At 35.8% G+C, this 144,179-nt stretch overlaps 1 long non-coding RNA gene across 2 annotated transcripts; it reads left to right on the top strand.

Moving 5' to 3' along the window:
• The first annotated feature begins 33,557 nt into the window (after nucleotides 1–33,557).
• LOC147916225 (uncharacterized) lies at nucleotides 33,558–139,660 on the top strand. Of its 2 annotated transcripts, none has more exons than XR_015553153.1 (5): nucleotides 33,558–33,739; nucleotides 129,130–129,298; nucleotides 129,616–129,691; nucleotides 135,782–136,198; nucleotides 137,702–139,660. It is a non-coding gene; the product is annotated as an uncharacterized LOC147916225 (long non-coding RNA). The 2 variants fall into 2 exon arrangements; XR_015553152.1 differs by lacking the exon at nucleotides 33,558–33,739 and adding an exon at nucleotides 127,867–128,073.
• The last annotated feature ends 4,519 nt before the right edge of the window (nucleotides 139,661–144,179 follow it).

Here is a 144,179-nt window from a genome sequence, read left to right as displayed (position 1 = left end):
CCTTAAAATTTTAGTACTTGTAACAACTCCCAACTCATAATATATAACAATACTTATGGTAAATCATACTTTTAGCTTTGAGTCTAAATATTTAAATAAAATGTTTAATGAAATAATTATTAAAGAACTGCCAATCACTTTCAATAAAGACAAAGCTTTTTTGAATTTTTCTCAAGATATAAGTCCCAGGTAAAATATTCTTTCTAGAAAACATACTAGTAAAACAATGTTTTTATTTAATGATAATATACTGTATACAAAAGACAAGTGATTTATTCAATGTGCTATTTCTGTCTAATAGATATTTCAGAGAGAAACAATGAAAAATATTTTTTCAAAAAACTTTGGAGCAAATTAATGATTATACTTTTGGTCTACTTGCTTGGCAAAAGATTTCAGAATCTGAAGCCAATGGCAGTATAGTGACTATTTAAAGATACGCTTTAGAATGGCAAATTGAGAGGTAAATGTGCTGTGCAACAATATTGACAATGGAACAAGGCCGTGAGTAATTTAGGAATCCCAAGGATATACTGTCTTCATCACATTTTTCATGGTGTGTTGAGCATTGCTAATATAAAAGAAATACTGACCATAAGCAAAAAATATGCATAGAGCCATGTTTATCATTCTTCTTTATTCAAAGACAAACTACATGATTTTTGACCTTCCTCATCATATACAGAATGTTTAACCAATATGGAACAGCAGCTATTACATTTTATAAAGGCTGTTTAAACAAAAGAAAGCCTTAATATTGTACCATGCAGATAACAGTAATGCAGGGATTGCAGAGAAAGAAATTCATTTTCTGGAGCCTGCTGAATAAGTAATCAAATTGCAGTGCTTCCAGAGTGCAAGTATTTCCTGCACAAAATCTGCTGTAAAGCTGTACAAATCATTCCACTCCTGGGAAGAGACTGAAATTGGTGTCATGCAACAAAGGCTGACATGCAGATGGAAATTCAGAGGCAGTATTTTGTGTGCCAGTTACATTGTTTCATCCTCATTTCTAGATATAAGAATTAAGGACAAATTTGCTTCAAGTCATTGTGAGGCAGCAATGGCACACACAAATATTACAAATAAAAAAGATATGAGAGCAACAATCCTAATTCTGCTTCTGTAAATATTCAGACACCAATTTTTTTAAACAGTGCACGAATCTTCTATGTATGGAATGATTTCAATGAAATTATATGGCTACCATTGATCAAATCTTCAAATCCAAGATTTGAAAGTAAATTCATCTTTACTTTAGTCATAATTAGGGAGGAAGAAAAGTTTTGATGCCGGCCCTGTTGTCAGTTCCCCTTTGTTAAACCCAGCACATACGAGGTTAAAACCAAAAGCACTCATCCCCTTTCCCTGCTGCTCTCAGTTACATTCATATGTAAATATTGGTTTTTTAAACCTTCCTATCCCTGAACTTCACATGGCAAATAGAAGTTACAAATTGTTAGAGCCCAGGTGGCCTCATGCTAACATTTGGGCTAGTTACAGTCCTTTGAAGTTTTCTTACAGGGAAACTGACATCCAGAGACTATCAGGAAGCTGAAGCTTCCCAGACCCCAACTCCTTGGCTTCCTGGCACCAGAATCCCCCCTCAACCATGGAGGCAGACAACCAAGGACACCCACCTGCAGATTCCCTTATCTCACCCTTCTCCTCCCTGCCAGCAGCCTCACAAGGCCAAAGGCAGGCTGGTGGGAAAGCGCCAACCTGCAAGGTCATAGCTCCCCCTCCCCTACCTAAAACCTCAAATAAAAACCCCTGTCTTTTCTCCTTCAGGGAGGTGGATCTGAATTCTAATTAACTCCCATCTCCTTATCTGGCTGCCTTTTGATAAAACTCTGTCCTTGCCATAAGCCTGCGTTCCTGTTTTTATTTTCGTCTCTCTCTTGTGTGGTGAGTAAAGGAACCTGCATTTGTGGCTGGTAACAGTTTCGTGACTTGGTTGGCAACAGCACCATCAGCAGTGTCTTATACCAGCCAAGCTAAGACACCATAGTCAGATGCCCCACTGACCTTAGTGGAAATTCTGTTTAGTTTTACAAACATGTCATACCAACAGCGTGGGAGCCATCTAGCCACTGACAGTGCTGAGAAATAGTAGAAAACTTTGATAACACGACTTTTGAAATTGTAATAATAATGGTACCATAATAATTATCGGATAAAATTTAGGATTTATCCTTGTATTCCAGAAGTTTAATATATGATGGTGATATGCAGCGTTTGTCTTGGATTTGGCTGAATATTGACTTTAACACTCGATCATTAAGCATTTGATCAAAATATATATTCTTTTTCACTCTCTGTCTCTCTAACAGTTGCTTGATGTATGTAGAAGTAGAAGTAGGCAAGCTAAGCTACACTCACTTCAAATCATCTCAACAGTACCGTGTTTAGAATTTCCTGACAATACTAGATTCTGTAAGTGACACAAAATAAGGAACTAGATTAACTAGGGAGACCTGAGGCTCTCGTCTGTCATCCTCTCCTCTCACACCATTCCATTTGTACCTCTTTGTTGCCTCCCGTCTTCACTCACTCTAAGACCCATCATCTTTTTCTTATTTTCAATTAAAATTATATTATTTAATTTTTGAACTACAAAATATTGCATGCTGATTGGAAATAATTTGGGAAAGGGGAAATTATACCTTAAAAAATGCAATGTTTCTACACAGGGATAACCCTCTAGTGCTTTTCATTTTGCCAAACATAGAGACCCATAGATTTGTGTTTTGAGTGTTCATACATTATAGCTTTTTATTTTCAACTTCTATTAAATCATCAATATTATTCCATGACCTTAAGTATTTCTCAGACTGTTTTTAATATTTATAAATTATTCCAATATCCACATATGCCATAATTTAAAAAACTTATTACATATTTTTGGATATTTGGCTCATTTTTTATTATTTTTCTCAATTGAATAATGCTGTCAAGAAATTCTTTTGCCAAAGGCAAACAATTAAACAAACTAGTAGGAACTCATGTCTATATTTCTGTTTTCTTTTAGATTTCAAGAAAAGAAAGTGGGATCAAAGGGTATGAACTTCTGAAATTATGCTTATGGTTATTCTCATTTTATTTTCCATTTTATACACTCCAATAGTATATTAGAATGCTCAGCTCATTAAGTTCCAACATGTTAAAAATCATATTTGCAATTACTATTCCTTCTCTTGTTTTCTGCTCTCTCTGCTTTATGTTTAAAAAAAATTAATTTAGACCTTGCAAATTCCTCTCATGTTATAGGGCTATAGCAGGCACTTGGACTTTTATTTAGTGATAAAATGTGTATCACATGTTGCATTAGTCAGGGTTCTCCAGAGAGATAGAGAGACAGAGAGAGAGAGAGAGATTTCTTTTAATAAATTGACCCATGAAATTGTGGAGACTAGTAAATCCAAATTCTGCAGAATAGACTGGCAGGCTTGAGACCCAGGGAAGAGGTGACATTGCAGCTCAAGTCTAAAGGCATTTTAGAGGCAGAATGTCCTCTTCTTCAAGGGCTCTCAGTCTTTTTCTTTTATGCCTTCAATTGATTAGATGAGGCCTACCTACAATATGGAGGGTAATCTGCTTTACTGAAAGTCTACTGATTTAAATGTTAATAATTCCATTTTAAAAACTAGCTTTGCAGAAATATTCAGAGTGGTATTTGACCAAACATCTAGGTACCATGGCCTAGTCAAGTTGACATGTAAAATTAACCATCATAAGTATTCCAAGAGATCAAACCCAGAACTAGCAAAAAACAAAACAAAACGAAAAGCTATTATTAATTCAATCAAGCTACTAAGAAAAATACTTCTTGTATTTCTTTGAGAGAAAAATTTGGAAACTTGGCCATTGGGCCATGACAAATATCAGCAACCACCTAAGTGATGAAGGTGCTCTATCCTAGAAGTGTCCTTATGAACCAACACGTTCCAAAGGGTAATCTGAGGCTTTCATCTAAAGTTTATCTTAAATCAAAATGCAGTCAAGCAACATCGTAATGATACCACCATAAAACCCCTGACTCCTCCTTCTGGGGCACTTTGGGCCAGAAATTTAACTTCTCAACTCCGGGATCCTCAGAGTAGAGGATTCTCACATCCACCTCTTGGATTCTCATGAACTTTACATCATGGAAATCAGGAAAGCTTCTACCATAGCACATGGTGCAGGGTACGCATTTAACAAATTGTATTTCCCTCCCCCTCAAAGTCACCATTCTAAAAACATCTCTCCCTTAAAATTGAGTTAGAAGCAAGCAATATGATTATTTATTAAAAGTTGGCCTAGGTAGGTTTTCCCCTGCTCTTTCTTCATCATCCTGTGCTTGAGTCAAATGATTAGAAGAATATATTTCCCAGAAATAGTCACTAGTCAAAAGGGTGGGATAACTTTATCTTTCCTTACAACAAAGTGGAACAGACAGGAGGCTAACTGGATATTTTAACTCGATATTTTTTTATCATAATAAAATATTATTTATTTTTTCATAACACAGCTAATATTTGGCTATTGCCTAAGCTGACTCTTTAAGTATATTTACATTAATATATAAAATATATATGTATATAACTGATACACACATATAATAAATATTTTCATTGTCCTATAGCCAGGTGGAATCACATAGTAGCTGTTTTAAATCTGTCTCCACTTGGAACTTCATCCTAGAAACACTCTTTTCATCCTTCATTAGAGGTGGAAGGCCATTATCAGATGACCAACTCACAGTTTAATAACTATGGTGTAAGCAGGGTAAATGGAAGTTATTGAGAGGCAAGACTTTTCGTTGGAAAGAGAGTTTAATATTTGACTTGAAGAACCAAAGATGTGCTTTATTTATATGCTCCAGATTTACTGGAATATTTAGATGTTTGCCTCGTGAAACAGCTTATAAAAGCTACTGATGAACAAAGAACATTGAGGCCATCCCAACACTGTCCAAAAACAGCTATTTTAGATATATTTGATTTTTTTAAAAATCACTTGCCTGCAGGTTAGTGAGGGATAAGGAAATCTCACATATCCCTTAGGTGCTTGGAGCTCAGGTTACTAACCGATCTAATGGGTACTCTAATATAATATGATTTTGCTGCGGTTTAACCAAAAAAAGTGCTCCCGGAATTTTAGTTCTTCATGCTGATATATTACTCTAAAAAGTAAAAATCAAATTAGATTTGACTTTAGCTAGTGAAGGAAAAAAGTTTTTTAAAGTTCTGTTTATCTGTTGGTGGTACTGAATTAAAAAATAGATAACTAGATAGCAGAATGCATGCTGTTAGACAAAAACCTAGAAAGTTTAAAGGTTATAGAGTTGAAATATGTAGCAATTTGTAACAGGTAGTCCAAAAAGTTCCCAGAAAAAGAGAAAGTAGCAAGCAGGCAATAGTAACATCAGGATCTCAGCCAGGTTAAGAAAGAACACCGATGAAACCCTACAGAGAAAAGCTGGCTAGCCGAGTCAGAAACCAGGTGGCAGGGAAGCAAAGAAACAGGTGGCACTACTGGCCGGAGAGCAAGCTAAGTGTGAAGTGATCTAAAGATCTAGAAAATACGTGTAAATTACAAGACAGTGTGTGTTCCGTGCCTGGTCCTGTGCCAATACACAGTAGGTGCTTGTTTTAGGTTGCAGGCCTCTGGAATGTCTCACCTGCTTTCCTGATGGTTGGCCACTTCTCTGCTCAGTCACTGCTGTGGCGAGTGGTCCCGTGGCCTGTGAGTTTCCACCATGTGGAGACAATGGCCCCGAGCTTCCGGCTTCTTCTACCACTTCCGGACACGGAAACGCACAGTACAAGATAGAATGTGGTTTCCTAATCACTGCCCGAGAGGCTGTGTGACAGCACCTGGAAATGTGTGTAGGTCTGTGTGTGTGTGTGGGGGGGGGGCGTTGTAGTCAGAAGATAAGAGGAACTCAACGGATAAATTGCCTCTCCAATGTTCCCTCCACTGGGTAGTCCTTAAGCTTAATTTCCCATAAACCTGTTAGAAAGCACGCTGTGTCTCCTGATGAAATAAGGACCAGCTTCATAACAGACCATCTTGTATTTTTTTTCCTGTCCTTTCCTGCCTCACTTACTTTTTCCCTCATTCTTGCTGGTCTAAGATTTTTCTTTACAATAATGCTTTCACACATAAGTTTTGCTTTGAGCTGTGTTTTCTAGAGAACTTGAACTAACACAATAGTTTTAGAAGTAGTTCTAAAAAGCAGACCCTGAGGGTGAGATTTTGGACTTGATTACCTACTTGTTTGAGATCAGTAAGATCCCATTGTTGTTGGTCACCAGAGTCATTATCATCAACATTAAAGTTATGAAACCTTTCACCTGTGGTTAATTGGGATGAGAGGCAAGTGAAAGATGGGTTACTGGGAGATCAAGTTTAATCAGTGTGGGGGAAATTTATATTTATTAACCTCCTTTTGACAGCATTGGAGTCTTGCAAAAGGAAATCGACAGGTTTAGGGGAATTACTTGCCAATTTAAGGCACACTCTGCAAGTCAGAGCCCCTTGATGGTAGCCTTAAAAGAGGCCCTATTTTCTACAGCTTCAGGAGACACTGAAGCTAGAAATGAAGTCCAGGCTTTTATTTTAAGGATAGCAGGACTGTAAAGGAGACAAAAGTATGCATCCTCAACTTATCTCCTATATCAAAGGCAAAGCTTTAATAGAAAAGAGTGAGACCCTTAGATCTGACATGAGGACATTATAGTGGATGAGCCCAGCTTTATTGACATATAATAAATATAAAATATTACACACTTTAAAGTGCACAATTTCATAAATTTTGATATACACATAGACTTGTGAAACCATCACCACAGTCAAGAAAATAAACATATAGATCACCTTCAAAATTTTCCTCCTTTTGTAATCCCTGCTTCCTGCCCCTTCCCCATGCAATCATTGATCTACTTTCTGTCATTATAGAAAAGATGGTAGTTTCTAAAATTTTGTAAAAATGGAATGAAATATTATAAACTTGTTTTTTTTAGGCTTCTTTTACTCAGTGAAACTAGATTGAGATTCTTCCATAATTTTATGTGTATCAATAATTCATTCCAATTTATTGCTGTGTAGTATTCTATTGTACAGATATGCCATAACTTGTTTATCTATTCACCTCTTGATGGATGCTTAAGTTGTTTTCAATTTGGGGCTATTATAAATAAAGTGTCATGAAAAGTCATGTATAAGTCATTGTATGGACACATGCTTTCATTTTTCTTGAGTAGATGCCAAGGAATAGAACGATTGAGTCATATAGTAGGAGTATATTTAACCTTTTAAGAAACTGGCAATCTAGTTTTGAAAGTAATTGAATCATTTTTCATTCTCACTAGCAGTGTATGAGAATTCCAGTTGCTCCACATGCTTGCCAAAACTTGGTATAGTCAACTTTTAATTTTAGATATATGTGTGCAATGACCTATTATTGTTATAATTTGCATTTCCTTAATGATAATGATATTGAGTATTTTTTCATGTGGTTATTTGACATAAGTATATCTTCTTTAGTAAAAAATCTGTTCAAAGCTATTGTCCATTTTTATTGGGTTTTCTTACTATTGAGTTTTGAAAGTTTTTCATATAGTTTGAATATAAGTTATTTATTGTATATGTGATTTGTAAATACTTTCATTCAGTCTGTTGCTTGTCCTTTCTTTCTCTTAACAGTGTATTTTGAAGAGCAAAATTTCTTTGTTTTAATAAAGCCAAATTTTTATTCTTTTTTTCTTTTGTGCACAGTGCTTCTGGTATTGCAACTAAAATATCTTTACCTGAGCCAAGATTGCAAAGATTTACTCCTGTATTTGCTTCTAGAGGTATTATAGTTTTAGACTTTCATTTAGGCCTATCATTCATTCTAAATTAATTTTGGTATATTGTTAGAATTGAGTGACTTTTTTTTCATGAAGTAGCCAATTGTTCCAATTCTGTGGAAAAAACTGTCTATTAACCAGTGGAATTTAATTTTTTTCCTTTAACAACAATCAGTTGATTATTTCTATTCAATCTATGGCTGCACACTCCATTCCGTTCCAGTGATCTATTTGTCTATCTTGATGCCAATGTCACGCTGTCTTGATCATTATAGCTTTATAATGAGTGTTAAGTCAATGTGATTCTTCCAATTATGTTACTTTTATTAAAATTTTTGGTTATTTTAGGTCCTTTATGTTTCTGTAGGAATTTTGAAATTGACTCCTCGATTTTTATAACAAAATCCCTGCTGGGATATGGATTGGCATTATATTGAAACTGAAGATAGATTTGAAGAAGTCTGACATATTAAAAATGCTAAGTCTTCCAATCCATGGAATCAGTATATCTCTTTATTTATTTATGTCTTCTTTAATTTCCCTCAGCAATGGGTTTTAGTTTTCAGTGTTCAAGTCTTAAACATATTTTATCAGATTTATTCCTAATTATTCCATAGTTTTGATGCTATTGTGAATGGTATAGTTTTTATTTTAATTCAATTTCTGATTGTTTATTGTACTGTATAAAAATATAGTTGTTTTTTTGTTTGCTTAGTGGTCTAACATCCTGTACTTCTGCATGCTAAACTCAGGTATTAATTCTGGTAGTGCCTTTTTTTGATAGATTCCACAGGATTTTCTACATCAACAATTACGTTGGCTATGAGAAAGGATAGATGTTGAATTTTATCAAATAATTTTTCTGCATCTACTGAGATAAATTTCATTAACATTGTGTACTCTAGTGATAGATTTTTGAATGCTGAATTCATCTTGTAGCTCCAGGATGAGCCTCAGTTGGTGATGGTGTATTACCTCTTTACAAATTGTTGTATTCAATGGGATATATTTTGTTAAGAAATTTTTAATTTGCATTCCTGAATTCTTTGAATTTGTGTTTTTGATGCTGATATGTAGTTTATTTCTTTGTTTTTATTTTTCTTGTAATCTTTTTGTCTTATTTTGGTATCAGAATTATGCTGGCCTTATAGAAAGAATTGAGAAATCCTCCCTCCTCTTCCTTTTTTGGAAAAGTTTCTATGGAACTAGAACTATCTATTCCTTAAGGTTTGGTAAAATTGTGTAGTGAAACCATTTGGACTTGGAGTTTTCTTCGTTGGAAAGGTCTCCCTACAAATTCAATTTCTTTAATCAATTTGGGACCTTGAAGGTTATCCTTGAAGGAGACTTGAAGGTTACCTCTTTCTTCCTGGGTAAGCTTTGGTAGTTAATGTCTTTCAAAAGATTTGTTCATTTCATGTAAGTTGTTGAATTTATTGGAATAAAGATGTTCAAAACTCTCAACAAAATGGGTAGGGAAGGAAAATACCTCAACATCATAAAGGCCATATATGACAAGCCCACAGCTAACATCACACTCAATGGTGAAAAGCTGAAAGCTTTTCCTCTAAGATCAGGAACAAGACAAGGATGTCCACTCTTGCCACTTTTACTCATTACTCATATTGGAAGTCCTAGCCAGAGCAGTTAGGCAAGAACAGGAAATAAAAGGCATCCAAATTGGAAATGAAGAAGTAAAACTGTCACTATTTGCAGATTTCATGATATTATATATAGAAAACACTAAAGACTCCACCAAAAAACTGTTAGAACTAATAAATGAATTCAGTAAAGTTGCAGAATATGAAATCTATATACAAATTTTGTTGCATTTCTGTACACTGGTAACAAACTATCAGAAAGAGAATTTAAGAAAGCAATCCTGTTTACAATTGCATCAAAAAGAATAAAATACCTAGGAATAAATTTAACCAAGGACATGAAAAGATCTGTACAGTGAAAACTATAAGACAATGATGAAAGAAATTGAAGACACAAACAAATGGAAAGATATACCATGCTCATGGATTGGAAGAATAAATATTGTTAGTGTCCATATTACCCAAAGCAATCTACAGATTCAAGGCAATCTCTATCAAAATTCCTACGGCATTTTTCACAGAAATAGAACAAACAATCCTAAGATGTGTATGGAACCACAGAAGACACTGAACAGCCAAAGCAATCTTGAAAAGAAGAACAAAGCTGGAGGCGTTACACTTCCTGATTTCAAACTACATTACAAAAATATAGTAATCAAAACAGTATAGTTCTGGCATAAAAACAGACATATAAATCAATGGAACAGAATAGAAAGCCTAAAAATAAATCCATACATATTTAGTCAATTAATTTACAACAAAGGAGCCAAGAATATGCAATGGGGAAAAGACAATCTCTTCAATAAATGTTGTTGGGAAAACTAGACAGCCACATGCAAAAGAATGAAACTGAACCACTATCTTACACCATATACAAAAATTAACTCAAAATGGATTACAGACTTGACACAAGACCTGAAACTGTAAAACCCCTAGAAGAAAACATAGGCAGTAAGCTCCTTGACGTTGGTCTTGGCAATGATTTTTTTGATGTGACACCAAAATCAAAGGCAACAAAAGAAAAAAATAAACAAGTGGGACTACATCAAATTAAAAAGCCTCTGTACAACAAAGGAAACCACCAACAAAATGAAAAGGCAACCTATAGAATGGGAGAAAATATTTTAAAATCATATATCTAAGGGGTTAATACGACAAAGGAAACCACATACAAAATGAAAAGGCAACCTATAGAATGGGAGAAAATATTTAAAAATCATATATCTAAGGGGTTAATATCCAAAATATAAGAAGAACTCACAACTCAATAGCAAAAAGATAAACATTCTAATTAAAAAATTTGCAGAGTATCGGAATAGACATTTTTCCAAAGAGGACATAGAATTGGCCAACAGGTACATGAAAAGATGCTCAACATCACTGATCATCAGGGAAATGCAAATCAAAACCACAGTAAGATATCACCTCACATCTCTTAGAATGACTGTTATCAAAAAGACAAGAAATAACAAATGTTGGTGAGAATGTGGAGAAAAAGGAACCCTTGTTCGCTGTTGGTAGGAATGTAAATTGGTGCAGCCACTTTGAAAAACAGTATGGAGGTTCCTCAAAAAATTAAAAATAGAAGTACCATATGATCCAGCAATTCCGCTTCTGGGTACTTATCTGAAGGAAACAAAAAGACTAACTCAAAAAGGTATATGCCCTCCCACTCTCATTGCAGCATTATTTACAATAGTCAAAATGTGGAAACAACCTAAACATCCATTGATGGATGAATGGATAAAAAAATGTGATAAATATACACATGCACACACACACACACACACACACACACTCACACAATAGAATATTACTCAGCCATAAATAAAGAAGGAAATCTTGCCATTTGCAACAACATAGATAGACCTTGAGGGCATTATGCTGAGTGAAATAAGTCAGACAGAGAAAAACAAACATTGTATGATCTCACTTATATGTGGAACCTAAAAAAAAAAAAAAAAAAAAAAAATCCTACAAAAATCTGAACTCATAGATGCAAAGAACAGGTTGCTGGTTGCCAAAGGTGGAGAGTAGGTGGGTGGGGGAAATGGGTAAAGGTAGTCAAAAAGTACAAACTTCCAGTTATAAAATAAATAAATCATAGGGATGTAATGTACAGCGTGGTGACTATAGTTAATAATACTGTATTTTATATTTGAAAGAAAGTAGATCTTAAAAGTTCTCATCACAAGAAAAAAAGGTTGTAACTGCGTATGGTGATGGATGTTAACTAGAATTACTGTGGTGATCATTTTGCAACACATATAATTATTGAATCATTATGTTTACACCTGAAACTAATATAATGTTATATGTTAATTATATCTCAATATTTATTGAAGATCTAATTTATGCCAGGCACTTCTCTCAGTACTGTGGATGTCAAAAATATCTTCTTCCTGTATACCTCTGCATAATCACTTCACTTTCAAAGATTTTTTCAAAATGTTAATTACTAAACTGGCTGTGGGGTATACGGAAACTTTATAATATTCTTGCAACTTTTCTGTAAATCTTGAAACTATTCTAAAATATTAAGCTTATTAAATGTTAAAAAAGATGTTCAAAATAGTCCCTTATTATCCTTTTAATATCCTTAGAATTTATGTTGATCTTACCAAAGGACCAGGTTTTGACTACAGAAATTTTCTTTACTATTTTTCTTTACTATTTTTCTGTCATCTATATAATTCATTTCCACTCTGATCTTTATAATCTCTTTTCTTCTGCTTTCTTGGGGTTTCATTTCTTTTTCTTTTTCTAGTTTCCTCAAGTAGAAGCCAGGGCTATGGATTGGAGACCATTCTTTTCGAACATTGCGTTTAAGTGCTATGAATTTCCTGTTTGGGTAAATTTTGCTTTACCTGCATCCCACAAAGTTTGACATGATTTGCTTTTTTATTTTAATTTAGTACAAAATACATCCTAATTTCTGCTTTGAATTTAAATTTGTTTCATAGATTATGTAGGTGTTTTTTTAGTTTCCAAATATTTGGGGACTAGATTTCTCTCCCTGCTAATATATTTTCCTCTATTATGTCTGACAGCAATATAGCTGTATAAGCTTTTTTCTTTACATTAGGGTTAGTATGGCATATCTTTTGCCACCCTTTTACATTTTTCTATTTCTATCTACATATTTCCTTATATTTAAGTGGATTTCATGTAGACCACATATTGTTCTTAGTGCCCTCAAGTCAATTCTGGCTTCTAGTGACCATGTGTAGAGTAGAGCAAAACCCTACCCAGTCTTTGTGCACCATCCTCTCACTTTCTGGTCATAGAGGTTTTATGGCAATTTTTTCAAGAATGGATGGCCAGGTCATTTGTAGGAATTCTTAGTCTGGAAGCTCTGGGGAAACCTGTCCTCCGTGGGTGACCCTGCTGGTATTTGAAATACCAGTGGCATAGCTTTCAGCATCACAGCAACACACAGCCACCACAGTATGACAACCCACAGATGGGTGGTGTGGTTCCCTGACTGGGAAACGAACCCGGGCCTCAGCAGGGAGAGTGCTGAATCTTGACTACTAAACTACCAGGACTGGCCAGAGAGTGTACAGATTTTGTGTAATCTGGCAATCTTTGCCTTTCCATTGGCCTGTTGATACAATTTGCATTTAACGTGATTATCAATATGGTCATTCATGTCTCCCATCTTGCTATTTGTTTTCTATTTATCCCATTTGTTTTTTGTTTAATTTGTTCTTTTTTTCTTCTGCCTTCTTTTGGATTGATTGATAAATTTTATTCCCTTTTATTTTTCATTTGCTTATTACCTATAACTCTGTGTTTTATTATCTTAGTGGTTGCTTCAGAGTTTACATTATACATTTTTAATTTATCACATTCTTCTTCAAGTTATATTATCCTACTTCATGTACAGTATAAAAGCCTTATTTTAGCATGCTTTTATTTTTCCTCTCTTGTACTTTGTGCTACTTTTAACAAATAGTTTACTTTTAGATATGTTATAATCCCCATTATAGAATTTTATTAATTTTGCTTTAAAAATCAATTATCTTTTAAAGAGATTTAAACTATAACAAAACGTCTTTTATATTTATTCACATACTTACCATTTTTAGTGCTTTTCATTCTTTTGTGTAGATCCAAAATCTATCTCTTATGATTTTCTTTGTGCTCTAAGGACTTCTTTTAATACATATTATTTTGTACTCTATATCTGCTGGTGATGAAATCTTTTAGCTTTTGTATGCTGAAAATATCTTTCTTTCATCTTTACTTTTGAAAGACATTTTCCTTGAGTAGTGGATTCTAGGTTGCAATTTTGTTTTTCACCAGTACTTAAAGATGTTCCTCTACTGTTTTCTAATTTTCATTGTTTCTAATAAATTTTCTTCATCCTTATCTTTAGTCCCTTGTACATAAGGAATCTTTTTTTCTCAGATTCCTTTTAAGATGTATCTTTATCAGTCATTTTAAGAAATTTTATTGTAATATAACTTGGTGTCTTTTTCTTTTCTTCTTGTTTTTTGTTCTTGGGGTTGAGTTCACTGAACTTCTAGTTTCTGTACAGTTATATTTTTCATAAATTTGGATGTTTCACCCAGTATTTTTCAAAAAAATTTTCTGTGCTATTTGCCCTCCCTTGGACACTCCAATTATAGGGATATTAATACAAATTAAAATTGTTCTACAGTTCTATTGCTCTGTTAATTTTTTTCCAATTTTTCTTTTTTTTATTTGATATAGTTTATTTTACTATTTCTTCAAGTTGAGTATTTCCTTCTTCTGCAATGTCTAATCTGCCATTACTCTCATCCGATGGGGTGTTTCATATATATATATGAATTATAAATATAAATCAATTATCAATCATCTTTTCCTATTTAGCATACCTAGTAATTTTTTTATGGCTGCCAGACATTGTGAATTTTACATTGTTGTTTCCTCAATATCTTTGTCTTACTGCAGGTATTCTTTGCTTTGTTCTGGGAGACATTTAAGTTACATAGAAATACTTTTATCTTTTCAGGCCATACTTTTAAGCTTTGCTAGGCAGGACAAGAGTAGCATTTAGTCTGGAGATAATTTTTACCCACTGTTGAGAGAAAACCCTTCTGAATACTCTCCCCAATGCCTCATTAATTATGAGATATTTTACTCTGACTGGTGAGAATCTGAACAATTTTCAGCCAAGCATTCAAGCAGAAAGATATAACCAAAAGTACAATAGAAAAACAGACAATAAAAGCAAACCCACTGTTGATTCAAATAGTGGAGTTGGCAGACAGGATTTAAAATAACTGTCTTCAAGAGGCCAGTTCCACAGCCTAATGGTTAAGTTCTCTGTGCTCCACTTCAGTGCTCTGGGATTCGGTTCCCAGATGTGGACTTACACCACTCATCAACAGCCATGCTGTGGCAGCAACTCACATATAAAATACTGGAGGATTGGCACAGATGTTAGCCCAGGACGAATCTTCCTCAGCAAAGAGATAAAAAATAAAATAACTGTCTTCAATATATTCAAGAATATTTATGAAAACAGGTACAAAAATGGATACAATATGGATATTTTCAACAGAAAATTTCAATAAATATGAGGGGATTAAAAGTACTTTCTATAAATTAGAAATATATCTGAAATTAATAACTCAAAGATGGATTTAACAAGATATTGGGCACAGCAGAGGCCTGGTTTAGTAAATTGGAAACCAAATGAAGCACATATACAACAAATTAAGAATAGAAAATATACAAAATAGCATGAGAGACACATAGGAAATAGCGAAGAGATAAAATATAAGTTTTTGGAGTCTCTGAAGAAGAATAGACAGCAAATTGGGAAAAAGTGATATTTGGAATGGTAATGGCTAAGAATTTTTCAAAATTGATGAAAAAATTTGACCAACAGAATCAAAAAGCCCTCTAAAGCTTAAGCAGAATAAATAAGTGAAATCCATCCCAATACACATAGTAGTAAAATTTCTAATTCCCATCACTAAAAAAACACAAAAAGAATATAACAGATGAGTTAAATAGGAAATGAGTGGTAAAAAGTTAAATATCAACCCAATTCAATCAATAAATGCATTAAATGTATTTTGACTAAATACTTCAAATAAAAGATTAAATTGTCAGGCTGAATAAAGATTGAAGAAAATAAACAAAATTCCTCTGAATACTGCTGATAAAAGACAAACTTGTAAAAAAGCCACAAAAATATCAAAATAAAGTGTGGTATACCACACAATCATTAACTGTGCAATCATTAACCAAAAGAAACAGTGCAGCTATGCTAGTATCAAAGTATATATTAACTCCATGGAAAGCTGTGCTTACAATATAGCATAGAGTTTTTAATACATATTTTAGACTAGAAGAAATATTAAAAATCATAATCAATAATCTGTTTCATTCTCAAAAAACTAGAAAAAGAGCAGCAAATTAAAACCCTATAAAGTAGAAAGAAATTATAAAAATAAAAGCTGAAATCATTGAAATAAAAAATAATCTCAAATATGGAAAATCAGTAATTCCAAGAGCTGATTACTTGACAAAATTAATAAAAGTGAACAACTCCTAGCAAAACTTAGCAATGAAAAAAATGTGAAATACAACTTATCACTATCACTATAAAAAAAGGTACATTACTAAAAATCTTACGAACAACACTATATGAATAAATTTAACAAATTAAACAGAGTTCTCGATAAAATTTACCAAAAATTTCAAGGAGATAAAATATGTGAATATTCCTATATATTTAAGAAATGAAAAATATTACTAAAACCATTCTTGCAAGAAAACTGTAAACCTAGCTACCTTAACTGGTAAATTCTTCCAAATATATAAAGAAGATATACGTATATTTATATATAAACAAGCATATAATACAAAGTGTCATAAGTAGGAAGCCAAGACAGGAGATAGAATAAAATACTTAACAAAATTGATTAACTGAAATGAAGACAGGAAGTGAGCATCAGAGGATGAAAAGCAGATGGGGAAAATGCTAGAGAAATGGAAGCATGTAGCTTCCCCTCAACCCAAACATATGAATATTCATATTGAGTGTGAGTGGATTAAGCTTTCCAATTGAAAGGCAGAGATTGTTTCATTTGGGGAAAATATTTAATAGTGTATATTTATTTGAAATGTACTTTAAATTTACAGACAGAAACAGATGAAAGTAAGCATATGGAAAAAGATACGCCATAAGGAGAGTGAGCATCAAGATGGTAAGGTAGTATACCAAGTAGACATCAAAATAGAGTATTACAATAGTTAAATGGAATCATTTCATAATGATAAATTAGAAAATTCATGATGAAGATATAAAAATTCCAAATATGTATGCATATGAAGAGTTTCAATATAAATAAAATTTAAACTTATAGAACTAAAGGGAGAAATAGACAAACACAAAAATCATAGCTTGAGACTATAACACTCCATCAGCAGCAGTAAAAGTAGGAAAATTCAGTAAATATATAGGAAATCTGAGCAATACTATTAATCAATATGATCTAATTAGCATCACTGAACCCCACTCTACAACTTTCAGATACACATTCTTTCCAAGTGTACGTGGAATAGACATATGCTAGGCATAAAATAAATATTAACAAATTTCAAAAGATTGCAATGTTCAGAATTTTCTCTAAATACAGTAACATTAAATTAGAAATCAAAAACAAGTTGTCTAGAAAATTTTCAAATATTTGGAAATTATATAACACAATTCTAACTAGCACATGAGTCAATAAGAAATCACAAGAGAAATTAGTAAATATTTCAAACAAAATGATTAATGTGATACAATTAAGGCAGTAGCTACAGGGAAATTTATAGTTTTAAATACCCACATAAGAAAAGAAAAATGTTTAAAAGCAATTATCTAGGTTTTTACCTAGAGGGGGTAGAAAACCAAAGCAAATTGAACCCAAAGTAAGCAGAAAGCAAGAAGTAGTTATTATAAAATCAAAAACGAAAGAAATAAAAAATTGACAAAATTTGCAATGCCAATAGTTGGGTTTCCTAAAAGATTGAAAACTGATAATCTTCTAACAAGATTGTTCAAGAAAAAAAGAGAGAAAAGATAAATTATTAATATCAGAATGATATCACTATAGATGCCACAGATATTAATAAATGATAAGGGTATATTATGAAAAATTTTATTCTAGAAATTTGCAAATATCAAATGGGCATATTCCTTGAAAAACACAACTTATCAAAACTGACTCAAGAAGAAATAAAATATCTGAATAGCCTATATCTAGCAAAGAAATTGATCACATATGAAAGATTCCAGGCCCAATGATTTTTTTTGAATCTATCACATAATTAAAGAAGATATGACATTACTTTTACAGAAATAACCATCCTGCTTTTTGCCAGGTTGGAAAAGACTGACTGCACGTGACTGGTGGGAGGATGTGGGTCTCTAACTTTTCTTTACTCAGATTTCAGCTTCTCCTGTTTTTATCATCTGTGCTCACTCTTGCTGTTGAGATCAGTAACAACCAAAATTCTGGCCCTTTTTGAGGGCATGTTTATGTTGCTCCCTGCAAGTAGGCACTTTAGGTTTCTATGTTGTAGCTTCTACTAGTATAGATAACAATTTAGTTAAGTATAATAATCTAAGTTATTAATGTTTCAATTTATTTATTTATTTGAGAAAATTATCCATCTCGTTTTCTTTCTCTACTAATGTCAATCATAGTAATATCCTCTTTCTCTAATTCACTCTTTCTTATAATTCACAATTTTAACTTTACTTTGTTAAATGCGATGTTTTTATTCTCCACTGAGTTTATTTCTGTGTCTGTTTTCATTTTTATGTGTGTATTAATCTTATTTAGTTTGTTACTTTATTTCTAAGGTTTTGGGTTTCTTTAATATCTTTATATTTCTTAAATATTCATTTATTATACATTACAGATTGTTCTACTAATATTTCAGGATCTTGAAATTATTAATCTGTCTTAGAGAGCCTGCTGATATATACTTATATAAGATTGTTTCTTGGTGTACTTTGTGACTTTTTCTTTTTTTAGTTCCTCATCACTGGAGGTCTTCCTGTAGGCATCCCGGAGTGCATGGGTTGTAGGTGTTTTTCTACAAAAAGTTTCACTTTTGCATTTACCAGGCATTACAGGCTTCTCATAAATGCAGAACTATTTGAAATATTAATAATTTGGTGTAGATATTTCCCAGACTTCTGTGTCATGAATATTGCAAGCTAAGAATCTGTACCCCCTTTCCTTTTTTTAGTTTTTAAAAATTTAATAGTATTGAATTTTTTATTGTATAAGTTTATCAATTGATTTATCAATTTATTGTATTGATTTGTCAATTGAAGCAAATATAAAATATTACCATTATTATTGACCTTTTAATTCTTTATTAAGACACTGGTAAGTTTTCATTACTTTAAGTAGAATTAAGAATATCCAGATAAAGACATGGTCCCTGTTCTAAATAGAACACATGTACACAACTATATTCACCCAAATTCGTACACACACACCCAAATATTGTAAAGGCAATGTTGGTTATTAAATAATTAATGATGAAAATGTGTGTTAGAGATCATAGGGATCAATATTTATTACTACTTAGGACATTTTTCCAAACGGACGTATCTGGATCATTAAAAAATGACCAAGATTTAGTTGGTGGTAAGTTTCCTTTTAAAAAGTCAGCCTTAATGGCGAGATTAAATGATCTTGTTGAGGCCTAGCTACTAGAGACAATGTATAGACTCTGAGATTAAAAAGTCTACTCTTTACTCTTAGTCTGTATGTTCAAATATTTTGTGAATGGTGACAAATTTACTTTTGACTGTGTTTTTATCGAGATATAATTGACATACAACATTGTTTAAGTTTAAGGTATACAATGTGTTGATTTGATACACATATATATTACAATATGATTACCACCATAGCATTAGCTAACACCTCTAGCATGTCACATAATTATCATTTCTTTTTTGTGGTAGAAACAATTAAGGTCTAGTCTTTTAGCAACTTTGAAGTTTATAATAAAGCATCGTTCTCTATAATCACTATGCTGTGCATTAGCTCTCCAGAACTTATCTATCTACTAGTAGCAAGTTTGTACCCTTAAACAGCATATCCTCTATTCCCGCATCCCCCAGCCCTTGATAACCATCATTCTGCTCTCTGTTTTCACTTGTTCAGCTTTTTTAGATTCCATATATAAGTGACGTCATACAGTATTTGTCTTTGTCTGACTTATCTCACTTAGCATAATTCCCTCAAGGTCCACCAATGTTGTCACAAAAGGCAGGATTTTCTTCTTTCTCATGGCTGAATAATATTCCATTGTATAGATATCCCACATATTCCTTATCCATTCATCCATTGATGGGCACTTAGATTGTTTTCATATCTTGGCCATTGTGAATAATGCTGCAATAAAAATGGGCGTGCATATATCTCTTCAATACCCCCTTTTCATTTCCTTTGGATATATATACCCAGAAGTGGAATTGCTGGATCATATGGTAGTTATATTTTTAATTTCTTGAAGAACCTCCATACTGTTTTCCATAGTGGCTGCACCCATTTACATTCTCATCAAAAGTGTACAAGTGTTCTCTTATCTCCTCATCTTCGCCAACACTTGTTATTGCATATCTTCTTAATAATAGCCATTCTAACAGGTGTGAGGTGATATCTCATTGTGGTTTTGATTTGCATTCCCCTGATGATTAGTGATACTGAGCATCTTTTCATGTACCTGTTGGCCATTTGGATGTGTTCTTTGGCAAAATGTCTATTTTGATTCCCTGCCCATTTTTTAATCACATTGTTTTTTGTTATTGAGTTGTATGAGTTCTTTATATATTTTGGATATCAAACACTTATCTGATATATGGTTGTTGCCGGGTTTTGTTATTTTTCCTTTGTTGTGCAGAAGTTTTTCAGTTTGGTGTAGTCCTATATGTTGATTTTTGCTTTTGTTATTTGTGTTTTTGGTGTCATATCTGAAACATCGTTGCCCAGGCCAATGTTCAGGAGCTTCTTATCTATGTTTTCTTCTAGGAGTTTTATGGTATCAGGTATTATGTTTAGTCTTTAACCATTTTGAGTTAATTTTTGTGAGTGGCATAAGATAGGGGTCCAATTTTATTTTTCTGCATGTGGTTATCCACTTTTCCCAACACCATTTATCCTTTCCCCATTGAATGTTCTTGGCTCCCTTGTCAAATATTAGTTGACTGCATTCGTGGGGGTTTATTTCTGGCATCTTGATGTTGTTCCGTTGGTCTATGTGTCTATTTTTATCCCAGTACCATGCTGTTGTATTTACTATAGCTTTCTAGTATAGTTTAAAATGAAGAGGTGTGATACTTCCAGCTTTGTTGTTCTTTCTCAGGATTGTTTTGGATATTTGGAGTCTTTTGTGGTGCTATACAAATTTTAGGATTGTTTTTTTCTATTTCTGTGAAAAAAAGCCATTGGAATTTTGATAGAAATTGCATTGGATCTGTGGATGGCTTTGGGTAACATGGACATTTTAACAATATTAATTGTTCTGATCCATGAACACAGGATATCTTTCCATGTGTTTGTATCTTCAATTTCTTTCATCAAGAGCTTGTAGTTTTCATTGTACACATCTTTCACTTACTTGGTTAAATTTATTCCTGAGTATTTTATTTTTTTATGCTATTGTGTGTGGGATAGTTATTCTTTATTCCTTTTTCAGATGTTTGACTATTAGTGTATTGAAACACAACTGATTTTCATGTGTTAATTTTATATCTTGCAAATTTACTGAATTTCCTGATTAGTTCCAACAAATTTTTGGTTGAGTCTTTAGGATTTTCTATATATAAGATCATATCATCCTCAAATATGACAATTTTATGTCTTCCTATCCAATTTGGATGCCCCTTATTTCTTTGTCTTACCAAACTGCTGCAGCTAGGACTTCCAGTACTATGTTGAATAAGAGTAGTGAGAGTGGGCACCCTTGTCTAATTCCTGATCTTAGAGGAAAAGCTTTCAATTTTCCCCTGTTGAGTGTAGTGTTAACTACGGATTTCATATATATGGCCTTTAATATGTTGAAGTATGCTCCTTCTATACCCAATTTGTTGAGAGTTTTTATCTCAAAAGGATGTTGTGTTTTGTCAACTGCTTCTTCTGCATCTATCATGATGGTTATATGATTTTTATCTTTCATTCTATTGACACGGTCTGTCACATTTATTGATTTGCATATGTCAAAGCATCCTTGCATTCCAGGGGTAAATCCCACTTGGTCATGGTGTATAATTCTTTTATTGTGTTGTCAAATGCAGGTTGCTAATTTTATTTGAGAATTTTTACATCTATATGCACCAGGGATATTGGTCTGTAGTTTCTTTTCCAGTAGTGTCCTTATCTGGCCTTGGTATCAGGGTAATATTGGCAACATAAAATGAGTTTGGAAGTGTTCCCTTCTCTTCCATTTTTTGAAAGACTTTGAGAAGGATTGGCATTAATTCTTCCTTATAAGATTCATAGAATTCACCAGTGAATTTGTCTGGTCCTGGGGTTTTCTGTATTGGGAGGTTTTTGATTACTGATTCAATCTCTTTACTCATTATTGGTCTATTCAGATTTCTGTTTCTTCCTGATTCAGTATTGGTAGGTTGTATGTTTCTAGGAATTTCTCCATTTCTTCTAAGTTATGCAATTTTTTGGCATATAATTGTTCATAGTAGTCTCTTATGATCTTGGGTATTTCTGTAGTATTAGTTGTAATGTCTCCTCTTTCATTTCTGATTTTATTTATTTGAGTTTTCTCTTTTTTCTTCATTAGTCTAGTTAAAGACTTGTTGATTTTGTTTATCTTTTCAAAAACCCAGATCTTAATTTTGTTGGTTTTTTTCCTGTTGTTTTTCTGGTCTCTCTATCAGTTATTTCCACTCTGATCACTGTTATTTTCTTCCTTCTGCTAGCTTTGGGGCCTAGTTTTTCCTCTATTTCTATTTCCTTGAAATGTAAAGTTAGTGTTTTTTTATTTGAGATCTTTCATTTTTCTTAATATATGCATTTGTCACTATAATGATGATGGATTTAGCTTTAATCTGAGACCCCTTATTCTGCTTCATGCATTTTACATGTTGTATGTGGAGACAGATGTAAACAATGACTGCACGCTTGGCACAGGTGAAAATAGGAACTGACTTTATCCCCAAAAAACTTTTTGTTTACTTTTTTAAATAAGGAAGGAGTTAAACATGCACACAAGTGATATACTTCATTCACAACTAATGAAATTGCATAAGTTACTAATTTCCAAGATTTTTCAGGGTAAAACATAAACAATTTAAAGAATATTTTTTTTATAGTTTAATATTCTTCTTAATCTCTAGAACAACCAAACTCCCCCTCTTTTCTCAGGACAGCATCCAAGCTCTTCAGTACAAATCCAAAATAATTATTGAATACTTAGTCAGTCCAGAACATGCTGCTGCAAGAGCCCAGGTATGCATGATCTCAGCTCTTTTTCCTGTGGCCACTTTATGCCCTTTGTGGATAAATGAGGATGTGTGAGGTCAGTTGTGTGTGTATAAATATACATAACTGTAAAAAAATTTACTGAATTCAAACTTTTTATGAACTCAGAAAATACTGATGGTGGCAGCGGAAGAAGATTTGAACTGAAAAAATAATTGAGACTGGCCATGAATGAGGAATAACAGGTAGTAAGACATGAGGGTAGAAAGTGAGAAAAGTGATTTGGTGGTAAATGATAGTGAAACTTCAGAATTCTGAACTTAATTGTTGGAGGAAAAGAAAATATGATGATGCTGACTCTTCAAGCAGTCAAGATTCCTAATGAAAACAGCTTATTTGAGGCATCACACAATTGGAAACCATAAAATCAGTCCTGTCTATCAAAATTAATCAGTTTTATGGAGAAATATTCTAATGATTCAATGCTTCTACTCACTGGAGGAGATACTGGCAAGAATCTGAAATAATGCTATAAATAATTCTCCAACTGCTGAATTATTTTTCTAATAAGTTTAGTAATTATTGAACATATTTCATACTTTTACCTTCACTTAAATCAGTTCTGCTCCAAATATGACATGAGGGAAGATGGTGCTGAACATTAGTCATTACTGTGCTATGATTTATAGCAAATGGTGCTTAATATCCCTATAATAGCTAATAAAACTCTTTTATTTCATTTTTGTATTCCTATGGAAGAGAGCTAGAAAATCCTAATGGGATTGATTGTGAGAGTTATTTCCAAATTCAAAAATATAATTTCTCTAATATTAACTCTCTTTAGTTCTCTATATTTTACATCTTCAGTGTAAAATATAAAGAACTGAAAGTATCATTTTTTTATAAAATTGCCTTTAGTTTAATATTTGTGAAATAAACTCTGTTATGTGAATACCATTTCCCACTGACCAACATTGTGCATCTATATATTAGTTTCCTTATGGATAAAATATTTCTGTAATTTTATTATATTTAAGATGAAATAAGGATTTCTGGATTGTATATTCATACAGGAAAACACCAACTATTTGAGAAACTTGGCTGTAAGATAGCTTTATATCTTCACACTATCAATTCAATTCACTACTATGATAAATATTGACTTCAATTATGAGTAATTCAAAAGTCAATGTAACATAAAAATTCTAGTCTACAAACTCAAAGAAAAGTAACTTTCTTTGTCTAAACTTTAATTTCTATTTTGACCACCTCTACCCCACTCTCCCTCTTTGGGCTTACCCACAATACATAAAGAATCTTCTCCTACCTTCTCAGACCCTAGGAAGTGAGGAAGCCTCTTGCAGAGGGCGAGGCTTGGGCACGGGGGGAGGTGCATTGTCCTTGTTTGTCATCCATCCACCATATTGTCTCTTGAGATGCACAGTGTTCCCATCAGGCTTCAACGGTCAATTCACAGACACCATTCCTGAGCCCTTCGTCATTGTGATGTCAAGCCTATCCACATTTAGATTTCTTCCAGCAACATTTGCTTTTGTCCTTCTTGGCCACATAGGATTATTCTGGTGCTCCCATGCTGCTTTGGAGGCACATGAAATGCTTAGAGACTGTTTCTGCCCATTTACCTAGACCAGCCGTTCTCAACCAGGATTCCTCATCTGAACTACATACCAATAAATGATTTGAGTGGCTGTTTTCTCAATTTTCCAAGACTGCTACATAATTAGTACCATTCTAGATGTATAGGACATTAAGGCTTAATTCTGTAGTGAAATCACCTATTTCTAGATTACTTAGGGATGTGGTAGTATTTTCAAACCTGTCTGGAAAGAGTATGGGAGCCTGACCAGGGTTAAGGGGACTGTACAATGCCTCTTCTTAGCAGCCCATTAGTATCTAAATCCTCCTGGCTTTCCCTCTGATTTACTCTCTCCCCCTGCCCAGGATTTCATATGTAGTAGGGAAGATTTGCTTTGGTTCATTATTGATACATATAAAACTCTTCTCTATGGTTAAGCCTAAGCTCTTGAACTTGACAAGCCAATAATTTGACACTTTCTTATATCTTTGTTGTGCTGCATCATTCTTTTCCTCTAACAAATGAATGCAAAATGCCAAGTCAGTCTAATCAGGTTAAGGATAATGATAACTGGAGAAAAAGGGGGTGGAATGAAGAGTAAAGATTAATATTTCAAAACTATTTTTAAACCAGAGATAACACAAAGGTGAAAATATAAAATACTTGTCCTTATGGAGTTAACAATCTAGAAGAAAACACGTAATTTTGTAAGTGGTTCACATAAAGTTGTTTTTAATTGAAATGTGCAAGGAATGAAAATAATTGATACCTATTGAGCCCAAATCATGAAAACGCCTTTTACATTTGGTATGGTGTTTCTGTTTGTTAGATGGTATAACCAGCATGTTATAAATAAGGAGACCAGAGCTCAGAAAGGTTAATAGATCACGATAATTAAGCTAATTAATGATGGAGATTGAAATTGAGCACACGTTGTGAGTCTTCCAATATTTCATATGTAAAGACAGAAAATATTTATATGAGCTAATGAAATCAGTATTAAAAAAGAAACGTTTAATTAACATTAGTATTAGATTCAAGGATCAAGTGGGACAGAACACTTGGATGCCCTCCACAGCGTCTACAGATTTGTCCTAAGAGTGACAAAGATTGACAGAAGGACAGCAAATTTTCTGTGCAAAGAAGTGAATAAAAGTTTCTATAGTATAATTGTACACAAATGCACAGATCAGCAACAGAGTGCAGAGGACATAGTGGCAAATACCCCTGGGTACGCACCTCCTGAAGATCCCTCTGATGAAAGTGAGGATGTCGTTAAGGGAGGATAGTATTGTCTGGGTGTCCCTTTACCCCTGGTCTCCCTCAGCTCTTTTGGAGACTCAGGCTCTATCCTCGGGTACGGGCAGCAGCCAATGCTTGTATACGAGAGTGTACCGCTAGGCTGGACCAAAAGACCAGCTTCCCAGGAAACGCAGGCTTGTTTGAAACACATTCCTGCAGGTCCCCTGTCAAATGGTCACCCAGAGTGTCCTCAGTTACTGCCCAAAGAGACAACTCATTTTGTCTCCAAACCATTCTCTATTAAGAAATGTTTCTGATATGTAGCTCAAACCTATTTCTCTATAAGTTTGCTGCATAGAACCTAGAATGGGGGCTGCTGGTCATCTATAATTTTACGACGCTCCACAGCACTAAAGATAATTCTCTTATGGACTCAGGTTTAAGAATCATTGATATAAAACAGTAGATCATAACCTTGGCTGCACATTCTAATTACCTAGGGAGTTAGAAAAAACGATGACGTCTGGTCCCACTCCAAGAAATTCTGATTTAATTGATTTGTGGTATGATCAGGAAATCTGGATTTTTAAAAACTCCCCAGGCAATTTTAATGTGCAGCCTATATGGTAGATACCAATCTAGACGAGGAGATGAACAGTTTGTCCTTCAGTCTAATCCTTCAAAATAGTCTTTCTTTTTTTTCAAAATTAATATTTTATTCATTCTTTTTCCATCATCACATTTGATCCAGTGTATCAGATCAAGTGGGCTGAGATTCAAGATTTAGTATCTTGATTGGATAATAATCAAGAATAATAAAAAAATTATAGTAACCATTTGCCTCAATGAATAATACTGAAATGTAAACATGATCCATCTATTTAAAATAAAACGGTCTCATATTTCAATTCTCCTCCTTCTAGGCTCATGGTAGAATTGCTTTCCTCAAGCCCCTCAAAGTTAAGGATGACCGTAGTACTTGCTTTATCCAAAGAGATGAAGGTTAAAAGGCCTAAATCTTTTCTGGTCTGTGACGTAGTGAGAAATACATATTTAGTCTCTGTCCCCAGTTTCTAGGGCAGAGCTTCTAAAATCCTCATAACTTCCTGAGTGATAGGGGTGAGAGAAACATCTTTCATCTTTCCTAATAAGCCCCTTTCAACTACACCTGAATTTATGCTAATGAGGGGACTCTTGGTGGGCTCCAAGATACCTTCAGGATGGGGGCTGGTTGCCAGAAGAATCAACCATGGGATTAGAGAATTGGAACTTTCAGTCCCATCCCTGACCTCAGGGGAGGGAAGACAGGCTGGAGACTGAGTTAATCACCAATGGCTGATGACTTAATCATGCCTATGTAACAGAATCTCCATAAAAACCTCAAATGGCGGGGTTCAGGGTTCTGAGAGCTTCCAAGTTGGTGAACACATCCACAAGCTTGGAGTATGGCACACCTGAAATGCCATGGGAATGGAAAGTTTCTGCACTTGGGATCCTTCCAGACCTCACCCTGTGTACTTCATCTGGAGGTTCACTTGTATCCTTCATAATATACCTCGTAATTAACTGATGATAGTAAGTAAACTATTTCCCTGAGTTCTTTGAGCCATTCTGGCAAATTTTCAAACCCAAGAAGGAGTTGTGGGATCCCGTGATCTGTAGCCTGTTGGTCAGAAGTACGATGGCCAGGACTGGTGATGGCATCTGAAGCGGAAGGCAATCTTGTGGGACTGAGCCCTTAACTTGTGTGGTCTGCACTACTAACTCTAGGTAGTCAGTGTCAGGATTGTTTAGTGTGAGAACAATAAAACTCCATGTATTTGGTGTCAGAAGTGTTGACAGTAGAAAAACAGTTATGCTTTAGGCTGGTATAAAACTTGCTATATCTAGGGCCAGCCCGGTGGCATAGTGGTTAGGTTTGCATGCTCCGCTTCGCTGGCCCGGGGTTCACAGGATTGGATCCTGGGCACGGAAATGTGCACTGCTTATCAAGCCATGCTGTGGCCGGTGTCCCACATATAATGTAGAGGAAGAAGGGCATGGATGTTAGCTCAGGGCTAATCTTCCTCATCATAAAAAAAAAAAAAAACTTGCTATATCTATTATCCACCCAAGCCCACCAGAGGTTTTCCAAATTGCGGACATTCTTTCAGCCTAGGTCTCTAGTGAAAATGTTGTGAATCAGAGCCCCCAGCAAACTCACAATGGACATAAATCATGAAAAAGAAGTTAAACTTTGTTGTTACTGTAATACAACTTAAACTATACTGACCATTTCACAGATGAAACTTCTAGGTTACAAGGGTATTATTCCATTGATTAGTATCTTTTGCGTATAGACATTGCACCATTGAATAATCCACCCAACTAATTTTTGCATTCAGCTTTACTTATCTGTCTTCTTCACAAAGATACCATGGTACATCTCATTAGATAATTTCCTGAAGTCCAGGAAAGTCTAGGATTTGTACAGCTTTCCCTTACTTGAGTAATCTACTGGTACTCTTAGAGAAAGAAATAAGTGTAAGTTGTTTTAATGAACTTACATTAGACCACACTGACAATTGATTTATTTTGTATGCCAGTGGCTTCTAAACACTGGGTCTTGGAAAAGTCCCCAGGTAGCAGCATTATAGCCACCTGATGAATTTAATAAATATATAGGTTCCTAGTTTATAACTCAGGGAATCTGTTTCAATAGATCAGATCAATTTAATTATATTGCAATCAAATGTTTACCTTTTTTGTTTTTATTTTTTATTTTTTGGTGAAGAAGATTGTCCTGAGTTAACATCTGTGCCAGTCTTCCTGTATTTTGTATATGGGACTTTGCCATAGCATGGCTTGTTGAGCGATGTGTAGGTCCATGCCCCGGATCCAAACCCACAAACCCCAGGCCACCGAAGTGGAACGCTCAAACTTAACCACTACACCACTGGGCCAGCCCCACTGTTTACCTTTTGTGCTCTGTATAGGACTGTCACATCTGAGGAGGCTCTGGTATACCAGATGTATAATAGAATGTTGAGATAAAGTTTGGTAAGGGAATGAAGAACAGTCATTTGAAAAGTTTTCTCAGGTAACTCTGAAATCATCTATTTTTTTTTCATTAAGGACAAACTTTCTAAGCACTCACAACTATATAGGGCAGTTGTTTTGATAAATGTTTTAGCTGTAAAAAGAAAATATATCATTAATAGTATAAAAGACAGTGATTTCTTTTAGGGTATTTTGTAGCTTATCAAATTTCTAAAGAGACATGGAACAAGATTGAATACTCCCCAGCCAAGAACAGTGCAGTTGACAGAAATGCTCACGGTGGGACTGTGCTAATAAGAATGCCTCCCGCCTCTGACTCTGCATACGTAGATGCTTGGAGACCATAGGTAGAAACTCTACCATAGCCAGTCCAGAAAACGAAGTCTCTGCCCTAGATCTAGTCTCCCTGTTTCTGGAACTAAGCCAAGCTGCTCGCTTCTACCTTCTAAGTCTCCTACACGTGCATAGTAAAATCCATAGAATTTAAATGAAACAGAATCTGGAGATATGTAGTTCTTTTTTTTTTTTTTTAGTTTCTATAGCACAGAAATGACAGCTGGGATATAGTTGGAGAAGGCATTCCCTGAGCTAGTTTGTAGTATCAGCCCTGTCAACCTAGGTCATAGACTCTTGTCCGAGATTGAAGTCAAAGAGAGCACCTTTAACATGTATCTATTTTTAGCGCTTGTCAGTCGTCGGCATCCAGACTTTCAGCGTGGCGTCTCTGTCTTCAAGATGCCTTAGTACCTCAGTCCTCTAACATCTTAAAACTCATATCCTTGGATTATCCAATAATCTTTGTAATCGAGGAAACTCATATTCATGTTAAAGAGCTAAATAGAAAGAAAATCATGGTGTTTGTTCCCATGCTAGAGAAATTGGCACGTGCTCAGTTTTTAAATTTACGTTTACTTACATATGTCACATTACATGTGCACACATATTGTGTATGATTTAGGACAGTGACCGGAGTCCTAGAGGTTTTGCAGAGTTGCCTCAGTTGTTATTATCTCTAAAATTTCAATTTATTTTTTTCTGATTTACATGGTAGCCTTCTTTTAAAAGAAGAAATGGTTCTGTTGCTTAATAAATTCATTAAATTGATAGATTTAAGCTTTTATATGGGTCAAAACTTAGCATATAGCTGAATGATTTAATACTTTAGTCATCTCATGACCATGAAAATATAATCTTTGATAAACACATATATGAGCAAAAATGGCCCTTCTAAACAGAATTAAATAAATAAATAACTACACCCATGTACATGGGGCCACTGCCCTTTGGTCCTGGCCTACTGAAAGTGGTGACAGGGTGACACAAATGAAATGTGAGGTTTCTATGGCAATCCACATTCCTTGAAACTTTAAAAATCGTTGTTGCTTCTGGGGGTTCCTTTGGTCAATTTCTAATAACTGATAACAGAGTTATGTTCCTGGAATGAATCAATGATGCACTGCCTATTTATGAAGGAGAATAATTTGGTTCTGATGTTGAGGTTGGAGTTATCTAGAAGGTGTCTCTGGTTTACATTCCAGGAAACTTACTTATGAAGGACAATTCACTTTACTGTCAATTTTTAAATTTTTATTATCCATTTTACTGACTGATTTCTTAGGTAGAAATTTATACAAATGTCACTTAGCAGAATAAGTTGTTTAAAGTGTCCATGGCAGCCACTTCCTGTACCAAGCAATCATTTAGTATAAGAATTTACAGATAAAGAAAAGTGGAAAAGAGAAATAAGTTAAAGTGACTTCTTTGGCTGGTGATGCAAAGCTGGTTAGTTGCAGGAAAATCACCATCTCTTTTGATTAAAAGTTAATTGCGAAAGCAAGACTGTACAGTCAAATGTGAAGGTCTAAATTCAGGAGGCTTTATTGAGAGTGCTGTTTTGTCCTCCTAATGCCTCCTTTTGGATTCAAGTGAATCTAGGGAATTCAACACCCTCAGAAAGGAGAGAGAATTACAGGGCATTACATCTGCCTATCTTTTCAGAGACATCGTGTTATTCTCATTTGAATGGCACACTAAGCTGGTTTGCAATTAAAGGAAGCCTTTACCAGCTAAGCCCTTTTGGAATGCATGTACTGCATGCATGTCCCTCCAGCCCCATTCTGGTACGTCCTGGATGCAATATGATGTTTAAATCGCCAGCAGGATGACACATGTGGATAGTACTCATGCAACACGACCTCTTAAATGACAGAAAATTACAAAAGATTACACTTAAGGTAATTTGTGACACTGAAAATGGCCTAATGGAATGACCCAGAAATAAGAGAGACAGGGGCAGGCTGAGATTGAGGGACAGAGAGAGAGATAGGCATTGTAGCAACATCTTATGGAGAAACAGAAATGTGAGGCAGCTGGGACAGCTCGAGCATGGAGGGAAATAGAAAAGGGGTGATTGACTGATTTCAATTGTGTGCATGATCTTTAGATACTCTTTTGAATTACTCAATTATTGATCATACACAAAGTCCCTGACACTTAGTGAGCAGCTCTTTTGCTTTCTTCAAGTTCATCTCATTGTCAGCGTTTAATAACAGATGGACAGTTATCTGACATGCTGCCAAAGATGAGATGATGTTATAAGTGCCTTAGCTGATAAAATGAAACCCAAACAGCAAAAGTGGGATTTTAAAACCCAAGCCCTTACTTCTCCCTTATTTAACTTTTAATTGGAAACATTTAGATTTTATTTACTCTAAAAAGTAATGATTTTTGCCAGACAATTATCTATCTCTTTAATGTCAAGGATGACTCTCTTCTTGCAAAAAAGAAAGCAGGAAATATTGGATCTTGGAGCGTTCATTTATTTATGAGATTCAATTTGCTCAGTTCTTTAAAGTGTACTATATTGCTGCTCTGCTCCTGGACATTTACATAAAATTCAAATGTCCATGCTAATTACATTCATTAAATCTTCCTCAAGGAGAAAGTCTGAAACTATTTTCAAGCTTTCAAATTCCAGGCTAGAGATGACCAAAAATTTTCTTTGAAAACTGAGGTGTTTCCATGTTTGATGTGGTGAACTAAAAGGGAAGATGATCTTACCGTGCTCCTTCCCAATAAATCATTTCTTATAAATCAGGCCTTACTTCTGCATCACAAATAATATATTTTCATTTACTTTTCCTTCGTGAAAGGATAGTACCCAAGTTTTGGATGATATGTCTGAGATTTCATGATATTAAGTGCCTTGTTCACAAACACATGCTTAGAATATGAGCCAGGACCTCTGACCCAGTGCATTCTCCACCACTGCCTCCAGGGCAGGATCTGACGAACCTAAACAGCAACTTTGCTTCAGAAAGTCATTGCTGGTGGATGATGATGAACCTCCTCACTTGGATTCTGAATATTGTTCCTCTGCTGACCTCAGGTGCCTGCCCACTCTTGTCCTTAAGTGTCTGTACCTAGAATTCCAAACTTATCTCTATTACTATGACAATGGAATTACAGCATTTAGGGTTGGAAATGTCACTAGAGGTTACCAAGTCACACTGATTTTTCGGATGAGAGAATTTAAGTTCAGATGGAAAGAAAGAATGATTAACCAAGTCACACAGCTCCCTAGAGTTATGGAGAGACCTCTAAGTGTGGTTCTCTCCTCAATGTAATACTTTCTATGAAGATCATGGACCACTTAACACATATTTGTGTTACATAGAAGGGGGGGGGGTCTGAAAATGTTGCTTTTTATGGAGGAAATATTGATTTGGAAACAAAGTATAACCTTCCCATTTAGCATCTTTTATATGTATGAATACACTTGTGAAACAAACAAGAATTGTATGTGTGCAGGAGGAGTTAAATTTGAGGAGGTTTATTTCGGAAATACCTTAAAAGTTGTTAATTCAAATTATCCATGAATGTGTTCATTTGAGTTCCTGTAGAACTTTAAAGGATTCCAACCTTCTTTATTTTTGCCAGTTTGTGAGAAGAAGGTAAAAGCTTGTAAACACAAGCATTCATCAATACTTTTGAATAACAAAGAACTTTGTTGTCTTCTGAATGTAGGGACTTCTATAGAATAAAGCATATACAGAAACAACTCATTTCACAAGGAGGAAAATGAAAGAAAAATACCCTTGAACTTACTAAAAACACGACTTTCCCTCTTGTTGTGGTGTCTCAACAGGAATAAGCCCATAAGCAAAGCAGACATGGATACTCTCCCTTCTCCTTCCTCCTGTCTTGTGTTGTGCTGCTTCCTCCTGGTTGGGGGGGTGCCAGAGTGACTGTGCAGGGGAGCATCCCAGTTTCAATTTAAGACAGTAGAGCCGTGACTCAACTTTCCCAAGAGCTGACCCACCACAAAAGCTCTATAAAAGAGCCTCTACTGTTGCTATTGTAGTTGTTCTCAATCAAGATTTTAGAAATTGATTGGGGTGACAAAAGGGTTAGAATAGGCAAACATTATTAGACGTTTAATTGATAATTGTTTAAAGCCATTCTGATTGTAAGAAATACATATTAGGTCTTTGTCCCTGCTTCCTGGCAGAGCTCCTAAAACCTTTGGAATTTCCTGGGAGATAAGAGTGATAGGAGCATCTTTTGTTATTCATAATAAGCCCCTTTCAACCGTACCTGAGTTTATGCTAATAACGTGATTCTTGGTGAGCCCCTAGATAGCTTCAGGACAGGAGCTAGTTTCTAGAGGATGGGAACATGTGATTAAAGGGTTGCAACTTAAAGTCTCACCACCAGGACCTCCAGGGAGCGGAAAGGGGGTGGAGACTAAATTCAATCACCAATGACCAACAATTTAGTCAATCATTCCTGTGTAATGGAACCTCCGTAGAAATCCCTAAACAACAGGGTTTGGAGAGCTTCTGGATTGTTGGTGAACACCTTGAAGTGTGCCTGGAGAGGGTATGGAAGCTCTGCACCCATTACCTTGTCCTATGCAGCTGTGCCATCTTGCTATTCCTGAATTATATCCTTTATAATACACTAGTAAGTATAACTAAAGTGTTTCTCTGAGTTCTGTGAGCTGTTCTAGCAGGTTATTGAACCTGAGGAGGGGGTTGTGAGAATCTCCTGATCTTATAGCCAGTCAGTCAGAAGTACGGGTGGCTGGGACTTGTGATTGGGGTATGGAGTGGAGACAGGCTTGTGGGACTGAGCCCTTAACCTGTGGGTTCTGCTAACTCTGGATAGGTAAGGTCATAATTGAAGTGAATTATACAACACCCAGTTGGTGTCTGGAGAGTCCGAAAATTGATTGGTGTGAGGAAAAAACCCACACACTTGGTGTCAGAAGTGTTGAGAGAAAAAAACACTTCAGAATCATACTTTAAGTAAAAAGGTTCTCAGGAAAAAAAAAGATATTTTGAAACATTTTATAAATCTTCACATCTTGATTTTATATGAAGAAAAACACAGCAGAGTTGTGAAATTTAAATTAAATAAGTGGATGAAAGCATTTTTCTAACATAATAATATTCATTGAATTTTGGTTTATGAAGCTTCTTGGAGATGTTTATTATTCCATTTTTATAATCTTAATCTCTTTCACTATATTTTTCTATCTGTCTCTCTGACTTTCTGTTTCTCTATCTCTTTCTTTCTCTCTGTCTCCTACATTTAATAAGGAATGACTATGTATTAGTCACTCTTCCAGAAAGAGAGTCTACAGTAATAAGTCCAAATCCCTTAAAAATTGCATAGGTAGAAACAGTGATATGCAAACAAATATCTATAATAGAATGTAATTAAAACAGAAAATAAGAATTATCTCTACTCCTTAGAGGGATAATAGAAAGCTTGCTGTTTTGGGAAGCAGATAACTTTTGAGATGCAATTTAAAGAATGAATGGCATTTTAACAATGCCAAAATTTTAACCAGTGATAGAGACGAAAAAGTGCTCCACAAAATGATGAGTAGTTTGGGCTTCTTCTGATTTGAACTCATGGAGGCTTATTTATGTTCGTAGCATAGGAATGTATAAATTGAGATTGGTAAGGCAATTTGAAATTATATCATGGAAGTTTTGATTAGACTGCCAAAAACTTTGCACCAAGTTCTTCAGTAATGACAATCTTGTGTGTACTTTTCAGAAAGAGAGTAGATTAATCTGGTTTAGATTAAGAAAACATTCTTTTGGTGATAGAGTGAGGGATGGAGAGGTAAGAGTTTGGGGAAAGGAAAAGATATGATGAGGTATTAATTCATGCAACTGCTGAAGAGTACCAAAAGCAAAGGTGTCATTATGAAGAGTGGAGGTAGAGAACGTGAGGAATAGTTTAGAAAAATAATTTATTACTTATTCATTCATTCACTTAAAAACATTTGTGCTATTGGAGAAAAGGTATGACTTCTTTTCATTGGAAAAGAAGCTAAAAAATGTGCAGACCAGAAGGCATAGAAGTACGCAGGATATTTTCATATCGTAAGACACTTACTGTCACAAAAGTGGGGAGTGGGAAAAGAGATTGACAATTAGGCAAAAACTGAGTTTGAAGAACTTGGTAAGTCATAGTGAAGAATTTGAATTTATTCTGTGGTTTATGGGGGATATAAATGGTTTCTAAGCATGAAATGGCTTAATCAGAATAGGGTTTTAGTATGATTTTTCTGGCAGTAACATGGGGGTTAAATTTGAAGGAGTAATGGTATATTTCTTAAATTTATCTTTGTGATTATTTTACCTTGGAGAATAAAGAAAGGAGAGAAAATGTCAGCCTGTGTATTGCAATTTTATAAAAATATATTATCATAATTATATCCTTTGAAAAGTAGTAAACCTTGTCCTTCTGAATATTTTATGTTTAAATGTTGAGTCTATTTTTGGTAAAAGAAACTATAATTATTTTGAACTTGGTCAATAAAATCTGGCCATAAAAACATTTTCCTAAATATTACATAATATTGTTTCCCTAAGCAAGATGAATTTGTACCACTACTACGCAGACTTCCCACTCAGTAGAAACAAAACACCAGTGAAAACTAACTCCCACTTCTGATGGAAGTGCCTTGAAGGGGAGTGAACAGTAATGAGCAAGATTTGCTCTGACAGACACTTCTTTCTTTGTTAAACTATATCCAGCAGTTTTCATTTTTTTATCTAAGGAAGATTAGCCCTGAGCTAACATCTGTGCCAATCTTCCTCTAATTTATCTGTGGGACGCCACCACAGCATAGCTGGTGAGTGGAGTAGGTCTGCACCCAGGATCCGAACCCTTGAACCCAGGCCGCCGTAGCAGAGCACGAGGAACTTTAACCACTCAGCCGTGGGGCCAGGTCCATCAATTTTTAAAAATTCTTTTAAATTGCCTGTAAAAATGTGTTCAGTAATCAATAGGATAGAATCATAGTGGGCAGTTTGAATCATGGAAGTTAGTTTGTTAATTAACAACTAATTAACAGAATTTGATAATCTGTTCATCTATGCTAATTCATCAAAATAATTCAGAGACCTTTTGGAAAGAGACAAATCTGAATATAGGAAAATCTACTTAGAAATCTGTGCTAATAATTTTGGTGAGTCCTACTGTGTACTTGAAACGAGGGTATATGAATATTTAAGGGACAAAGAAAGATGTTGAATGAGAGGAGGAGTAAGGGTTGAATAGGTGTATTGGTAAGTTTGCAGTGGTGTGCTTGCAAGACGGAGTAGCTTCTGCCTGAAAATTTCTAGTGTCTCAAGAGTGGAAGTCTAGAGTCATCTGCTGAGAATGAGAGGGATCGAGGAAGTTGAGTCATGTGGTGAAGGCTGAAAGTCATCATTATCGGAAATATGAAAACACTCTCCTTGATTCATAGAATTTCCAGGCAACCCAAGATCTAGAGGATTCAATCCATACGGTCTTACCATCTTTAATCTTTATAGACAGACACAGAAATTTAGGTTTAGAAACAATTGATTAAAGACCAAGCAATGGGATTTAATCAGAGATGGAGTTTTAAAAGCAGAGGCAATAAAAGGGGAAGGAAGCTGAAGACATTAGCAAGAGAGCACAAGATAGTAAGGGTATTGAAGATAAATAGGTAGAACAATCATAATCTACAGATCAGAAAAGAACAGGGCTAGGGAAAAAATGGATGTTTGAGACAGAGGGTGACGTTAAAAATGTCTCTCACTTTTCTCACTTAAGTTACTGAAATGCTGCTTATGACATCAGTCAAGATGGGGAGCAGGAAAGGAGGAACAGGTTTGATATGAATAAGATTTTTAGAAGGAATTTTGAGATCCTGTCAAGAAATCCATGAGAAAAAGATAAATAAGCATGGAAATGAGTGATGGAGACAAATGTACATTTGGAAATCATAATGATATGGGTTATCTATGAAGTAATAAGAATAGTTAAGATCACCAAGAAAACATGGAGAAAAAGAAAAAGCTTTACAAGGAGACTGTCATAGAAAAATATTCACGGAAGACAGGCAAAGCAGGAAGTGAGCAAGAAGACAGAAGGAAAAGTTAGAGAGATAGGAGAATACTCAAGATAAATGGTATTGAGAAAAGAACTTATGACAAAACTGAGTATAAGCATAAGATCAATACTCTAAAGAGTTCAAGCAGATGGCATTCAATAAAAAATAGAATATTTGGTTTCCTAGTAGGCTTAGGTTCTTTCTAAGAATCTCTGAAGCTCTTTTCTAAAACCCAACCCAATGGAACGAAATGAGAAGAAATAAAAACATAAAATTCTTTTTAAAGACAAATTACTTGGATTCTGCATTTGAACAAAGACAAAAGGAAAAACTATACACAAATACACACAGTTATTTAGTCATTCTATGTTTAAATATCCACATCATATTTCATTTAATGATTTTAATTACATGAACTCATAGGGGTTAAGAAATTTGAATTTGAGTTGCTCACATTAAAAAGCTGTGTAACCTTGGATAAACTGCAGAATCTTCCTTACTGGCATTCCTTCCAGTGAAATAATGAAGACATTCATTCTTAATATGACTCAGTTAATTGTCATGAGTTAGAGAAGAAGTTACGTCAAGTATTCAGGAGTATTACATAACTGGCACATATGCTTGATTAATTTGGCTACATTTTTATATCTCCTTTTAATTGTTTAACACTAAAAAACAAAAGCAAAAATACTCTCAAGTTCATCAGTAATTCTAGATTGTCTTTAAAAAAACACCAAATAGGGGGCTGGCCCCATGGCCTAGTGGTTAAGTTCAGTACACTCCACTTTGGGGGCCCAGGTTTGGTTCCATGGGCACAGACCTACACCACTCATCAGCAGCCGTGCTGTGGCAGTGACCCACATACCAAAAGAGGAAGATTGGTGCAGATGTTAGCTCAGTGCGAATCTTCCTCATCAAAAAGAGGAAGATTGGCGGCAGATGTCAGCTTAGGGCGAAATTTCCTCAGCAAAAAGACAAAAACAACAACAACAAAAAACCCCACCAAACAAATAAATGAGTACATAACAAAATAAATAAATAAAGGGACACAAAGGGTAATGGAATGGATATAATATCTCTCTTAACTCCTCTTATGACTTTCTCTTAGACCCTTGGCCTTGTTCTGATGCTAATTTACATTATAGAGTTGACAGTTTTCACATGGATCTTGATAGGTCAATCACATAGTCAAAACCCAAAGTATGACAATACTGTATCTGAAATCTATAACCCTTCACAAAATAGCATCACTAATAAAATACATTGATTTTATACCATGAGAAGTAAAAAGTTCGTCATCATATTGAGATAGATTGGAAGAGGCAATCCATTCCTATGTAGGCAGACATCTGGAGATGTTTGTCTTCACCATACTGATTATCTCTAGCATTGATTATGCTTATTATAAGCATGATCAGAGTACAAAGATAGGGAATATTATTTTAAAGCAAGTCCTTTTTTTCCAGAAGTGTAGATACTGCATTTAACATTAAAGAATTAGACTAGAGGCTGAATTTGAGTTTTATAAAATAAACACCAGCCCTTATTCACCTCCGTCTACTAAATCCAGTTGTTAAGGGAATCAGCAACTTGAAGAACAAGTTAGCATGAAAATGAAATAAAATTACCTTGGCTAATGGTTTGTGAAGGAAGCAAACGCAGGGCTCATCTGAACCTTAGCTGTGTCAATTACTTAGATGAAAAGCTAACAGGCTATGTCTCAAAACACTGCAAATGGTATTAGTGGGCTAAGCAAAGGAAATTGAACTCCAGATGCTGCAGGAGTCAATGACTTTGCCAAAATTTTGATCAGAAGCCTACACTTGGCAATTGGAGTTTAGCATGGGTAAGTGGAGTTTGCATAATAAAATTTAAATATTAATTGTATCCTCATGGTAAAAAACAAATAATGCAAACAAAAGATATTAGCTTAATTAAATGAACTTTAATATATTTTTCTTTTAAATTTATATTCTCAAAGACAGCAAATGGATTGGCAAACGGACTCAGAAGAGACAAATCCTAACTAATTGTGTCCTGCATATATTACATTTTTACCAACAGTGTTAACTTTTGTTTGGATTAATTATGTATGGGCTAAATATTTCAGCTCTAATAATAGACACTGATATTTTGACAGGCCTAATAATAAGCCTGATATTTTGAAAGGCAACAAAACATGAAGTCCAAAGATTTTGTATCAGCTCTGCCACGTGTGAGACGTTTGATTTTGGGCAACCTGTTTAACCATTTTTGGTCAGAGTTTTCTCATCTCTATAATGGTAAGTCTGTAAAATATGTATGAGAAATCACCTGACAGATAACTGTCTCTTACTACAAAGCTACAATAATCAAGAAAATCGATAATCAAGAAATAAAGGTACTGGCATAAAGATAGAAATATAGATCAATGGAATCATACTAATCATCCGTTAAAAAGCTTCTCAGATTTATGTTCAATTGACTTTTGGCAAGGGTGCCAAGAAGAGTCAATAAGGAAAGAATAGTCGTTTTAACAAATGACCTTGGGGCAACTGGAGATCCACACACGAAAGAGTAATGTTGGTCCCTTACTGTTGGACTCACTTCATACTAAAAAATTAACTCATCCTGGTTCAGACATAACTGTAAGAGTCAAACCAATAAAACTCTCAGAAGAAAAAATATGCTTAAATCTTTGTGACCTTAAATAAGGCAAAAGTTTCTTATATATGATGCCAAAAGTACAAACAACAACAGAAATAGATAAGTTAGATTTCATCAAAATTAAAAACATTTTGGCTTCAAAAGACACCATGAAGAAAATTAACAGACAACCCATAGAATTGAAGAAAATATTTGTCTGTCACATATCTGATATCAGGTTTGAATTTAGAATATAAAAAGAGTACTTAAAACTAATAATAAAACGAGAAATAATTAAAAAGTGGGCAAAGAATCTGAATAAACATTTCTCTACAGAAGATGTACAAATAGCCCATAAGCACGTGAAATTTGTTCAAGATTGTTAGCCATTAGGACAGTGCAAAGCAAAACCACAAGGAGATACCATTTCACACCCACTAGGATGTTGATAATAAAAAAGACAATAACAAGTGCTTCAAAGGATGCGGATAAATTAGAACACTCACACACTGGTAGTGGGGGAGTGTAAAATGGTAAAGTTTCTTTGCAATACAGTTTTACAAATTCCTTTAAATGTTTAACATAAAGTTACCATGTGATCCAAAAATTTCACTCCTAGGTATATACCAAAGCTAAATGAAAACATATGTCCACACAAAACTTTTACATAGATTTTCATAGCTCTAGTATTTATAATAGCCAAAAAGTGGAAACAACTCAAATGTCCATCAACTGATAAATAGATAAATAAAATGTTTCATATCTGGGGACCAGCCCAGTGGCCTAGTGGTTAAGTTTGATGCGGTCTCCTTCGGCGGCCCTGGTTCAGTTCCCAGGCGTATACCTATACCACTCGCCAGTGGCCATGCTGTGGCGGCAATGCACGTACAAAATAGAGGAAGATTGACACAGACGTTAGCTCAGGGAGAATCTTCCTCAGAAGGAAAAAGAAAATTGTTTCATATCTGTACAGTGGAATATTTTTATAATATTAAACAGAATAAGTGCTAATATATTGCATATATGAACTTTGAAAGCATTATGCTAAATGAAAGAAGCCAGTCACAAAAAACACATATTGTATGTTTCTATTTATAATAAATGTCCAGAACAGGCAAATATATGGAGATTGAAAGCAGATTAGTGGTTGCCAAAAGATGGAGAGAGGAGCCAGGACGACGTGAATTGATTGCTATTGCGGTGATAACATTTTGAAAAATTAGATTTCCTTAGAGGAGAATAAACTTGCATTTCAATCTAAGCAGAGAAGCTAAAGGTGTGCTACTGATCATTTTATGTTTTTGTAAAGTGGAAAGACTCCGTCTCAATAGAAGGACTGCCACTAGTTTGGGGACAGGGAAAGTCCTCATGGATGAAAATCTGTCCCATCCCCATTTTGTGGGAGATTACCTCAGAGAGCGTTAATTACTTCATTTGAAAAACAGAAATAACAAAAACCTCTGTCAAATCATTATTATGAGTCTTAGAAGATATTTACATACCTTATAGATTCTAGCAGAATATATACATATCTCATATATTCTAGTGTCTGGGTCAGGGCCTGGCACTTCACAGCTTTGTGTTTTTGCCTCATCCTTAAATGCTGAGCTTAATTTTTACTCCCTCCAAAGACCTTCCAGACTATCTAGTGATTTCCAAAATCTGCTTTCAGAACGCTTGAAGTATGCAGGATGATTAGTGTAGAATAGCAAATTCACATTTGCATTATTCATTAATTGTTGTAAGTGTATTGTTCTCTCTCAACCTTCCAATGAGACGACACTTACAAGTATATCATGAGAACGACGGCTGCCATGTTTTACTTTCTCAAGGTCAATATGTGGCTTTGAAGGTAACTAGATAATCACCCAATCAATGTTTCTATCTTCCCAGGTAGAATTAAGTTGTGCGGAGTTAAGTAGATGAGTAATGGAGTTTCAAATTTTCTTCAGTCTCTCACCACTAATTAATTCTGATGCTGCTATTTTGCTGTCCAGGGACTTGTCCTGAAAAAAGCTTAAGAAAGTCAGGTTTATCTTGGAAGAAGGGAGACCTACCTTCTACAGCCATTAGGACTCACGTGCTACAACTTGGTGGATGGACAATGCCTGGAGCAAGTTCAGCTCAAAGGGAAATTCTTACTTTGTCCTCCCACCATCCCCTATTCCCATACACATTTTGGGAAATAGTCTTCATTTTTAAAGGAGAATAATGAGCAAAGATTACTTATGAGTAATAGGAAATATTCTTAAAAACACTTTGCACTTTCCAGCAAAGCAATATACAGTGTGTTCTCTTAAGCTACAATCTAGCAAGGAGTCTCTGACGCCAGTGACGAGGCTGCCATAGACCCGCTGCAGAGCTGACATCTGGACAGAGAAATGTGAGGCTATTGGTTTTCACTGATTTTTGTAATTCACTTAAAATGACCACTCAGCTGTGCCTTGTTTATAAAATAACTTCTACTCAGCTCAGTTTGAAATCTTTTTCAACTGAAAAGAATATATAGTTTTACACAACCATGCATCTACACTCTTGGGAAAATATTTTATACATGTTAAAACCCTCTCTCTCCTCCATTTTCTTTCAAACCAGTATATATTGGCTCCAATTTATTTTTATGACCTTCTAAGAAAGGTCAAATGGAATGAGAAAATAATTTTCCACTCTTACTGAGGGAGAAATATGTGCTAAAACAAGTTAATTGCAAAGCCAAGAAAATTGCTCTAATTTTATTTAATTACTAACTAATGATGCAATGTGCCCCATAACTTGAAGAAATGTAAATATACGATTATTTTCCCTTGATAATAGAGGAAGGAAGATATGTTACAGAATGGCCAAAAGTTAGATTTCAATATTTATAAATACCTTGTGAATTTTAAGACAGCTGGGTCTATATATTTAACCCTCTCTTTTAACTTCCTACTCTCTAGAAAGTTTTGGTGGAGGCCATTGTCAGGAAGAATGATCAAAGCTGCAGGTTGCCATGATAGCTCCATAGTCTTGATGTTCAAGGGTGCACCTCCAAGCAGGGATACCGACTGTCTGGAGCACAGAGGCAAGCTAAGTCCACTACCCTGTGTTTTGTTTTATTTTATACTTATGCCCTCACCAGTCAAAGGAATGACAGGAATATGCCCTGTCCAAGATGACATCAAAAACACAGACTTAGTACAGCCCCTTTACCCATGATCCACAGACTATCCCATGTAAGTTCTTTCATTGCCATGTCCACAATAAAACTGGACAGTAGTTTTCTCTTTACTCTTCTTGTGTTGCCAAGTATCTTGCTGACCAAATAGCTCCACCAGTTAAATGAGATATATTGATCGAATAATGAATTCATGCCATTTCATTTCTATAAATAAAGTACAGTTTGTAAGGTATTCCCAAAAACATTACTGATACACAGAACATCTTTCAAGATACGGTCCCCATACATATGACCTAACCAAATAAATTCTCTATATTTTAATATGTGTTAAAGTGATTCTTTCCTGATTAATAAACCTTATCATTATGTACTTACAATTACTCATAAAAATCAAGTCAACTGTCCAAATTTTTACTTAAATAACCTTGTTTAAATTGAAATATCACTAAAATGTTTCCCTTAAGTAAATTACTCAGATATTGGCCCAAGTTGCCATTTCAGGTAATGAGATATCTAAGAAGAGGTCACTTGATTATAAACCAGAGACATTAGTATTGATTTCAATTGTGTCCAAGGGCCTTTCTCTTTGGACCTTAGATTCTTAACTCTAGGATGGAGATGATGATAATAATAACAACAACAGTAATAACTCACATATTGTGTGTCAAATACCATTCCAAGTGCTTGATACAATCTTATTTAACCCTCATAATATCTATGTGAAGTAAGTGCTATTATTGTACATTTTCATAGGGGATTGAGGCTTAGATATGTGAAGAAACGTGTCCAAGGTAGAGTGCAGCAGAGAGGGCCCCTGTGCCAAAATACATTCTTTTATCTACCACACCATAAAGAGAATGAAATCCCATCCACCCTCAGGAACCTCTGAGACTTAAAGAAATATCATCCAATAGTGGCACCGTAGAGAGTATGACAAACTGTGCTGGAGGAAAGTGACATTTTGGGTGAGGTCCCCGGTCATTCTGATCAGTGACTAGAACTGTCCCTTCTTCTTAGGCCAGCTTCTCTGAGTGTCATTTCTGAGTCTTCCCTTCCTCCTATGAGCTCTGCGAGCTGGGAGGAAGTGAACAGATGTGAAGAGGCAGAAGCAAAGGACACCTGTCAGACGTCACTACTATTGCTCTTCTTTGAAATCAAGAAGCTACTGAGAACTCTGTCATTATTGTGTAATGTAGGGTATCCTTGTTGTACCTATTGATTTGATCCTCTTAATTCATGGTAAGGCAGTGCCCCTGGAATTCCAGTGCTTGAAGGACTAGCATGAAGGAAGATATTGTAGATTGAGCCTATGATTTAATGAAAGTCATATTATTACAATGTCTATAAAGAATATTCAGATAGTGCAAAGAACACAAACCATTTAAGAACTGAATTTTAACCTCTATTTGGTCCCATCCTAGGTGCTTGTTCATGGGAAAGTCACTGAAGTTATCTGGGCCTCAGTTTCCTCATATGTAAAATAAGAACAATAATGCCTACACTCAGGCTTGTTAGGAACATTAAATGACTAATGGAAGAAAAGTTGCCAGCATCGTGTGTGACCCAAATGTTCTGCTCCCATTAGTTTTATTCTACCCCATTTCCTCTCAATATGTGTGCATGAGCTAATGTCCTTTAGAGAGTAGAGCTGATGCATATGGAATGAAATAATTATTCAAAAGAGAAACATAATAACAGGGAGTGAGGCGGAAAGACTATGGGCTTCCATGTGAGATAGGCCTTGAGTGGAATATCTGGGTCCTATCTCTTATTTGCTGCGAGGTCTCTAATTCACTGTAACAAACTTCATGATTCTTTATGGCATATGTTGTTCCTATTAAGGCAGTATTTTCATAAAGTTTCCAAATAATAAATGCAAATGACCCAAGAGGGCCTGGTACACATTACTCTGGTAGACCTCAGCAAATGGTGGCTATTTTTATTAAACATCTCAAGAATTAGAAAAGAGAAGAATTATTGTAGGCTAATAGAGACAGAAGTGGCCTTATGCCAGAAATAAGATTTAAACTAAGACTTGAAAGATCTCAAGCATTTTGCTAGACACAGAGGAAGCAGCCAGTGTTGGTAAGAGGCAAAGCTGAGCAAGGGAGCCGAGGCAGACATGTTGACGTCAGTCAGGGTGCTCCAGGGAGACAGACCCATAGGAGGGATAGAGAGATAGAGAGACAAGTACAAGAAATCGGCTTATACAATCATGGAGGCTGAGAAGTCCCAAGATTTGTGTTTGGCAGGCTGGAGATCCAGATCCGATGGTGTAGTTCTAGTTCAAGTCCAAAGGCCTGATGACCAGGAGAGCTGACGGTATAAGTTTCTGTCTGAAAGCTGGGAGGCTCAAGACACAGGGCGGTCATATTTCATTTCACGTCCTGGCTCAAACAGTCAGGCAGAAGGTGTCCTCTTTTACTCAGCCTTTTTGTTCTATTATGGTCTTCTGTTGATTGGACGAGGACCACAAACATTAGGGAGGACAATCTGCTTAATCAGTCTACCAGTTCAAATGTTAATCTTATCCAGAAATGCCTTCACAGACATAGCCAGAATAATGTTTGACCAAATATCTGGGCATCCCACGGCCCAGTCAAGTTGACACGTAAAATTAGACATCATATGTTTATACCCTCAGTTTGTCACTGCTTGTCTCTGAAAACCTAGTGCTAAATTTGGCTTAATTTTCATATGCATATACTCCCATTGGACAGTGATGCTCAGGGGGTGTGCTAGGGCTGACTTAGAAGCTTCTGAGCCCCGATTGCAGGAATTTTGTTTCCTAGTTGTTAATCCATTGGTACATTGAACCTGAGCATAGACAGAATATTTATACCACAGAATTTGGCAAACACTACAAATCAGAGCCTTTTTTTCACCCAGAGAGCTGATTATTAAACATTATAGCACTGCCATCATGTCTAAGCAGCAGTGAGAGATGAAGATTTTTATGGAATATTTAAGATTTATTAAAGTTTTCAGATATCCCATTTTTGTTCGGTCTGTGATTTTATAATACATGACCTGCTCATTTATATTTCTTATGAACAGATATATCATTATTATTGGTATTATTGGAAAAATTACAAAAAAGATTCATTTTACTCTGGATGCCTAAGTTAAATAAATATATTACCTAGGCAGACATGGATCACAATCAGTGGATGTCACTGTGTAGGCTCATCTTGATAAGATGATTTAGTTTTCCTGCTCACAACCACATTTATTCTTCCAAAAGTAATTTAAATCAAAGTCAATCTTTAGTTACAACTTTGCATGAAATAGGTACACGCTAATTTGGATCTTCCAAAGTGTTTTTTTGTAACCACATGTTTTCAAATAATTCTTAGTGGGCCCTTTCTTGCTTATCTGAGGAATAGAGCGCACTTGTCCTAAAATCAGGATGGCAGCATGGCGTTACATAAATGAACCCTGGAACAGGAGTCAGGTGTCAGATGATCTAGATCCATATCCTAACTCTGTCATGAACTTACTGAGTGATCTTGAACAGGTCTTCTTTTTACAAAATAATGAACTGCATTATATTAGTAGATTCCAAATTGGAAATGTGGCCATATTTCAGAATCATCTAAAACTTTTTTAGGGGAAAAAAGATATATTCTAAAAACTAAGTCTCTCTTCTACTCTCCTACCACAGACACCACAGGCAACCGCTAAAGCCTTCTTGTGTATTCTCCAGATATTGTCTGAAACAGCACACACACACACACACACACACGCACGCACGCAATGTATGTGTTTGGAGAGAAAAAGATAGAGTGAGAGAGGAAGAGAAAGAGAAAGAATAATTTAATAAACTGGATTCATCTTTTATTCAGTTTCAGTATGCCCAAATCTATCCCATCTACATACCCAAACACTTCCCTAGAATATTTTGAAATAATCATCACTGAAATAATCAATCACAATATTATTTCTTCTATAAATATTTCAGTGTGTATGTATAAAGATAAAGTTCATAAAGATATAACCACATGAGATTTAACTCTAGTATTGACAGTGTAGAGGGGTTCCACTGATCCTTTCCCCACTGAGACTAGCAAAAGCTACATTAAAAAAATTACCACTTAAAAACTCTGAACAATTGCAAGAAAAAGAATAAAATACCTAGGAATAAATTTAACCAATGAGGTGAAAGACACCGAAAACCATAAGACATTATTGAAAAAAATTGGAGAAGACATAAAGAAACGGAAATATATTCCATGCTTATGGATTGCAAGAATAAATATACTTAAAACATCCAAATTACCTAATACAGTCTACAGATTCAATGCAAAGCCAATAAGAATCCCAATGACATTCTTCACAGAAATAGAGCACAGAATCCTAAAATTTATATGGAAGAACAAAGACTCCAAATAATCAAAGCAATCCTGAGAAAAAAGAACCAAGTTGGAAGTATCGCACTCCTTGAATTCAAAATATATTACAAAGCTATAGTAATCAAAACAGCATGGTACTGGCAGAAAAACAGACACACAGCTCAACGGAACAGAATTGACAGCCCGGAAATAAACCCACACATCTATGGACAGCTAATCTTCAACAAAGGAGCCAAGAACATACAATGGAGAAAGGAAAGTCTCTTCAATAAAGGTTGGGAAAACTGGACAGCCACATGCAAAAGAATGAAAGTAGACTGTTATCTTGCACCATACACAAAAATTAACTCAAAATGGATTAAAAACTTGAATGTAAGACCTGAAACAATAAAAATCCTTGGAGAAAACCTAGGCAGTATGCTCTTTGACATTGTTCTTAACAGTGTCTTTTTTGAACACCGTGTCCCCTCAGGAAAGGAAAACAAAAGAAAAAATAAACAAATGGGACTGCATCAGACTAAAAAGCTTCTGCACAGCCAGGGAAACCATCAACAAAATGAAAAGAGAAGCTACCAACTGGGAGAAAATATTTTCAAATCATATATACAACAGGGGTTAATTCCCAAAGTATATAAAGAACTCATACAACTCAACAACAAAAAAACAAACAACCTGATCAAAAAATGAGTAGAGGATCTGAATAGACATTTTTCCAGGGAAGATATGCAGATGGCCAATAGGCACATGAAAAGATGTTCAACATAACTAATTATTGGGGAAATGCAAATAAAATTACAATGAGATATCACCACACTCATCAGAATGGCTATTATTAAATAAGACAAGAAATTAACAAGTATTGGAGAGGATGTGGAGAAAAGGGAACTCTCATACACTACTGGTGGGAATGCAAACTGGTGCAACCACTGTGGAAAACAGTATGGAGATTTATCAAAAAATTAAAAATAAAAATACCATATGATCCAGCTGTTCCACTTCTGGGTATTTATCCAAAGAACATGAAAACATTAATTCAAAATGATTCATGCACTCCTATGTTCCTTGCAGCATTATTCAGAATAGCCAAGACTTGGAAGCAACCCAGGTGCCCATCAACGGATGAATAGATAAAGATGTGGTGTATACATACAATGGAATACTACTCAGCCACAAAAAAAATACAAAATTGTGCCTTTTGCAACAACATAGATATTGAGGGTATTATGCTGAGTAAAATAAGTCCAACAGAGAAAGACAAATACCAAATGATTTCACTCATCTGTTGAAGATAAGCAAACACATAAATAAGGAGAACATATTCGTGGTTCCCAGAGGGGAAGAGGGTGAAGGGAAGGTGAAAAGGGGTTAGAGGCACATATGTATGGTGACAGATAAAACCTAGACTATTGGTGGTGAACATGACGCAGTCTATACAGAAGCTGAAGTATAATAATGTACACCTGAAATTTACACAATGTTATAAAACAATATTACCTCAATAAAAAGAAAATTATAAAAAATAAAAATAAATTAAAAATGAAGCCTCTTGATAAGGTCTGAAGGGTAAACAGCCAGTGAATAAACATCCATTCAAAAACATTGACAAAAATTTGGTAAGAAAGGTGAGTGTTTGTAATACTTGACCCAAGACTGCTTTCTTCCTCTCCCATCCCATCTCAGAGAGGTGGAGACGCCACTCCCGGCTGCTTTAGCTAAGAACACAAGGCTCCCTCTCCCCTCATCTCTTTCTGAGTATTTTATTCCTGGGAGGAGCAGAATGGCAGTGTTCCTCACTCTGCCCCCAGCTTCCTGGTTGCTGAGGCTAAATCCTGGCTGAGTGCAGTGAAGAAGTGAGGGTTTCCTTCTGCTGCCCAGTTCCCACTCATATAATGGAGGTTTACATTATAAGCCTCCTTGGGCACAGCATGTTAAGAAGAATAGAGGCCAGATCATCCTTGCCCAGGTGCATGAGGCAGTGGTTTCATGCCAGAAGAGGCAAGCTGAAAGAACTTCTTGCAACCTCCTCCTAGAACGGAGGTGTCACTCAGAGAAAAGCTTGCCATTGTCCTCACACCATACTCCAGAGCTCTGGTTCGCAGATTTTGCCTGCAAGAGAAGGTGGCTGTAAAATAGACAGCTTCCAATCTTTTCCCAAAGGAACTGATTTTTTTGCAACAGAGAATAAAGAAGTTCAAGCTTAAAGGCACTCTTACAAACAGTGGAGGTTATGGTGAAGGACAATTGGGAGGAGATTCAAGGTACAGGCTAAACTCTAGGCCAGCTAGTTTGTTGGAGAGAACTAAGGAATGAATTAGCTGAGAAGAGCCCTTCTTGATTCAGAACAAAGATCAATCAAGCACTGACATCAGAAATTATTCCTGCAAAGGACCCACAGTTTGGTTGCATTAGCTTGTACAGCAATCTATGTCACAAGGCAGTGTTGAAAACAGTTGAACAGTCAGTCAGCAATTAGTGTACCCTAAGATCTAGATGTGATCAGAGAAATAGTGAAAGAGAGCCCTACACAAACCACTCTCTTCCCAGGGTGGCTGTGGGCACCTAAAGCTTTTCCTCGCTGAGGAGCAACAACAAAGGCTTAACACTGTGGGAGGAGAAATAGACTTCACCGAAATAACCCAGCCAAACACACAACAAGGAAACAAGAAAATAACAATAACAAGCCCCCCTTGGCGTGTCAGGTAGTACTCAGAGTTGCTAGAATATGTTATCTAAAATGTTCAATTTCCAACAAAATATTCTGAGGCATGCAAAGAAGCAGGAAATTATGATCCACACACTGGAAAAAAAATGTAGGCAAACTTTAAGAAGAATGGATGCTGGATTTATCAGAAAACAACTTCAAAGTACCCATTATAAACATGTTCACAGAACTAAAGGGAACTGTAAATAAAGAAATAAAGGAATGTATGATGACAATGTCACACCAAATAAAGAATACCAATAAAGAGATACAGATTACAAAATATATAGATGCAGATGTGTCTGTATGCATACATACGTGAAGGGAAGAGAGAGATTTTATTTTAAGGAGTTGATTCATGTGATTGTGGAGGCTGGCAAGTTCAAAATCTGCAGGGTAGATCAGCAGATAAGAGATCTAGGGAAGAGTGGATGTTACAGCTTGAGCTCAAATATAGTTTGCTTGCAAAATTCCCTTTGTCTCTGGAGACGTCAGTCTTTTCCTTATGACTTTCAGATGGTTGGATGAGGCCAACCCGCATTATGCAGAGTCATCTGCTTTACTCAAAGTCTACTGATTTAAATGTTAATATTATCTGAAAAATACCTTCACGGCAACATTCAGACACGTTTGAACAAATATCTGGGTCCCATGGCTAGACAAGCTGACAGATAATATCAACCATAACCAGACTTTCTGTTGAATATGGAGATTAGAAGACTATAGGGGAGAGAAATGAGAAATAAGGGAGAAATAAGAAATAATGCAAATAGATACAGAAGGGAAGAAAAAACTGAAAATCTGATATTTTTTCTTAATTGTATATAGAATAAAGAAATTCTCACATAGTGAATAAGAGGATAATGTACAGAAGAGGTCAGTGAAGAGTTGCTCATCATAGTAAAATATTTGAAACAAACTAAATGTTCATCAGAAAGAGAATGGATAAATTATGGTATATTTATATCATGAAATACTACATAGCAGTTAAAGTGGATAAATTTTAACTACAGACATCATTAGGGATAATCTCAGAATAGGGTGAATAAACAGAACTACAGAATAATATGATCAGTTTAATACAAAATGTCTTAATGTTTAAATAGTGTGAAATAATATATTATTTATAGGCTGACATATGCATGGAAATGATATTTAGCACATGGATAGGAATCAAACACATTAAATTCAGCTTAATTGCTCCATCCTGAAAGAGTGACAGTTGTTTTCTTCAACACTTGAAATATATGGTTCCACTGTCTTCTTTTCTCCGTGGTTTCTGATGAGAAATTCATAGTAATTTGAGTTGCTATTTCCCAGTACATAAGATAAAGTGTGTTTTTTTCTGATTGGTTTCAAGTATTTTGGGTTTTTTTGGTTTTCAGCAGTTTGGTTATGATGTATTTGTATGTGGTTTACTTGAGATTTATCCCAGTTTGGCACTCATTGAGCTTTTTAAAAAAATTATTATTATTATTATTATTATTTATTTTTTATTGAGGTCACATTGGTTTATAACGTTATATAAATTTCAGGTGTACATCATTATATTTCAACTTCTGTATAGACTGCATTGTGTTCACCACCAAAAGTCTAGTTGCCATCTGTCATTATGCACATGTGCCCCTTTACCCCTTTCACCCTCTCCCTACTCCTGAGTTTCTTGAATATATAAACTTATGACTTTCATAAATTTAGAAAGTATTTAGCCATTATTTCTTCAAATAATTTTTGCATCACTCTCTTCTCTTCACTTTCAGAGACTCCAATTCAAAAATGTAAGAAGTTGATATTGCACAGAGGTCCTGGAAGCTGTGTTCATATTATTTTCCAGTCCTTTTTTTTTCTGTTTTCTCAGATTCTATAATTTCTATTGACCTATCTTCAAGTTCACTTACTCATTCCTCTGCCATCTCCATTCTACTACTGAGTCATCCGGTATTTTGTCATTTTAGGTACTGTATTTTTCAGTTGTTTAATTTACATTTTTTAAAAATAGTTCATATTTCTTTGCTGACAAGTTCTATATTTCCATTTGTTTCCAGAGTGTTCCCCTTTACCTTATGAACCTGGTTATAATAGCTGCTTTAGAGTCTTTGAGTAACAATTAAAACACCTGGGTCATCTCAGGGTCAGTGTCTGTTGATTGTCTTTTCCCTTGAGTGGTTTTGAGATTTTCTCATCTTTTTATATGTAGAGTAATTCTGAATTATATCCTGGACATTTTGAATACTCTATTGTGAGACTCTGGTTCCTGTAAAAGTCTGAGGAATATTGATTTTAGTTTTATTTTGTTTTATTTTATTAGGTAATCAATTTGGTTAAGTTCAAACTGCAAGTTCTGCCTTATATTTTGTGGACCGCGGTCTCAATGTTAGTTAAGTTTTCAGACTTTGCTTTGCTGTTTGGTCTGTCTCTTCCATGTGCCACTCAGAGATTGCTCTGGGACTTGTGCAGTGGTTTATATAGCAGTTCAGTTATCAAAGCCCTTGCTGTTGGGTTTTTTTGGGTATGTTCCACACATATGCAGCTTGAGAGTAACCCCAGGATTTGTGTCAGATTATACACAAGATTAGGGATCTGCTTTTCCATCTCTCTGATTTCAGGGAGCCAATAGAATCTCCCTTCCCCAGTTTTTATGTCCATAAATGTGGGTTTCTCTAAGAATTTTAGCCTCTCCTGCTGTCACACATTTCTGCATGAACTGTGGGCTTTCTCTGGGAAGTGTGACAAGAAAAAACAACGGTGATTCCACTCATATTTTTTTCCTGATTTCCCTATATAGAGGAAAAAGTTTTCTCATAGTGTTTTAGGTGCTTCTGCTGCCGTTGCCACGCAGTGCCAGGAAGTGTAGTTCTGTGAACGTAGTTGACCTTGGAGCAGGACTAGAAGAGAGAAAAGGTTCTTAAAAAGAAAGGATTTTCCTCCATAGACTATGGGATCACTTTTTCCCCTCTGGCAAGAAAGACACCTTCTCTTAGAGATCTTGCCCACTATCTCTATCCTGTATTTCCCTGATTTGGCCTGCCCTCAGAAAACAGCTGGAAAGTAAAGGGAAGGGAAACAGGAAATTCACCAGTACCCTATTGGTCATACTTCAAGTTTTAACTTCTCTTCCCAATCTGTTTGCTATTGTTCCCTTGAAGAGTCCCCAGATAGTTCTTTTTGCATTCATCCAGCTATTGTTTTGATCAGTTAGAGAAATATGATGCAGTGGGCTTGCTCCATCTTGGTTGTAGCCAAAAGCTATAATTTATTTTTTAATAAACTTTTTATTTTGGAATAATTTTAAATTTATTTAAAAAATTGCAAAGGCAGCACAGGGAGTTCCTGTATACCTCTTACTCAGCTTCTTCTAATATTAATATTTTCCACTTCTATAATACATTTATCTAAGCTTAGAAATCCACATTATTGTTAGTACATTAATATTAAGTAAACCTCTAGACTTTACTTGGATTTTTCTAATTTCTTTATTAATCTCCTTTCCTGTTCTGGGATTTAATTCATGACACCACATTGCATTTAGCATGTTATGTTTTGAACACACAAATTCAGAAAGGGAACATGGCTTAATATTCCAAGCCCTGCTGGGATATTCAAAACCACTATTAGCAGAGGCTGGGGAATACACTTACTGCTTGCTATGGATCCAAGATGGGCTCTGTGCACATAAAATTTTTTGATCATTTAGGCTAGGCTAAGATTACTGTTAGTGATCCTTTGATAGCTAGAGAACCCTAAGTGTGTGTCCTGATGTACAAGTTCGCATTGTCACTGTTGCCCCACAGTCTCTCCCTCCCCTATCCTGACCCCATGAGTTAAACTCAGCCTGATATTACTGAAGTATGACCAGCACCTACATCTTGGACTAGGCTGAGAAAGAGATTTGTAGTAATCAGAGAGCGTTAGTGGGAAACCACTTCATATGAAAAGATTCAATGTAATTCTCCCCAAAAAAATATTAAGAAGCCATGGTCTGTGGAAGATGAGACAAAGTCAGGAATTAGATAAGCTGTCTGAGTTCAGAGGACTAAGGATGTTGAAATAGAAGGATGTCTGACCAGGTTATACCCAAAAGGATCAGTATCCATTAGTCTAGTCCAGGTCGAAGAACATGAGTAAGAGAGTAAAATCTACTTATATAAAAATAAATACAGTTTTTAACTATCCAAAAGAAATAAAATAGATAATAAATGAAATTGGAAAAGAATATAAAAATTTAAATGGGAAAGAGGCTATGCATACAAAAGCACAACTGGGTTCTGACTTCTGGTGAAGAACAGTCAAGACAGACATGTTCAGGACTCTAAATACACACAGTGAACCATGGGCTCCAGCTCCCTTCGGGAAGCCTTCTAACTCTCATCTAAGATGCACATTAGTGCCTATCTCACTATCCATTTTGTTTTTCTCGTTTCTTTACTAGATTCACATTTGTTATCCCAGTTTATTTTTCTTTCTTTCACTTTGTTTTCAAAACTCACTTTATTTTCTGTCTTCTGCTATCGTACGTTCATGGCCAGATAAACTGATGACACACTTTTCCAGGAAAACTTTCAAGCTCTCCACCCACCTCCCCATCACTTTTTTTGGGCAAGTCTGACCAGGTATTCCTGTCCTGGAAGCATATTAACTGACTCCTGAGGGTGACAATCTGCTAGCCATATTTCAGTTTGATTAGTCTGACAGGACACAGTGAGGAGAATATTGAGGGGTATGATGTGGTTAAATAGCTACTATTTACTGAAGGTTCACCATGGTGCAGGTACTGTTAAGTTATCTCATTGATAGTCAAAGAGCCCTAAAAGGTATCATTGCTCAATTTTTAGATGAGACAGCTGAGACTTAAACAGGTCAAGTGACTTGCTCAGGTCAGAGCTACAAAGTGGAGAGTGACTCTACCAGTGCTTTTTGCACTGCGTCCTCCTGAACCTTCCAAATCATTTAGGAGACTCCTTTTACAACTCAGATATAAAAATATCTGCTCTGAGTTTTTCTTTTTTGACAGACCAAAGATGATAACATTCCCCAAATAGAAAATCACTGTAAATTAATTCATTTCCCATGTGACTGTTTAAGAACTATCCATCAGTTTTTCTCACCCACTTGCCATTTAGTCAGACTTCCTGGGATACAATAGAGCAGACAAAACATACTTAAGTGATAAGGCACGGTGGGTCGTAAGCATTGGGGTATTACTTGCTTTAGGTGCTGCCAGAAGGCACAGTAGCTATAGACTCAGGAATTTTAACTACTTGGAAAGTGTCATAATCTCTGCAGAGAGCTCTGCTTGTCATGTTTTACTGAGATTTTGAAATAGAATTTATAAATTAAAAATAAGGCATACAGTATGCAATGCCACAACATGGACGTGGGCATGACCTTAATGGCAGCCAATCAGAAACTTCCATTAGGCAATACTTGAGTTCCAAAGACAGTATTCCCAGGAGTTCTGAAAATTCTATTTTGAAAAAACTATATATGTATATCATATTCTAGATGGAAAAGAAAAGCATTGGGTCTGAAATAGGTTTTCTCTGTGTCATGCAACTATTAATTTGCACAGTAGCTGTTTAAAACGCCAAATAACTTCCAGACCATGCCTATTTTGTAAAAATTACCCTGCAATTTAATAAAAAATTTGGTTCACAAGAAAACGTGATTTGACTCCAAATAATGTGGTCAATTGTGTCCTTTCACAAATGGCCTTCCAAGCGTTTTCTATCTCCACATCATCGGGTGTACACCCCTTTGCTTATGGATCTCCCTCCTCTAGCTTCCCAACATGATCACTCCTCATGTGAAATACAAATCCTGCATAGCATTCAGGCCAGTCCTAACTGTCAGTACTTCAGGAATATTCAGTTCCCATTCCCACTTCTGCATCTTCACCTGGGTTTTTTCTCCTGCTGGGGATGTTTATTCATCTTTTAACATAAATACTGAATGAATAAAGCACATATCAATGCCTTCCCCTTTTGTATCTCCTTTGTGTATATCTAAAACAGTCATCCCATGCTTCCCTACTGCTAATGCACTCTCTTAACAGTTCCTTCTTGGAACACATATTTACTGATCTCCATTATAAATAAAGCTTTGTGGAAGGCAAAAAATAAATTTGACAGCACCTCTCCCTTCAAGAAGACTAGAGTCTAATGGACAATCATCCCTCTCCAAGTATCTTCAGTGTGATGGAGCTTTAGAAAAGGGATTTGGAAGGCAAGAAAGGCTTAGAATTAATTTGTCTACTTTAGTGCTTAATTGCACACTTTCCACTTGATATGCAACCTCCGAGAAAGCAGAAATCAGATAGTGGTTCTCTCTGCATCCACATGACTATACACGCAGAAGTGGAGAGTAACTACATTAAAAATATTGAACAAGAAATTGCACTGATTAAATTAGAAACAGTTGTGTAGTTGAAGCCCTGGGTTTTGAAGAAAAAGGAAAGAAGGTACTTGTCACTGAAACATTAGAGAATTTGTCTGATAGGAAGGGCCTCAAAGGTCATCTGTCTTAGTGCAAATAGGCTAAAACAAAGACGTGGAGACCAGAAAATGTCTAGTGTGTTTTAGTGGCAATCGTTAGGCATTATTGTGGTCTGACTGAATTATGTCATTCCTTGTAATTCTCTATATTTTTGTCACTTAGAGATCTCACTGGTGTCTCAATCTTAATATCTCCAGAAATGAATGTATCATCTTCTTATTAAAATTTATTCATAAATTCAGTCATATAACTGGTTTTCCATGCAGTACTAGATGGCACTCATCGCTCAGAAGTCCAAAACTTTAGTTCTATTTGATTTGACGCTTGACTTTGAGTTTCACATCTAATCAGCTACTGAGACCTATGATTCTACCTCTAAAATAATTATCTCATCAGATCTTACATTTCTATTTTTATTAATATCACCCTTGTATAGACTGATAACCTTCACCTAAATATGTACAATTAGTGTTGAAAGAATAGATGGTTGTGTGGAGGGATGAATTAATGTATGTATTGGTTGCTGGTGCCAGACTTCTGCCCTGTAAGAGTATAAGCATTGGAGGAAGGGGTCAGTATCAAGGTTTTCTTCGTGCTCCACATACTATTTCCTATAGAGCCTTGTAGATATAATCACTTAAATGATTTTGTTTGTTGCTTTTCTTTGGTTAGCTGAGAATGGCCATCATAAGTACTGTATAAAAGCGCATTGCTTTAAAGAGGATAAATCAGTGTCCTTGAGCACACAGGTGTAAGAGAGAATATGGGAATGTATCCATATTTAAAATGGTAGCACTCTGAATGGGAGAGAAACAAATTATATCCCATGAAATTATGGCTTTAAGCGGTCATTTGTCTGCTGAAATTGTTATTACAATTGAAACAAAAAATAAGCCATCTGCCTGGATTCTTTTAATAAACAAAAGTTATTTAACAACACTATAAATTACATAGCTGTGGAAGGAAAATAGGATTAGCCATGCTGAAATGATCCAGCTGTTTTTGGTTTTGTCATTTTAAAACATTTTGTTTCTATTTCTCCCCACATATATCTGTATTTGTTTAAATAGAGCTCATTGTGGCACTGATTCAAAGAACAAATTCCAATTCTTTCAACCCTGTGATTACGCGGTTTCTGTGTTGAGTTCTGTTTGGTTGTCAAAGTAGGCAAGACTTTTTGTGTTGAACTGTTTCTGTACTGCAGACTTAGAAAGGATAACATGGATTTTATCAGCTCTGACAAAATGCCAAGCATTTCACATCTCCGAGTTCATCAAGGTCCTATTGTGTAGCATGTCTTAACTTCCAATATATGTGTGTTGCCTTTTCTCACTTGGGTTTCCCCAAAGTATTTCCATTTCTTTTTTCTAACACATGAATAGAGTTGGCTTTAACGTTTGCATAATGTCTCCAAAAAGGCTGATGTGATTTGAAAGTGATTAATTCATTCTGCCTGTCAGGAAAGACAGACTATGACCAGAAGGGATTGCTCACAAGAGGAATTCTTGGGTTTATCAGATTTAGAGCAGTTTATTCATAAATAAGTAGGGTGTTCTGCAGAGGTATCAAACAACATCAGAGTGTCAATGGCTTTCCTCATTAAATTATACATAGATAATGTGTCCCCAAACCTGCTCTTTTAATTGAACCTAATGACTAAAATCAGGTTCTCCTACATGGATGGATTACTATGGAGGACTGAACTGAGAGGTTTTCTTCTTCTTTGGAGGAATGTGGCCCATAGAAATCAATCCTTCTATTTGTCAAACATCGAGATAGAACTCCTTAGAACCCACCAGTACTGTCATTTAGAACTCCAGAAATAGTCAACTCTACAGTGGGACCCATCAAACAAATAAAGGCTGAGAAATTGTCAAAATGTGACTTCAAAAAAAAAAAAGACTGGGGATATAGGTATACTTGGCAGGGATGTGAAGCCAAATGTAGAGTGGTAATTAGAGCTGGAGGGAGGGGAAGGTGGAAAAGAAAAAAGCAGGAGTTAAGCAAAAGGGAATTAGGCAAAAGGGAGGAAATATAGAAAAATAGTGACGTAAGGTAAGGAAAACGAGAACTCTCCAGAGAAAGGTATGAACATAGAGCTTCCAGTGTGATATTGCATTTATCATATACAGGGAGCATGTTTCTTAAAAGCTGAGATGAGCATGTAGAGGTGAGGTGAGGGTTCCCTTGGAGTTTCTGTGCTGAGCTGATGTAAAAAGAAATGGTGCTAATTTAAGAATCTCAAAATCAAACCAGGGTCTTCACAATGTTTATCCTACTTTTTCTATAAACAAAGCCACCTCAAACACAATTGACACCTTTTGGTGGAATTTTAGCATCTACTTAATGTTCCTTATTATGGGGAAGAGGTGGACTTACATGATCAAAGGGTACTAAGGCATCTTGATCCAGTTTTTACAGCACTTGATGTAAAGTCTTCCTATTTTAATCTTCCTCTTTGGGAACTACCTACCTTAATTTTGAACAAAATTATTTATCATGTAGTCTTACCAGGAATATTAGAGAAAATGAGTCTTCAGTCTCTAACTGGAAGAGCCATGAATTAGTTTACATGCAGGAGTGCAGGAAATAAATTATTTCCCCTCTGCCTAACTAGACATTCCCCTACTTCATGCTATTGATGTCATATATTACATTTAAGTTGTTGAAAAGAACAAAAAATGAAGTTACCAACAAAAATTTAAATTATACTAGTTTTTATAGTTGTCCATATGTTTACCTTTCCTGGATAACTTTATATTTTCATATGCTTTTGAGTTGTTTTCTAGAGTCCTTTCATTTCAACTTGAAAGGGTCCCTTTAGGGCCGGCTCCGTGGCTTAGCGGTTAGGTGCGCGTGCTCTGATGCTGGCGGCCCGGGTTCGGATCCCAGGCACGCCCCAAGGCACCACTTCTCCGTCCAACCCGAGGCCGAGTCCCACGTACAGCAACTAGAAGGATGTGAACCTACGACATACAACTATCTACTGGGGCTTTGGGGGGAAAAAATGAATAAATAAAATCTTTAAAAAAAAAAAAAAAAAGAAAGGGTCCCTTTAGAATTTCTTGTAGGGCGGGTCTAGGGGTAATAAACTCCTTCAGCTTTTGTTTATTTGGGAAGGTCTTAATTACTCCCTCATTTTTTGAAGAATATTTTTGCTGGATATAGTATTCTTGATTAACAGGTTTTTATTTTCTTTTACACTTTAATTATATCATCTCACTGCCTTCTGGCCACCAAGGTTTCTGCTGAGAAATCTGCTGATATTTTCTTGAGGATCCCCTGCACATGATGAGTTACTTTCTCTTGCTGCTTTCAAGGTTCTCTCTTTGTCTTTGACTTTGACAGTTTGATTATAAATGTGTCTTTGTGTAGATCTCTTTGAATTTTTCCTGTTGGAGTTCATTAAGCTTCTTGTATTGGTATACTCATGTCTTTCCTCAAATTTGAGAAGTTTTTCGCCATTGTTTCTTCAAATAAGCTCTCAGCCTCTTTATCTCTCTCTTTTCCTTCTGGAACTCCCATAATGCATATTTTCGTCAATTGAATGGTGCCCCATATGTTCTTAGGCTCTGTTGCTTTTCTCCATTCTTTTTCCTTTTCCTCTATAGATAGAATAATTTCAAATGATTTGTCTCCAAGTTCATTGATTACTTTTTCTGCCTGCCCAAGTTTGTTATTGAATCCCTTTGTGAATATTTCAATTCAGTTATTGTATTTTTTAGCTCCAGAATTGCAGTTTGGTTCTTTGTTATGATTTATATCTCCTTGTTTATTTTTTCATTTTCTTCATATATTGTTCTTCAGATTTACTTTTGTTCCTTTTTCTGTATTCTCCTTAGCTTTTTAAGCCTATTTAAGAAAGATGTTTTAAAATATTTGTCTAGTAAGTCTGATTCCCACGATTTTTTTTTTTTTTTAGGGTCAGTTTCTGGAGATTTATTTTCTTCCTTTGAATGGGTCAGGTTTCCCTGTTTCTTTGTATGTCTTGTGATCTTTTGTTGAAAATTGGGTATTTGAAAAAATATCAGCCACATCTTTGTAGATTGGCTCCATGCAATGGAGCATCACTAATCAGCTCATCATGAAGGCTTAATTTCTCTTCAGGCCTTTCTGGCCATGCATCTTCTCTGGGCCTGCATGTGTGTTTGTTTTCCCAATTCATCCATATACACAGCTGCTTTTAAATGTCTTAATTTCCCTAAGAGTCTCACTCCTGCTTGTTCTCAGGGCCTTAAATGTTCTATGTATTCCTCTCTGTAATCTCTTACTCTCAGGCACCCATGGGTCTCCAATCCCCCAAGAAATGCAATTTTTCACATGCCTTGACACCTTCCACTGCTTTTAGTGTCCTCCAACCTGATATCCAAACAATGCTTCCATTCCTGTCTAAACTCCAAGTTAGGGGAGAGAGACATCAATCCCTTGGGCAGCCCTGAGACAAGCCAAATATTGCAAGTGAGTTCCACTCTTTTTCTTCTATCTTGAGGGAGAAACAGAGAATTGGATGGCTTTCCTCCAACAGTGCCAAGCTGGGTTGCACTGAAGAGGGGATGGAGTAAGAGTGAGAAAAACACCACAAAATTTCCTACTGTTTTGTGTATGTTTTTTTCTTGCTTGGGACTTCATTTAGTTGCTGCAGAAACTTGACTGGTTTCTAGAGCTCCCACAAAGCTATTCCAGCTAATGCGTTTTTGTCTACTGTTTTCATGTGGAAACAAGGGCCTGGAGCTTCATAGTCTGCCATCTTTCTAAAGTCATTCTCCTAGTGCAAATTACTTCTGAAAGTACATGAGACCTTGGAAAATGAAAGGCTGCCCTTCAAATTGGCAAAAGACAGATTCAGTGGTTCCACTTTTTGTTGAGAGCAGAGAGAGAATTTATGATATTCTATATGACCTATAGTGGAGTAAAATTGAAGCTGCAAACTCTCTTGGACAGAAAAAAAGGAAAAGAGTTAGAACTTCCCATTTTTCAGGAGCTTCAGACAGAATGAACAGGTGGAGTTGTCTGTGCTTCTGATGTAGAATATGAGTTTAAATTGTTGCAGCCATGAAAATCCTTCCCATAAAAAGAGCTTGTTCAATTTAATAGAAAAAATCTGAACCTCTATATAAAGTAAAATTAATTGTGATAATCATTTTGGTGATGGTATATGATAGAATGGGACTCTCATTTACTGAAAATGGCAGAATAAATTAGTATATACTTTCCTGGGAAACATTTTACAATAGAGAACATTATCCACTGGCTCATCCATTCATTCATATATTCATTCATTTATTAAATATTTACTTATTTCCCTCTGTCAGTTAGGACCTGTACATAACATGTGGAAATAAATGATCTCCACACTATCCTTATGTATCTTCTTACATGTATCTTCTATGGAAGAGATAGATATATATCAAGTAACCACCCAGTTACATATAAAATTACAACTGTAATGTGTAAAATGAAGGAAAGATACACCACCTGAGAAAGTGTAGAATACAAGTTTCTTCCCTAAACTGAGAGATCAAGGAAAGATTCCCTGAGAAATCTATGAGAAAGCAATGTTTGACCTGAGATCTAAAAGAGGAATAATACTGTGGTAAAGGATTGGGGAAGAATTTGGGATAAAAGGAATAGCACAAACAACCTGCGATAGAAAACAGAACAGCACACTGAAAGATTTTAAAGTGCAGAGTGACTGGCGATCATACGATGGGGGTTAGAGGAGTTGCTCCAGGTGAGACGAGATTATTTGGGGTGTTGTATGATATATTAAGAATTATGGAATTTATGCTAAGGCAAATGATTCAAAGGTTTGAAACTGGGGAGGAAGACAAATGTGAGGGTAAGAATGGACCAAACACAATGAGATTTTCATTTTGTATGCACTAACAACAGAGTGTAGAATGGATTTGATGGGATGTATAGTTAACATAGCAAGTGAAAATAAAAGGAGACTGCCTCAGTCTAGGTGAGACTTATTGGAGACTTAGGTAGGATGGAAATGGTGAAAATGGAAAAAGGTGGACATATTAGAAAGATATGTAAAAGGTAAAATGAAGACGTGGTGATAGAGTGGATATGGGAGCTGTTAAAAAGGAAGTGTCAAGAGTGATTCCTAGGTTTTTGGTTTGCACCACTGATAATATGATGTTGCCAGTTATAAGATATGGGCACTGGAAAAGTACCTGATTAGGAGGAAGAGGTTTACTGTTTTGCGTTTGAGAGGCAGCAGCTGAGACAATATGTTCACCACATTTCCTTTTCCTCCTGAGAAACTAAGAAAACTACATTTCCCAACATGTTAGGGTCTAAGGAATGCCACTTCTGGTTGACAGAATGTGGTAATCCATTTTGGGTGCCTGTGAGGTCCTCTGTGGTCTTGCACTGTCTCTTCTCTTGGGCACAAGTTTGAAAGCCTAGAACTTCAAAATAGCAGAGGGAAATTGTGAAAGGAGACTGAATCCCTCAGACATTACTTGGAGGACATCTGTCCATTTTTTTTCAAACTTCACGTGAGCTATGAATAGACATTTATAATGTTAAGTGGCTACGACGTCTAAGTGCACTTGTTACCTCATCGTAGACGTAGAAGGGCCTTCAAGACAGTCTTGTCTCATATGCATAAAATGTATACATCAATGAGAATTTAAGGTTGGAAAACTATTGGGAGTTGTCAATATGTGGATGATGATTAAAATTATGAGTTCAGATGGGATGCTGGTAAGGAGAAATAGAGTGAAAAGGCAGGAATTTGTGTTTAATATTGTTGAATGCTATTGCAAAGGCAAGTGAGATGGAGTTTAAAAAGAATACATTACCTTTATGGGTAGGGAGACAATTGATGATCTTTGGAAAAGCTATTACTATCTGGTAGCTTGGACAAAAGCAAATTGGAGTAGGTAAGGAATGGAGAGTGAGAAAATAGAGACTGTATAGACAATGTTCAATGAATTTTGACTTGAGAGGATATTCCATTTGTCACATAAGAAGAAAACTAGGGAGATTTAAGTATTGAATATTTAAAGTGAATGTAAAGAACATAGAAGGGATAGTCAATATTTCAGATTCCTGAGAGAATAGGGAGTAATGGGCTGCAAGGCCTCGTGGAGGAATTGCTGTCGGAAGGGAGGAAGAGCAGCTCTTCCTCTGTAACCAGGAGAGAAGAGGAGATTGGGCAAAAGCATGACTCCATCTAGGCTGGTGAGCCAAAACGGAAGATGTGCCTCCTCTCTTCTCTGGAGGTTTGAAGGTGTCGACATTTGCTGAGTGGCGATGGAAAGAGAAGCATGATTGAAGACCCTGAAAACAGAGAAATGATGACTTGACCAGAGAAGTATGGCTTATAATGTTCAGGGGGAATAAAAGTATTGATATAACTTCATCTGGAAATTTATCTCTTAAGAACTAATTCAGGGGAAATAAATGCGTACAAAACTTCATCAATTATGCTTTTATTTTGGTATTACGTATAATCGCAAAAAATGGGAACTATCTAAATATTGAAGAGGATGATTCAATGAAATGTAGTGCATGTGAAATGTAGAACATTATACATTTATTAAAATATATAAGAATGTTGAACAACATAGAGAAATAAGTTTTTTTATTGAGTCGAATGTAAGTTCAGTACTGAAATTTTGTATGAATGTGTGTGTGTGTTGTGAAAACTACGAGACTGCAATACAATTGCTGAAGTGTTAATAATTACTGTATCTTGGTGGTGAGATAATGGGTGTTAATTTTTCTTTTACATACTTTTTATAGTTGAAGTTTTTACAATGAGCATGCACTATAAAATTCAAAACATGAAAATATACTTCATGTATTTTTTCTGAATTTCAACTTCCATTTTGATGTAATTTCAGACTTGCAGAAAAGTGCCAAGAATAGCACAAAAAATTTTCTTATGCTGGGCAATCAAATGCTCCCAAATTCTAACAGCTTATTCCATTTTCCTTTTCTCTATATATCTGCATATTTTTTCTGAACATGTGATTTCCCTTAATCCCTAAATACTTTATGTTTTCTAAAACGGAAACTTTACAAAATTAGAGTAAAATTATCAAAATCCAAAATTAATATTGATACAATACTACTATCTTCCAAAGAGAGATTATCAAAATTTTACCAGTTGTCTAATGACCTTTATAACAATATTAAATCCTAGTATGTGTTGCATTTAGGTTCCACGTCTTTTTACTTTTCCTTAGAACAGTCCCCCAGTCTTTCTTTGTATTTAATTTCTTTGATATTTTTTTCAGGGTACAGACAAGTTATCTTGTAGAATGTCCCTCAGTTTGAGAATGTCTATTGTTTCTTCATGATAAAACCAAAATTAGATATTTTGGGCATAGATACTACAGAATTGATATTGTGTCTTTCTCAGTGCGTTGTACCAGAAGGCGTGTAATGCTGGCTTAATAACTGGGTTTGAGCAATGTCTGTCAGGCTTCTCTAAAGTTTCTATTTTCCATTTATGATTAATAAACACCCTGTGGAGAGAGACTTTGAGACTTTGAAAATATCTTGTTACTTTTCAAACTCTTACCCATTAGAATAGTACACTGTTGATTCTTGACTCAAACAATTATTACTATGATTGTAGGCAAATGATCATTTTCTAATTCCATTATTCCTTCTAAATTGCCTATATCCTAAAAGGCAGAATATTATTATCTTATGTATTTATGTATATATGTATATGTGTGTATGACAGTATGGACTCATGGATTTGTATTTTATTTGGTGGATTATAATCTATTCCTATCATTATTTTGACACAATTTTTCCCATATTTGATGAGTGGGAGTCTTTTAAAGAGGTTATATTGGCTCTTGAGTCCTTCCAGCAAGTTTCCATTTTTTTTTAAGCAATCTTCAACTTTCTGGAACAAGATCTTCCAGACTTGTACATGCTTCTCAGATGCAAATTGGAGCTGGCCATTTCTCAAAAAGAGCTCTGGTTCCTATTAGTGAAGAAGGATATTAAGAAATTAAATTTTGAGCGTTAGGTGTGCTCGTTGCTTCTAGGCCCTCTAAGCTGACAGAGGTAGGACATTATCTATCTATCTATCTATCTATCTATCTATCTATCTATCTATCTATCTTTCATTTATCTAATTTCTATCTTAAAAACCCTGAGCACATAATGATATCTTCAATTCCAATCCAACACCACAACATTCCTTCTTTGCTCTATCCCACACTTTCACACAGGTATTAAAATATGTGTAATTCCCTTCTCTGACAGTACGAGTTTTGTTTCCTTCCTAAGCTGGAGGAAGGTAAACATGGGCTGAGATTCTGGTCAAGTAACTACTAGGGGCCTGAATCTCACCCCTTGATGATGGCTCTCATGAGACCCCATCTGATTCTCCTTTGTATGTTCTGGGAGGTCCTTAGGCAGAAGAAACATGGTTCTCATTATTGTGAATAACGTATTTACCTATGTGAACGTTATATATATTCAAATATTTTAATTAGGTAATACAATGGAGAATACCAGAATGGTGTGCAAGAGGTAGTCCTTGGAATTATGCTTGTAAGTGAATAAAGAAACAGAGTTCTCTATTTACTAACCATGTTTGAACAAGCTGTGGCATAGATAAGATATCTAATGTTCAGTTTAAGTAACCTGGGCTAGATTGAGTTGGTTGGGCTAAGCTATAACATATTTTATATCCTAATTTATTCTCCTCTACTGAATTAATAAATATATAAGCATTTCTCAAGATTTTCAGCTCAATTCTGTTCCTCTATCCCTACCATATTCACTAATGGTATCATTATCCGTTCAAGTTTCCATCTTACAGTTTCCTCTTTTATATTCCTAATTCAGACCTCTCCTCTAACTTCCAGACTTTCAAAATCCTACTCAAAAACTTTACCTGAAATTTTCATAGGTAACCAAACTCTATATGTTCAAAGCTGAACTCGTATGAAAGGACAGAAGAAGCTTAAATGCCTATTACTAAATGAAGAAAGCCAATCTGAAAAGGCTACATACTGTATGATTCAACTATATGACTTTCTGGAAAAGGCAAAACTATAGAGACAGTAAAAAGATCATTGTTGCCAGGGGTTAGGGAGTGGGAGGATGGATGGATAGGTGAAGCACAGAGGATTTTTAGGGAAGAGAAAATACTCTGTATGATAACATAATGTTGGATACATGTCATCATGCATTTGTCCAAACCCATAGAATGTACAACACCAAGAGTGAACCATAATGTAAACTGTGTGACTTTGGGTGATTATAATGTGTCAATGTAGATTCACCAATTGTAACAAATATATCTCTGGTGGGAGATATTGATAATGGGGGAGTCTGTGAGTGTGTAGCGGCAGGGATATATGGGAAATCTCTGTACTTCCCCCTCAAGTATGCTGTGAATCCAAATACTGCTCTAAAATAATAAAGTCTTAATTAAAAAAAAAAAAAAACTGAACTCATGATCTTTACCCCTAACCCTATGTTCTCTATCTCATTGGTACTCTATCCACCACAGTCTCACAAACCAACAATGAGGCTATGGTCCTTCATATTCTTCTTTATTCTCTTATCCAAAAGGAATATTTACTGTCAAATTTACCTTGTAATATTTTTCAGTTCTACCCATTTTCTCCATTTCCAGTGCTACATCCTTGTCTAGGATAAAATATTTTCTCTCGCACTGTAGAACTATTCCCTTGTCTTTTTTTCCAGCATCAGCCTGTGCACTTCCCAATTCATGTTAATCTCCATAGACAGTGTATATATTTTTAAAATATAAATGTATCTCAAATTATCAATAAATTAAATTTCATTTAAAATAAAGACCCTTCAAGCCCTAAGCTTGATCTACAAGACCATGTGCAATCTAGCCTCTACCTTTTTTTTTTTTTAAAGGTGTGTGTCTCTTTTTTTTTTTTTTAAAGATTTTATTTATTTTATTTTTTCCCCCCAAAGCCCCAGTGGATAGTTGTGTGTCGTAGCTGCACATCCTTCTAGTTGCTGCATGTGGGACTCGGCCTCAGGATGAACGGAGAAGTGGTGCCTCGATGCGCACCCGGGATCCAAACCCGGGCCGCCAGCATCGCAGCGCGCGCACTTAACCACCAAGCCACAGGGCCGGCCCTAGCCTCTACCTTCTTTACAACTGTAACCTTGAGTCAGCCATGGTCACCACCACCACCATCAACCCTTCTTATGGGTTCCTCCAATCAATCCCTGCCCAAGGATCTTATCACCTAGTGTTCCTTCTTAACCGACTTCATCTCAATTTATGCTTCAGAGCATTGTCCAAATGCTACTTCTTTAAGGCATTTATTCCTAACTCTTCGTATATTAGCACTCTCTCACTGCACACTGATCTTCTTCATAGCACTTCTCACATTTGTCATCAGATAATTGTGTAATAAATGACATGATGTTTGAATCCACCACAATTTAAAAAAAAAGTTCTATTAATACCAAGACCAAGCAGTCTGGCTCATCTCTCTAATTCAAGAGTCTAGTACTACACTTGACACATCATCTAATTGTCCAATAAATATTGCTTGAGTGTTAAACTAGATCTTTGCGGGCTGGTGAGATTTAGATAAATATAGAGAAAGGTTTCCAAACAGAAGTTAAAGCATAAGAAAAAATGTTAAGGTAGGAATGAATTGTCTTATTGTCAAAAGAATATAGTTGAGTATGGAAAGTGCATTAAAGACAGAATTAAAGGAAATTTTCTTGGTTGATTCAACAGGGATTTTTTTCTCAAGGATTTGTTTAAAACAACAAGTACAGGCAATGGAATCTGGCATAAATATTCATATGCATTTGTCCGTTTTTATGCTTTCTTCTTTTGCACCTCTAGTCTACCTCCACACACACATAGAATATAAAGTTTTCCTTCTTTCAAGATACAGAATAAGTCTGATCACAACTTCCATGATCTCCATTTTCAGGAAAATCTTAGATTATCAGGTTTCCATTTGATGATTTAGCATTTAAGAATAATGTACTCCAAGTTAGATGATATTTTTGTGAGGTGCATTTTGTTTTGTTTGCTTGATTTAGTTTATGTGTTGAACAGCAGTAAGGAAATGTTTACACTAATATTAAGAATTTCCTCCTCTTTCTCTTATGTATTCTCACAGCCACTGTGCTTCTACCATAGCCCTCATCACAGTGACTTGTCAAACTTGATTCACTTGTCTGTACTTTTCTCAACTGTGAAGTCTTTAAGGATAGACAACAGCTTTCTCTTTACCTCTAGTGTCTAACTTGGTGCCTGGCCCATAATGGATGCTCAAGAAATGTATATAGGCAAGATGGACAAATCGATGAATGACTCTAGTACAGCAAATAGTTCTGATTTATTTGCCAAGGGGATAACTGGAGCTGAGTGGAACAGAAAAAGAAAGGAGATAAAAGCCCATGATAAGGAACACTGAAAAGTAGATTATAAGAATCTGGATGTCATCCATATTGCATGATAGGAGGTGACATGGTCTCATGGTGCACTAAAAAGAGGAGCATAAAATTGTGCTAGATAGATTAACATTCAAATGCCAGCTTTGCCACTTCCTAGCTTTCTAACTAAGCACTCGCATTTCCTGAGCCTATGTTTACTCATCTAGAGAATTTATTAGAGGGGGTAATGTAGACCTCATCAGTTTATTTACATTGTCAAGGTCAAACTTGGAAAGAGGTGATACAGCATGACAAAAAGTACAAAGAAAAATGTTTCACTTTAAATTAATGATTTATTTCTAATGAATATTGGTCATTCAAATAACTGACTAAATTTATTATAAAGTACACACTGAATTAGGTCCCTTTTAAAATGAATAATACAGGAGTAAAGAATTCCTGATCTAATTGCTATAAATGGGAAATGAGAACATGTTTAGTGTCACCATGAAAGGATCTGAGACCTGATGCAGAAAGGTAATGTCTTCTTCATTCATCTTATGAAATGACAGCAATCTAAGCAGTGTCCGTTTCATGAGGGTTGGAGGGGGGCACACCCATAATTATTCTTCCATGGACGTGAATTCTAGTTCTGAATTAAATCAAACACAAGACTTAATCCAATTCACTTAAGCTCTTGGTGTTTCATGCTTACTTATATCAATTTCATAGAATCACCACTTCCAGGACTACGTGGAACTTAGATAAGAATGTATTGCGGGTGGGCAAACTTCCGGAGGCTCAGGTAGCACATAAATCCAGAGAGGTGGTGGTCATACTTGCAGCAGGATTAGGACGTTCTGCTAGGAGAAGATTTTGCTGTTTGAGTGCATGACAGAAAGCCGATGCCCAGAAGCAATTTGGGAATTACTCTTAAAGACCTGGTGAAACTATGACCAAAATGACAACTCTTTCACATATATCCATCCTAACAATTTTTTAACAAAACTTCTCAACATATATATCTGATAATCAGTAGCCCCCAACATAAGAGGGTACATGATACTAATGCAACCACGCAGAAGACATGCACACATATAAAGTACCCTGGGATAGCATATCTTAACCATATTTGCATACAGCATTCACTTATCCTACACTAACCCTTAAGGCTGATGTTATAATTATTACATCCATGTTAGAAATTAGAAAAAAGGGGCTAGAAGGGAATCTTTGGTTCTTTCCTCAAAGCCTCACAACTTGTTGTGACTAAGTAACAGAACTGAGATAAAAAGCCAATTTGCCTCACTCAAATATAATCATTGTACTGAGGTAATACGCTGATATATGAATTGTTTGGTTTTTCTATTTTCCCAAATATATTAAATACTGTAATATTTTCAGTATAGAGTTAAAAAAATAACGTAAAAGCTTATCTACTTATTTCAAAGTGCCTCTATAACTCAAAATATTTTGGAATTCCTGTTGACAATTGCATTCAGATTCAACAGCATGCCTGCTTAAACAGATCAATGTTATGAAGGAATTTGATTTTGGAAATAGATGACATTTAGAATGAAGACTGGAGAAAAAGATTGGTTGCAAAAGCCAGTGAAACATATTTTGTAAAAAATGAAATGGGACTACAAAGTAATGACTATTTTTCTTTGTGTTTCTATTTCTCCAATTGGCATATTGTCTCTAAAATCCTGTTAAAAGGGATGATCACAAATGTTTGAATAAATTTGTTTTGCCAAAGTAACATTCTTTTTTTGTTGTTGTTTTTTCTTTTTTTTGGTGAGGAAGAGTGGCCCTGAGCTAACATCTGTGCCCCTCTTCCTCTATTTTGCATGTGGGGCACTGCCACATCATGGCTTGATGAGCGGTACATAGGTCTGCACCCAGGATTCCAACCTGTGAACCCTGGGCCGCCAAAGCTGAGCGTGCAAACTTAACCACTATGCCAACAGGCTGGCCCCCAAAGTAACATTTTTTAAAAGAAAAATATCCATGGATGTGTAATTTCTGTTTTTTCTTTTTGGGGGCATGTGGGGAGGGGTGGGGGCAGCAGAATCTGTGTAATGAAAAGAGCTTGGGTTTTTAGACACAGTGGCCTGGGTTCATATCCTGCCTGTTCTGCCTTATGCCATAAGCTCCAGTTTCATCTGCAAAGTGGAAATAAATACTGTAATGTCTATTTAGAGGCTGTGGTGGAACTCAGTGACGGGACTTGTGAATCACCTAAAACACCACGCAAATATGTGTCATATTTTAGGAAGTTTAATTACAGTATTTGAAGAAAGGAAGACTATGTTATGTTCTTGTGCTTGAAAGGAGACCCAGCTGTAGAAACAGTGAGTAATAGAGACTTTTGTTTAACCAAACTTGGAAGTCATTTCATACGGCATCTGGTTAAAAAATACAACTTCGGTCAATCTCTAAGACAAATGTGATTTGGATTTTTTTTATTCTCTCTCTGGTAAATCTGTTAGTATATTGTACTGAGGGTTAAAAATTGACTGAGCTGAATGTATTGTAATTGCCTATATGAAATTCTAATGGGAATTCAAGAAAATTCGCTTTTCGTTAGCATACATGAAGAAGTTACCTTAGCAATAAGCTCTCCTCAGATAATAAAACACTGAATTATTCTTGGTTAAGTGTCTTCTTGATGTCCAATATAAAGTTTTACTGTAGGGCTAGTGCTAACGTTTACATCCCATGAGATTTTCTGATGATGACAATACTGTTTAAGCAAAAGGGAGTTAATAGAGAATCAGATAGCATCAACGCCCTTGAGGATATGAGAAATACTCTTTGCGTCAGAATATAGTAGTATTCTTCCATTCTGCTTAACTTTAAATTCTGGGAGAAATATGCTATCTTTGATTTTAGCTTCAGTACAAACATGCATGATAATACAGACATGAGATGTAATTGAGACATGAATACATTTGTTAATATTTTCATGCTACACTCAGAATAAAATCCAGTCTTTTCCTAAATTTAATATACATTCCAGTTAAGTAAACATTTATTGGGAGTCTGCTATTTTCCAGACATTCAGTTATAAGTTTAAAATAGAGAAATGCAAAGCCTTACTTTTGTGGTGGGTAGAGAGGGTTAATTAATAGTCAGAAATATTATATTCAAGATGAAATATCCAAGGAGAGAAGTTCTCAGATGGCTGGAAGAAGTTTGGGCTAAAGATACAGATTTGAAATATTTTATATGTAGGGCTAATTCAAAGCATGAAAATGGGGGAAAGTATCCAACGGATGTAAGAGATGAGAGGAGAAGAGATCCTATGGCAAAACTTGAAGAAAACCTACATTCAGGGGCAAGTAAAGTATATAGAAGTCTAAAAAAACACATTGAAAAGAAATGGTATTAACTCAGTAGTCTGACTTGACAGATTATTTGAAGTGGAAGGAATTTTAAAAATCCACTCCAATTCCTTAATTTGGCTCAGAAATGACCCAAAACCTTAAATAGTTTATGTGATTTTGCAAAGTTCAATCACCAGAAAGGAAGAAAAGGATTAAAATTCACTGTCTGTGCATTGCTAGCCCCGTGTTGCTTTCACTACATCATAAGATCTCAGCTCCTTTTCTTGTCATCCAAAATGTAATGTATCTAAGTAAATGAACTATTAAGGAATCCAGTATCATGAATTTAGTTTAATAATTATTGCATGCTCCAGTTTGGCAAAAGTTGTGTCAAATTATTCTTCCTAATCTTTACCCAGTCTTCAGAACCAAGAATATTTTTCAGTTTTCCCCAACATAAAGGCCCTTCTCTACGTAGATTGCACTCTCCGTTGACTCTGTTTAGTCCTCCATCTGAAACACGTCTACCGTTGTTCATCTACCCAAAACCTGTCCATCCGTCTCTATCCACATATGCTCCAATTTCTCCATGTCTTACATCCTAAGACTTTTGTTATCTAGACAACGTGTGCGTATATATTGTGTTTCCTCACCCGAATGTCATTGAGAACAAAAAAACATATTGTCTGCTTCTTCACAATGCATATGAAATAGGATTTTTTTTGCATATTTTGGGAACATGTCTTTTGGGGCTCTAGGATATTTATTCTCAGCAATCTAATTCCACTTTCTTTTCTTGACGGTCTGAATGCATATTCTTAGATACTTTGGCTCTCTTAGTCTTAGGTATTTTTAAGGATTTAAAACAAATTACCTTCACTTGAAATCCATCTGTTGGTTGCCTCATTCCCATTGCCACAAGAGGTGCCACGGATTTCTTGAGTAAGCTCATGTTACCCTGCTCTATACTGCTTCCACAGGCAAGATTTCCTAAGATGTATTAATTAACAGGGACTTAAAAACCCAACATCTTAAATAAAACAGGATCTTGGAAAGTCATTACTTTTTAAAACTGAAGTAATATTGAGCAGCAATATAATTGCTCTTTGTTTTCAAAAGACTGGAGCATCATGACCAGCATATCTATCAACACTATAGCCTTAGGATCAAGTGATGCAGGGCTTGTCTGCAAGACTGTTTTATATTTCCATCCTCACTCCATCTCTAAAACATGTCAAGGCAATTAGGCCAACGTGTCAATATTTTCTATAGTTTCAGGCTAATGACCAATAATGAGGACAGCTGAATAATCAGCAGCCTTGTACACATACGTTTGAATATGACATCCGGGCTGGGTCATTGTTATTGGTTATTGGTACCTACGTAGTCTGTTGCACAGGACTGCAGGCTTGTAGGTCCAGGAGTCTGAGTTTCATGAAAACAAGTTTTTGTTCTTTTCTTTTTATATCCCCAAAGAATAATGCAGTACCAGATACTTAGTGTTTCTTCAATGAATGCTTGTGTCATAGAAGTTTATTGAATAAAATTTTTGGAAACAGTCAGTTCTGTTCATAGAGTAATAGGTTTTTGGACTCTCTGGCACTCCCTAGCAATGTCTTAGGTATCCCACTGGTTATGATCACCTTTTTCCCCAAATATCAAATCAAGGACCATAATGTCTACTTCCTTTATAACACCACTGAAGGTCTTAGTAGAAAAAAATAAGGTTGATTTATAAAATGCAATGTAACAGATATCTTTCTTTCTCCTCCCTCCCTCTTTTCTTCCTTCCTTCCCCCCTTTCTTCCCCCCTTCCCCCTTTCCTTCCTTCCTTCTTTCCTTTACATTTCTTTCATCCTTTCCTTTGCACAATAGTAAGTCTATGATTTCCGTGATTAGGGAATTCAAGACCCAGAATCAAAATACCAGGTGTAGATTTTTGCTCTTTGATCTTAATTATCTGCACAACCTTATCTAATCTCTTCCAGACTGTTTCTTCTTTTCTAACATGGAGAATATATTATTCTCACTTTTAACGTGAAGAACATATTATTAACTCACAGGCTATCTATGAGGACCAAAGGTGAAACTATATATAAAAATACCAAATATCTATTAACTTAATAAAAGTTAGAGAATCAAAATAAATGACTCATAAATGTTGAAACTAATACTATGAACAAAAATTTATAATCTTATATTTGTATTTACTTTGTGTTTCAAGAAGTTGAAACTCAACAGAATAAATTAAAACATTTGATAATGTGATCCGTTTTTCATTAAACTTATTTTGAGATAATTGTCGATTTTTAGCAGCTGTATGTAGCAATACATAGGGATCCCCTGTTCTCATTATACAGTTTCCCCTAATGGTTACATCTTGCAAAACTGTAGCAGGATATCACAGCCAGGATATTGGCATTGATACAGTCAAGACAGAACAGTCTCATCACCACCAGGACACCTGATATGGCCCTTTTACAACCGTAACTACATCACTCCTGCCTAACTCCCTGACCTCTGACAACCACTAATTGGTTCTCTGTAAGTTTGTCATTTTAAGAATTTTATATGAATGGAATAATACAATATGTAACCATTTAAGATTGGCTTCTTCTTGCTCTGCATAATGACCTGGAGATTCATCTATGTTGTCCTGTGTATTACAAGTTCCTGTTTTCTTTCAGGGTAGCATTCCATGGTATGGATATATCAGCTTGTTTAACCATTCATGTTGAAGGACTTGTGGGTTGTTTTTGGTTTTGGGTTATAATGAATGAATTATAACTATAAAATGGTAGTTGGATCTTTAGATTATAAGAAATTCACACAAGTGTTTTTCATATTGGCTGTACTATTTTACATTCCTACCAGCAGTGTATGAATGATATAGTTTCTCTGAATGCTCTACAGTTTTTGCTGTTTTCACTATTTATTTTTGTTTTGTTTTGTGTAGTGATATCTCATTGTGGTTTTGATTTGCATTTCCTTAAGGACTAATGAAGTTGAACATCTTTTCTTGTGCTTATTTCTTGTGCTTATTTCTCAACTGGATATTCTCTTTGGGAAATTGTCTTTTCATGTCTTTTTCTCATTTTCTAATTGGATCATTTATTTGTTTTTACTGTTAAGTTTTGCATTCTTCATCTATTCTAGACACTAGTCCTTTGTCAGATATGTGGTTTACAAATATTTTATCGCAGTTTTTGGCTTATATGTTCATCTTCTTAAGAGAGGTATGTAGAGAGCAAAAGGGTTTTTTTTTTTTGACTTTGATAAAGTTTAATTTATTAATTTATTCTTTTATAGGCAGTGCTTTTGGTATTAATTTGAAGAGCTCTTTACCTAGCCCTAGATCTCAAAGATATTCTGTTTTTTCTAAAATTTTTATAGTACTAAGTTTTATATTTGTCTGTGATATGTTTGGAGTTAAATTTTGTTTGTGTCAGGTTTAGATAGAAGCTCACTTTTTGTAGACGTGAGTCCAGTTCTTCTAGCACCATTTCTTTTTTTTTAATTTTTTTTGTGAGGAAGATCAGCCCTGAGCTAACATCCATGCCAATCCTCCTCTTTTTTTTTCCCCCAAAGCCCCAGTAGATAGTTGTATGTCATAGTTGCACACCCTGCTGGTTTTTGTATGTGGGACGCGGCCTCAGCATGGCCGGAGAAGTGGTGCGTCAGTGCGCGCCTGGGATCCGAACCCGGGCCGCCAGTAGCGGAGCGTGCACACTTAACCGCTAAGCCACAGGGCCAGCCCTAGCACCATTTCTTGTATCTCCTCCATTGAATTGCTTTTGCCTCTTTGCCAAAAGTTAGTTGAGTGTGTATGTGTAGGTCTATTTGTTGGTTCTTACTTCTGTTCCATTGATCTATGTATCCATCCCTCCTCTCGTAGTACACTCTCTTGGTCACTGTAGCTGTATAGCATTAATATCAGAGAGACTGATTCCCCCTACTTTATTCTTTTGGTATTTTAGCTATTCTAGGGCCTATACCTTTCCATATAAATTTTAGAATAAGCTCATCTCTCTCATGCCACTGGGGTTCCCACTGGTCACTGCTGACAACTGAGGACCCAGCTTTGGGGGCAGAAGGAGGCTCCTCAGACTGGGCTGCCTTTTCCTCTAGGTGGGGAAAGGCAGTCTCTAGGCTGTGGGAACAAAGAGCACTTCCTGGACCAGGAGCTTAGTTTGGTAAGATCTCCCCTTCCTGTCTGGAATAAAGAGCACTTTATGAGATGTATTTTTTTTTTTTTTTTGGTAGGAGAAGCTCCCTTCCCTGTGTCCCTAGTCCTGCAGTGTCTCTGGGTGGGGGAAGGGAGTCTTGGGCCTAGCAGAGATAAATGTGATGGCTTTTTTGATGTGTCAATTTGGCTTGGCTATGGCACTTAGTTATTTAATCAAACACTAATCTAGGTGTTGCTGTGAATGGATTTTGCAGATGTAATTAGACCCCCTAATCAATTGATTTTAAGTAATGGTAATTATCCTGGATAATCAGGTGGATCTGACTGAATCTGTGGGAAAGTGCCAAAGCAAGGCTATGGTGTCCCTGAGAGAGAGACATCCATGCCTATGGGATTCTAGTTCACCCATGCCCATGGGGTTCACTGTGCCCATGGGGTTCACTATGCCCATGGGGTTCACCCGTGCCCATGGGGTTCACTGTGCCCATGGGGTTCACCCATGCCCATGGGGTTCACTGTGCCCATGGGGTTCACTATGCCCATGGGGTTCACTGTGCCCGTGGAGTTCTAGTTCTGCTCATGGTCTTCCTTCCTGACTGCTTGTGGATAACAGCTTCAGCCTGTGCTGTGGGTGTGAGCTTGACTGTGAGCTTCTCTTCAGACTACCTCTCCAACTAGCTCTGCTTCTCTGGCTAAACCCTGACTGACCTAATCAGTGACTCTTCAATTCAGTACGTTAGGTCAAAATGAATCTTAACATAATCAAACATTCATTTAATGGCTTAAAAAGGAACCTATCTCAATTAAATAAATAAAAAGCAATTGATAAACAATAGATTTAATGACTATATTCCTGTGAATTTGGCCTACAAAGGACCACTGAGTATCAATATGGTGATTTCAGTGTCAAGTGCAAATTTAGATCATTGCACTGTCAGTCTAATTGGTAATGTGACAGGCAGGCGGCCATTAGAACAGCTGAGCAAATAAATCAAGCACAATTGTCACATTGATGAATCCATTGTTGTCCTGCGCCAGAGTCCATTATCCTTTTTGAGTCTAAGTATCTACCCATTCAATAAGTAACTGACCTACCACTGTGAGTCGGTTCTTTAATAGAGGCTTCCCAGAAAATAGAAACTAAAAAATAGATTTCCGGCTCCATGGAGATTTCCTTCTAACAGGAAAAGATTTAAAAAGTGCACAAATACAATGCTAAATGATTTCATTATTTAGATAAAAACATGCATTGAGTATTTGCTCTGAAGCAAAAATGTCATTCTAAATGCATAAGTATAATGAGAGAGGTAGAAATAAAATTACATCATACTTATGCACAGTTAATTATTATTTTTAGCAGTGCAGTAATTTACTGAATCATTCATTCATTCATTCAACAAACTGTTACTTCTCTCAGATTAATCTTTGCATAGCCATGACACCTGGGGACTTGTGCAGTATAAAGTAAAAGACAATTCTGGGTTTTCAATAGCACAAGAGTTTTAATTACCCACATAATTTCTGGTGGAATCATGGAAACTTTATGGTTGCATCAAGCTAACTAAAAAGATAAATAGACCAATATAATTTAAAAATTGCTCTCTGCAACATTTTGTAATACTCGTCCATTTCAGCACACTTCTACCCCTTCTCCCGAAACCCTCTCATCATAGTCAAGCAACTGACGTCATATGGCAGTGGCCAGGGGTGTTATCAGCAGACACAGGAGCATCAATATTGCCAATAAATATCTGACCTCAGCTTAGCCACAGAGATCTTATAATGCTGTCTTCCTTTGGGCTCTCAGTTTACCCACTAGTGTCCACCCCAGAGTAGCAAAAGGACTCCACATGACTCTGGGCTATACTTAATAACCACCAGGTGACAAATGCAAAAATTACACAAATCTGCATAACAACCAGTGGGGAACAGTGGGTACAAACAGCAGGAGAACATGCTGATTTGTCTTGGTGGCCCTAGGAGGGGAGAGAGCTGTGACAGCAACTAATCTTAGAAAATAAAGTTGAAGAAATATTGATCAAAAGAGGATGAACTCCATGTATTGCCATATGTTTGGAAAGACCGATATAGTTGCCCTAATTCTATGGGAAGCCACATAAACATTTACAGAACACATTTTCAAAACCAAACATTGATCTGATATGTGAGGAATACACAGATTAATAAGACAATACCTGCCCTCAAGAACCTCTCAGTACAATAGGGGAACGACAATCTAAATTAAGTAATTCGAAAGTGTGAGTGCTGTTATAGGTACGTGCGCAGCGGCAGAACCAAGCGTAGCTCTTGACTGCGTGGCAAGGCTCAGGGGAACCTGCACAGAGAAGGAGTTGCTGGACCTGTGTTTTGAACAGTGAGCAGGATTTTGTTGGGAGGATGGTTCAGGCAGAGAAAATGGCATGAACAAATTCACAGAGGTGGGTGAAGAATAGCATTGTAATAATTTAAAAAGTCAAACAGCGTAAAAATATTAGTTTTCCCCCTTTAAAATTTAAGTAAACATTTTGAAGAGCTCCAAACCTCCTTGAATTAGAGTGTTTGGTATAACAATTTTAGCTATTGTAGGGGAGCAGAATTTGCCATCCCAAAATGTGTCTCTTTGGCTTGAGGATTATTTGGGGCTGATTATTTTTAAGAAACAAAAGACTCAGGAAGAAACTTTGACCTTCCCCCTAACTGCCTAAAAGAATTTAAGATAGAAAGCCTGTGCTAGGAAGGAGCTGTCACTATAGATAAGTCTGTCATATGAACTAGATGTGGTAGACAGGGAGAACCTAGCAAGGCCCATTTCATCCAAGTCCCCTCTGTGCCCCTTGTCTCTACATGGCGCACAAACATTTGTTTACCAAACGTCAACTCTTTTCATCTTCTTGTAAATTGCCTCCTTTCCCTTTGAGGTCCCAGACCCCTGCCCCCAGAATGACATATATACCTCAATTTGCCTGTCTTTGGAATTTTTCATTCTTACGTGAATTCCCCATGAACGTACATTAAACTTAGTTTTATTTTTCTCCTGTTAACCTGCCTTATGTCATTTTAATTATTCCATCAGCCATAAGAACCAAGAGAAGAAGAGGGAATTTTCCCCTCCCACACACTATGATACTCAGTTTGATTTTTTTATAAATTATTTGGCAAGTGAGCTTTATTATTTGTTAAGAAAAATTAATAATTTATGATATTATTTATAAACACATTTGCCAGTCCAACATGAGCGAATAATACACTTAGGCAAGAAGAGATATATCTATATGTAATCTTTCTACCTGAAAGATATAAAGAAGTTCATGAAGTACTAATCAGGCAATACTTTTTATTACTACCAGGTAGAATGTGAATGTGTAGTGTAGTGTAGAATGGTGATCAGTCTCCAAATTGAATATTTATTTTTGATAATAAGAGGAAAGAGTTTGAGAAAGAATAATTTAAAAAATGCACAAGTGATTTGATAATATATAAGTAATAAGTACAATTATAAAATATTCCTGAATTAGAATAATAAAAACAATGACCCCATTTTCAATGATGAAAAGGTATTGATTTGAGAGAAATAAACATAATACTCAGTCCTGGAGAGTGTATTTGAGAAAAATACGCTTAATGCGTTTTTGATGTAAGGAACTGATTGCTGAACTCCTTAAGAAAGCAAAATTCACATGCATTAAGATAAAGTAAAAAGAGAATAACTGCAAACACAACAATCTCACTCCAGGAAAACTATCTGAAGGAAGTAACAAAACATACACAAGTGAAGTGATAGATAATATTTTAATGATAGTTTTTAAAAGTGAAGATTTGATATGATTTACAAGTCTCACATTAGTGATTTGGTTAACTAAATTGTTACACAGTCACAGAATAAAATAGATGTATCAAATAATATTATTTTTTGTGAGTGTGTAAGGAAGATTGGCCCTGAGCTAACATCCACGCCAATCCTCCTCTTTTTGCTGAGGAAGACTGGCCCTGGGCTAACATCCATGCTCATCTTCCTCCACTTTATATGGGACCCTGCCACAGCATGGCCTGACAAGCGGTGCATCGGTGCGCGCTCGGGATATGAAACCCTGGCCGCCAGCAGTGCAGCGCGCGCACTGAACCGCTACACCACGGGGCCGGCCCCTCAAATAGTATTATTTTTAACTAACTTTTACTAACTACTTACTATGTACCAGGAATTGTGATAAGCATATTATATGCATTTTATCATTTGATCCTCCCAATAATCCTATAAAGAATATATTTATCATAATAAGAATTCTATAAGAATTATATTTATTCATCCTACCAGTATAAAATGAGAAAACTGAAATTTAAATTAGTTAAAATCTTATCCAAGGTTAGGCACAAAGTGAATGAGAAAAACTAGGATTCAAACCGAACTTCCTTATCCCCATGGCCTCCACCATTACAGGAGACTTTGACAATATAAAGGAAATGCTTTTGCTTCAATGAGAGAAAAAAACTGGCTATAAACCAGGGTATGTGGGATGATCATAATTTTGTAGAAAATAAACATAGAGAAATACTGAAAGGAAGTCGCCTTAAATGTCAATACATATTGTTTTTAGAGGGTAGGATTATGGATGATACTTTTTTGTCCCTCACTTTTCTTTTTTCAGTATTAAAAATGTGTTTGCTTTAATGGGAAAACATTTGAATGAGTTTCTGTTAAGACTTAAAATTGCACAATGTCTTTTAAACCTTCCAAACAGATACTCTGGTTCATGCTGTATCATTAGGGCTAAAAGACAAGTTTTTTCACTCTATTTGTCTACCTTTCCAAGATTTTGAACCATTCTCCCAAACACTTACCCCAAATTTCCTTTCTTTTCTCATTCTCAATCACTACTGTAAAGGCCCAGGCTCTGCCCCTGCCAAAGAAACTCATTTCTGAGCATCTCTGGGCAGCCAAGGGTCCTTTGCCTCTTCAGAGAGTAAAAGGATCAATTTTCTTTCAGAGCTCTGGCTCAAAATAGGAGAATCTTTCCACTCACAAAATCTCAAACCATGCATTCCTCCTCCTCTTTTTCTATTATGACTGAAGCCTTTCAAGGTCATGGGATTAAATACGACTGGAGAAAAGTTGATAGTGCCACAGGACGGAAAATGTATTACGTTTTTAATTATGTGTGGAACAGGACAGAATTGCCCTGCTCTTGCTGTGTGTATATTTGTTTGTGTCTCTTTCCCCTTTGCAACAAGGCCATCTCCAGAAAATAATGAAAGTAGATGAAATGGATTTTACTTGAGAAAGCATATAAGAAATAAACAAAACTTTTTGGCCATGGAAAGAATTTATTTTATTTGCCTTCAGAATCTAAAATGTTCTAAGAATATAAAAAATATATGTATATATATATATGTGTGTCTGTCTGTATGTATATACACATATAAATATATATGCATGTCTATATGTACACATGTATGTATACACACACGTACATGCACACACGCGCACACACACATGCGGGCACACTCACACCCACCCACCAAGGGTCCTGAGCATACAAGCATTTTATTTTTTAACGAGCAATGTGTTATGTACTTGTGCAATTAAATTTGTGAGACTCACTGGGGAAATGCTGAATGTCCGGCTTCCCTGAATCTGGAAGATAAACATGAACTTGGATGTAATTTTCTTACTGGAGGGAGATACTATGGTACTATCATGGTGAGTGTGGGTACCACAGAGTTAGTGAGGCCGGCAGGGTAGTGGTCACATGGTGTTCCTAGAGAGAGCCTGGACCTAGCCCTGCTACATCCCCCAATAAAGATGACCTTGACCTAGATTATACATTTCCAAACTTATAAGGGACCTTGTGGGCCTATGTAAGGGTTTTCTTAGCAGTCAGAATCGGAAAGACTAGTGAGGTCATCCTCAATGTCATGCTCAGCCAGGGACCACAGAGATTTTCCCATGAACTCTGGGATTCATATCTATTCAATAGTCTTAGACATGGAAGATACCTTTGTTTCTGTGTAGTACAGTGGTTTTCAAACAATGGTTCACAGAATCCTAGGGACTCTGCAAAGTAGCTACGCAGGAGCTGGAAGACCCAAATAGAAGGTGGCCACCCTCTATATGAGTCCCCATACCTGCTGGCACACACAGATTTAAAAAAAATCATTTACTCTATCTATTATAAACACTAGATTTTTTCTCCCAAAATATAAAGTTTTATTGATCTTAACACTTTTTTTCCTAATTGCAAAAGTGTGGATGCTTATTGTAATATTTCAAGCCATACAGAAATGTATAAGAGAAAGATAATGGGTCTTTCTCCAATAATCCCATTCTTGAAGAAGCCAATGTCAACAGTCTGGCTTGTAACCACTTATACAAATGTATACACACATAGTTTACTACGTTTTCTGTCTTTTTCTTCTAATCAGAAATGAAATCACATTGTGTGTATTACTCCCGTTTGCTTTTATTTACTAATATAGCACAAATATTTTCTAGATCAATATGAAGAGATTTAAATTATTCTTTTTTAATTGAACTCTTTATTTGGAGATAATTGTTGAGTTATAAGCAGTTGCAAAAAATAATACAGAGATATCCCATTTACTCTTTACCCAGTTTCTCCAATGATAATGTAACAACCTGCAAAGCTATAGTACCATACGACAATCCTAATAGTGGCATTGACAATGTCGAGATACAGAACATTTCCATCACTACAAGGATCTCTCATGTTGCCTTTTATATTTATATCCCTTCCTTCTTGCCCTCAGGCCCCCCAACCTCCCCTTAACTGCTGGTACACTGATCTGTTCTATAATCTTGCCATTTTAAGAATGATACACAAATGGAATCATAAGCATGTAACCGTCTGGTATTGGCTTATTTACTCAGCATAGTTCTCTTGAAAGTCATTCAAGTTTGTTGTCTGTATCAATAGTTCATTTCTTTTTATTGTTGAGAGGTATTCCATGGTATGGATGTACCACAATTTGTTTAGCCATTCACCTATTGAAGGATATTGGCATTATTTCCAGTTTTTGGCTATTGTAAATAAAGATTCTATAAACATTCTTAAACAGGTTTTTGTGTAAACGTAAGTTTAAATTTCTCTGAGAATAACTGTTTCCAGGAATGCAATTGTTGGATTTTATGGTAGTTACACGTTTAACTGTATAAGATACTTCCAAACAGCCTTCCAGAGCCACTATACCATTTTACATTCCTACCAGCAATATATATGAGTCATCAATTATCTCTGAATCCTCTCCAGCATTTGGTGTTGCCAGTATTTTTTATTTTAGCCATTTTGATAGCTGTGTAGTGATATCTGATTGTGGTTTTGTTTCCCCTAATGATTAATGATCTTTACATGTGGTTGAAATGTCTCTTCATGTCTTTTGCGTATTTTCTAATTGGATTGTTTTTTAAATGTTGAGTCTTTATTCTAGACACTAGCCCTGTGTCAGATATGTGGTTTGCAAATATTATATTCTAGTCTGTAGATTATCTTTTCATTCTCTTAACAGGGACCTACACAAAGTGAAAGGTTTTAATTTTGATGAAGTCTAATTTATCAATTTTAAGGTTACACTTTTCATTTCAAGACTAAGAATTCTTTACTTTGCTCGAGAACTGGAGGATTTTCTTCTATGTTTTTTTCCTAAAGTTTTATAATTTTATGATTTACATTTAAGTCTATGGTCCATTTTGAGTTAATTTTTATATAAGCTGTGAGACCGGGTCAAGGTTCATTTTTTATGGATGCCCAATTGCTCCAGCACTTTGCTCAAAAGGCTACATCTATCTCCACTGAATTTTTTTTGTTCTTTTGTCAAAAATCAACTGAGCATATTTGTGTGGGCTATTTCTGGATTCAGTAGTCTGTCGTATGGATCTATGTGTCTATCCCTCTGACATGATATGTAGTATTTTCATTTTCATTTAGTTCAATATATTTTTTAACTTCCTTTCAGACTTATTTGATCCATGAATAATTTAGAAGGGTGTTGTTTAGTTTTCAAATGCTCGGAGATTTTCCTGTTTTCTTTCTGTGACTGATTTCTAGTTTGATTCCATCGTGATTGGAGAACTCACTCTATATAATTTCAATTCTTTTAAATTTGTTACTGTTTGTTTTTTGACTCAGGGTATGGTCTATTTTGTGTAGTCCATATTCCATGGACACTTGAAAGTAATGTGTATTCTGCTGTTGGGTGGAGTGTTCTATAAATGTTGATTAGACCCTATTGATTGATGATGTTGAGTTCTATATTCTTGCTGATTTTTTGCACAGTTATCTTCTCAATTGTTGAGAGAGAGGTGTTGAAATCATCAAAATCATTGTGGATTTGTTTATTTCTCATTCCACTTCTATCAGTTTTTTATTCACATACTTTTCAGCTCTGTTGTCTGTTGCACATACAATTAAGATTGTTATAACTTCTTGATAGATTGACAATTTTATCAGTATATAATGTCCCTCTCCATCTCTTGTAGTTTTTTTCCTTGATGTTTACTTTATCAGGTATTAATATAGTCAGTTCTGCATTCCTTTGGTTAATACTTTCATTATCTCCCATACATCTTTTTACCCTCCTCCAATTACAATGTGTTTGCCTTGGAATTTTTATCTACATACATTTAGAATGGTTTCAGACAATATTATAATTTTTGCTTGAACCATCAGACACACAAAAAAGGAGAGTCTACTGTATTTACCTGTATGTTTACTTACAATGTTTTTCCTTCCTTCCTGATATTCCAAGATTTCTTCTCTTATTGTTTCCTTTCTCTTTAGGAACTTCCTGTAGCCATTCCTTTAGGGTAGGTCTGCTGGCAACAAATTCTTTTACTTTTCCTTCATCTGAGAATTTCTTTATTTCTTCTTTATTCCTGAAGTATGTTTTTGCTGGACATGAGATTATGGGCTGACAGGTCTTTTTTTCATCACCTGGTATTTGAAAGATGTTTTGCCACTTTCTTTTGGATTCCATGGTTTCTGATGAGAAATCTGCTGTCACATAGATTTGTGTTCCTTTAACGGTAACGTGTCATTTCTCACTGACTACTTTCAAGTTTTCTTTGTCTTTGGTTTTAAGAAGTTTGACTATGTTGTGTCTTGGTGGTTGTTTTTGTTTATTTGTTTGCTTTTTTCTATTTTGAATTGACTGAGCTTCTGGAATCTCTAGCTTTATGTCTTTTGCTCAGCCATTTTTCTTTGAATACTTTTTCAACCTTGCCTTTTTTCCCCTCTCTTTCCAGAATTCCAATGACACGAATGATAAATATTTTATGGTAATCCACAAGTCCCTGAGGCTCTATTTATTTCTATTCCGTCTCTTTTCTCTCTGTTTTTTTCAGATTAGGTAATTTTTATTGCTGTATCTTCCAGTTACTGATCTTTCTCCTTCATTGTGCTGTTGAATCCATTCATTATGTTTTTTACTGCATTTATTGTATTTTGTAGTTCTAAGACTTCTGTTTGGCTTTTCTTCATATTTTGTATTTTTTTTTTTTTTTGCCAAAACTCTATTTCTTTGTTGAGATTCTCTATTTTTTCATTTGTTTCAACTGTGTGTGCAGTTGCTCATTGAAGCATTTTTATGATGGCTGCTTTTAAATCTTTATTAGATAATTCTAACATCTGTCATTTTGAGGATAGTATCTCTTACTTGTCTTTCTCATTCAGCTTGAAATCTTCCTAGTTCTTTATATGACAAATGATTTTCGATTGAAACCTGGACATTTTGGATATTATCTCATGAGACTCTGAATATTATTTAAACCATCTGTTTTATCTGATTTCCCTTCACACTGGTCTGGCAAAGAAAGAGGAGGTGCCATGGGTAGAATTCCAGATTCCATATTCTGCCTCTACTGACAGTCGAGGGGCAGGGATGGATGTTTTGGCCCCTAGTGGCCTCCACTGATACAACAGGGAGGAGTGAAAGTCAAAACTCTCCTCTGACACCACTCCAGAGGGAGGGGGAAGGACGTCTCATTACTCCTTGGTGAGACAGGAAGTCCAGGTTCTCCTAGTAGTCTCCACTGACACCAGAGGGATGCAGTTCTTGTTACATCCTGGTAAAGATGGAAATCTAAGCTTCCCACTTGGACTTAGCTGGCATAGCGGAGTGTGGGGCCAATGTTTTTTTGGGTGTTTGGCTGCAATAGAATAGTTATTTTCTAAAAATTTTCTGTCTTGCTAGCCTGACCCTCTTCTGGTCCTTTGCCTGAAGAGAGGAGGCTTTGGTTGAGGATGTTTTTATCTGCACCCATTGGTGTTGTCATGTTGCTGGCTTCTCCAATACCAAGTCTAGAATATTTAAAGCAAAAAGAAAACCCAGGAAACTCACTGTTGTGTTATTCTTTGGGTTCCAAGGTCCCTGGCTTGTCTGCCTTCTTTTCTCCATCTTTCAGAGTTTTGCTATATTTCTTTTGTATATAAAGTCCAGAAATTTTAGTTGCATTTATTGGGATGAATAGGGAATGTACATCTGCTCCATCCTCTCAGAAGTTGAATTACATTCAGTTTTTTTACAAGAAAAAAATTATTTTTAAAAGTTGGAAACATCTGGTTTTACAAAAGAAAAAAAATGGAGACATGAAGTGAGTGACTTGCTGGAGACCTTTCAGCCAGTTAGGAAAACAGCCAAGATTGGAATCAGGTCCCTCATTCCCAATTTAATAACTCTGTACTTTTCTGTCATAATATATGGTGACCACTGCTGTGTCTTCATATTCTTCTTTTCAGTATGTTCCCCCCAGTCCTTCGAGGTTTGAAGACCAGACAAGGCCCTGGGTTAGAGGACTGACCAAGAATCTCAAGAATCACTTATCTTAACTAATGAGAGGAACGTTCTATTCATCTTTGAGAAAAGAACTGCTAATATACTATACCAGTCTCACTGCCTGGGAATATGGAGTTCACAAAAATCTGGATAATATTTTAAGGATTTTCCCATCATCTTTACCTCCGTCCACTTCTAGCTATGATCATTTATTTCTTCTTTTTCAGACCACAGTAATTGCCTTTTATTTTTTGGTAGTTCCCCATACATGGTTTTCATCCCCACTTTTTCCCAAATTATCTATTCTTTTTATTTCAGCCATAGTCAATTTTTCAAAATGCTGAAGTATTACTGATTTCTCATTCTTCTTAAAATAAAGATAAAATACTTAGCCTGGCAACCAAAAATAAATTAACTAATTAAAAAAAAAGGAACCTAAGTGTGGTCTCATACCTAGTTCAGCTTCATCTTGCACTGCTTCCTCTAGCTCGCTGTTCTTCAACCTCACTCTCCCTTTTCTAGGCTCACATTCATACTATCTCACCAACTTAGGCCATTAGGCCTTTGTACCTGCTATTCAGTCCTCTAGAACTCATCTCAAACCTTCAAACATCTATCCCTTTTCCTAGTAAATTTGCTCAACTTTTAGATATCAGTTAAATTATCATTTTCTAAGGATGTCTTCTTTAACCACGCATTTCTTTCTGCTACAGAATCATATTCCTTCTTTCATGACACTTCTCTGATGTGTAATTTTACACCAATGGATATAATAACTTGATTTATGTTCATTTCTTCAACTTTAGAGCCACCTCCACTGGAAGAGTCCAGGGAGGTTTTCACTCCCCCATTTGATCTCCAGCAACTAACTCAGTATCCAGTTATGACAAGTGTTCAGTGATTGTTGATTAAATTAATGCAGAAATGTTGGAAGGAGAGAAGAAAGGAAGGACAGAGGAAGCAAAGAGAAAGGGTGGGAGAAAACGAAGGGGGTAGGAAGGACAACTGCTGTGCGGACCTCTTTCTCAATCATAGTTCTATTACAATTGAGCTTCTGCAAATCTCAATATCCTCAACCACAAAGTTAATAAATTAGCTCTTATTGGGCTGTTGTGAGGATTATATAAGGTAATACGTCTAAAATACCCGTGACACAGCCTGGAACAGTGAGTAGATACCCTGTCGATGTTAGGTCACAACCGTTTCTACCTAACATTAGCTAAGGGATTTTCTCTTAGGTGATTTTTAATTCAGTGTGGGTTTTTCTTTAATTTGAGGACCTCATCCATCAAATAAGTTATTAAATTGTTATTACTTGATGATTTACTACTGCTAAAGCTATTTGTCTTTCACACACACCAGCAAATACACTAAGATAACTCAGGGATGAGCACTAAAATTTGCAGTGGTATTGAAGTCTTTAATTATGGAATCATGTGCAACTTCATTTTTAGCTTGCTTTGAAAAATTGAGAAACCATTACCCCTATTTTGTATGCATTACACTGAATCCCATGAAATACTCGATTGATTTTATAATCTTTGCCATTAACAGTTAAGTGTTTATATTATTCTTCTCCCTGATAGTTAGAAAACTTGTTAGGACATTATTTTCTGTGGCTTTGTTCTGCCCCAAGAGTTGTTGTCCCTCAACCATGTCTGGGTTTTAGTGGATATATTCCTTATTTTTGACATTTTACTCTTGAGGATTTTTTGAAGTGAGGTGCCTGTGGCCTGCAAATTAGCTTTTTCCGAACATATAGCTGCATACGCAGAGTCATTTCATTGAACCCAGATGGTGTTATGATAAAGTGGATATGCCTCAAGCTTTAAATGTAGACCACCAGGGCTTGAATGCTAAATATACCTCTTACTAGAGGTGTAGTTTGGGAAAAATTATTTTACCTCTCTGATCTTCAGTTTGCTTATTGCAATACCTATCTTCTAGTATTGTTTTGAAGATCAAATGAGAAATATCTAATGTATATTACTCACCAGACATTTTTCTAAGTGCCATACCTTTATTAGTTCACTTAAACTTTGCCAAAATCCTGTGAGGTTGAAACTGTTATTGCTTCTATTGTTTAGATGGGACAATTGTACACAGAAGTAACTTGCCCAAAGCCATACAACTAGGAAGTAGTGGCACAGGACATGACCCGAGCAGCGGGACTCCAGAGCCTGCTCTAGCACCTCTCAGAGTACTGACCTCTTATGTTCTCACATGGAACACAACTACCATGGAATCTTCATGGCCTCCTGGGCCTGCTACCGGCTGCTGTGGGTATGAATGGTGTGTGGACAGTGCTTCATGTCTCTGCACATCTCCCAGATTTGGTAGGAACCAAGCTACGGAGGCATGTCCTTGTTTTCTGGCTGTACTTTGTTCTGAGGGGCTGATGATGTACATGCACATGCCACCACAATGCACCTGCCTCTGGATTAGGATGAATTAAGCACAGAAAATCAGACAACAGTAAAAGGATCAACTATAGGGGTTCATAATCAAGATAGAATCATGGAATCTAAGAGCTGGATGATACCGTACAGATAGTAACTGGAAATTCTTTCAGTTTTAAGACGAATAACTTGCATCTCAAAGACTTGTTTTAGGTCTTACAGCACTTTCCAGGCCATAAAAGTGCTTTCATTCACATTTCACCATCAGGATAGCCCTTTCAGGAAGGCATTATTAGCCCATTTTATAGCTGACAGTGCTTGAGATCCCTAGAGTTTACAAAATTTGACAGGAAGTCTGAGGTAGTAATGGCAAAACTTGGGTTTGAATGGATTTTTCTTGTTCTAAACTGGAGACATCTTGACTTAACAATGTGTCCATGTTTCACCACGCTTTATTCCTATGTGTTCAGGGCAATACAGCAGAGCAGAAAGAAATGGGGCTTTGGTACAAAACGGACCTGAGGTCAAATATAGAATGTTCCACTGACTTTTCAATTGGCTTAATATCATCATTTCTCTGGGTTTCAGGATCTCCAGTTCATAAAGGAGAACCTACTCAAATAAATGCTTAGAGCATATGAAACCTCAGAAATGCAGCTTAATCAGTGGCAGTTTTGTTATTTATTTAAATATATTTATTTAACTTTAAGTTTCCAAAATGGAGAAAGAAAATACAAGGATAGAAAATAGACTACAACCACAATCTTAATTTTTGAAAGGAGTGAAGGAAGTATTTAGCTCCTTAAAATCTACCTTTGGGGAAATTTCTATACGTACATATTTTACCCAAAACCTTCTAGGGAAGAGCATGTTGTAGGAGATACTTACATACTTTGATTCTGAGAGTGAGAAAGAAAGATAGTGAAGGCCATGGGCTATAAAGAAAACCAGGTGAAATGTTGGAGACCTAATCTCAACTCTGGCACAAAACAGCTACATAACTTTAGCCAAGGGATAAATGCCCTCCACTGGGCCTCATGCATAAGGCGTTCATCATAATACTCTCTTTTCTACCTCAAAAGACTATTCAAAATACAGCTGTATGATAAGGATAATCATAATAATGATAATAACACCTGTCATTAGTTTTAAATGTATTTGCTATAACTTTTCGATTAACATGCACATGGAATTTTCGGGACATAATATCCCATTTCAAGAAATCACAGAGATGAAACTACCTTAATAAATTATGGGGAGGACTGAAACAAAAAACTTTAGCAAGTTTTCATAATAAAAGCTCAATAAAAAACATGGTCATGTGAGTTTTGATTCATATACATAACTATAGATACCATTTTTCTTTGGATTCAGAAGAAATTCAGTGCATAATGACTGCTTCATTAACATAAACTTTCAGAAGAGAAGGCTCGTTTACTCTCTTTGAAACATAATCCATGAGATTATTTTTGAAGATAATTAGAGCTGACTATTGGGGCTAAGTAGAAAGTTCCCAGAGATCAATAGGGGCATAATTTACATTTTGTTTTTATATGATTCTCCAATTCTGGGTCTAAATTTCATCAAGATAACAGATAGAAAAGTGAATCAGTTAGTCAAATTATTGATATTTTTCCTCTTGATTTTTTTTTATTGTGATAAAATACACACAACATAAAATTTACCATCTTAACTATTTTTAAGTGTACAGTTCAGTGGTATTGAATACGTTTCTAATGTTATGCAACCATCAACAGCTATCTCCACAACTCTTTTCATCTTGTAAAACAGAAACTCTGTGCCTATTAAACAATAACTCCCCATTCCCCCTTCCTCTAGCCCCCCAGCAGCCACCATTCTACCTTCTGTCTCTATGATTTGATTACTTTAAGTACCTCATATAAGTGGAATCACACAGTATTTGTCTTTTTTGATTGGCCTATTTTATTTAACAAAATGTCCTCAAGGATCATCCATGTTAGTAGCATATATTAGAATTTCCTTACTTTTTAAGGAGGAATAATATTTCATTGTTTATCCCTTCATCTGTTGATGGATAGCTGGGTTGCTTTTACATTTTAGCTGCTGTGAATAATGCTGCCAGGAACATGGCTGTACAAATATTTCTTTGAGACTCTGCTTTCAGTTCTTTTGGGTATATATCCAGAAGTGGAAGCACTGGATTATATGGTAATTATATTTTTAATTTTGAGGAACTGCCATATAGTTTTCCATTGCAACTGTACCATTTTACATTTCTACCAACAGTGCACAAGAGTTCAAATTTATACACATTCTTGTCAACACTTGTTTTCTGTTTTTTTTGATAGTAGCCATCCTAATGGGTGTGAGGTAATATCTTGTTGTGGTTTTGACTTTAACTCCCCTAATGATTAGGGATGTTGAGCAGATTTTCATGTACATATTGGCCATTAGTATATATTTGGAGAAACAGCTATTGAAGACTTATGTCCATTTTTGAATCAAGTTGTTTTTTTGTTGCTGTTATTAAGTTTTAGGAGTTCTCTCTATATATTAATCCCTTACTATATATATGATTTCCACATATTTTCTCCCAAGCTGTGAGTTGCTTTTTCACTGTTGATATTATCTTTTGATGTATAAAATGTTTTAAATTTTCATGAAACCCAATTTGTCTATTTTGTTTTGTTGCCTATACCTTTGTTCTCACTTCTAAGAAATTACTGCCAAATCCAATGTTGTGAAGCTTTTGCCCTACGTTTTCTCTATAATAGTTTTAGGTCTTACATTTAGATCTTTGATGCATTTTGAGTTAGTTTATGTACATCGTGTTAGGTAAGGTTTCAATATCATTCTTTTGCATGTGATTTTCCAGTTTTTTGAGGACCATTTGTTGAAAAGACTTTCATTTCCCCATTGAATGATCTTGGCATCCTTGTCAAAAATCATTTGACTGTATATGTGAGGGTTTATTTCTGGGCTGTCTATTCTATTCCATTGGTCTATACGTCAGTGTTTATGCCAGTACCACATTGTTTTGATTATTGTAGCTTTGTAGTAAGTTTTGAAATCAAGAAGTGTGAGTCCTTCAGTTTTGTTTTTTTTTCGGTCAAGATTGTTTTGGCTATCTGGGGTTGTCTGAGATTCCATATGAAATTCCTGATATTTTGAAACCACATTATTTCTATGTGATTGAAACGAATGTTTAGCCTTCACTGCATCACCCCTATGCACATGTGCAGACACACACACACAATAATATTCGATAGTTCATATGAATGAAGCTCAGAGTGCATCTGGAATGCAGAAGATATTAAGAAGATACAGGGTGCATAAGAATATCATAGAGGAAGAATCTTCTATACTGTGCTGAGGAGTTTTTCTCCCCACCCCCCCCATGCCTACCTCTTCTACCAACCATGTCCAAAAGACACCAAATGTTTCGTGGTGCTGTGCCCCAAAAGAAAAAGATTACCCTCTCAAAGAATAAGACACTGACTGGGTTGTGGATAGGAAGGAGTATAAGACATAACTATGTAGAGATGGTTCGCTGCCATCCTCCCTTCCATGACTTTATTGTCTTTCACTTTATCTGATTAATCAGATGACCCTCAAGTTTTGGCAGAGAAGTGTCTTTATTGTTTGCTTCTCTTTACTCTCATCTAAGCACCAGGGTCGTGTCTTGTGTTCAGCAGGTACTGAAAATGTATTTGAGGAATGAAAGATCAAGAAAACCTCAGAGACGGAGCGTAGTGACTATCAATTTGTATTTGAAATACTAAGTACTCTTCCCGATCAGCAGTGGACCCAATCCATGCTACGTAATAAGTGCAGTGAGGAATAAAATATTTAGGGAGAAGACATAAAGCCTACTCTCAAGAGAGAAAGGCAGGAAAGGAGGACTCATGGAACTCATAAACTCAGCCAGGAACTAGGCTAAAGATTCTTCACGTGGTGTCTCATTTAATCCTTGTAGCCATCCCATCAGATGGGCATTGCTAACCCCATTTTACAGATGAGGAGCAGAAGAGTAAGAAGGTAAAGTGACCTGTCCAAGGTCATGCACTTAAGAAATATCAGAGGGAAGATTCAACATTTTATCTTTCTGATTCCAAGTCCAGTGCTCTCTTTTGTAATAACAGATTTACCTTTTGGAAGATTTCAAAATTCTTTGGGTAACAAGAGCTATAGAATTGATCAGAAAATGTTCATTTTGCAGTATAATGAGAGGTCATCTATTTTTAGACTAGATGGAGGCAGGGAGAGGTAAAGAGAATTAGCATTTTTTTTCAATGTCTACAGAAATGCTTAACCCTACAATACCCTATCAGGTGATAATACCCAAGAAACAGAAAACTTAAGAAATCTCCACTGTCATAAAAGTCAGATTCAAGTTTTGAAGTACAAAATTCATACCCTTCCATTACATTGTTTCTGTGAAAACTATGGCAGAGGAGAAAATACTGAGATAAATCAGTATGCTTGTTGTATAAGTCCTTACACAGGTAATTCTACGAAAAACACAAAAATAAACAACGTAATAAATGTCTGATTGTATCTTAGTGAGATTAGAGAGAAACCGCCAGATACCACAAAAGATAAATATTGAATATGTTTTCATATTACAACATTGAAGGATATTACTATATACAATGAACTTAATGAATAGATAAATAAACAAACACACAAACAATAAACAAATCTGGCATGAAATTTCACTAAGATATTTGGATGTCTTTAAATGATGCTGGATTTTGATTAATATTTTTCTTCCAAATTCTCTACCAGATGTTGTAGTGTCTGTGAGCCAACAACAGTAACAAATTGCACTGCATTCTGGTTACTACAGCAGACACTAAAATTCCTAAGTAAAGTTATTTTAAAATGATGCTTTATTTATAATTATTATGCCCAATATTTGCCATTTCAAATAGTTAGGCAGATTTGAATATTTCCTATTTTGGTGCTTTCTTCTTCTCTGAAATGTATTCAAAGCTTTATTTATTTATGCATTGATTCTCTTATATTTGGGCTAGATGCATAAATTTCTAAGAGCTGATATACTTCTCATTTAAAAAATTACACAAACAAATACACATAAATGCACACAAAACTATAAGTTCTGTGATATTTTCTACTCACTTTCTAGATATCCTTGCCATTTTTTAGTTTATCTGCTCAATATTGCAAATAAAAATTTGTCAAAAGAAATATATTTTACAAAAATATAGTCATGAGTTAAAGACTTTAAATAATTCAGCAAGTATAAAATAACTTTACTCTTTTTTCCAAATTAATTAATGCTCTTCTAGGACTTCTGAGAAGATAACTAAAATAGTTTATCTATGTCTGATTGATTGCCTAATTAATTAGTAATAAACTGACATTTTAGGTGTTGTCTAAAAAAAATCAGAAATAATTTGAAATTGAAAAAAATTAAGTTGTTGCAAAGGCAATTTACTGGTTTTGATGAGCCAAATCACTTGAGTTCAACACTATAGAACATATATACATTCTGCTAATTTCCTTAACAAATTGAGTCAGGTACTTCTATTAACAGCTTACTGCATAAATTGGCCCAATTCTCTTGAGGAGAACAACTAAACCAAAAGAAAAAAAAAGTAAAACAAAATTAGAGTAAAATATTACTGGATAAGAACCAGAAAAATATCTTGGAGATGTAAGCTATTATGTGGGATCCCATTAACTTTGGAGGCATCTGTAAAAATTGAAAAATCTACTGAGACTGTGAAAATATTGAGAGTTAAACAGAGCAGTTGAGAAAATCATGGGATAGGGACAAAAATCAGAATTTAGGAAATACCAAGAAAGGGAGTATGCCCTGACAAATCTTTAAGATATAGTCAACACATAAGGCTAAATTGGAGCTAAAATTGAAAATTATCAGAAGAAATACAATCCTATGAAAAACAAAATAATGAAACCAGTTTTGAATAAACTCAATAACTAAAAATTGGGTTAAAATGATCATGGAAAACTGATACTTCACCTTGTTACACACAAAAGTGAATTATCTCCAGAGGAAGATAATATCATCCTGGATCTCAAATTATTTCCATAGTTTTTACCTCATCCAAAAGGATGAGGGCCAGCCCTGTGGCATAGTAGTTAAATTTGACATGCTCTGCTTTGACGGCCCAGGTTCATAGGTTTGGATCCTGGGCATGGACCTACACCACTCCTCAGCCATGCTGTGGCAGTGACCCACATATAAAGTGGAGGAAGACTGGCACAGATGTTAGCTCAGGGCTGATCTTCTTCAGCCAAAAAAAAAAAAAAAAGAAGAAGAAGAAGAGATAAGATAATGTGACAGTAAACCAAGAAAATAAATACAAAGCAAAAATAGACTTACGGAGTATCCAGATAATGAAGTTATCAGCATCATTAAGATAGCTAGACTTAGTATGTTAAGGAAAATAAAAGAAAAGATTGAGAATTTCAGTAGACGACTGGAAACTATATAAAAGTTAACCCAACTCAAATTCTAAAATCAAAAAAGAAATAAATAAAATGGCTAAAAGTAAGAATTCAAAGAATAGTTTTAGCAGCACAAATGACATAGATTAAGTGAATTACTAAGCTGGAAAATGGGTCATAAGAAAATATACAGAATAAAACATAGAGGAGACATAAAGAGATAGAATTAAAAAAGTGAAGATATGTTAATTAGAGAGGAAAGAGAAATGGGGAAAATCTCATATTTGAAGAGAAACTGGCTAAAAATTTTTCAAAACTGATGAAAGGTATCAAACTATTGAAAAAAGAAGCACTATTAATTCCTACCAAGGTAAATACAAAGAAAATCATGCTCAATATGCTGAAAACCAAAGAGAAAAAAGAAAAATTAAACATAGATTATGAGAAAGATTAATTACAGAAAGGTAAATTAAGATTACAGCTTTATTAAGAGAATGAATGGAAAGATACATTCAAAACATATTTTTAAAAAGATTGTCTACTCAAAATTCTATAACCAGAAAGAATTACATTCCAAATGAAGACATGATAAAAACAAAACATGGTTATATGTGATACCAAGAGACCTGTGCCACAGAAAACAATAAAGGGTGTTCTTCCAGCAGAAAAAAATGATTTGAGATGGTAACTTGGAAATTTGGGAAGGAATGAGGTGCAAGAGAGAGGATAAATACATGGTTAAATATGAATGACTATTGACTGTATAAGTTAACAGAGTCATGTCTATAAAGAATTAAATTTTTCTAGAGTTTGTGCATTTATTGTTCAGGAAGTAGTAAAATTACCAAATTTTATTAGATTTTAATCAGCCAATGTTGTATGCTGCATTATCTAGGGTAAAAATTAAATAAATAGTAAAATAAGGTATTGAAAAGCTAATAGAGGAGAAATACAAAATGATAAAACACTCATCGTGGCAAGAAAGAACATGAAGAAGAATATGGAATAAGTGGAGCAAACAGAAAGCAAGAAGTAAGAGAGCGGATTTAAATCTACATTCAGCAAAATTTAATAAAACACAAACATTGTCAAACTGGATAAAATATGAAAATATGACTGCATGGAAGTGTAAAAATTAAAAAGAAATGGGTTTAAAGAATGGAAAATGTTATACGAGTACTAAGCGAAATAGTTAGAATAACTGTATTATTATCAGATAAAGTAAATTTCAGAGCAAGCAGCATTACTAAAGATACAGTGTAACATTTCATAATAATAAAATTTTCAATTCAAGAGCAAAATATAACAATTTTAATTTATGCAATTATTAACATAGCCTAAAATATATAGATATAAATAAAATAATAACAGCATTAATAAGAGACATACACCTACAAACATTTAAACACATAATTAACTCAAAATAAACAGGCCGTAAATAAGTAAGGTACAGAATACTTCATCAAAATTAACTATGCACTAGGCCAGAAAGCAAAGTCTAATGATATGAAATAATTTAAATCATAAAAAATATAGTCTTTAATCGCAAAGGAATTAAATTAAAAAAATAGCCAAAAAAATATTGAGAGAATCCCCATGAATTTAGAAATTAAGAAATAACCTTCTTAATGAACTATAGGTCAAAAAAGACATTACAATGAAAATTAGTATATGTTTTGAGATATATATATGTATGTATATATAAAACAAAATTTCACTTCCAAGGAAACGTATAACTGTAAAAGTGTGTGTATGTGCATGTTTCTTAAAGAAAGGTTAAAAATGCATGCTCTTAATATCCACTTGAAGTTAGAGAAAGAATGGCAACTAGAACAGCAAGTTTAATACAAAGAAATTAGAAATAAATTAATTACTTAGAAAACACACGGTAGAGAGGATCAACATAGCTAAAAGTTGGGTACACAGAAAGGTTAATACAACTGATGAAACCTTCGTAAATGTGTGTGTTTAAGAGAGAGAGAGAGAGAAGGCACAAATAACCAATATCAGAAATGAAGAGCATAATGTCATATTCTGTAGACATTACAAAATTAGGCTAGAAAGAAATTTATTCCAATCATTTGAAAATGTAGGCAAATTGGAGAAGTATTTAAAAACACACAACTTACCAATAATGAACTCCCACCAAAAAAACTGAATAAGTCTACAATAGTAAAGAAATTATAATAATTGCAAATGTGCACCAACCCCACTTTCAGCCCACAAAAAGAAAATAACCTTCAAGCCCAACTGGTTTCATTAAATTTTGTTAAAACTTAAGGAAGAAATAACTTTAATATAAAAACCTATGAATGAAATTATAAGAAAGGAAAACAGCAGTGAAATGTTTCTCCTTAATCTGTACTCAAAAATCCTATAAAATATTAGCTTATCAAACCCTGCAATGTATAAAAAATCACTCATCTTGACAATGTCAGATTCTTTTCAGAAATGCGATTATTTTAATACTCAAAAATCAATCAATGTATTCTACTGCATTAGCAGAATAAAAAATTTAAAAAACACATAAGATAATCTCAGTATGAGGAGAAAAATATTATATAATTCCACACCAGTTTTTATTAATACGAAACTCTTAATGAACTAAAACAGGGAATCTTACTCATTCTGATAAAATGTATATAAAAAACTATAACAAACATTATTCTTAATATTTAAATATTTAAAGATTTCTCTTTAAAATGAGGAACAGAAAAGGATGCTAATTACTACATCTTCTATCCAGTATTGAATGGGAAGTCACAGGAAACAGAAAAAATGAGAAAAATAAGTAACTGTTAAAAGGTTTGGAAAGAACGAAAGAAAATGTCGTATTCACAGATGACATGATTGTGTTCATAGAAATTTCATTGTAATCTAAAAATTATAATTAATAAATAAATTCAGTGAGTACAATGGCTATAAGGTCAGTTTAAAAATATTAACTGTTTCTATATTCTGACAATAAGCAATTAGAAAAGAGACTTAATAAACCATGACAATTAGAATAACTTCTGCAAATATCAGATATGTAAGAATAAATCTAATGAAATATGACTAAAACTCTATATGGAAACCTAACAAATGTTATTTGGATAATGTTTTAACTAATTGAATAAATGGATTAATTTAACATAATTATAGATTGAGAGACTCAATATTGTAGAGATGTCAATTCTCCCCAAATTGACATACATATTAAACACAAGTACAGTTAATGACCAAGTATGGTTTCTGCATAAATTGACAAGATGATTTTAAAATTATGGAGAAATCAGAAAGCTAGAGATTTCTAAGAAAAACTGACCAAAAAACAGAACAAAAGTTGAGGAATAACACTTACATATACATAATAATATATTTAATACACATTATTTATAATATATGCATATAGATATGTAATGTTATATATAATATAAACATAAATAATTATATATAATTACCATAAAGCTACAATAGTTAAGACAATGTGGCATTCTTAAGAGGATAGACAAAGAGACCAATGGAACAGAATAGAGAGTCCAGGCATTGACCGACACGTGAATGATCACTTGATTTATGAAAAAAGTTCTTTTATAGTTAGTGAGGAAAGAATGGTCTTTTTAATAAATAATGATAAGTCAATTGGATACCCATATAGACAAACATAAATCTTGATCTCTACCTCATATGATATACACGAATGAATTCCAAGTAGATTTAGATTTTTATCTATGTTAAACTAAGGATGTCTGTTCATTGAAAGGTATGACTTGAAGTGAAAAACTACAGAGTAGGAGAAGATATTTTTAATACATACGTTTGGCAAAGGACTTATATGAGAACATATAAATTGAAATTCCTAATATTTGATTAGAAAAATGGAAAATAAACCTTTATTCATCACAAAATGCAAACTCCAATGACCAAAGAACACACCGAAGATGTTCAACCTTAACCTTTAGGGAAGTACAAATTAAACCACCACCAGAATGGCTAAACTTAAAAAAGACCGACTTTGCAAAGTGTTGGTGAGGATATGGAAATGAAGCTCTAATACTCTGTTAGGAGCATACATTGGTACAACTTCTTTGGAAAAGTATTCAGTAGTATCTACTAAAATTCTGTATACCCTATGATCCAGTAACTCCACTCTTAGGTATATTTCTAATACAAAAGCCAACACGTCAAAATAAAAACTACGTAACAGAATGAAAAATTAGTCAACCTGTACCTTTATGATTTGTGCACATTTTTTTACCTATTTTATATTTCAATAAAAGTTTACCTAAAAATATTGGAATAAATACATAATAAAATGTAATAAAATAAGGAGAAATATGTCAAGAGATATAAAGACATATTTAATACATATAAAATATATTTTAAAAAATTCCAGAAAACTAGAAAGAACACAATTTCCTTAAATTTGGTACCATGTAACAGAGCAAACATCCTACTTTATAGTGAAATGTTAACTTTTCCCCTTGAGTTTGGAAAAGAGTCAAAAATGCTTGCTATCTTGGGATCTATTCATTATTATACTGGGGGTTATATACTAGGGGGTATTCTACCCAGTGCAAATAGGCATGTAATAATAAAACTATCAAAATTTGAAGAGGACAAGGTTGTATAAACAAAACTACTAGAATATAGACACGTGTTATTAAAATTAGCATGTGAATTTAGGAAGATTACTTGATTAAAGGTCAATTACATACTATACTTCAGCAACAAATAGAAGCTGAGATTTAGAAAATAAAAAATTTAAATTAGCATAATAACATCATGATATCTAGGAACAAATCCAATGAAGGATGTGCAAATCCTCCACATAGAAACTATAAAATTTATTACCAATAGAAATTTTAAAACACTTAATTATGTGGTCCTTTCAAAAAAAATGTTGCTGACTAAATTGCAAATATATACAAAAAAGATAATAGCAACAAACTGAAACAGTTTGCTTAAAAAATGGGCAGAAGATCTGAAGAGACATTTTTCCAAAGAAGACATATAGATGGCCAACCAGTACTTGAAAAGATGCTCAACATCACTAATCATTAGGGAAATGCAAATCAAACCACAGTAAGATATCACCTCACATCTGTTAGAATAGCTATTATCAAAAAGACAAGAAATAACAAATGTTGGCAAGGATGTGGAGAAAAGGGAACCATTGTGCATCATTGGTGGGAATGTTAACTGGTACAGCCACTATGGAAAACGATATAAAGTTTCCTCAAAAAATAAAAATAGAATTACCATATAATTCAGCAATTTCACTTCTGGATATTAATCCAAAGAAAACAAAAACACTATGTCAACAAGATATTTGCACCCTCATGTTCATTGCAGCATGATTTACAATACTCAAGATATGGAAACAACCTAAGCGTTCATTGCTAGAAGAATTTATCAAGAAGTTGTGGTATACATAAACAATGTAACACTATTTAGCCGTAAAAAAGAAGGAAAGATTACCGTTTGCTACAACATGGATGGACCTTGAGGGTGTTATGCTGAATGAAATGTCAGGCAGAGAAAGACAAATACTGTATGATCTCACTTATACGTGGAATCTAAAAAACAAACAAAAAGACACAAGCTCATAGATGCAGAGAACAGATTATTATTGGTGGTTGCCAGAGGCAAGGGATGTGGGGTGGGCAAAATGGGTGAAGGGAGTCAAAAGCTATAAACTTCTAGTTATAAAATAAATCAGTCATGGGGATGTAATGTACAGTATGGTGACTATAGTTAATCATATTGTATTGTATATTAGAAAATTTCTAAGAGAGTAGGTCTTAAAAGTCCTCATCACACACACATAAAATTTTATAAATATGTATGATGATGGATGTTAACTGGACTTATTGTATTGATTATTTTGCAATGTATACAAATATCAAATCATTACATTGTACATCTGATCTAATATAACACTATATGCCAATTGTATCTCAATAAAAAAAAAGAGAATAACAATCTACTTCAAGGCCCACATATAAATCAATTCCAGAGGAATTATAGATTTAATTGTGAACAAAAGGGGATAAATTGTCTACAAGATGACAGGATAATAGCTTCATATCTTTGGAACAAGCAGAGACTTTAACAAAATATAAAGAGCACTAATCCTAAAGAGAAGGAATTAATAAATTATACTACATTAAAATAAGGAATTCTTAATAAAGAGAGTATCAAGAAAGTGAAAAGGCAGGTCAGAGTGTAGCAAAATGTTTCTGAAACATATATAATTGACATAGGGTTCATATATAGGATATATAAATGATTCCTTCAAAAACAGTAAGAAAAAGAAAGATAATCCAATAGGAAAAAGAACAAACAATTTAGCAGGAATTTCACAAAAGAGAATATCCAAATAGCCTATAAATATAGGAAAGAACATTTTATATCATTAAAAATCAGAGAAGCAAAAATTAAATCCACAGTAAGATACAATAAAAACTCAGCAGAATGGCTAATGTTAACTATTATGTAATACCAACTTTTGGTGAGGATGCAGAAGTAGAAGAACTCCTAGTTACTGCCGTCAGGAATAGAAATAAGGATCCCCACCTTACAAATCCATTTGCGAAAACCTGCTAACATTGAACACACACACAATCCCTGCGACCCACCAATTTCGTTCTTAAGTATATCTTAAGTATATACCCAATCTGGTGCAAATATGCACCAGAGTCTACAAAAATACACATATAATTTATTATAAAAGCCCAAATCAAGAAACAACCCAAATGTCTATCACCGTAAGAATGGATACATAAATCTTGGTATATTTATATAATAGAAAATTTACAGCAATTTAAAGGAACAAACCCACAGCTTGTACTCTGTTTATATAATGACGCCATTAAATGAGTAAAAAAGGCAAGCCATGTAGATAAAAACTATAAACACTGGGTTGAGAGAAGTAGGCACACACATAGCACAAACGTATGCCACTGGTGAATACTGTAAAATTCCGTATATACAAGGTTCAAGTCATGACAAATAATATAATATTATAATCCAGGCTGCGGATTACCTTTGGTGAGATGTGGGGGGCTATTTTGTAGAGGTCAGGGGGATGGGTTCTTGTAGAGATGATATTTTCTCTTTCTTATCCTGGTGGGTAGTTACGAAGATCTCTTCCCTTTGAGATGATTGTTGAACTAGTCACTCATGATTTATACACTTGCTGTATTCATGTTTTACTTCATTAGAAAAATGCTAGAAAAAATAATCCAGAGATACTTGAGGAAAAAATAGACTGACAAATAAGTTTGGAATATGTCTCTTGCTCTACCTCTGTTATCTATTTGTCTGTCTATCCATCTACCTCTGTAGATTCATTTACTATAACAAATGTTCCAGTAAATTTGAAACAAATACAAATAGATTGATTCATAGAAAAATATAGCTTACCAGACTTGATATGAAAAGAAATAGAAAATCAGAACTGTCATGTTTCTATTTAAAAAATCTGTAATTAAAATTTTCCCTCAAAGGAAACCCCAGGCCCTTTTGTCTTTATGAGTGAATTCTATTGAATATTTAAGAAAGAAAAATATGAGTCTTATGCAAATTTTCCCAAGAATAGAAAACAAGATAACCCATTTTGTGAGGTTAGCATATTTTTAATTGTAAGACTTGACAGGAGCATTACAACAGAGAAAATTTCAAGCCAATATCACTCAAGAATATAGACAAGAAAACTTGAGCAAACAAAAGCCAGTAGTATGTATAAAGAATAATACATGTTGAACAATTTGGGTTTATTCCAGAGATACAAAGTTGATTTATATATGGAAAATACACGTAATCATTTCCATAAATGTAGTAAAGGCATTTGAGAATATATAACATTCATTGTGTTTAAAAAAAAATGTTTTTCAAGCTAAGAATAGAAAGAATGTATTTAATCTAAAAAAACAAAAATAAAAACAGACAAACAAAAGGTATCATGCTTAATGGTTAATGAGGAAAAAAAAGGAATCTTCCTCTTTGAGATTAGGAAAACACAAGAATTCATAACACTGCCTCTTGTCTTCATTATTGTACCGAAGGTATCAGTCAGTGCAATAAGCCAAAGTAAAATAAAACAAAATAAAATATTTAAGATTTAAAAGAAAAAATTGAAAATGCTACTATTTTGAATCAATTAATTTAATGCAAGAAAATCCAAAAAATAGGCAAATAATTATTAGAATTACTGAGTTTAACAATTTTTCTGGATTAAAAAACTAATATACAAAATTCAATTGTTTTCCTATATCAGCTGGCACTAGTTAGGATATGAAGTAGGAGTAAGAAAAATATTAAAGACCTGGGAATAGATGTAAGAGAGAAAGTGTATGAGAACTTTCTCCCTCTAGAAAGCTATGAAACACTCAAAGAAATTTTAATATACTTTATTTCTTAGAGCAGTTTTAGGTTCACAACAAATTGAATGGAATGTACAGAGAGTTCCTGTATACTCCCTGCCCCAACACAAGCAAAGCCACCCCCACCATCACATCCGTCACCAGAGTGGCACATTTTTTACAATTGGTAACTACCTTGACATATCACTAGCACTCAAAGTATATAATTTACATTAGGGTTTATTCTACAGGTTTTGACAAATGTATAACAACATGTATCTACCATGATAGCATCGTATAGAATAGTTTCACTATCCTAGAAATGCTCTATGCTCCTTGCCCCCTAATTCCTGGCAACCACTGATCATTTTACTGTCTATAGAGCTTTGCCTTTTCCCAAATGTCATATAATTGGAATCATACAGTATGTAGCCTTTTCAGATTGGCTTCTAACACATAGTAATATGCATTTAAGTTTCCTCCCTATCTTTTCATGGCTTGATAGATCATTTTTCTTTTTTTTTTTTTTACTGCTAAATGATATTCCATTATCTGGCTGTACCACAATCTATTTATCCATTCACCCACTGAAGGACATCTTGCTTGCTTCCAAGTTTTAGCAATTGTTTAATGACTGAAGCTGCCATAAACATCCATTGACATAAGTTTTTTTGCATAAGCATAAGTTTTCAATGTATTAGGGTAAATACCAGGAAGTGAATTTGCTGGAAAAAATGGTGTTTAGTTTTCTTTACAAGAAGAGTATGTTTAGTTTTAGTTTTTTAAGAAACTACCAAACTATACCAGTTTGCTTTTCTATCAGCAGTGAATGAGAATTCCTGTTGCTCCACATCCTCACCAGCATTTGGTGTTATCAGTGTTCTGCATTTTGCTCATTTTAGTAGGTGTGTAGTGGTAACTCGTTGTTTTAATTTGCATTTCCCTGATGACATACAATGTGGAGCATCTTTTTATTTGCATATTTGCCCTCTGTATATTTTCTCTAATGAGGGGTCTGTTCAGGTCTTAAGGCCATTTATTCATTGGGTTGTTTTCTTATTGAGTTTTAAGAGTTCTTTATATATTTTGGATAATAGTCTTTAATCAGATATTTATTTTGCAAATATTTTCTTCCTGTCTGGGCTTGTCTTCTTTATTCTCTTAACACTATATTTCACAAAGCAGAAATTCTTAATTTTAATGAAGTTCAGCTTATCAACTATTTCTTTCATGGATCATGCCTTTGGTGTTTTATCTAAAAAGTCATGGTCATACCCAAGGTCATGTAGGTTTTTTCCTGTGTTATCATCTAGGAGTTGTGTAGTTTTGCATTTTACATTTAGGTCTATGACCCATTTTGAGTTAATTTTCATGAAGGGTGTAGGGTCTGTTCTAGATTCTGTTTTTTCAGTTTTTCTATGTGTGTGTGTGTGCACGTGCGTGTGTCTACGCGCATGTGTCCAGTAGATCTGACACCATTTGCTGAAGAGACTATCTTTGCTCCATTGTATTGCCTTTGTTTCTTTGCCAGAGATCACGTGACTATATTTACGGGGGTACATTTACCACATTGTTTTGATTACTATAGCTTTATGGTAGATCTTAAAGTTGGGTAGTGTCAATCCTCTGATTTTGTACTTCTCATTTAATACTGTTGGCTATTCTGAGTCTTTTGCCTCTCCATATAAACTTTAGAATCAGTTTGTTGATATCTGCAAAATAACTTACTGAGATTTTGATTGGGATTGCATTGAATCTAGATTAAATTAGAAAGAACTGGCATCTTGGCAATATTTAGTCTTCCTTTCCATCCTCCTCATTTATTTAGTTCTTATATCAGAGTTTTGTACTTTTTCTCATATAGATCTTGTACATATTTTGTTAGATTTATATGTAAGTATTTCATTTTGGGGGATGTTAATGTAGACGGTATTGTGTTTTTAATTTCAAATTCCACTGGTTCATTGTTACTGTATTGGAAAGTAATTGACTTTTGTATATTAACCTTGTATCCTGCAACCTTTCTATAATTTCTTATTAGTTCTGAAGTTTTGTGTGTGTGTTGTTGATTCCTTTGGATTTTCTACATAGACAAATCATATCATCTGCTAACAAAGACAATTTTATTATTTCCTTCACAATCCGTACACCTTTTATTTCCTTTTCTTATTCTGTTATATTAGCTATGACTTCCAGTCCAATATTAAAAAGGAATGGAGAGAGGGCTAAAATATTTTTGAGAGGAATTGATGAAGACCTGTACAAATGGAGGACAACATCATGTTCATACATTGCAAGACAAAATGTCATAAAAATATGAATTCTTGTTAAATTGACTGACTTACAGATTCAATACAATCCTAATCAATGCCCCAGGCCTTATTTTTGTGTGTACATAAGTGTGATTATAACATGTATATGGAAATGTAAACTTCAAAAAATCACCATGTTAAGACTGGTTATATCATGTATATGGAAATGTAAACTTCAAAAAATCACCATGTTAAGACTATTTATAAAGTTACGGTAGTTAAGACGGTGTAGTATTGTGACAAAAATAGATTGAAATAGATACATGAAATGAAACGAAAAGAATGAGCCAGAAATAAGCATAAACATATATAGAGTCATTTAATTTATGATGCTCATGGTACTACAAAAATAGCAAGGGAAGGACGATCTTTTCAATTTATGATGCTGAGAAATTTCTATATACATATGGAAAAATAAATTTACATCAAACCATAGCATACAAAAATCAATTCCATGTGTATTGTGGTTCAACATATGAAAATCGAAACCACAAAATTCTTAGATTTTTAAGAATGATTTTTAAAATAAGACAAAGACAAGGAAAATTGGGAAAATATTGTTAAATTGGGCCAAAAAAATTAGAAAGTCATATCATCCAAAAAGAGTGAAAAGAATGTCATAGGGTAGAAAACAATATTTGAAACACACAATTGAAAATGGCATATATAGATAATATAAAAGTATTCTTACAAAAACAGACAACCTAACCAAAATATGGGCGAGAAACGTGAATAGTCATTTTGCAAAAGAAGATGTCCTCTTATCCATTTAACCTATTAAAAGTCCTTATTTTACTAGTAGTCAGGAAAACATGAATTATATACACTGAGATACTGATACACATCCACTAGATTGGATAATATTAAAAAAGAGTGACAACACAAAGTGTGAGTGAAGATGAGGAGCAATGAGCAACTCTTTTCTGCTGGTGGAAGTATAAACTGATTTCTTCACTTTGGAATACTATTTACTAAAAATGAACAATCATGTACTAATGATCCACTAATTCTGCTGCTGGGAAACATTCAACAAAAATGCATGCATAAGTATATGAAGGTAAATGTGTAACTAACTCTATAGTAGCATTATCTGTAATATAAATGCTGTAAAAAAGTGTATCAATGTTAGAGTGGATAAATAATGATATACTTAATTGATGAACTACAGTTTTTTTAAATAATGTAGTTAAATTTCGTTAAAGTACCACACAGGGAGAGAAGTTAGACAGTAAAGAATAAATATAGTGGCATTCCATTTATATAGATTTCAAAAACAGGACAACTGCTCTATTGTATTAGAAGCCAGGGTGGACATTACCTTTGGCAATAGGGGAACAGCAATTGGATTGGAGCAAAGATGTCTTTTGGCTTTTGCTGCCATTATTCTATTTCTTGATCTTGACGGTAGTTATGCTGTACATCTGTGTTTTGTATACTGATCTGTATGTATTCTCCTTCAATTAAAAAAATCCAAAAAATGAATTACTCTAATTGGGATAACTAGTTTAGTGAAATTTTTCCTCTAGTTGTCTGATTACAATCTGAATTGTTGCTGTAAGAAATAATTTTAAAAATTACAACAAAAATGCAATCTCTAATGTATAAAAATGTAAAGGAAAATTGATGTCTGGGCCTCAATTTCTACTTTTCTGAAATAAGAAAGAAGGGGTTTAGACTGAAGAAACTTTCCATTTCTTCTAGGTCCAAGTGTCAAGGACTCATCATTTTGAAATATGTTTGTTCCAAACTCAGATCTCAAGGGTCTGGTTTCTTCCCTATACATAATATAAAACTGCTTGTTGTTACTCTTTTTAAATTGAGATCAAATTTGCATATAGTAAAAAGGTCTTAAGTGTACAATTTGATGAGTTTTGAAAAATGCATACAACTATGTAACCATCATACCTATCTAAATATGGAACATTTCCATTACCCCAGAACGTTTTCTGGTGTCCTCTTTCAGGCCGTCCCCACTCCCCATAGGTGATCACAGTTGTAAATTACTATGACCATACATTAACATTGACTGATTATGAATTTCTTATAAATAGAATTAAACAGTGTATGTACTTCTGTGTCTGACTTCTTTCATTGAAAATGAAGTTTTGAGAGGCATCCATGCTGGAGCATGTATCAATATGTCTTTTTAAATCAATGAGTAGTGTTCCATTGTTTAAATATAGCACAATCTGTTTATTAATTCACCTAATGAAGGACATTTGGGTCACTTCCACTTTGGGGCTATTATGAATAAAGTCACCTTATATATTTTGTACAAGTGTTTTTTATAGATATATTTTGAATTCCCCTGATTAAACACCTGAGTAGAATTTTTATGTCAAAAGATGGGTATGTTTAATTTTATAAGAAAATTCCAAAGAGTTTTTCAAAATGGTTTTACAATTTTACACTCTCATAAGCAATATTTGATTTCACTTATGTGAAATACCCAGAATAGGCAAATCCATAGAGATAGAAAGCAAATCAGTTGTTGCTGGGAGATGGGGGAGGAGGGAATGGAGAGTGCTGACTTCACAGGTGCAGGGTTTCCTTGGGAGTGATGAAAATATATTGAACTAGACGGAAATGATTATTGCACATCATTGTGAATGTACTAACCACCACTGAATTGAACACTTTAAAATGCTTAATTTTATGTCATGTGAATTTTACCTTAATAAAAAAGAAATAATGACAAGGAAAAATAAATAATCACACTAATAAAGAAAAAGAAAAACTATATGCTGAAATTTTAATTATATTCCGTTCACCGCCCCCCATTGGATTTTAGATATACCTCTTTGCATTTTTATATTGGTTGCCTTAAGAATTGCAATGTGCATCCTTAACTTTTCAGTTTTCTTAGAATTCATATTGTTATCACTTTGATGTTTTTATTGTGCAACAGTAAATTTGATTTTCCATCTAGATATTTTTGGGTTTTTTGTCATATTGTACTTCTACTTATATTATAAATCCTACTGTACTGTATTGTTATTTTTACTTTAAACAGTTAGTTGTCTTTTAAAGTGATAAAGAGAGAAAAAAAGATCATATTTCATAGTTACCCGTCTATTTACCATTTCTGGTTCTGTTTATTTCTTCTTTTTTATGCTTCCCAAAATATTTTTGCCAGTTTTATTGAGATATTATTGACATGTAACATTGTATTAGTTTAAGGTGCACAACATAATTATTTGATATACATATAGATTGCAAAATGATCACCACAAAAAGTTTAGTTAACATCCATCACCTCACACAGTTACAATTATTTTTTTCTTGCGATGAGAACTTCTAAGATTACTCTCTTAGCAACTTTCAAATATATAATAGAGTATTGTTAATTAAGGCAATCATACTGTACATTACATCCCCAAACTTATTTATCTTATAACTGAAAGTTCGTACCTTTTGACCCACTTCACTCAGATCCATCACCCCCAAACCCTGAAACCTCTTGCAATCTACAATCTGTTCTCTGTTTCTGTGGGTTTGAAATCATACAGTATTTCTTGTTCTCTATCTGACTTATTTCACTTAGCATAATGGCCTTAAGGTACATCCATGTTGTCACAAATGGCAGGATTTCTTTCTTTCTCGTGGCTGAATAATATTCCACTGTATATATATACCACATGTTCTTTATTCATTCATCAATCAATGGACACTTAAGTTGTTTCCATGTCTTGGCTGTTGTAAATAATGCTGCTATGAACATGGGAGTGCAGATATCTCTTCAGGGTAGTGATTTCGTTTTCTCTGGATATAACCCGAAAGTATACTTACTAGATAACATGGTAGTCCTATTTTGAATTTTTTGAGGAACCTCCATACTATTTTCTCTAGTGGTTGTACCAATTTACATTCCGACAGTGTACTAGGGTTCCCTTTTCTTCACATCCTAACCAACACTTATCTCTTGCCTTTTTGATAATAGCCATTCTAACAGACGTAAGGTGATTTCTTGTGGTTTTGATGTGCATTACCCTGATGATTAGAGATGTTGAGCATCTTTTCACGTACCTGTTGGCCATTTTTGAATATCTATTTTGGAAAAATGTCTGTTCATGTCCTGTGCCCATTTTTTTTGCTATGGAGTTATATGAGTTCCTTATATATTTTGGGTATTAACCCTGCATCAGATATATGGTTTGAAAATATTTTCTCGCATTCCATAGATTGCCTTTTTGTTTTTTTGATTGTTCCTTTTGTTGTGCAGAAGATTTTTAGTGTGTTGTAGTCTCACTTATTTATTTCTAATTTTGTTGTGTGTGCTTTAGATATTGTATCCAAAAACCATTGCCAACACTCATGGCAAGGTTTTTTGTTTTTTTTTTTTTATGGGGAAAATCAGCCCTGAGCTAACATCCAGGCCAATCCTCCTCTTTTTGCTGAGGAAGACCGGCTCTGAGCTAAGATCTATTGCCAATCCTCCTCCATTTGTTTCCCTTTTTCTCCCCAAAGCCCCAGTAGATAATTGTATGACATAGCTGCACATCCTTCTTAGTTGCTGTATGTGGGATGCCGCCTCAGCATGGCTGGACAAGTGGTGTGTCGGTACGCACCTGGGATCTGAACCCAGGCCGCCAGTAGCGGAGCGTGCACACTCAACTGCTAAGCCATGGGGCCAGCCCCCAAGGGGTTTTCTTCTATGTTTTCTTCTAGAAATTTTATGGCTTCCAGTCTTACATTTAAGTCAATCCATTTCCAATTAATTTTTGGAGTAGTGTAAGATAGGGGTCTAGTTTCATTCTTTTGCCTGTAAATATCCCATATTCCCAGCATCATTTATTGAGGAGACTGTCTTTTCTCCACTGAGTATTCTTAGACCCCTTGTCAAATATTACTTGACCGTATGTGCATGGGTTGATTTCTGGGATGTTAATTTTGTTCTATTTACCTATATGTCTGTTTTTATGACAGTACCATGATGTTTTGATTACTACAGCTTTGTAATATAGCTTGAAATCAGGAAGTGTGATGCCTCCAGCTTCGTTTTTCTTTCTCAGAATTGCTTTGGCTATTCAGGGTCTTTTGTGGTTCCATACAAATTTTAGAATTGTTTTTTCTATTTCTGTGAAAAATGCCATTGGAATCTTGATAGAGATTTTATTGAATCTATAGATGGTTTTGGGTAGTATGGACGTTTTAACAATATCAATTCTTCCAATCCATGAACATGGGATATCTTTCCATTTATTTGTGTTTTCCTCAATTTTTTTCATCAATGTCTTATAGTTTTCAGTGTAGAGATCTTTCACTCTTGGTTAAATTTATTCCTAAGTATTGTATTATACTTTATGCTATTGAAATGGGATTGTTTTCTTTATTTCTTTTTCAGATAATTTATTGTTAGTATATATTTTTTACAATAGATTTTATATCTGAAACTTTACTGAATTTGTTGATTAGATATAACAGTTGTAATATTTAGAATTTTCAATATATAAAATCATGTCATCTTCAAATAGAGATAATTTTACTTCTTTCTTTCTGATTCTGATGCCTTTTTTTTCTTGCCTGATTGCTATGGCTAGGACTTCCATTACTATGTTGAATAGGAGTGGTGAGAGTGGGCAACCCTGTCTTGTTTCTGATCTTAGAGGAAAAGATTTCAACCTATCTCGTTGAGTATGAAGTTAGCTGTGAGCTTGTCATATATGGCCGTCGTTATACTGAGATATGTTCTTTCTGTATCTAATTTGTTGAGTTTTTATCATGAAAGATGTATTTTGTCAAATGCTTTTTTTACATCTATTGATACAATCATATGAGTTTTATTTTTATCTTTCATTCTTTAATGTGATATATCAAATGTGCTGATTTGTGTATGTTGAAGCATCCTTGTGTTCCAGGGATGAATCTCACTTGATCATAGTGCCTGATTCTTTTAATGTCTTGTTGAATTTATTTTACTAATATTTTGTTGAGAATTTTTGCACCTATATTCATCAGGAATATTGGCCTGTAGTTTTCTTTTCTTGTAGTATCCTTAGCTGGCTTTGATATCAGGGTAATGCTGGCCCCATAAAATGAGTTTAGGAGTATTTCCTCCTCTTCATTTTTTTTGTAAGAGTTTGAGAAGGATTGGTGTTAAATCTACCTTAAATGTTTGGTAAGATTCACCAGTGAAACCATATGTTCCCGGATTTATTGTTGTTGTTGTTATTGGAAGGTTTTTGTTTACTGATTCAATCTCCTTACTTATTATTGGTCTGTTCAGATTTTCTATTTCTTCGTGATTCAGTCTTGGTAGATTGTATGTTTCTAGGAACATCCATATTTTTCTAGGTTGTCTGATTTGTTGGAATATAATTCTTCATAATACACTCTTATTATTCTTTGTATTTCTATGGTATCAGTTGTAATGTCTCCTCTATCATCTATAATTTTATTTATTTGTGTTCTCTTTCTTTTTTCTTGTTTTTTTGTCAATTTTATTTAACTTTTCATAAAAGCAACTCTTAGTTTTGTTAGTCTTTTCTACTGTTTCTCTGTTCTCTTTTTCATTTATTTCTGCTCTAACCTTTATTATTTTCTTCCTTCTGCTAAATTCATTCTTAGTTTTTTCTTCTTTTGCTAGTTTCTTTAGGTGTAAAGTTAGATTGGTTATTTGAAATCTTTCTTTTTCTTGATGTATGTTTTGATCACTATAAACTTCTCTCTTGGAACTGTTCTTCCTGTATCCTGTAAGTTTAGCTATGTCGTGTTTCCATTTTCATTTACTTTTATATTTCTCTTTTAATTTCTTTTTTGATCCATTTGTTATTCAGAAGTATGTTGTTTAATTTCCATGTATTTGTAAATTTTCCAGTTTTATTCCTGTTATTGATTTCTAATTTTATATCTTTGTGGTCAGAAAAGATACTTGGTATAATTTTAATCTTATTAGATTTGCTAAAACATGTTTTGTACCCTAACATATGATCTATCCTAGAAAACGTTCTATGTTCACTTGAGAAGAATTCGTATTCTGCTATTGTTGCATGGAATGTTTTGAATATGTCTGTTAGGTCCATTTGGTCTATAGTGTTGTTCAAATCTGCTTTTTCCTTATTGATTCTCTGTCTGGATGATATATCCATTGTTGAGAGTGGAGTATTGAAATTCTCAACTGATATTGTATTGCTATTTATTTGTCTTTCTATTTCTCTTAGCATTTGCTTTATGTATTTAGTGCTCCAACATTTGGTGCATAAATATTTACAATTGTTACATATTCTTGATAGATTGATCCCTTTATCATTATATAATGGCCTTCTTTGTCTCTTTTAACCATTTTTATCTTAAAGTCTATTTTGTCTGATATAAGTATAATTACCCCTGCTTTCTTTTGTTTACCATTTACTTGAAATAGGTTTTTCCATCCATTCTCTTAGCCTCTGTGTGTCTTTAAAGTTCAAGTGTGTCTCTTGTAGGCAGCATATCGTTGGATCTTGCTTTTTTTTAATTCATTCAGCCATTCTATATCTTTTGATATATAATTTAATCTTTTGACACAAAGTAGTTATGGATAGGTAATGACTTATTATTGCTGTTTTGTTAACTGTTTTCTGACTGTTTTGTAGATTCTGTGTTCTTTGCTTATCTTGCTGTCTTCTTCTGTGATTTGATGACTTTTTGTAGGAAGTTTGCTTTCACTACTTTATCATAATCCTGTGTAACTTATTCAGATATTTCTTTTGTGTTACCATGAGGCTTACATAAAATATCTTATATTTATAACAACCTATTTTAAGCTGATAACTTACATAGCACACATTAACCTTACACTTTTACTTCTTCCCACCTCACATTTTAGGTTATTAATGTTACAATTTACATATTTTTTAATAGGTCAAATAAATTATTGTGATTACAGTTATTATTTTTCTTTTTCTTTCTTTCTTTTTTGTTTGTGAGGAAGATTGGTCCTGGGCTAACATCTGTGCCCATCCTCCTCTACTTTATATGGGATGCTGCCACAGCATGGCCTGACAAGCGGTGCATCGGTCAGAGCCCAGTATCTGAACCTATGAACCCTGGGCCGCCAAAGCAGAGAGCGTGAACTTCACTGCTACACCACTGGGCCAGCCCCTTTATTCCTTTTTTAAAACTGATTTAGGTAAATTTTACTTTATTTTTATTTATTTATATTTGCTGGGAAAGATCCATCCTGAGCTAACATCTGTTGCCAATCTTGCTCTCTTTTTATTTCCTCTCCAAAGCTCCAGTACACAGTTGTATATTCTAGTTGTAAGTCCTTCTAGCTTTTCTATGTGAGCCACCACCACAGCATGGCTATTGACAGACCAGTGGTGTGGTTCCGTGGCTGGGAACCGGACCCAGGCTACCAAAGCAGAGCATGCCAAACTTTAACCACTAGGCCATCAGGGCTGGCTCAACTACAATTATTTTTAATTCATTTGTTTTTTACTTTGAAATTAGATTTGTAAGTGAATTAAGCACCACCATTGCAATATTAGAGAATCTGACTTTGTATATTTATCATTACCAATGAGTTTTACATATACATTAATAGGCTTTTACAATTTACTTAACATCTTTTTATGTCCACCTGAAGAAATCCCTTTAGCATTTCTTGTAAGGTGGATCTAGTGATGATGAATTCCTTCAGCTTTTATTTGCTTGGGAAAGTCTTTCTCTTGATTTCATTTCTGAAACACAGCTTTGCTATGTTAGTATTCTTGATTGGCAGTTTTTTTCTTTCAATATTGTGAATATATCATCTCATTCTCTCCTGGTTTGCAAAGTTTCTGTTGAGAAATCCGCTTATAGTCTTTTGGAATATTCCCTTGTGTGATGTGTCTCTCTACTCTTGCTGCTTTCAACATCCTTTCTTCGTCTTTGACTTTTGACAATTTAATTACAATGCATCTTGGTGTAGCTCTTGTCAAGTTCAACCTATTTCAGGTCCTTCGGGCCTTATGAATCTGCATGTTGATTGTCTCCCCAGGCTTGGGAAGTTTTCAGCCATTATTGCTTTAAATATACTTTCTTTCTCTTTGTATTTCTCTTCTTTTTCTGGGATTCCCATAATGCATCCCATAGGTCATAGGCTTTCCTCATTCTTTTTCATTCTTTTTTTTCTTTTTGTTCTTCTGATTGAATAATTTCAAATGACCAATTTCTAGTTCACTAATTCTTTCTTCTGCTTGGTCAATTCTGTTGTTGAAGTTCTCGATTAAATTCTTAAGTTCAGTCATCGTATTCTTCAGTTCTAGGATTTCTGTATGTTTTTAGTTTTTGTGTTTTTTATTGGAGAAGGAGTATGGTTTCTATTTCTTTGTTGATCTTCCTGTTTTGTTAACACATTTTCTAATTTTGTTTAGTTGTCTCTCTGTATGTTCTTGTAGATCACTAAAATTTTTTAAGAGGATGATTTTGAATTGTCAGATAGTTCATAGATACCATTTCTTTAGGGTCAACTACTGAAGCTTTATTAGTTTTCTTTGGTTGTGTCATGTTTGCCTGATTCTTTATTATCCTTGATTCCTTTGTTGGTATCTGAGCATTTGAGTACACCATCTCCTCTTCCAGAATTTTCAGGTTCACTTTGGCAAAGAGAATCCTTTGCTTGTCATTTCAACTTGGGGTTTTGGATGGGTCAGCTGTAGCATTCTTGGGCAAGTGAGGCTTGCTATCAAGCTCTCTATTTGGACAAGGCCACTGCCTAAATTCTGAGGTCAGGGAGATGCTGCTGGCCAGGAACAGTTGGAAGTTTGATAGAACTGCTGGCTTGGTTCTTTGCTGAAGTGCAACTGTAGCATGGGCTCTGCAGTTGCTTGGATTCTCTAGTTAGGTTTCCTAGTCAAGTGGGACTGGGTACTGTACTTAATTGGATGGGGCTGAAAATTTGCTTCCTGACCTGAGCGAGGATATAAAACGGGCTCCACAGTGTTATGGCTTGATTGTTGGGGATTTAAATCTGTCAGAGCTGTCCACCAAGCTTTCTGGCCAGGAAGGACCACCAGTTTGGCTCTGCAGATGGGCAGAGCCACTGGCTGGGCTCTCTGCTCAGGTGCCACTGTAAGCATGGCTATACGATGGGCTACACAGTCTCCCTGATACTCTGGTTAGTTTTCCTGATCAGGTAGGGCTCAGGACTGTATTCAGCACTAAGAGGGGCTATGAACTGCTACCATGCCTGAGTTGAGCGGCAGAACAGGCCTTAAGGCTGGCATGGCTCATTGTTTGTGGATCCAAATTAGGCAAAAATGCACACTGCATTCACTGGCGAGACAGGGCTACCCATTTAGCCCCGCAGATAGGCAGGGCCGCTAGCTGGGCTCTTTGCTCAAGTGCTGCTGTAAGTGGAATGGTAGAATGGGCTATGTAGTTTTCCAGGTGCTCTAGTTAGGTTTCCTTATTGGGCAGGCTGGAGGGAGTATTTAGCAGTAGGTGGGGCTACAGATTAGCTCACTTGCCTGGGCAGGGTAGCAGAACAGGCCCCAAGGCTGGCAAGTTCTGTTGTTTGGGGTCCTGAATCAGGCAGACCTGTGCATTACATTTCCTTGCCAGACAGGGCCACTGGGTTGGCCCCGCAGATGGGCAAATCCTCTAGCTGGAGTCTCTACTTGGGTACCACAGAGGAGGAACTGAGTCAGCCAAGATCCAAGCACTAGTTAGTGAAAGCCCCACCTCCTTCTCTATCACAATCTGATCTCCAGTGGTCAAGCCCCACAGAATCCTCCCTTCAATCTCTGTGAGGCAAGACCCAAGCAGTCTCCCGGAAAGTGACCCACTATGCTAGGGGAGCTGGATGTCCACCTTGGGATTCTTTGTTCTCACTGGAGAAACCAGAGGCCCTGGAGGCCCTCTCACTGCAGCCCTGTGCTGGCCTGACTGCAATGCAGTCAGAGTGTAGCCATTCCTTTTACCCTTCTAATGCTTTCCTTCTCAGTCTCTGTTGTCCAAGGGGGTACTTCAGCCTCACTCTCGTGTTCTGGGATTCCCACAATGGTATTTTGTTTATAGATAGTTGCTAGTTGGTCTATTGAGGAGGACTGAAGTCAGGAACAACTAATATTTCCATCTCGATGATGTCACCTTCTTTATTCCTTCTTATAGATCCAAGTTTCCAGGATATTATTTTCCTTTTTGTTGCTGGGAAAGATTTTCCCTGAGCTAACATCTGGTGCCAATATTCCTCTCTCTTTTTTATCCCCCTCAAAGCCCCAGTGCACAGTTGTATATTCTAGTTGTAAGTCCTTCTAGTTCTTCTACGTGAGCCGCCACCACAGCATGGCTACTGACAGATGGGTGGTGTGGTGCTGCGACCAGGAACTGAACCTGGGCTACCAAAGCAGAGAGTGCTGAACTTTAACCACTAGGCCATCAGGGCTGGCTCCATGATATTATTTTATACATTCTGAAGGAAGAAGTTGGTTGTCTGTTGTTTTTGATTAAATGAAATGCAATGTGACTGCCACATTTCAATATTTAGCATGACTGTGAAGTTAAGTTTAAAATGGAGATAGAGAAAGGTAGAGGGTAAGAAATGATGCTGGAGGAGTAGGAAAGAAAGGAATGAAAAAATTAAGGATTTATATCATGCCAGGGAATGTGAAGTCTATCACTTGTGTACTGTGTGATGGGGAACCTTTAAAGGTTTTACTCACAATCAGTTTTAAAATAGCTGGATATTATCTTAAGAGACCACCACAGGGTTGACTTCTGACTCCTTCACCTATGAAATGTGTGACTTTTAGTAGTTACAGACCTTCTGTAACCCTCAGTCTCTTTTTTGGTAAAAAGTAGTAATATAAAATGAAGTATATTGTTAGGATTAGAGGACCATTATACATCAGATAATGACGTTGCATTTGTCTCATACACACTGGTTCTTTTTCTGTTAAGGGCAAAAAAAATAATTTGTTGTGTGCCCTTTCCAGGAAATGTGTTTATATTTAAGAACATTCTGTATGTATTGTGAAGGAAACTGACTTCAACAGTGGATTTTCAGGCATCACATTTGGCCAGGAAGGGAAGAATAATTGGGAGAAAAAGGACTCAAAGAGAATCATCACATGACCACACTAATATCAATTGTCATTATTGTCTTCACATAGTTTAGGTGCTATGGATGACTTTTTGTAACTGCCAACAACTTGGAGGCATATGAAGCAACATAAAATAAAAAGATTATGCTTTGTTTAGAAAGCCATGGATTAGAATCCTAGTGATAACACATAGCTTTATAAGGAGGAACAGTTACAAATTATGAAAAGCATTTATTTTGGTAGGATATGTAAGACATCTAGTCCAAATACATGGCATGTTATAGGCTTTTCATAATTTAAAAAAAATGGAGAAATAGAAACTTAAATACAAAGAACTTCCAAGGCATAACTTATAATAACCTATTTGTGTTTGTGGAGGTTGGAGAGGGGGTTCTATTTTAAACCACTCAGTTCAATATGACAGACTCAATATATCAGAGGATGTGTTATTAAATAGATTGCTATAAAATTAATTTTACACTACAGCGCTTTTGAACGTGTGTGTTTGCTGGAAGAACTTGGTGCTGCTCTTTGAATAAAAAGTGACTTTTTATTCTTGGTATTCTACCAAGTTTGCATCCTCAGGGAAATTAAGCAGACTGGTCACATTTTATCCATATGTAAATTCATGTCACCAAACACCCCTGTGTTATCTCCAACAATTTAACAGGAATATGAGCCTCTAGCATCGTTGGGGGCCAGTAGAGTAAGCACAGGTAAGTTGATTTTAGGTTTAATTGGAATCTTACAGAAATTCTTAATGTTAACTTAAGAACACTTAAAAGTCTTCTCATTCTTGCATTTGGTTTGTTATTCCTAAGTGAGTCCTTGCCAAAAAAAAAATAAAAATTCTAAATGTAAATTCAGTATTACATAGTTTTTTGTTATATTTTGGGGGAAAGTTGATAAATCAGTGGTTTTTGTTTATCTCAAAGGACAATGACTATTATTTTAGATTTTGTGGAAAGATGTGCTTTATCACTGAAATGACAAATATCCCCAGTGGAGATCTTCATCTTTCCTCTAGCACACTCTGTCATGGCGAGTTGTTTATTGTATTATTTATCATCACATTATAAACTGTTATAGTTGTATTAAATAACTTTGCAAATTGTAAAGCAAAATGCAAATATTTGCTGTAATTGATATAGCATAATTTTCTTTGCAGGAACAAATTGATGGCAGTATGTTAAACTCTCAAAACTACTGTAGATTCCTATTCTAGAAGATTTCTTCCCATACCTCCCTCAATTCCTTTCCTTCCTTTCTTCTTTCTTTCTCTTCTTCTACTTTTCCCATCCTCTCTTCCTCTCATTTAAAATTTTTCTCTCTCTCCCTCTTCCCTTCCTCTCTTTCTTTCTGTCTTTTCTCCCACTGCCTCAGGGTTTGGGGATAAATGAGACATGGTCCCTGTCTTAAGGCAGGTCACAAACATCTTCTAAAAAATGAAAAACAAAACAGGTTTACAACTCCAGGTACACCACTGTTACTCAGCCCTTTACTAAATACTGCTGGGAATTTATCTATTTCACCCTAATTAGCCTCCCCATTGCAGACTCTCCATTCTAGAATCTCATCTACTTTCTACTAACTTCTAAAATATTGTAGTGTGCGTGTATGTGTGTGTATGTGAGTGTATTCTGCTACTCACATCTTTAATGGCTCCCGACTACTTAAAAAACCGTTATAATTTTTATGTAATGAAAAGTCACCCAATCTTGGGTTCTAATACCATTTTCCAATAGAAGGAAAAAGGGCTCCTTGGAGAAATGGCTGATTCTAGCACTGGAGAAAGAAATATACCAGATGAGCATAGAGCACCTTGCAGTGCTAGAAAGTAAGGAAATGTTCAAAAAACAAACCAATGTGGGTACATCAAAAAGACACAGAAGCCGCTTAGAAGAGCTCATAAAACCCAAAGCTGTAACAGTATGAACGACGGAATAAATGCCATAGTACTGCATTATAACTCAGTGTGAAAGAAATATCCATATGTCTATACTGATGTAAATAAATGATTGAATAAATTAGTGATGGAGAAGAATAGACAAATTTCTTGGCCAGAATTTCAGACAATTTGTGTAAATTCTGCCTCCTTAAGGAGAAGAAACATAACTCTCCACCCCTTAAGTGCGGGCTGCAGAAAGTAACTTTCTTCTAAAGAGTAAAGTGTGGAAAGAGGGGAAAAGAGTAACTACAGTGGTGAAATCTGGTACACACTACTCAGCCAAGTAATCAAGGTCAACACCAACAGTGATAAGTCATGTTAATCATCAGTGTGCATTGATCTAACGAGAATGGCACTGTACCTATGGGGTCTTCCTCCCAAAACCCACAGCCCCATTCTAACCCTGAAAAAATCATTAGACAGGTTGAGGGACAGTTTACGAGACCCAAATTGAGGGTCAATCTACAAAATATTTAATCACTATTCCTCAAAATTATCAAGCTCATCAAAAACTAAAGAAAGTCTGAGAAGCTGTTACAGTCAAGAGGAGTTTAAGGAGACATGAAAATTAAATGTAATATGATATCCTGGATGAGATCCTGTGACAGTAAAAGGACATTAGGTAAAAACTAAGGAAACCTGAATAAAGTGAGGACTTTAGTTAAAAAACTAGCAAACAAAAACAAAATTACTCTGATTGTATTTGGAATTGCCAAATTAATACATGCTTATTTTAAGTTAAATGTCACAATAAAACAATATACGTATATTTGAGTAAAGCTATTCATATTTATCCATTCCACTTCATGTCTTTGAGGTAATCAACAAACAACCTGGAGTGAATTCAATCACAAATTTTTTCTTACTCCTACAAACGTACAAAGCCACATTTAAATACAAATGTGAGTTTTACAAAAATAGAATTATGTTTTATGCATTGTTCTCCATCTTGCATTTTTCTCTTAAGCATGCCCTCACATGTACAGACTGTGCATCACTCTGAAATGAAGTAGTTTCCTCTTTTGCTTCCATTACCTTCTCCCTCTCACATCTTCCTACAGTTCTCCCCACCCCCCCTCAGGTAATACATGTTAACAATCTGTATTTTTCTCCATACTCTTATAACTATGTTTACAACATATATTGATGTCTATAAGAACACATATAGAAGGGTTATTTTTGTTATTTTGTTATTTGTTTTATAAAATAGAATTTTATTATAAATTACTTCTTTATATATTACATTTATTACTCAATAATACATCATGAAAATTCCTCCAAGTAAAACTGGTTACACAGTATAAGAGTTGAATAATATGCTTTGGTATAGATAACCATAATTTAGTTAACTATTTAATGGATCTTGACTTTATTTCTAGTAATTTAATGCTACAAATAATTCTCTAATAAATATAGCTATATGTTGATATATCCTAATATAATGGTGCATCTATTTCCATGAGAGAGATCTCTAGGAGTGAAGCTGCTTGGGAAATTCACATGTAATTTTAATGGTAATAGATATTTTTCCAAATCACTTTCCAAAAGTGTTGTAACAATATGCATATCTATCGACAATAGGTATTACAGGTCTCCTCAGTTTTTCCAGTGTGACAGATTCAAAGTCACAGCTCACTCCTACTCTAGTGTGCATTTACCTGACTCCTACTGAATCTGAGTGTCTCTTCAGTAGTGTGCTGGTTATCTGAGTTTGCTCTGTTTACCTATTTATAGATTTTCACTAATTTTCTATTAAATTGATTGTCTTTTCTTCATCATTTTTTTAAAAGTTTGTTGTACTTTATGGGTATTAATATTTTGGTTTTGTAAAGCACATTGTACACCAGTACCTCCTGCTGTATAACCAATCATCCCAACACTAAGTGGCTTAAAGCTGCAACCATTGCTCTTAGGTTTAGGTGTAGATGAGGATCCTTAGAGGAGCTCCTCTGAGGATCTCTTCCACCAGGACATCTGTCGATAAAAGATGGGCTTAAATGACAGAAATTCATTTTCTCTCAATTCTGGAGGCTGGAAGTTGGAGATCAAGTTTGCTGTCAGATTTGGTTTCTTCTGAGGCCTCTCTCCTTGGTCCACAGATGGCCGCTTTCTTGCTGTGTCTTCTTCTCATGGTCTTTCCTCTGTTCTCAGGTATCCATGATGTTTCTTTTTGTGTGTCCAGGTCTCCTCTTCATATAAGGACACCAGTCATATTAAGTTAGGGCCCACCCTACAGTCCACATTTTAACTTAATCACCTCTTTAAAGGCCCTATCTCCAAAATGGTCACATTTTTAGGTATGGTTACTGGAGCTTCAACATATGGATTTGAGGAGGAAGAAATTCAGTCCATAATACTTGATCTTGTCAATTTTTATACTAATACTTTATTAATTTTATTATAGTGGTATTATAATGTGTATGTCATCAAGTTTCCCTCCAGTATATTTTCCAACTTTTCTTTTCTTGACAGTGTTATAGCATAGATTCCTCTCTATGAACTTTAAAATAATTTTGTCCAATTAATAAAAACTAAAAATCTAAATTCTAATCAGAGTTGCATTAAATGCATATATTAATTGTGAGATAATTTATATTTATGATAATAATTCTTTCCATCTGATAACATAAATACCACTTGTGTATATCTTGTAAATTTGTTTCCATAAGATTGTATACTTTCTTCCAATAAGTTTTATGTTTATTATATAGGCATATTAAAACATATATGTTACATAGATATCATAATAAGACTTTTATTACATAATAAGTCTAGATATAGGAGGTCAATTCCTCAAACCAATAAAGGATGTCAACAAAATCTCTGCAGGTGGCATCATACCTAACTGACAGAATAGGCAAGAATATTCCCTCTCATTACTCCTATTTAAAATTGTACTAAAAGTCTTTATCAGTCCAATAGCTTAAGAAAAATGAATTGCATAGTGATTGCACAGGAAGATATAAATCTGCCTTTATTCACAGACAGCATGATTACATACATGGAAAATCTCAAGGACTCTATCCCCAAAAAACAAAAACAGAAATAAAAACCTCCTAAAACTGTTAAGTGAGTTTAGGGAGTTTAACTAGTTTACAGGCTATAAGGCCAACTCACAAAATTTTTTTAAAATTAATATTTCTATAGGTAAGAAACAATTGTAAACCAAAATTTAAAGCACAGCATCATTTATAATTGCTCCAAAAGTGCAAGACTTAGTTTTTTTAACACAGATGTCCAATTATTGCAAAACCATTTCTTGAAAACATTATCATTTCTCCATTGAATTCCTTTGCCTCTTTGTTACAAATCAATTGGCCCTATTTTTGTTGGTCTCTTTCTGGACTTTCTCTTCCATTCCATTGAGCTAAGTGTCTATACTTTTAAGAGTACTGTCATTACTGTCTCAATTACCTTAGCTTTTTAGTAAATTATAAAATTGGGTAGTATGATTCCTTAAACATTACTCTTCTTTTTCAGAATTATTTCTGCTATTCTAGTTCTCTTGACTTTCCACATAAATTTTAAAATCAGCCTGTCTATATGTATAAAAAAGAATCCTTCAAGGATTTTGATAGAAATTGTATTAAATTAATAGATCCATTTGGGGAAGATTTGATAACTTTACTATATTTGTTGCTGAGCAAATCCTCGCCACCTGAGGTGCACAGAAGCTGATACCATGGTACACTCATCTTCGAGAGAAGAGGTGGTTTATTACGCAATCGATTGGTAAGAACACAGAAGGAAAGGCTCTCAACTCTGTTTCCTTGATCCAGGGTATGGGGTAATATTTAAGGGATCAGGGAGGGGAGCTGGTATGTGGAAGCACTGGCAGAATGAGTTTGATTGGCAGATCAAAATTTTCTCTTCTGCACATTCTCCTGGTTGGCTCACCACCCCTGAAAAATAGTTTTTAACATCCTGTTGTTAAGATGAGGTTGGTTATCGGAGGTTATCAGGAGAAGCACAGTAAACAAGGGTGAAGTTATTATATAGATTTAAGCCATTGCCTTCTCTATTGATAAGGGTTTCCAGAGATTTAGAGTCATCCTCCTCTTCCTGGCACAGAGAGGGAGGCACCTTTACAAATGGAGATTTCTCTTATAAATGTAAATGTCTCTTACAAAAGGGTGAGTTCTCCTCAGTTTTCAGAGCTTCTCCTACATCTGCAGTTTCTTAAAAATAATCAGCCTAAAATAACTCTTATGCCAAAGAGACATATTTTGGGGTGGCAAATTCTGTTCCTAGTCCTGCGGTTACATATCGAGTCTTTCAATTAAGGAACATGCATGTCTCTCCATTTATTTATGTCTTCTCTGATTTCTTTCATCAACATTTTGTATAAAAACAATTCAGTTATTTTTTTGATGTGGCTGTACCATTTCAAATTCCCACCAGCAATGCATGAGAGTTGCATATGCTTTGCATCCTCACCAGCACTTGGTATTGCCAGTATTTTTTATTTTAGCCATTCTATTAAGTGTGTAGTTGTATCTCATCAAGACGTTAATATGATAGCTTCTTATAAAAGTAAATATACATTTACCATATGACTCAGAAATATCACACTTGATATTTATCCTAGATCAGGAGTTTGCAAACTCCTGTACAGGACTAGATAGTAAATATTTTAGGCTTTGTGGGCCATACTGTGATTGTTGCAACTACTCAACTCTGTCTTTGTAGAGTGAAAGAAGCCACAGACAACACTTTAACAAATGGACATGGCTGTATTCCAACAGAATTTTATTTAAAAACAAAACAAAACAAAACAGGTGGGATGCTGGGTTTGGCCTGAAGGCTATAGTTTCCCAAACCCTCACCTAGAAAAATTAAAACACAAAACCTACACAAAAACTACACTAATATTTACAGAAATTTTCTTCATCACTAAAACCACAGACAAAGCTGTTGATGCAAATAATCCATAAGCAATCTATAAATCAAAATTGAGGTGAGTTTATTATGAGCCAACTCTGAGGACCATATAACCTTGGAGAGTCCTTTCACAAAGGAATGGAGTACTCCAAAGAAGTGGGGTGTACAGAGTGGTCATATACCATCAAAGCGCACACATCAAATATGATTGGAATGCCCCTTTTACAACAGTCACGAGATTGCTTTGCTGGCACAGCAATTCAGCGAACACAACAGGTCTGTGGTCACAAGGTGAGCGCAGCAGGTCAGCAATCAACCCTTAGTTTAGGGAGAGATGCTTATCCTTAAGGAAATGCGGATGTGGGGAAGTTACATCCTTATCTTTAAGGGCATTGTTCTTGTCTTTGGGACATAGTAAATATTTAAGCAGATATACAATGCATGCTCAATGGCCACATCAGGCGCTTTTGGAAAACCAAGTTCAGGTTGAATCAGTTTTACAACAAATGGCTCCCTCATATACTCCAATATATCCTATTGCTTGTCATTTATTTATCAAACCAAATGTCTTTTGATTGCTGAATGGATAAACAAAATGTACATCTATACACTCTACCACTACTCAGTAGTAAAAAGGAGTAAATTGTTGCCACATACAACAACTTAGATGAATCTCAAAAGCATTATATTAAGTAAAATAAACCAGTCTCAAAAGGTTACATCTGGTATGATTCCATTTATACCATCATGAAAGGACAAAACAATTAGTGATGTAGAACACATCAGTGAATACCACGAGTTAGGGAAGGTGTGCTATTGTGATTTATAAGAAATAAATTTTTGGTCATTCAGATGACCAAATGTGTTTCTCATATGTATTTGGTTTTTGTCAATGGTTCTTGGCTTACAGCTCCCAAAACACTTGGAATTTCCTGAGTAATAAAGAGCAGTGAGAACATCTTTTGTTATAATATTTGGTTTCTTCTCCTCAGTTCCTGAAAATGCTTCAGAGCCATAAGGTGAAATGGGTGTCTTGTTATTCACAAGTCCCTTTCTGCCACAATTGGGTTTATGTTAATGAGGTGACTCTTGGAAAGCACCTAAGGATAGGGGCTCTTTGCCAGAGGAACAAACAATGAGTAGAGGGATGGTACTTTCGGTACTGCCCCAATTTTCAGGGAGGTGAGAGGGGCTGGAGGTTGAATCAATCACTAATGGCCAGTGATTTAATTAATTATGCCTATGTAATGAAACCACCATAAAAATTCAGAAAGATGAAGGGCTGGCCTGTGACCTAGTGGTTAGGTTCGAGTGCTCCGCTTCGGCGGCCCAGGGTTCACAGGTTCAGATCACAGCCTGGGATTCCCACCGCTCATCAAATATGCTGTGGCAGGATACCTACACATAAAAAATAGAAGAATATGGGCACAGATGTTAGTTCAGGGCTAATCTTCCTCACCAAAAAGAAAATAATAAAACATTCAGAAAGATGGGATTCAGAAAGCTTCCAGGTTGGTGAACCAGAGCACTTACATGTGCCACTGTGCCAGGCCCCAAACTCCATGGGAACAGAAGCTCTAAATGTTCAAGACCTCTCCCTATGTATCTCTTCATCTGGCAGTTGATTCTTATCCTTTAACATCCTTTGAAATAAACCAATAATCTAGTTAGTAAAAAAGTTTCCTGAGTTCCGTGAGCTGCTCTAGCAAATTAATGAAACCCAAGGAGGGGGTTGTGGGAACCTCTGATTTATAGACAGCTAGTCAGAAACACAGGGGACAAACTGGACTTGTGATTGTCATCTGAAGTTGAGGGCAGAACCTCTCTCCTTTTGAGAGTTGTGGGACTGAGCCCTTAACCTGTGGAATCTGATGCTGTCTCCAGGTAGATAGCGTCAGCATTGAGTTGAATTGTGGGACACCAGCTGGTGTTGAGAAATGCTTGGATGTGTAGGTAAAAACCATCATACACTGGAATTGCATAAAGAATCACTAGAAGGGGAATAGTGTGACTTTAAAGGTGAGCATGTGGAAGATCTTTGGGGTGATGGATCAGTCTGTATGCTGATGATGGTGCTGGTCACACAGATCTATACATGTGTTAAAATCCGTAGAACTGTAGACCAAAAAATGCAATTTAAAAAAAAAGAACATCATTACTCAATTCAGCCTACATTCAAAGGGAAGGTAACTAGAGTCTCCCTTTCAGTGGAGACAGCAATAGAGAATTTGCAGCCATCTTTAATCTATCGCAGTCACATAGACTTCTGTGCACATACATAAATGCACGTTTCCTACCTCCTGCCACTCGGTTCAAGTTTTCTGTGTGATCTGTGATTCTTTATATTCTTTAATATTTTTTTGAGACCTACTAACTCAGTCTGAGTTAATGGATAAGCCCACTGGATTGGGAATCAGAATTTCCATATTCTAGCTTTTTTTTGCCACTGGTTAATGTTACGGAAATTGCTTTATCTCACTGGATGCAAAATTCCTTATGTATAAAATCAGGCTTTTGGAATAGGCATCATGTCCTGAATCTAAGGGCATGCATCTAACTTCATCATCCATCAGTTGAAATAGAAATAAATGGAAAAATGTAAGTATATGTTTGAATAGTTTTCCTAAGTAAATCGCATTATAATTTAAAAGTGTGACGTCTATAAGGACAGAGTGATTTTATTTTGTGCTCACTGATATAAGTATAAAAGGGGGAAAGTTTACTCTCCCTTTAGCATAGGCTTGAATTAGGCACCATAACTTTTTTTTTTTTTTAAAGATTTTATTTATTTTTTTTTTCCCCCCAAAACCCCAGTAGATTGTTGTACGTCATAGTTGCACATCCTTCTAGTTGCGAGGCACCATAACTTTTAACAGATGCAGACCAATAAGAGTGAATTCAGAGAAGTGGAGCCAAGAAGATTTATGACTCTAGTGACACTTCTTTGATGAAATGTTGAAAATTGTTGAACATGGGTGATGGCTACTATGGGTATTTATTATATTATTCTGTCTATGTTTAACTCTGCTTAAAAATTTTTCACAGAAAAGAAAAACCCTCAAAACACACACATACATCACCTGAGGTACAGTGGCTGAAGGAACTCGCCACATTTAGCCTAGAGTAGTTCAGACTCAGAGTGGCATTCAAAGTGTTTTAAAACTGGTAATGGGGTCATGTAAAGAGACAGAAAATTTGGCCAAATAAAAGTTTTAAAATTGAATATTTCAGCTAAATAAAGTTATTCAATTTCTAACACAAACATTCAAAGATAGAATGGTCTGTTGAGGAATAACATAATGAGCTTCTTGTCATCAACTCAATGTCTGGATTTTACACGAAGTTACTGATGTCAAATAATTTTGTCAAAACATATTGTGATGGGGAGGAGGGACAGATGGATAAGAGGCTATTGTATGGTGCAGAGACACCATGCCATGCAAATGTAGACATAAATACCCCTCCCTTGCTTGGGGAGCAGGGGTCAACTCTATATACTATACCTCTTATGGACCTTTTGTTAAACAGGTGATTTTATCTTATTATATTGATGGAGAAACTGAGGCTAGAGTAAGAGGCAAGATCTAGATGTGAAATCAAGTATGGCTGATTGCAAAATTAATATTTTCCTTTCTATGCTCACTGTTCCAAAAGTACAGGGCACATCATGATTTAATGGCAAGAAGGACAAGAATGAGCAATGTGAAAACTGCAGGGACCCACAGCAGGCTCTGCCCAGTGCTTCTACTCACCAGCCAAGAATCTGCTTGAGCATGCAGACGCTGCACTTGAAAGACCTGTTTTCAAAATCCGGCTCTGACATGTAATCTTGGATAATTTGTTTTTATTTTATCTTTCTAAGCTTCAGTTTGAAAACTAAAAACAGGGTTTTTATGTAAGAATAATCCATAAAATAGGGAATAACTTTTAGCTCTCATATTGTTCTTATTATTACGAATATATCTGGCCTTGACATAGATGGTCAGTTAGGTACAGGAGCAATGGTGGGTCTAAACAGTCTGTTCCATTCGAGGCTTTAACTATGCATTTTCCTGAAAGCCCTGATCAGGTTAGTCACGTAATAGTAATTTCTTCTGTTGTAATAAGATTGATTAGACTCTCTTGACGTGTTCTGTGTAGCTAGAGAAGCCGAGAGGGAGGTGGCAGCAACAGTCCTTGCTTTTTCAACAACAAAGAGAAGAGACAATTTTCCGGGGTGAGTTTTTATTTACTTTATCTTGTAAGACAGAGGCTGAGGCCTCACTAGCACATACTGTACTGGTTGGCTTCATGAGAGAGAGAGAGCCCAGTATTCTTTGTCAAATTTGACTGGAGGCTGACGTTATTGAGCTTCTGATTTTCACGTGCCTGGTGGTCAGGTCCCATGGCAGGTGCTGGCGTTTCTTGCTTGGATAATTACTTAAAATACATTTATGGGACTTAACCAAACTGAACACACACGGCAGCCCACAGGCTCATGTCAGCACCCCAGGCTGTGCACAGTCAGAGCAGAGCCCATTAGGAGCTGACAAAGGAAGAAAGGTGAGGTGGGAACTAGGAAAACGTCATTTAGGCATGAAAATCAAGAAGAACCAAGTACTCAAGCCCAGGGCCCCAAATAAATTAGAGTGGGCCTAATGAAAAGCAGGCAGCATAGCTCAAGGAAATTGAATCCTCGGCTCCCTGCCTGCCTCTGTTTATGCGCCCCTCTGATAATTGACCATTTAGGCGCTGATTTGAGTTTTACAGCCGTCATAACTGTCAAGTGCAGGGCAATCCATCATCCCATTTCAGTCTAAGTCAGTCAGGTTCACTTTGGATGCTCTTGATTCAAAGCTGCACAGGCAGAGTCTCCAGTGCTTCCCCGGCCCTCCTGCTCAGCCTCCCCCACCCTGCAGCCCGCGGCTGGCCTAACAAGATCACAGCCTCTCGCTGGAAAGGAAAGGAGCAAAAACGCCAGAGGAGTGAGTCCATTGCCAACAGTATCTCAGGTCGTGTGTGTGTGTGTGTGCGTACACGTGTATGTGCTCAGATGAAATGAAGAGCCTAGATAGATAAAAGGAAGCTGTTTCACTTGAGGTGTGTGACTCTATGCCATATTTCACGTTTTGAGTAATTACTTCAGCATGTCATTTTTTTCACATCTCTGGCACCCATGAACCTCACATGAGGAGGGTTTTTCTTTTCTCAGAGACTTCTCTAGCTCACAAACTATATAAAAGAAATCAGACTCTCTTTAACATCTGTAATGTTCACATGTGGTGCTTTCTCACTAAAATGCCATTCCCAATGTCTTTTCTCTGCCCCAGCCTCCCCCACGCCATAGTCCACATATCACCTTCTCTGATTAATAGTTACCTGGTACATCCCTCCACCGGCCCTAGGCCACACATACATGCTGGACAATGCAATCCACAACTTTTCTACAAAAATATGATGATGACCTTTTTTATAGACTCTCTGCTCACAGCTGGCTACTTTGAGCAGCATCTCAATCAGACATACCCAGAACTGATGCTTCACCACCACTCCCTCCCTTCCACACGCACACTCCCAATCTGTCCATACTCCGTGTCGCCTCTCTCAAAGCTTATGTCAACATTCAACCAAGAGAGAAACCTTACCTCATCCTAACTAGTCCTTATCCCTTTTCCCTCATATCCTTCAAGTCCTGTCCATTCTAACTCCTTAGCCTCAACAGAATTCTTCTACTTTTCCGTAAATCAATCACCAGTTCCCAGATTCAAGGCACTATGACTCTCAAGGTGTACTCTGCCAGGACTTCTTACCTGCAGGCTTGGCCATAGGTACTGTCCATAGGTGCTGTCCAAGAGTTTTTCTAATGCACAGACCTGGTACTGTCATCCCTGGGCTTTGCAAATGTTAGTCCTTTCCATGGTTCTGAGGACAAATTCAAACGTGGTTTATCTGGCCTGTCATGGTCTTAATCCTGTTTAACTTTTTAGATCCCTCTTTTACTTTATGTCTTCTTAACTCCATGATACATTTACAGAGAAATTATATTGTATTTTCTCTCTCTTTCTTTTTTTTTTATGTTCTAGATCTTTCTGCCTCGAAGACGCTTACTTTCCCTTCCTGACTTGCTAACTCCTGCTCATGTGCCAGGTCTTGGTTTGGAGGTCACCCCTTTTGGAAGCCATCCCAGTTCTCTAAGACGTTTTTTTTTTTTTGGATGCCACTCAATTTACCCTAACATGACCACATCTGTCTCCTGCCCCAGCACCCATAACTGGTCAGCGCTTTTGCTTATCTCAATATCTATGTTTCCACTCAGTCATACTCTCTCTAAGGGTGAGGACAGGTCTTTATTATTTACCGTTGCAACCTCAGGGGTTGGTACAGGGGTAATTAGGTGCTTAATTAACGGATGCTGCTGTAATTATTCTTTCTTTATATTCAAAAACTCTGTAAGACATTACATCCATTTTACAGAGTGGAAGTCTGAGGCTAAAGAGAGGAACTTCCCAAGATCAAGTGGTTGTTAAGTGGTGGAGTTGGAATTAGAAATGAGCTATTTCCGAGCCTAAATTACATACTCTTATACTATAATAAACTGCCCTTCTAATCCATAAAGTGATATATAGTAAATAGTCTGTGTGGTAGGCTGAATAATGGTCTCCCAAAAACATCTACATCCTCATCCCCAGAAACTGTGAATGTGACTTGATACGGGAAAGGAAATTTGCAGATGTGAACAATGTGAGGATATGGAGGTATGAAAATTACCCTGCGTGATCTGGGTGAGCGCTAAGTGTAATCACAAGTGTCCTTAGCATAGGGAAGTGGAGGGAGATTTTACCAGAGAAGTAGCAGGAGACATATGAGGTTGAAGTGATGTGGGGAAGGAGTCACTAGCCAAGGAATGCAGGCAGCCTGCAGAGGCTAGAAAAGGCAAGGTGTCCCTTGAGCCTCCAGAAGGAACCAGCCCTGCTGATGCCTAGCCTTCAGCCTAATGAAACTGATTTTGGACTTCTGGCCTCTGGAGCTGTAAGAGAATAAATTGTGTGATTTTAAGTTACCATGTGTTGTGGTAACTTATAGCAGCAATAGGAAACTAGTACAGTATGAAACTAAGAAAAATGCAATATACACAATATATATTAGATACATATGTGAATAGTTGTGTCCTCATTAAATCCAACCTCTTGAGTGGCCATCTGCTCACTTGTTTAAGACAGATTCAGCTGTAATCATTAATTGGTTTGAAGGCCACACAATTCACTGAAAATCCCGAATCAAAACATTTACTTAAAAGAAATTAATTTTTAAAAAGAAAGTTATTTTATGACTTTCTTCTTATTGTTCCTAAATAATCAATTCTAATGGGAAGGGGAAATAGAGTTGGCCCATGTCTTCCAACAAATCATGTAAATAAGATGATAGAATTAGTCCTTTTTATCTCAATAATCGCTTAAACACAACTTGTTGCTTTAAAATTGCCGTTGACCTTCACACTTAATTAGGTTTCATATTATAACATACAAAGGGCACTTAGTGAACTTCAATTAATGAGCTGTGTGCTGTATGTCACTTAACCACACATGCCTGACTGGCCTCATGTTTAATAGGGATAGAAATATTTCACATCGCTAAAGCCTAGAGCCAGGACCAGTTGTCTGCCATCTTCTTCTAGCTGTGGGCACTCATTTTTGGTCAACCTCCTGCATTTCCTACATTGTCTTTCTTATGTGGCTAGAAAACTAGTGGCATGCTCACCATTCTTCAGAAACTCTTCTCACGCTTTTTCCCCTCCTAGTTACCTCATTGGTCAATGTCTTAGTTCAGAGTCACTTCCCCTCTCATGTGGATTAGTGTCAAGAATGTTCTCCCTGATGCCCAATAGCTCCCTCTGCCTTTAGAGTAAATGTCAGAGTGCTTTCAGTTACCTACAAAGCCCTGTACAATGCCCTATGCAATGTGTTCCCTCTCACACATTTGCGGTCACGCATGTGGTCTCCTCTCTGGAGTCTACGGGGCATGCTCCTGCCTCAGGATGTGTGCATTCACTGTTTCTCTTCCTGCACGTTCCTCCCACAGATGTCCACATGGCTCACTGTCTCACTCCTCCAGGTCCTTCCATAAACATCACCCTCTCAGTCAGGCCTCACCTGGCAACCGAAGCTAAAATCACAACTCCCTCGAACACTTCCGATTTGCCTGCCTGGCTTTACTTTTCTCCTTAGCACTTATCACCATCCAATATACTATGTAGTACTTATTTATCTTGTTTACGTGTCTGCCCTCTCACCAGAAGCTAAGCTCTCTGAAGGCAGGGATTTGTGGCTGCTTTGTTTAATGCTGTGCTCCCAGTTCCTGGAGCAGGGCCTGACACATAATAGGAATGTAAAAATTTGGTTAAATAAATAATTTTGTAACCATCTCTCCTTAGTCCAATCATCATATAGTGCATTTTATCTTTCAAAAAAATTCAAACATATCATCAGTTCCACATTTGAATTCATTAGTGGTTCTTTGTTAGGAACAAGGTAACATCCATATTTTTTACATGGATATATAAGTTATTCTGCAACCAGACCCCAAGTCCACCTTCTCACCATCCGTCCCTATCACACACACCAGAGTCCACTACACACCTGCTACACTTGTCCCCGTTTGCTCTGGCTGCCCCAGATCCAGTACCTGATATGCTCCTGCCCAGTGCCTTTGCCTAACAAACTCTTCCCTCATCATACAAATCAAAATTTGAACACTGACTCCTTTGCAAAAATGCTCAAACTCCAGAATATTAACTGCAGTTCTCTTTATTACTATCTCTGCAAGAACACTCTCAGATTGCAAGGTAATGTATCCGCTTGTGCCTGACTCTCTCAATAGGCAAAGTTCTACTTTAAAGATCAGATTAGAACTTATGCAGTTTGTTAGAAAAATGCCTGGCATATGTTCAATAAAGAATAATTGATTGAATTGCATGAAAGAAGTTAGGAAAGAATTACCTGGATCCTGGGGATTCAGAGCAGTTTCCCCACCTCCCACTCCACCAAACTTTTCCACGTGCTGGCATACCTAGAAACTTTATGTGTACTGTCCCAAGAATAAGTGGAGGAGGCTATTTCTGGAGGAGGAGACTGGCCTGGGGATTTTAGTCACCCCAATGCCTGGAACACTAATGGAATCAATGTCTTCGTCCATCTGGAACTCACTTGAGGCACAACAGATGAAACACTCTGGATCAAGGGACTGAAACTCCAGTGGGAGCTAATTTCTGTGCCCTCTGTGCCTCACTTTTGTTTAGTGAGGATGGAAATCTTTCCTCTGTTGGATTTCAAGTCTCACAGTTAATAACAATAACAGGACTTTCCTCGCTCTGCTCATTCAGCCCTGGGCTCTGTGACTCAATTCTCTTGAATGATCCCCCTTCCCAGGGAATTATATAGATAGACTTTAATGTCTGTGTAAATGTACTTTTATACATTATGTACATTCAAATAATTTATAAAATATATTTGCAATTATGATATCCAGACTTAAACAAACAACACAGTTAATAGTGCTGTTTATTGTTAAAAGCAGAGATTTATAGAAATATTGTGGAGATTGGACAGAAATTATTTTGGTTCATAACATGTTTGTAAAGAATCAATCATAAAACCGTATACAAGGGAAGACAGAAGTTTATCATTATTAAAGAATGAGCCAGAAGTAAATAAAGGGTAAAAACACAAAAAGATAAATAATTACTCAACTCTTAAGAGATCTGGTTTAGATCAATTTCAAATATTACATTTTTTTTGTGATTAAAAGTAACCCCGTTTTTAGGCAGAATGCAACCTGGTTTCTGTGTGAATCCTGCATGTGAGTTGGTGAGTTGTGGTTGCATTTGACCCTGAATTTCATTTTTATTTGCCTTTAATGCCAAGCAAAGGATACTGTTTATGTTGCATCATTCCTTTGCTTCCAAATGAGATCTGTGACATTTACCAGAATCTTGAATACCTAGACTATTATGTACTTCACTACTACATTTATAAACAACATTGAGTCTCCCTCCTAAAAATATGGCTCTTTTCTCCTAATTTCCGTATTCCTTATTAGTCTAACGATATTAATGAAAAGGAAACCCCTCAAAACTCTAATTACATTCACACATAATACTTCACTCTATAGCATCTAAAGAGGTCTCATATTTTTCTTTAAGACCCTGAACCTAAATTTATAAAGGACCAATTTTTCCCCTGGAGTAAGGATTTTAGTTTTTTAATAGTATTACCTAAATTTCAACCAAAACATGGGGAGATCTAACATATTTTTAAATTTTTCTAATCAGAATTGCTCTGGTCGATGCAGACGACTGCACCTGGAGCTGGTCTTGCTCAGGCTGCTGTTTGCCTATCCTGAGGCCCCTTGCTGAACCTGAGGGCTCCACGAAGCATGGTTTGAAAACCAAAGTGCTAGACCCTGCTCCGCAATGGAAAATCTACAGATATGGAAGGCGAGTGGAGACCCTATGTAGCCTTCACAAAATTGCGAGACCCGGAGTGACACAGTGGGTCCCAGGGGTCAAAAAGCGGAAAGGACCAAGGAGGAGCCATCAGCCTTGGGCAGGAGCGTGTATGTGGTCCAGAGCAAGGAAAGAGCCGAAGGAGACTGACCCCAATTCCAGGGGCACATGGAAATGGTGTGAAGATGACCAAGAGGGGTGAGAAACAGGAGAATGCAAAGGGTCCTAACGCAGGAGCCATAGGTGAGCACAAAAGTGCAGCTGAACAGATAAGAGCAACATCGGGCTAGCAGGAAGCTTACCTGAGTTTATGAGGGGGGAGATGTTGTATCATGGAAGGAGGACAGGATAAACACGTACACAGTTTTCTGCTTTCTTTACATCCTCAGGCTTCTGAAGCTCAGACATTGCTTTGCTCCCATCGACTGTTGCATTGGCATGGGAAGCTATAGTACAGTGGAGGTACATCTTAAAACTGCTTTAAATTTTAACGTACAAAAACACTTTGTAGTCAAAGTTAAAGTGAAAAATTTTAATGAATGTGCCATATTTGAGACTGACATACTTTATCTTAGTAAGCTCAACCAGACTGATTTATTCCGAGTGTTGGACAGACTCCTGTTTCTTCAATTATACATCAGAACAAATAGTTGCCTTGCTCCAGGACACATGCTCATAGTTTTCTCCATCATCTAAATTGTTACTTTTATATCAATTTTTTTGAGGTAGAAACCTTGTAACTTAACTCTCAAAAACTATACACTAAAATATGTAGAATTGTACTCTAAAACTATAATTGAAATCATTTCTCAAAATTCAAAACTATCTAATTTAGGATGGCCCATTTTGGGGATCACCTGTCTCTCTACTATTGTCATTTACTTATATTAATCTGTGTCCGGCTTAGGATATCATTAAGGAAGTGTTTCCTAAACAGCACAATTCCAAACTAGAACCATGGGCCCTAAAGCAAGCAGATCATGAGAGATGTTCAAAGATTGAGAGAAGCTATCTCAATCGAGGAATCAAGAGTGGCATCCAGTGAGAAAGGAATGAAGTTATCAAGGGTAAGAACCAGGACAGAAGTGAGCAATCTGGGACCACGAGACCCTAGAAGCACGTATCTGTGAGAAGTGAGGTGTGAAAGGGTCCAAATTCAGGCCAAGTGAGGGCAGGTGATCTAAGTAGGCCAAAGACTGACATGCAAGATGCCAAGTAGCCCAAAACAGGTTGAGCTCAAATGGCTGAGGGTATTCCCGGGGCCAGAGATTGCTGTTGACGATCTAACATGTGTGATCACAGGATGTAGAGGACCCATAGTGAGCCAGAGCTCAGGTAAGTCAGACCCAGTGTTCCTAGCCTAAAACCCTGATGGGAATATGTTGTTGACATAGAGTATGCCTGGACATAAAAGCAATGTGGGGCAGGCCCCGTGGCTTAGTGGTTAAGTGCACGCGCTCCGCTGCTGGCAGCCCGGGTTTGGATCCCGGGCGCGCACTGACACACTGCTTCTCTGGCTATGCTGAGGCCGCATCCCACATACCGCAACTAGAAGGATGTGCAGCTATGACATACAACTATCTACTGCGGCTTTGCGGGGAAAATAAATAAATAAATAAAATCTTAAAAAAAAAAAAAAGCAATGTGTCTAACATGAAAATGTCTTCATACAGCAGTGATAGGTCAAGGCAGAGAACTGAAAGTTCTGTCTGATACAAGGACTGAGTCTTAATCTTGTGTTAACAGCACTGGTGCTGAGTGGAAGTCCAATGAATGAGAATTGAAAGCCAGCAAATGTTCAGCTCATCTTCAGAAGAGCTTGACTACAGAGAAGTCCACATTCTCAGGAGACAGTAGCTTTGGATGACAATGTGACTCCCCAGAAGTGTGTGTGTGTGTCAGTGTTACAAAGTAAGTTGACACGTTGAAGCTGCACACACTTGGTGTCCATAGACTTACTATGAGACTTTCAGGAGAAGGTGATTTGGAAGAAGTAACAGAAGTGAAGTAATTCAAGTACGAAGAATCGTACTGAGCTTCATCTGAAGTCACCTATGCCAGCATTCTGCACCTCACTTGATCCTGCTATTGCAGAACGTCCAGGTCCTCCACAGCCCCAACTCCCCCAAGACTCCTAGGTTATTTCAGAGAGTCTCTAAGAGTTTCATGTTTTCCTATGTCCCCTCAGCTGCCACATGGCACCGACACTTTTCATTCCCTCCTGTTAAACAGTCACTTTCATTGATGTAGCCCGTGAAGGCCTGAAGCTACTTGCATCTGAAGGGCATGATTATAGACTGTGCTGCTACTGCACTGAGGCCACTCAGCTGAGGGTCAGCACACCCTGCTGCTGCCTCGCGCCACACCACATGCAAACACACACGCACACAGACACACACACACACACACACAATCACATGCCTTTGGTCTACCTTCTGTCACAGTCCCTTTCCGAGAATTCTGCCATGTATTCATTTCTTGTGTACATTTTATTTTTTGCATAAAATTTACTATTATTCTTTTTTTGTGTGTGTGTGAGGAAGATCAGCCCTGAGCTAACATCCATGCCAATCTTCCTCTTCTTTTTTGCTGAGGAAGATTGGCCCTGAGCTAACATCTGTGCCAATCTTCCTCCACCTTATGTGGGATGCCGCCACAGCATGGCCTGACAAGCGGTGCCTCGGTGCACGCCCAGGATCAGAACCTGGTCCGCCAGCAGCAGAGCACGCACACTTAACTGCTACGCCATGGGGCCGGCCCCTACCTTATTATTCTTAACCCTCCTCCTCCCATGATTATGGACAGGACTCTTTTGGAGTGGGAAGGGGGTGTGGATAAGAAGACCAGTCACTGTGACGGTTACCAATGCTCTAAAACCCTCCACATCCCTTGTACCGTGTACTGTTGGCAGTATAGGTCCAACTTCTGGTTTTCCTTTTCTAGACACTTTCCTATTTGCCTAATTCCCCCAGGCCACCAACTACATATTATAAGGCAATTGCGTTGTGCCCAGCAGTCATATTTATATCACTATTTCTCAGAGCCAGGTGTGAAACCTCATTTGAATTGAGCCAGTCAGAACCCGTCCCTGGGAATTTGGAATCCAGACCAAGAGGATCCAGGCTAACCCTGAGCTTCTCTCTCACATGAAGGAGACGTGAAAACCCTGGACATAGAGCACGACACTCTGCTGCCTGGGGGTTGAGCAGCAGAGAAGGCTGGTGTGCAAAAAAAGAGGAGTGTGCAACATTTACAGATGGAAACATCAAAGATGGATGGAAGGAGATCCTGGAGACCTGTGAGCTCTGGTCATTGTTTTATGAATCTGCTACATTCTCACATCTGGGTTCCAGGAGATACCCATAACTTAGAGGAAAATGTTCTACAAAATTAGATGAATATGCTTAAGGTACAACCAAATCATTCAAATTCAGAAAAATCAGGACGTGAAAAATTTCTCCCCAAATTAAATACATACCTCCATATTTAGTAAATAAACATAAATCTATCATATATCTATATCTATACCTATATCCATATGTCAGTGAAGAGTTTTTAAGTCCTAGAAGCTAAATATAGGTAAGCTAAATGTCTAAATATTCTGTCCTTTATGCTGACATTATCTTGTTTCTATTTGTCTAGTTTGAAATACCATTTTTCTTTTTAATTTTCTTTAACTGAAAAATAAAGATCTGTAAATTGCCATTGGTTCCAAATTTTTTTGTCTTTTAACTGTAGTAATGAGAGAAAACTTAAGTTCTAAGAACTTACTAATATACTTTGAGGTTGAGGGACTGGCCAAATGGCACATCCTAGTCATCTGGTCATTCTTTACTTAACAAGCAACCTTTGAGTTCCTAGCCTTTTGGATCTGCTAATCAGCTGTGGTCACTTGCTTCTCATCCAAAGCTGAAAAAAGGCAGATTTTTCTTCTTCTCAACGAACAATGGAGCACCTCCTACTATGAAGCCAGACAGTGCATGGCAACATGGAGTGTTTGGAGTCTGGGCACAGGATTGCAATCTTGACTGGCAGAAAGTATCCGAGGTTTTGAGCCTCGTCTCACATACCTTGATTACACAGTGCTGAACTGGAATGTTCTAGTCCAGCTACCTTTTCCCTCAGCCATTTAAGAGAAGTAACTTATTTCTCTGATCTTTACATTCTTCATCTGCAAGAGCAATAGTGCTTTCATTTTCTATATTCTCTCCAGGAAGTACTTCTGAAAATCAAAAAGGATGCTAGAGATGTGGAAGAAATCGTACCATTGTACTTAGTAACTAATCAGTTGAATTTGTTCAGAGAATCAGATTTCTCAAAACCTCTGCAAATGTTAAATCACTCGTCAGATTTTCATATAAGCAAGGATCCTAAACCAAATCCCACTGTTTTTAAGCAAACCTGATGAAGCTAAGGTAGGCAAGAGGGAGAGGAGAAAGGTGAAGAAGAGAATTTGGATACACACAGCTCTCTATGGCTTCACTTATTGCTGATTGAACAGAAAGTGTTGGAGACCTATAGGATGGAAAAGAGGGAATCATCAGCTCCCCATTTCGTTCAAGAAAAAGGAGGACAGCCTAGACTAAGAGGTTAGAAGTTTAAAAATGTAAATAGCTAGGAAGTAGAAGTTTTTGAAAGATAGCCTTTAGTCAGAAAAATATGAAATGACTATGATTGGTTGAATGTTTTTATCCAAACAAGGAAAGTTGCTAGAAATTCTCTTGGAGGTTAGAAAGACTAGAGTATGCAGTGGAGAATATATGTTCAGTTTTCACCATGATTAAGACTAAGAGCAAAATGAATGAGGAGGTTGTGTTCTGCTTTATTTATGCTTTTGTTATTTATTTCACGACTCTGAGAGACAGCAAGTGGCTGGATACATACAAAGCTAATTTAAAAGTTGTATTTTGGTTAAAGAGTTTATCTAACTAAGAATACACAGGCTCCTTTATCCTTCAAATGTATAGAAGACAAAATCAGCCCTTCTACCGCTAACACGATTTAGGAGCAACTAAGAGTAACCACTCTTACCTAGCAGTATACCTACCTGTACGTACGTGCTCGATTCTAAGATATTTCAGAAATGTGAAATAAAGTACTAGTGAACAAGCATATTCAATGAGCACTTTGGAAATTAAGAAAGAAATGGATCCATAGAGATATAATGGTTAACTCTACAATGCTCTATAAAAATAATAATATTAATAACATTCAATGACATCTGTGGGTCACCTATTTGGTATCAACTTGTTACGGTTTTCATGTGTCATCATATTCAATGTCCTCTAAAAACTTATGAGCTAGATAGATAACTGTTTTCCTTTCTGAGATAGAGGAATTGAGATGTTGAGAATTTAGCCCTAGCCAACACTACCAAGAAGTCACATGGCAGAGCTGCATTTCATACTCGGGTCTCTCTGACACCACAGTACACGTAGTTTCACTCACTGGCTGGTATGGGCCGAGCACACAGGAATCTCTGTACATCGACCAGGGACTGTACATCATACGTACACATTGTACGTCAGACCTAGACCCAGTTCTATTTAAGCCTCACTTTGGATATAATGACTTTCCACTATGAGGCCAGATGTTTGCCACCAACTGTTGCTATCTGTGACTTTCTTCTGACTCTAGAAATCCTCTACCTGACGCTAAGTGACCATCAGCAAATGAGTGGCAAGTTTGGCGAGAGGATGGCTAAAATTTCTTTCAATGGTTTTGTTTGGTAAAACTACCATTCTGGTCCTTTATACATGCCATGATACACTAAAGTTCACAGAAAATAGGGAGATACACTCAATGGAAAATTTAAGCACACATCAATTTATTTCAAGAGAGTAAACTGAAGCATGACTTGTGATAAATATGAAGAAAGAAAATGCCATATATGGAAGCTCTTTCAAATTGTGGGATGCACAAAGACCAAGTGAAGGTGTGAGCCGCCAATTTGACCTGGCCAGCGTGTGTAAAGAATTAGTTAGCAATAGAAGTTGGCATTTTTGAAAACCATCAGGGAGGAAATATCTGGCCGGTAGAAAGCACGGAGCTCCCGGGAGTCAGCAGTTATGATTTTACATTCATTCATTCATTCATTTTTTCAAATATTTATGGCCAGATATTAGGTTTGTATTTAAGAGAGAACAATACATAAAGCAAACATTTGGCTTAAAAGCTTCAGTGTATAGTAAAAGTGACAGATACATATATAAGCAATAACAGTGCTGCCTCAGAAGCATTATTATGGAGGTAAGTCCAAGTACCAGGGCATCTAAATTAGGGGGTGGCAATATTGAAGGAGACTGATTCTGTACTCCTCATGAATTACTCTATCACACCTCTGTGGAAATCAAACCATCACATATAAGACTTTAAAGTTATTTTTTTTTAATCCTGAGTTTTATTGCAAATATTAACGTGCTGCTTTGCCTTCCTGCGGGGTTGAGTAAGAATGATGGCAAATGATGAGAAAATCACTGATGTTCCCCAGCTGGCAGGGGTTCTCTTGTACACTCGCTATTGTAGTCCATACGCCACATTTATCTGTGCCTTTTTTCTAGTAACTATTAGGACAATTTACTAGGGGAAGAGTGAGCCATAAACTGAGCATTTCTTAAACCACAGCCCCACGCTGAGACTCTGTGGGAATGCTGTGTCTACATTCACAACAGATTTCAGAACCGAGATGCTTAGGAGATATACACTTGCTGTGCGCCCACAGCTGGCTGCACATTTGTCCTGGCAGGGAAAGGAGGAGGTGGGACTAGCGAGCTTCAGTGCAGGAGCTTCGCTAGAGGTGCATGGCATAGCGCTTAAGAATATGGGCTCGTGAGCAAGTCACCTGACTTAAAACGGGGTGCTGCCACTTCCTACTTATGTGAGCACGAGCAATTCACTTAACTTTGTCCTCAGTTACCCCATGGTGAATAATGATAATAATAATAACCATATACCAAGATATATGTGTGAATTAATTCAAGTAAAGCCTTTAGAACAGTGCCTGGTACACAATAAGCTGTGCATAAGAATTTGCTATTTTTACTGCTACTACTACCATTATCATCTTTATTACTAACACACAATGAAGTAAAGAAGTAAATATATATTTATATTTGTATTTTCATATGTATATGTGTGTTTAAGCCAGGTCCTCCTACTACCTTTTTTCTGAAACTATTCCCTCCTCTATGTACGCACAAGTGCATCCTTCTCTTTTAGCTATTGGGACGTATATCTTCATTTTAAAAGACAACTGCTGGAAACAATGCTAGAAAAGGAAAAACAGAGGGGCTGTAATTCTCTAACTGGATGAGATGTGGTTGAGTCAGGACCTTTCATTACAAGCAGAAGAGATTGGCAGAAAAGAGACTCAGCATTGAGGGTCCTCAAGTATGGATTCTGCCACCAATCAATCCCTCACCCATGGGGAGCGCCCCATCCAATTGTCCTGTAGTTGCCTTTTGACTAAGGTGAGAGAAATAGAACTAGTTGACCATTTCCTTTGAGCCATGGTATAGGATAACAAACCACCAAATTATAGACCTCAATATCAATCACAGTTTCCGGCTTGTGGGAGACGCTTAGAAATTTATTATGGCTGAATGAATGACTGTATGTCTCCATAACCCAAGTTTTCCTCAGTCTGAAGCTTGGTAAGGATACTTCTGTCCCCGGTAAGGACAGAAACCAAGCCTAGTGTGCCCATCCCAGGCCCATCTTGTCAAGAGGAACCTCTGGCTCAGGAACATGGCTTGCTTGGACCAGAAAGCAGATAGCAAGCTGGATATTACTGTAGTGCTGAATGTGGCAGAATTTCAGAGTCTCATGTCACCAGATATCTCCAATATTTAGCCTGTCCACTATATTCAGAGCCCATGGCTTTAAAACAGCTTTCTAACAGTCTGACCACCAACCTTGTAGGGTTGGGTAACAGAGTCCAAACTCCTACAGTTTCTGAGATATAATGATACATTGTTAATGAATAAATCCATATTCTGTTTCATGTATGACACTCTTGTGAGTTGGGTCAGCTCTTGTGAGTTAGGCTGGCATGAATCAACCTCCTTACATCTAGTTTCCTCTGGGACACTAAAGAAATAAATAAAACAAAAAATAAAAATTTAACTTACAAACTTGTGAGGCTTAGAGCCAGACTCTCAATCTTAGGGATTATATGGTGACATCTCTTGTCAATCATTTTGTTGCCCTTCCCCCTGGCAGCACC

This window comes from Ceratotherium simum, chromosome 9, assembly GCF_057802395.1.
Source record: "Ceratotherium simum simum isolate JZ-2026a chromosome 9, ASM5780239v1, whole genome shotgun sequence".
NCBI lineage: Eukaryota > Metazoa > Chordata > Mammalia > Perissodactyla > Rhinocerotidae > Ceratotherium > Ceratotherium simum.
Note: the sequence above shows the minus strand (reverse complement) of the source record. Positions and strands in the feature narration are given on the sequence as shown.